This window comes from Coffea arabica, chromosome 1e (genome assembly GCF_036785885.1).
Source record: "Coffea arabica cultivar ET-39 chromosome 1e, Coffea Arabica ET-39 HiFi, whole genome shotgun sequence".
NCBI classification, from domain to species: domain Eukaryota; kingdom Viridiplantae; phylum Streptophyta; class Magnoliopsida; order Gentianales; family Rubiaceae; genus Coffea; species Coffea arabica.
The window spans coordinates 52,592,992-52,723,822 of NC_092311.1; the positions used below are offsets into that span (position 1 = coordinate 52,592,992).

Consider the following 130,831-nt stretch of genomic DNA (forward strand, 5'->3'; position numbering starts at 1 on the left):
GGGCAGTACACTTGACGATTAAGATAAATTTATTCCTTCAAAGCTTCTGATTGACTCTTTAGCAGTAGTTGTTGTCTTCGCCATTATTAGGGTACGATTAAGAAGTCAGATTTAATGAGGTTCTCACAAAAGTGAAACATTTGCCAGCAAAGAAGAATAGGTGACAAGTTTTGAAGTACTTTTTCTCCCATTGCTGGGAAAGTGCACTCGTATAAGTCGAATAACTTGTGAAAAAAATGTAGTCTCCCAAACTGTACTGTCCCTTTAGTCTTTTAAAGTAGTACGGATGATGGATTTAATCAGCAAATTTTCGATCGATACTGACTGACGGTTTTAGATTGACTAGGGAATTTGCAAACACTTTTGGTTTCAATCCCTCTTCTAAGTGGAGATTAAATGGAGATACACACTATATAAACGAAATTTGACATTGAGACAATTTTGACAAATGTTTCGGTATCCACTATCCACAATGTTTCTTTTTTCTTTTTTTAATGTTTCGGTATCCACTATCCACAATGTTTCTTTTTTCTTTTTTTTTTTTTGGACGGGGGGTGGTGTTGGTTGGGGGAGGAACTCGTGATTTACTTTTAGGACTTATTGTAGATTGAATTTTTTGTAGAGATAGCAAATCAACTCATTTAATTAAATTTACCCATATCCGCCCATGAATAGATGGGTATGAGTATCTTAAATTTTTATATATGGGTATAAATGGGTTACCCAATAATACCCATTTATTAAATGGGTAACCCATCAAACCCAATTAACCCATTTAGAATTCTCTTTCCCTAAATCTCTTCTTTTCCCCCACCCATTTTTTTTTTCAAACTTTTCATTTTGTCATGATGTTAAATACTTTTGTTTCATTATTATTATTATTTGTTGGTTTTATTTTATTATTTTATTTTCTCTTAGTTTGTTAACTTGCTCATTTTTCAGCATTACCAATTTATGATAAATTTGAGCCTCTTTTTTTTATCTTTCTAAAATGAAATTTTAAATTTATATATGGAAAAAATGTTAGGGGTTCAAAATTTTTGGATTAAATTTTTATATTAACTTTTATAGTACTTAGTTCAAATTTTTATATTCTTATTATTCAATTATTAAATAATAGATAATTTTGTGAAATAGAGTATAAATGAAAAAAAATTGGTAATTAGGTTTATTGAACATTATAAGTAAATATTTAAAACTAATGATAGGTACAAAAAGTGGTATAAATTGATAACTTAGTTTGCAAAAATGAATTTAAATGAATTTACAAAAAATTAAAATAAATGGGTTATAAATGGGTAATTGGATTACCCAATTCATTTTTTGACTTACCCATTTATACCCATTTAATTAAATGGGTTGACTCACTTATACCCATTACCCATTTTACCCAACCCAAACCCGCCCAAACCAATGTAATATTCCAATCATAAAAGCTAAGGACCAAATCAACTCATATGACAAAGATTCGAGGCCAAAACAAAAATAAATTCATCTCACCAATTTTAATGCGGATTCTTCCATTAAAAGTTCTAAAGCTATGCGTACTATATATATATATAGCCTTTGAATGCTATGGCCAATCAATAGCGTAAATTGGAGATATCTTCCATGTATAGATGCTGAATCGAAAAGTGTTAGTCCAATCAAGGCTTGAAGAAAGAGCTTGAGAACTAATAAGGCCACATGCATTGGAGGAGCACAAACATTTTTTGTCTCGATGCTTTTGTATTCATTCCCCAGAGGGAAGGTCATAAGATTGACGAATTAAATCCTTTTTTTTTTTTCTTTAAATTACAATTAAATTTTTATATATAGTAGTAAAAAGGAGCGGTTTGGAGCTTCTCTCTCCAAATATATCATTTGGATTTTCCTTCTTTATTGCATTAAGATTTCTCCCCACCCCCCTAAGCCGGCAAATAAGAGATTACTTGTGACTTTGGTTTTTCTTGAAAGTTCCTACAATAGCAATAACTAACTGCGCAAGCATAAACTGCCAGAATAATGTAAAGAAATTCCCAATTGGCCAAGGTCCCTTGTCAGCACCCCAGTCCCCACCCCCCCTCCCTTCTCTCTATATATATATACATATAAATACACCCGCTTTCTCCCTCCTTATAATGCACTCCCAAACAAAGAATTCAAAGCCTATTTTCATACCACCAACTTTCTTCTCCATTAATACACACTCGAACAGCGAAAAGGGTTCTTCTTTTCGTCTCTTCTTCTTTCTTTTTTTTTTTTGTTGTTTTTTAAAGGAGTTTCAATATCATAAGGTTTATCACCATAGATACACACCATCCCATCCTTAACCTTTTTCCTTCCCTCCAAAAGATAATCGAAGAGGAAAATGGGTCTAAGAGACATTGGAGCAACTTTGCCTCCAGGTTTCAGATTTTACCCTAGCGACGAAGAATTGGTATGCCACTATCTCTACAAAAAAATTGCAAATGGAGAGGTTTCCAGAGATACCCTAGTGGAAATTGACCTCCATACTTGTGAGCCATGGCAGCTTCCTGGTAGGTCTTCTTCTTCAAGACATCAACCTTCTGTGTGTGTCTGAGTATGTGTGTGTGTGTGTTTGGGCTGTGCGCGTTACGGCTTCCCCTAGTAGTAGTATTTGTTTTCCCTTCCTCGTTTTTGGCCTTATGAAAGATATGCTAGTAATTGTGACGACGGACAGAAATAATTTAGGTGGCATCAGATTCTCTGTGTTTTGTTGTTTTGAGGAGTCGGAAAAGGCGGTTTTGGTTATATGAAACAAGCACACGTGTCACCGCAGCTGTTTCAGAAAACAAACAAGATAACAGTAGTAGCATAAATCTAAACAATGAGTGAGAGACAGAGAGGGAAACAAAATTGCCAGTTTTGTTAATCAATCGATATATATCCTGGTCGACAAAGAATTTATATCATGATTCGATGGCGTGGCCGGAGGCGTTTGACATATATATGGTGTCCATTTTAGTAATTGTTTTAGCTCTAAAGGCAACCTAAAGCCTTGCTCTCAATGGTTCATACTTTGTTAATTGATCAGTTTGTGCTCGTGGTTTGTCTTAGGCTTGTTCCATTTCTCCTGAGAGCAAGAAAGAGCACAGGAAAATAAAAACCTTCTCATAGTGGATTGGGGATGCATCTGTTGGCATGTCAGAGAAGTTAGTGCTAGGAAATTCGTGTTACGTACTCGAGAAAAGAAATAAAGTTGTGATGTATAAATACTGGGAAATTCATGTGCAAGATGGAGTGAATGAGAAGGAAGGTGGAGGGTATTGGGAGTTTTGATTCCTGAGAGTTCATATTTTGCCATCTATTACATACTTCCAAAACAGACACATATGATCAGGCAACTGACTGGCATTTTGGGACGTTTCTTTTTTTGTTTTGGGGGGGGGGGGGGGAGGAATGCATTTGACATATACATATGTATGTGTGTATGTATATATATACACGGTGTTATAGATCGCATTAGCAAGTGCTTTAGACATTAGCTAGGACAACTTCGGAGAAGTTCAAGGAGCATCAATGTCCAAACGCCTCATCAACTTCACACGTCCCTGGAAAGTAACCTTTGGGGGCCGGGCACCATATTAGTTAGTAAGATGAAGACATCTTTTTTCTCTATTTTTTTTTTTAAAAAAGGGGGGGGGGGGGGGGAAATTGTAAGGTTATACAATGAATATTCAGAATTAATTTCCTCTATCGATCACTTTCTTTATGATCGATGTTCTATCCATTCACTCTTTTTCTTGTTCCAGTTAATGGCAATTAGCATGGGCGAAGGAATATGATTCCTCTTGTCCCACTAATAATAGGTGACCCCAATCTATATTAGTCATGCCACTAGCCCCTCTAAGCATATCTTCACTTTGAAAAAAAGGCCACGGCATGTGGTCCAAGCAAAAAAAAATTTCATTTAAAGGAGCAGATTATAACATACATGGTAAGAAGATTCTGATTTCCAAAAATATATTTTTAATGCCGTGTCTTTAACAGTGCGTGCGTGGATTCAATTTTATTTATTTTTTTGTTGTATTTGGGGGACGGACGACTCCCATATATATAAGCTATAAGTCATGGACACTTTTGTTCATGAGTCACTGCTACAAAGTGACTCAATCTTTTTCCTAAAGGGCATGAAGGTAAGGACACAAATTTGACATGGACTTGGCACCATCCAACAAGTCCTCGATCAAATCTGTTCAGGAAAAAAAAAAAATCATCAACCATTATTATTGTATTGGCTGTTTGTCAAAAAAGTCGAAAGTTAGCTTAAACACATGCATTGAGAATCCCGTAGTGATCACCCTTCAGCTCTTTTCTTGGCCCAAAATAAAATTGAAAACAAAAAAGTTGCTGCTTGTTTGGTGATAATTGACACGCACCATTATTTGTAAAATATGTTTTTTTCTGGTCTTCAGATGTGGCAAAGCTGAACTCAAACGAGTGGTACTTCTTCAGCTTTCGGGATCGCAAGTATGCAACCGGCTTCCGAACTAACAGGGCGACAACCACGGGCTACTGGAAGGCAACCGGTAAAGATCGTACGGTGCTGGATCCCACGAGAAGAAGCATAGTAGGGATGAGAAAGACGCTGGTTTTCTACAGAAATAGAGCTCCAAACGGGATCAAAACGGGTTGGATCATGCATGAATTTCGCCTCGAGAACCCTCACGTACCACCTAAGGTATCTATCTTCAATTTCTGCTGTTGCATGTGCTTTTCGAAGGCCAACAACTAGAACTGGCTAGCAGTGTAGCACTACTATTTTACTAGTATTAATGCTTGCTTCCAATATTTGTTCAAGATTACACGCGTAATTCTGATCATGAGCCCAAAAACCCTCTCTTTTTTTTATAAAAAAAAAAAAAAAAAAAAAAAAATCTCTTTTCTTGATTTTAATCATCATTTTTTTATGTATCCAAGAGGACTCGATCTTCTGTTTGTAAGTGGATTTGAGGGAGTCTCTAGGATGGAAAGCGTAGAGGGGACAACATTGACGTAAGAAACTTAATCGGAATCCTACTGAAGCAACACAGCTAGCGTATTTTAATCTCTGGATATCCTACAAAATTCGATCTTCTACTGTACTGCTTGACTTCCCTGCCTTGTTGCGAGCGGTAGCAGTAGCAGTAGCAGTAGATTATCCATCAAATAGTCAGGAGGGCTGCCACTGCTGCTTGCTTTTATTTGCAGGACGCAATGATGCGAGAATGGACGACGGACCACTTCTACTGGTTATTCATGCACACTACTGCTACTACGTACTACCCTGTCTGTTTGGTTGGCAATGGCATATATATAGCTTATTATTGTCGTGTCGCTCAAGTCAATTGTTTCTTAAAACAATAAAAGTGGATGTTGGTTATTTAATCAAATAAATATGATGGATTTTAAATATATTCCTAGAGACTGGTCAGGTAGGCAGCTAGGGTTGGATATAAAAGTTGTGACTTTCTTGGTAATTAATATGAGATTATTTGTCTTGCAATATACACATGTAGTACTAGTATCTATTTGTCCTAAATTAAAGTTCCAATATTTTCAGGAAGATTGGGTGCTGTGCAGAGTATTTCACAAAGCCAAAGTCGAAAGCGCCGATAATGACGTGTATGATGCGACGGCTGCTGGTGGTGGCTGTGGCGGAGGGGGTGATATTTCTCCCACTTTCGCTGCGTCTCCTCCCAATATTGATCATTGTACGACGGGAGGCTATAACCAGAATTCTTCGTTCTCCCAAAGTCCACCCCATCAAAGCCAGAACTCCAGCAGCACTGCTGCTCTTCCAAACATGATGTCCGCTGTGTTGAGTCGCAATTATCTCCAGTCGTCATCTCAGGAATTATGTGTAACTCCGTCGCGGAATGATCAGATGGTGCATTCCAAGTCGGAGCTGGATGAGTATGGATTTCTCTTTAACATGAACTTTGGAGAAGCAAATTTGAGAGATGGAGGAGTCCCTTCAGGTCTTGAGGAAATGCACTTTGACGACGACAGCAGCCTGGTTTTCATTTAAGAGTGCACGATTATCTTAGGAGGCGGATAAACAAAAAAAAAATTAAAAAAAAAAAAAAAAAAAAGATGTGTTAATGGATTATTCATTATGAGGCCTAGTCGTGTCCATGAGTTTGATTCTTCACAAGATTGATTCTACAGAATTTGAAATGCATGCACGTAGCTAGTGATATCTGTATATAGGTTTATGCAATTGCGTCAAAGTTAGTGCTAAAATTTGTAGTAGTAGTAGTAGTAGTAGTAGTAGTAGTATTCTAGATTGCAGGTATGTGAATTGTGATGGACAAGTCAGGTAAGTAAATATTTACTACGTACACTCTGTAAATTCAAGAATATATATTACTCTGTTTGTGTTCATTATTCACTTTGTCTGTTTTTACATACGTATTAATTAAATCCTAGCTCGTTTCATTTCATTTACTGGAAAAGGTTGAAACGATTCCATTTTGCAGCATGACATGATATATGAAAAGGGATGGGATGCGCTGTCAAGCTTTTTATTATTTATTGCCATTTGCCGCCACTGATTCTTTGAAACCTGCTTCCAATTTTGTGCGGATGTTCCCAGAGGTGGGATTGGGACTAAATATGAAAGTAGACGGAAAGCCGAGGGAGGGGAAGGTCGTCGATGGTCAGACCGGCGGTACAAATATTTGGATGGAGATCACTTCATATGTATCCTAATTATTACTACTACGTATAAAAACTATTTTAATGAATACATAGGTATGTATTCTCTAAAAAAAAAAAACTTTTAAGAGCTAATTTTAACAAGAAGATTACCAAATTATCCTCATGTGCCACATAAATGAATTTTTGTGTTAAGTAGATAATTTTTAATATAATCTAGAAGTGTTTGTTTTATGATTAGTTAAAAGGTAAAATGTGCTAATCCACTTTTTTATTTGAAATCTTTAAATTGCATAAGACATTTCCAATTTGATAGTATACAATATGATGAATGAACTTTCTCCTTTCCTTTTTATTTTCCTCAAGAAGGTGAATCATATTGAACGAACACTTTTTTCAGAGGGGGAAGAAAAGAAGAATATGAAGAAGAAAGAAAACCTTTTCCTCTGGCGATCAAGAACCCGCTTTTGGGTGATTGAGAACATGTATGTACACTTTCCACAAAGAGTCGGCTTTGAGGCGTACGATTTCAACGGATAAAGTTAGCTCGTAGCTGCGGGGGACCCGACTACATTTCCCTGCTTGCCGCCATATTTTTTGGTTCTCAAGAAAAAGAAAGAAAAAAACAGAAATAAGGAAAAATTGGCATTTCATTGTTTGTTACTTCTGTTTGATAAAACTGAATCTGAATTCTGAAATCTGAATACTGAAACAATTAATTTACTGAATTTTAAGTATTGAAAAGAAATATATGAATGTCTAAATTTTAATGTTAAATCTATTTATACTGTTTGATAAACATTTATAACAGAATACTTAATAAGTTAAATTTAACAAATTTGCCGTTATATCTTTTCATCCAAAAAAGAAATAGAACCTATAATTTAATTAGCTAAAAATGTTAGGTATGAAAATGACAATATTTATTTTTAAATCAAATTAATATAAAAGATGAAATATATTATATGAGGAGTATGGAGAAGATGTGAAAATCATTCAAAAGGGAGAAAAAAGAAATAGAAAATCATTAGATACAGAATATTATATTGTTTAATTAGATAAAAATTTTGAACATAATTAATAAATAATGGTAGATTTAGTAGATAAAATAAGGTAATTGAAATAATTCTATTGATTCCTATCAGAATTAAGCATTCAGTTAGGATTCTTGTGTTGAAAAAAATTCACTCAAGTTCAGCATTACTTAACAAGTTCAGCAAATGGTTTTTCATTTATCAAACACTCAAAACATCTGAATGTCTGAAAAATTTCAGATTTAACACTTTTTTATGGTATCAAACAGACCAAATTAGATGTAAATGCTTTCTTCCTTCTTCTTTTTTTCCTACTATGCAGTCATAATAGTTATTTTTTTCTTTGTTAGCAGAATTCAAGTAAAAAAGAGTAAAAAAAAAAGGGTGATAAGTTATAACTAAATTGAAGCAAAGAAGTTTTATATGACCAGAAACATTCAAGAACGTTTCCCAAAAAAAAAAAATCGAAGAAGAGGCGCTGACGCGGGATATGCCGCTAACAATTTCCTTTCTGATTCTGAATGAATAAATAAAGCTCAACCGCCATAAACAACAGTGCAAGAGCACACTTCTTAGTTCATTCCATCATTCATCTTATTTATTTAATTTTTTTCCGTCAATCGAAAGTAAAACAAGGAAGGATCAAGAAGGGTCCTCGCTGCGAGTGGTAGTACGCATGGCTGGGACTAAGGGTTTTCAATCTGGGTACAACAACGAAGCGTTTGGCTTTGGATTTCAACTGACTTTCTAACTCGGTCCAAGAATTGACGCTGTAACCACAGTTAATTCTTGCCGGTAGTACCTCTTATACGGTATCCTTAATCCTATATGTTTATTACTGCTGCTTAGTTGCTGTCAACTTGTTCTGATTTTTGACCCCTTATCCCTTTCATATGGTTATGGTTCAATAAATTTTGTAAGAAATATATGCATGCTTTTTCTTTTATTTTTTTGGCTTGTTCTACTCTCTCTCGTATTTGGGACAAGACCCATTTTGGTATTGTCCACAACCATCTTCTGGGCTGCTGTCAGTTTATTCTGATTTGAGGTACAATTTAGGAATAATTGATAATTTATGTTTTAAATCGTCTGCATTTTTTGCTACTTTTTGTTCCTCCTCCTTTCTTTTTGTTGTTAACTAATTAATTTATTACCTGTTCAGACTTCTGCTTCTTGCCCTTCCCACTACGGTTCATATTCTGTGGCTGATCTTAACTAGTATTTTCTATTGTAATTCATTGATGCTCAGTGCAGACAAGCAATCCCTTTTCCCCTGCCCCACCTCCTCCGCGGGTGGGCCGGTTGCTTTTTTTTTTTTTAAGTTGTTTCTTGATGGCATACAGAACCAGAGGAGTTGAAAATATTAAGTCATTAGTAACTAAGACATGCTAAGTTGCATACATAGTGGATAGATACTAAACAGTGTTTATATACATTGATCAGCATACAGCCAATCAAAGATAAGATTGTGTATAGCATGATGTGGTTTAACGAACTTATGTATTAAAACTCCATGACTGTGTTGATATAGCTCGATCAGCCTGCAGTTCTTGTTTATTTATGATTTCAGTATTTTCTACATTCTTAGGGAGACCTGATATATATGTCTTGGAATTAAAGGTTGTCTTCTTATGAACTCAAACGACGATCTCCTTCATTTTATAAAGCTGGCATAAACTCTTAAGGTTGGGAGCACTATGAACACCTGATCAGTTCTTGAGACATTTAAATAAAATAAAATAAAAAAAAAACTTGTATGAAACATCAACCTTGCCTTATTCTGATACTATGCATTCTTCTTGGGCCTAAAGGCCAGGGTAGAATGCTCCATTCTGAGGAGTTACAGAGTTTCTTGGGTGACAACATTACTCTTTGCTAGTGCAAGATCCACATGTTGATGCATCATCATCACTTCTTTAAGCTGGTGTTGCTCCAACTTTGCTGAGAAGGGAAACGTTTCTGACATTATGATGTCCTTGGCGGCATCTCATCTTATATAAGTTATGTTGGCAATTGAATAGCATTCTGAGTTTTTCTGCAAAGCTGAGATGTAAGAGGAATGGTTTGCTATTCTTAAATTGTCAGAGACTATAGAAAAAGATTTGGAAATCATCATGTAATAGTATCCATGGATGTGATGATTGTAACTGCAAGCAGAGATTTATGTGAGGCATGTTATCTGTGTTAAAAACTATGAACAGTTAGATCTTTCTCTGAGTTCATCTTATTATATAAGAAAGAGAAATTGGACTTTTCTCTGAATTCATCTGTATTGTTCAGTGAATAAAATTATAAGTTACTTAGGGCCAACTTCGAATGTGTTGCACACCAGGTTCAGATAACATCTATTATCCTGTCATTCTCTTTCTAAGCTTGTACCATAGGATGGTTATTAATCTAACAGTACAATCGGAACATTGTATATCAATTAGCAATCTTACTAGTCGGCACTTTTTCTGGATGTTTTGACATTTCTTATAATGTGAAGACTGTTGATTAAATATGAAGTATTAATTAATTTGACATTTGTTATAATGTGAAGATACATTTTTAAACAAAAGAGGATTATATGAAGTATGGTAAGAAGTTACCAATTATCAATCTTTGATATGCGAGGTTTTGTGACAAGTCTATTTTTTTTGTCAATTCTTTCGTTGTAAGATAGTAGATATTAGAAGATTGTTGATTAAATATTTCAAATATCCAATCTTCATTTTGTACATTCTCTCTGCATGGTTTATCATTTGTCGGTTCTTTCCTCCTCCTTTCTTCCTTCTTGTCTCCTAGACATAAATGGTGATGTAATATAAGAGATATTGACTGGTCAACAACTTAATGGAATTAAGACTATTTCTCAAAAGCACAATAAGGTTTATAAAGAACGAGCATGATCCAATAACTATTGCCCTGCCAATTTTGTGCTTGTTTTTTAGAAATTATTTAAGACTAGAATTTTTCATATTTGATATATTCTCTTATTACAGTGAGGATAGAAACAGCAGACACCAGATCTATGAGAAATGACAGAAGACACTAGATCTATGATTAATGACAAGGTTGAGAAGCTCTCAGTTCCACCTGGTTTTGTGTCGCTGTCGTCCTTCACACTGAAGAATTTATCAAGTAATGAAGTGGCATGTTCTTCGATGGCAGTTGGGGATGCGTTTCAAACAGAGCTAAGCCCAGTGGGCTTTACCCCCACCATGGACAATATTGCAATGTTCAAGAGTAATCTCAGTCATAGACCATGGATTCTTTATAATCAATTTGATTACAAGTCAAATGAATCTGATTCTGAACTTGAAATGGTCATTGCTCTTCTTTTATCATGTTTTTCCAATTTCCAGTTGACAATTTATAAGAATTTTGAACCTATTGCTGAACTATGTTGCATGTAGGTTGATAATTAAGGGTAGCATTTAGGTAAGTTTGAACTTCAGGTCTGTCATTATACATGCTCATTTTTGCATGGCTTATGCTTATAGATACAGATGTTGTGATGTGTTGTTGAAGAGAAAAATTATGAGCTTTTCCTTTGTCTTTAGTTAGAGTTTTTTTTTTAGTTTTTTTTTATATTTCGGCTTTGTTAATTCTGGTTCTGATGATTGCTGGAAGACAAGAACATACAAGAAGGGTAAGGGAAAACTTTGGAGAGGTCTTTTTCCATTGATGGTATGAGGAGCTTGGAAGGATGAGGAGAACAATGATGGCAATATTTCCCCCCCTAAAGTATTATACCTAACATGGATTTCAACCATTATGTACTCAGCAATATTGTTTGGTCATTGAGGAACTATTAGGAGTTATTAACTAGTGCAAATATGACTTATGTTTTACTAAGTAATTTGGTGTGTGCCACATAGTCCTGCTTGTCTACATGGAAAGAGAATGCGAGCAATTTAAAGGAAGAGACATTAGTTAGTGGCTTAAGTGGTAAGATATACTTGGTGGTTTGGCAGAGCTAACTAGATTAAGAGATTACTTTTGGCATGTCACACTAGGTGGAGTTTTCCATCTTCTTAGTGCTACTGGATTTAGTTATGAGTTGTCTTTGTGCTGGTATGGTACTCTTTATAGTGCTGTGCTGATAAAGATTAAAGTCTAAGCATCATTGTTTGATGACTTTACACTGTTAGTGTCTTTTTATGTCAACACAGGAGAAATGTATGGAGCTTTCCTTTTTGTGTGAATTTGACTAGTTCTGCTTCACTTCATTGTTGCATATTTTAATACATAGCTGACTTTTTAGGGTTTTCTCTGCATATATTGCTTATTCTGTATGAGTTTCAGTAATGTAAATCTGATAGCTACTATGGGAATGCAGAATTTTCCCTTGAGAGCTTGCCTGCCTAAAGGAGTGGTCCGAGGATGTTCAAGTTGTCCTAATTGCCAGAAGGTTTATCATAGTCAATTATTTGAATTTCAATTTGGGGAACTGTTAATCATGAGTTTTTTTAAGTTTAGACATTGCAAAGTATTGGGACTTAAGCTGGATTGCCTTAGTTGCTTTGATGCTCATATACGTCTGAACTTTTGGAAAGGTTATTGCTCGGTGGCATCCTGAAGAATCTCATAGGCCTGTACTTGAAGAGGCACCAGTATTCCAACCTAGTGAAGAGGTAATATCATTCTTTTCTGCCTACCTTCTGCTTCTATTTTACATTGTTCAGGATGTGGTGACTTTGTGAGCTTTGAATTTTTTGCAGGAATTCAAGGAGTCACTTGAATATGTTGCAAGAATACGTCAAAAAGCAGAGCAGTTTGGAATATGCCGAATTGTTCCTCCCCCATCCTGGAAACCACCATGCCTTCTCAAAGAAAGGAATATATGGGAGACTTCTAAATTCAAGACCCATATTCAACTGGTTAATGACCTTCAAGATCAAGGTATAAAGAGAAATCTGGATAGAAGTCACAAGGAGGCAAAAATTAAGAGGAGGAGAGTTTGGATGAGGAGTTCTGGAGATGGATCTTTGAATGAAATCTCTACAGATGCTAATGAAGCTCAATCTCAGGCTGAGAGCTTCATATCCAAATTGGGGCCCGAGTTGACTCTAGAAGCTTTCAATCGGTATGCTGATGATTTTAAGAGGCAGTACTTCTGTAAAAGGGAAAATGCTATAAATTCAGATGCTAACTTGACCGCGCATGAAGATGGATGGGAGCCATCAGTTGAAAATGTAGAGGGAGAATATTGGCGGATAATTGAAAATCCAATTGAAGAAATTGAGGTATGCTCTACACGGCAAAGCTGTCTGCTTGAATGAACCTTTTAAGTTTATCCTTCTACTTGGTAGTATCTGTATGCTCATTTGGCACTTTAGGTTCTTTGCTGTGCCAACGTTGAAACCGGAGGATTTGGAAGTGGGTTTCCAGTACATTCTAATTCAATGGGATTACCAAATTATCCTGAATATCGCGACTCATGTTGGAACTTGAATAATATTTTCAAGCTTCCTGGTTCACTCCTTGGTTATGAAAATCGTCAAGCTTCTGCAGCTTTACTGCCTCATCTTTCCACAGGGATGTGCTTTTCCTCTGTTTGTTGGGTATGATCCAAAACCTTTTAGAGTTGAATACACTTTTGCTTTTTCTGTTTTCAGGTTAGGGGCTGTTTTTTGGGTGTTTTTCTTTTCCTTTGCTTTTTGACTCGTAACTTTATATTCCCATAGTAAGATCCTTTCTGGTACATTTATTTCCATCATACTTCATTGGATTGTGATGAATTGTATTTTCTGTTTCTTGGAGCTTCACTAATATCTTCTCATTTCTCTTTTTTGTATTCTGTGAAACAGAAAGCTGAAGAGCATCATATGTATTCCCTTAGTTACATTCATTTCGGTTCCCCTAAAATATGGTACGTCATCCCAGGAGGATATTGCTACAGGTTTGAGAGAGTTGTCAAGAAGCACCTCCCGCATTGTCTTGAGCATCCTGAATTGCTGTATAAGAATGTAAGCTTTACTTTTTAATTATTGTGTAGTGAGAGAGAGAGAGCATCCTGAATTGCTATAAAAATATAAGTTTCACCTTGTAGCATTCAAGGTGGGAAGGAGGGAACATTGGGAGATAGCGAGATCAGATGTTTTTTCACTTCATATGGGGAATATCTTACAATATAGAAAGGGGGGGTCACTGTGTGGTGTAAACACAATGTCACTTTTTGAAGTTCCTAATGTACCCTTAATTATAAGGACAAATTTGTCCTAACTCATTCTCCAAAAAAAAAAAATTACCCCCATAATCAGCCAATAGCCCACTGACTATAACTTCCTCACACCAAATCCTACATATTGCCCTCAATTTCCATCTTCCATCATCTTTTCATACAATTATCTAAATTTTAAAGGGACCTGACCAATAGAAAAACTTTACAAAGAGATAATTTTGATAAGTATATGTTTAGTTAACTGCACATACATTAGGATGTGCCTTAAACACTAGTATCCAGAATATTTGTCATCCATTGACAAGGAAGATTTAACATTTAGGATGACAATGTTAAAAAATGTTCTTTCACTTCATATCTGGATAATGATGGTGTTACATTTGTTAACTGTTGACAAGGAAGATCTAACATTTAGACTGACAATCTTTAAAATTGATCGGTTGTTTGAGCCACTGGTCTATTATTTGACATCCTTCAAAAACCATCTTGCTTTGAATGTGCTAGTATTGAGAATAACTGCTATGGTTTGAGGAAATTATGATTGTCCATATTTTATTAGTGGAACTATTTCTTGAGCTTAGAAACCACAGCTTTTGATTTGAAATAGACAAAGGTCTTGTGCATTGTTCGATTGGTCACCATTTCTCACTGTTTTCAGATCTCTCAACTTTCCCCTTCTACCTTAACAGCAGAGGGCATTCCTGTCTATCGCTGCGTCCAATATCCGGGGGAGTTTGTTGTTACGTTCCCTGCAGCATACCATTCACAATTTGACTCTGGTTTCAATTGTTCTGAGACTGTTAATTTCGCTCCTTTTGACTGGTTGCCTTATGGTCAGCATGTTGTAGAAATGTATTGTGAGCAAGGTAGAAAGACATTGATTTCTCATGATAAACTGCTTCTTGGTGCTGCCATGGATGCAGTGAGGGAAAAGTGGAAATGTGAACTGCTTAAAAAGAATGCAAGTGTTTGTGGAAAGGATGGGATCCTAACAAAAGCACTCAAGGTTAGCCCCTACGGTACTTCAAATTACTACGTTTATGATGTAGTGTTTGGTGTTAGTGCTTTTTTTTTTTGTGGTACATTTGTCATGCTGCCTTCCTATCTTGGCTTTATTTATCTTTTGTGACATGCTATAGTCGTTATTTCTATAAATTTTCTTGTCTTTGTCAGTTACTTTTGGAGAAAAATATTAGAACGATAGCAAGGCAAATTTTCATCCCTGTACATTATGCAATTTGTTTCCAAAAACTAGAAGCACTTTTAGATTGTTTCTTACATCCCATTAGTATGTTCATTTGTTAGATGTTTAACCAGCACATTTTCCTTTTACTCTCTAACCAATAATACGTGCTTCACTGGCATATTTTTACTTGTACTGAAATAATCATCATAACCTGATGATAGTCCCCAACTTCTCACTCCAAGAAATAGGTGGCATGGGTACCAATTGCTACTTATATTCTCCTTTTGCGTGATTGCTTCCAAGTCACACTTTCAGACTGTTGTAAGATGAAAAGTTTTGCTTTTATTACTTCTGCTTTGTCTCAAAAAATCTCAAAAAATCTATGACATGTAGTAGATTTGTTCTCTTATGGTTATTGTTGGGTCGAGGTCTTTCCCATATGCAGATAGCTATTAGGCTTCTTGCTGATCTGGTAGTTTTAGTCGGGGTGAAAATATTATCTTGTTATATTATTTTGCTTCCGGCGTCTTGCTTTATTGAAGTAACATTTGTTTATTGTTTGATAGACCAGCTAGCCATTTCTTTTTTATTTTTGTTTTTTCTTTTTTGAGAAATCATTTGCTTCCACTAGTTTTTTTTACTAAAGTTTGCTGAAAAGTTTGTGGTACTTGAACAGTTACGGGTCAAACAGGAGGCCATCAGGAGAGAATATCTTTGCAGGGGTTTACAGTTGCAAAAAATGGAGGATGACTTTGATAGCGACAAAAGGGATTGTAGCACATGCCTCTATGATCTACATTTTTCTGCCATAGGGTGTTCATGTTCACCAGGCAGATACGCATGTCTGCTACATGCAAAGAACCTCTGTCCTTGTCATTGGACTGCCAGATATCTCCTCTATAGATATGAGATCTCTGAGTTAAATCTCCTGGTTCAAGCTTTGGAAGGGAGGTTGGACGCCATTTATCATTGGGGTAAAAAGAAACTTGATTTACGGGTGAGTTCTGATGACTTGAGGGAGTTGAGGAACCGTGGCGAAGTGTCTGCTTCTGTAAAATCTGCAGCAACCAGCACTTTATCTCAACTTCTGGGGCCAAAAGAACTAGTGACTGGACAGGTATGTAGAAAGGAAGAAGAGGAGAAATATGATTTACAGAGAATTTCTGCTGGTAGCGGTAGCAGGCAAGATACTCTGGAATGTATAGACCCAAACTTTGGCAACATAACTTCTAAGAAAGGAAAATTTGGCAAATCTCAAACCGTTCAAAATGAAGTTATTGTTCTTAGTGATGATGAGGAGTGAGTGGGAATGGATGTATGCAGAACAGTGGTCCCAATGGTCGGATTTAGGGAGCAAATCTGTATACCTGATTTAAAATGTTATAGAGGTAGCTTGCCATATCTTTGTTTGAGGTTGGCAACGTGATAAAGAAATGCAGCGTGTGGTGCTTGGAAGAAGTCTTGAGGTTTATCTGATGAGCGGTTTGCATCTGGTGGGAAGTGAGAAGGAACTCTTTTCTATGGTCCGTTGAGCATGCTTGCTTGACATGTCCAGAAAAGCAATTTGCCAAAGGGAGATTCCGGAGTGAGTTCACTGCAGAGATGGGATGACATGAAACGGAAGCAACCAAATTGTTCGGGGGATGTTCGTTTACTTTAAATCACCTTCTTATTTGGTCTTCGCGTAAATAAATTTTTGGTGGGTGCACGTGCGTATATCCTGGTGAGAAGCTTTTTATCCGTTTCAGGAAAGAGCTATAAATCAGTGACATTGAACAACTGAAAGGAACAGAAATTTATTTTCCAGGAAAAGAAAGACAAAATGCTGGCTCAAATTTCTTTGCTAAACAGATAATTTTCATTTGAACAATTGAAAGGATAGTTTTGGTTTAGCATTTTTTTTTTTTTTGGTATTTTTTGGAAAGATGGCTACAGCTAATCCCAATGCATTGTCTTGGGCGTAACGAATTCATACTTACCTAGGTTTAAGGTTCAGTAACATTGTAGACGTTTAAGTGCTAACTGCAGCCGATAAGGTGCAGAATTCGGGACTTTAGATTGTTTGCATCAGTCAAATCGAGCGAATAAGTTTATAACAAGCGATGATGCAGGAGGAAATAGAGCCAACGACCGGGGAACCATCTGATGATGTTCTCGAGGAAATGAATTGAGAGATTATAATATGTCTTCCAAAGAATTACGATAATGGTGACGAAGATGGAGGGACGTATTTTGTTAAGAGAATGGTGGGAAGCTTACTTCTAAAGACAAATACTACCGCAACATTAGCGCATTATACAAACATCAACACATGCAAACGAAGTTATACGGCTGCCTGACCAATTGGAACCCGGAAATTGCTGCTGTAATCTGTTCTTACTTAACACTACGTACCCTTTCTCAAGAACCAATCAGTAATCGTCACGAAAGGACCTCCTCCTTGGTCGGTGGTGGTGGTGGTGGAAGCGGCCGCTGTGTCATAATTAAAAGCCATCATCATCAGTCTGAAGTCTGACTGAGTAAGCCGCGGTGTGCGTGCGCTTGTAATGTACTAATGCGTATTTATTTTTTGCTTTTGTTTTGTTTTTTTCTTCATCTGGTAAAAGTACGTTCGTTATGATATTGAAGGGTTAGCCTTTGAGCATTTGACAGAAAGCCCTGCGGAGGTGAAGGCGGGGGCGGGCCGGCTTTGGAAGAGCCAGATTATTGTGACAACTCAGAACAGTACCATTACCATTATGTGAGTGTCAGTAACGAAAGAAAGCAACAGAAAAGGGCACTCATCGGTCGGGAGGGAGGGTGGTCCTGGTTTCATTCCTCCTCTTCCACATCCTGGTAGTTCCTCCTGAACCTCATCACGTTCGCTGCCAAGTTTCTGTTTAAATTTTTTTTAACCAACAAAAAAAAAAAAAAAACAAAGAAGAAGAAGAAGAAGAAGAAAAAAGTGCTTTGGTTTGGTCCAAAGGGACAAAGCAACTTTGCAAGCTTTTGGAATTTGGACTTTAGTGGCCGACTGAATGCGGAATGCCCCGTGTTTGTGTGTATTCATCATTGAATTCGGGGCAGCGAGGTACATAAAAGCTTGGAAGTGGGACGATTGACCAACGACGACGACGGCTATATGCATCATTGCGGATAATTTCAGAAACCTCCCCTGTGATTTGTAACGATTGCAGCCACCTCTCTTAGGGTTTTGAAAAATTATAGAAACCTCCCCTAAAAATGTGTTTTGATAATGAATAGTGATGCAAGCACAAAAAGTCTAATGAATGTCCTGTATTGCCCTTATTTGATTTGTTTTTGTTTTGCAACAAAACAAATTAAATGACAGAAGAAATCAAATATCAACACCACTTGCTAAGCTAACAATTTTAAGGTAGTTCTTTGCAGCGAAATTTAGGCCACATTTCAAAACATCATTTGTTTTAATGTTTGGACTTTCTTTTTTCTTCGCTTTGCTAAGTAAACTGTTTTTAACAAATGCATCCGTACTCCTAGGTTATTTATAAAATTAGGTAAGAATTCCATTTAAATGACCTAGGAATTAAACATAGAGCCTGTTTGGAATGTGAGTTTTTTAGATGTTTGTATAAAATTTTACTGTAGATCACTGTAGAAGTTGTAGAAAAACTTTTGTAAGATGAAAAAACTTTTTTTTCTTTTCCTTTTTCTTTCTTTCTTTTTCTTTGTTTCTTTGTTTCTTTGTTTCTTTTCCTTCCTCCCTTCCCCCTTCCCCCTCCCCTGTTCCCTCTCCTGAAACTGCCTCTGCAAACACATACAAACTTTTTTTTTTTTTGCTTTTCTCCTCTCCTCCCTCCCTCTCCCTCCCCCGCCACCCCTTTCTTCCCCTCTCCCCTGCTACTACCCTCTGCCCGCCACCCCTCCCACTCTCTCCCCCGTCACCCTTCTTTGCCCATCATCCCTTTCCTTCCCTCTCTCCCTCCACCTCTTCCCCCTGCCCCTTCCCCCTCCCCTGTTCCCCTTCCCGCTTCTCACCATGCCTGATTTCTTTCTTTTTTTTTCATATTTTCCCTCTCCCTCTCTTCTCCTTGCTCTTGCGGGCAGATAAAGCAGCAAAATGATTTTTTTTTTTTGGCAATTTTCCTTCTCCCCTTCCCCCGCCACCCTCACCCTCCCTCGGTGCGATCTGGTCTCGTGACCAGATGGGCCAGAAGGGAAAGGATGGTGGGGGAGGAGTAGAGCTGTTAAGTCAATCAAGTAGCTCGAAAGCTCGTTAGAGCTCGGCTCGTTAATTTTGGTTAACGAGTCGAGCTCGAGCTCGAAACATGCTCGTTTAGTTAACGAGCCGAGTAAGCTCGGCTCGTTTGATACTCGAGTAGCTCATTAGAACTCGTTAATGAAGGGCATATTTGTCATTTTAGAAATCAAAATTATAAAAATTAAAAATTATAGGTTTTTATTAAGGTTAATTTGCACGAGCTCGAGCTCGAGCTCGTGAAGCTCGACTCGTTTGTGATAAACGAGTCGAGCTCGAGCCACATGTACATTTAACGAGCCGAGTTCGAACACATTTTAAAGCTCGTTTTCCTAACGAGCTCGAGTCAAGCTCGGCTCGAATTAAACTCGAGTCGAGCTCGGCAACCAAATACTCGGCTCGACTCGGCTCGATTAACAGCTCTAGGGAGGAGTGGAGAAGACGCAGAGAGAAAAAAAAAACAGAGGGGAGGATGACAGGGGAGGAAGAGGGGGAGAGGGAAAAAGGGAAAAAAAAAAAAAAAGAAGACCTGCACTGGAAGAGGTGATCGGCGGCGGAGGTGGTAGCTGGCGACAGAGGTGGTGGTAGGGGAGGAAGAAGAAGAAAAGGGGAAGGAAATTTTTTTTTTTTTTTTTTTTGTGTTTTGGATATTTTAAGTGTGTAGGTTAAAATTTTTGATAAGTTTTTAGGATTCCTGTAGTAAAAGTTGTTAAAAAACTAGTATAATTCAAACTTGCTAAAAAATTAGACTTCCAAACAGGCCCATAATGTATTAGATGGGATGAGATTAGAGCTGTTGGATAGAGAAATATTTGCAAAATGCAGATCACACTTTTTATTTAGAATTTGTAGAGTTGTCAAGGCTATTATAGTCCTTTCATAATACTAAGGGAAGTAAATGTGATTTTTCAAATATCAAGGGAGGTAACTGTAACTATCAGAAATTCCAAGGGAGGTCTATGAAATTTTCCCCTATAATTGTCATGAGTTGGAATGTGGACGTCTCTGACGTATAAGTAAATTTTGGACTTGAATCAAACATGACAGCAAGGAGGGCCCCAGGCCCACCACAATAGTCAATTCATTCCATCCTCATTCATGGCCTTACCATTTAAGACAAGCAATAATAGAGTCCTCGTACCATTGTCTGTTACATGGCAAGTGGCTTCACCCCAGTTTGAAGTACCCACCCTGGCCCCTGCCTCCTGCCAACTGCCTGCTTTAACTCCATTTAGTCATTTTTACCAATACCAGTACTGCTAACCCATCATTTTCGGTTTTGCTATATAAAAATGCACGAATCTGGACCCATAATGATCAGTGGTCCAAACTCTAAGGCTTATTTGCATTTGATCCATCTGAAAATCTTTACTTTTTATTTGACTGGGATCACGTGAAGGCCCAAATACTCTCAGTTTCTCATGCGTTCTATCAATCTATGCCATCTGTCCTCTGCACTCTTACGAAAGGTCTGATTATTATAGAATTCTAATCTCCAGCACAAAGGATGGAAGACCCTGTCGAATCTCAACCCCAATTGTTGCCTTTATTATGATTTTTCAAACTGATTTGAAAAGTCGAATCCAACATGAACAATTGACACTCGGACTCCCCACCCCAAAAAAAAAAAAAAAGAAGCTCTGGTGCATCCGTAGTCCTCCTGTGTTTTGAAGGATCACAAGTTCACAACCCTGTCAATGTTTGGCAATCTTTGTGGAAAACTATTTTTTTTTATAAAGTTTTTGCAAAATGTTATTGTTTATACATTTAATATTCGTCGCTACACTCACATACATCACGTTTCAAAAAATATATATATATTACAATTTTAATTTCAACAGAAAACTTCCAACAACTCTCAAAAATTCAAATCATATATATGTGTCATACATTCAAAACTATTGGTGTGAAAAAAAAAAATTATTACACCGTCGGTGTATAAAAAGTTAATCATTTTATAATCAGGATACAATTAATAATGTTAATAGGAAAGCGAAGGAAAATATGACATGAGAGAGGCGAAAAAAAAGGAAAAAGATAAAGGAAAGGAAAATAAAGTGGTGGAAAACAAAAAAAAATGAATAAATAAGGAGAAAAACAAAATAATATAGCAATGGCACTTTCGTTTCAATGAGTCAAGGAGGGAAGCAAAGTGCCTATTCTATTTAACTGAGTTGGTAAGATAAAGTGTAGATGAGGATAAATTTCACAAGGATTTAGTACATCTATCCCTGCTAGTTTTTTTTTTTTTTTTTTCAAGACTTTTCGTTGAATTAATTAAACCTAATCCCATATTGAACTCCAAAAGCCGGCAACTCTTGGAGCCAACCAGAGACTTAACTACCCAACCAAACCCCACCCCACATCTATCCCTAGTAGTGATAAACTCACTTAGTTCACGTTTGCGTATTGTACATGATTGTCATTTGGCTTGGTTTGTCCAAGAAACTAAATGGGATGTTTGAGGAAGAAAACGCTACTTAGTGATTGAATGCCCTTTTTAATGATTTTATTTATTTATTGAACAAGTACAACATATGAAGTTGAATTAATTTTATATATACTGATAATATATAAACATTATTATGATTAGATGTATGATACATGAGTAAAATTTAGATTTTAAATTTAAATTTAAATGAAATGATGATAGTGTACAAAGGATTGATTTTATAGAGTTAACTAATTAATCCACTAATTAAAGTAAACCGAACATTTGTACTAATTAAAAGTTTGAGGCCAAAACTTTTTAATTTTTGGAAATTCGTCACTGTATTTCGACTCCGGTCCCTCGTTGTTAAAAAAGAGGCGGGACAGACGACGGGCCAATGGCATCGTCACAAAGTGGAGAAAATGGGGACCCACGAATCTGAGGTTTTTCTTAAATTTTTGACTGTTGGTTTGGTAAATGGAGAGTGGAGTTGGGCTTTCGATGTGGACGAGACAATGCTCCTGTACGGTCCACGCTCACCAAAGAGTCCATAGGCCTGCAGCAATGAAACGCTGCCACGTAAAGATAGTCCATGTGGGGTAAGCCGGGTAAATTTTGGGAGTTTATTCTTTCTGGAGCTTGGACTGGGTCATCTGGACCGGTCCGAAAGTAAAGTGGGTCATTCCTTTTTTTGGCGGGTAGCCATATGATTCACTGTAGCCGACATCAGTGACAGGCTTGCACGTGAGGGGAATTGCATGGTTGGACTGACTCCAAAACGTGGGACCTCTTACAAGTCAAATCGAAAGTCCCATCTGATTGACCATAGAGAGTGCCAGATTCTCGTACGACCTTGCCTTTTTCGACTTAAATTACACCACTCCTTGCATCGTATACGTGCCTTCTGAGGTGTGACGGACACGCTCTTATCGTTTTTTTTATTTTTCCTTTTCTTTTTAAAAGATTTTTTCCCCTTTAGTTATGCAATCCTTTTCTTTCTCTATCTCTATCTTTTTCCGGTACCAAATGTTTGATTTTTTTTTTTTTTTGGGGGACGATTAGATGGGGCTCTTTTACCTCCAACTTTTGCACCAAAATATCAATAAATAAATCTTATATACACTGTACAGCTTATTACCATTGGATCCATAATAATCAACGATGATATTGATTTGGATACCCTAAAACTTTGAAGGGTTTGCGTCGGTCTGACGTGATCTAAGATGAACAAATTGAAGAGTTGCTCCTCTTTTAAATATTTCCTTTATTGGTTTTGAAGTCCCGAAGACCGGAAAAAGAAAAGAAAAGAAAAGAAAGATGACCATCCTTGCTTACTCATCTCAAAAGTTGAATGCAAATTCACTTAAGCTACAACCATCTGTACGTGTTACGTGTATCATATGCCTGCATTCATTGTGGAGGTTTTAGTTTATCTTCACGCAGACCGTTTGTCGGTACGGATACCATGTTTTACGGATTTAATCGCGATTGGAGATGCCATCGACCCAAGAAACTGTTTTATCTGAACTTCTGATTAAATGTCCCTCAAAAAAAAAAAAATTCTGATTAAATGTTTTTTTTTTGGGGTGTTATTCCCTTCGGATAATGCACGTTTTGCTTCCATTTTACCCCTCTCTTCAACTCTCAGCGGAGACCAACCCCCCCAAAAAAATAAGAGCTTTTCGTGATGAATGCTAGCAAGAAACAGAAGGCAGGAGCCCCATTCACCTGCCATAATTTTGACTAAAAGCTCGATCAGGTTTGAAATGACATTTTTCTGTTTTTTTCCAGCTTTCACGGCTGTTATACAAACTTGAAAACGAGGAAACTTTGTTCGACCTTTTGTTGGCAACTTACCGCATTCAGCATTTTTCCTGCCAACAGCTCATGAGGCGCATTAATCAATCATTTGCCAAATGTTTTTCTACTATTCCAATCATCATGTATGCATCCGAGAGCAAATTCCCTCCCCGGCCCCCTATTTTTGAGTACGTTTAACAACTGATTTGGAAAAATACTAAATGCATAGCAGAGATGACATCAATTGCTATATATCGAGCGTATAATCGCCTATCATCAGTTGAGGTAGATTGGTGGAAGTTAACAACTGGAAAATATTCCAATGGGAGTATACCTTTATATCATACTTCATTTGGCACACGCAATCACGAGTGAATTAGAAACTGATCATATCATCCGAGTTGCTCATTTAAACTACGTACTTGATTAATCCAACTCTCAAATTCTTCATTTTCTCCTCCTCCTTTTAGGATTTAGGGGCATCAATTCATGCACCACTTTCGTTTTTGGGTTGAATCCACACAATACTTGGATGTGTGAATGTCATATGTTAAAACAGATGCAGCGGAACGGATGAACAAACAAGAACAAGCAAGAACAAATTTGGGGGAAATCAGATTTTTATTAGGGTTCGGAATGTATCAGATATATTGTACAGAATGGATATAAGGTATATATATACAACCAAATAACCAAAGCGAGACCCCCGAACAACTCAGCGGAGGACGAAAATCTGATTCAAGGCATTTCAACATCATATGATAATAGTCTCTTTCTTTTTGTTTTTCCATGTTTTTTCTTTTTTTCGTTCTGTAGAATATAGCTTATCAAACATTAACTCCCAGCTTCTCAATAATCTGAGAATTATAGCATTAGCAAATTGCCCTGCTTTTCCAATTGAGGAATCAATCTGTTGATGATTTTTCCCTTGGAATGGAAAGTGACCTTATGATGACAATTGACAATTTTGAGCAAGCCATGACAGTGGCAACTGTCTTATCATCAACGAGTTCCGTGTTAAACATCAAATTTGTGCACTGATCTTGACTTATTAATCCTAGTGTCGATCTAAACGATCGGCGCAATTATGCTCGTTTAACATTAATTTTTTCCATCCACGCACTTCTCATGCAATCATTTCATTTTAAGACGGAAAACATCAAGATTATCTCCTTATATATATATATAATGCACCATAATAATTTACATGTATATACATAGTATTATCACATTGGATCTTCTGTCTCATACCCTGTCTCACATCATATCCCACTCCTTCCAGTCCTACCAAGCGTCCCTTAGTAAACCAAACCCTGAAACAACCTAACTTAGACCACGTTAAGTTAATTGATTAACAAAATCTGTATAACCAAAATCGATTAAAAAAAATTCTTCTCACAAAATCATGATTTATCAAAGGTAAAACAAAGCCTAAACCTTAACAAGCTTTGTCCTCTCGTCATCATCTCCACCTTCATGTTTACTAAGGATACTTGACAGGATTAGAAAGAGTGAAATAGGATATGAGACAGGGTGTGGCACGATAGACAGATCCGTTGCGTAGTATTATGTTCTCCGATGAATAATATGTATGTAATTCGGTTTTTACTGAAATTCAAAGACACAAATACCATGACTAATCTAATGCAGTGGTCCAATCCAATCACGCGTGGTAGCTCTATAACGTTGAATCCAAACCTAACTCGGAAGACTTGTAGTCTTTCAGGTCAAAATTCATCTTCCCTAGCGAAGAGTTTTGAAAAAACGATGTACTCTTGGCATTTCTATTTTGGAGCAGTTAATTAGCGGGTGTATTTGCGCCCTAATAAGTTTGAGGTGGCCTATGATCAAAGACTACATCTCAAATATTAGGGTGACTTTTCTTTATTCGGGCATCGGCCGACGGCCAGCCCGGCATAGGTTACGGCCAACCAAGTCATGCACCTTTCTCTTACACCATGTTCATTCCTTTTTTCCTAGGGCAAAAAAAGAAAAAGAAAAAGAAAACAGAATTTGTTGATTGATGTTATGCAGGAGATATGTACATACTCACGCTGTATATAGAGCGTACTGTAAATACGTGGAACGGCATCAGAATTTTGATCACATCTAAATGTACGCAATTGTGAGAACTAAGAAAGTTTAGCAAATGTGTACGCGTAAATCCGTGTGTATTTGTACGTCTTTATGTCAGTAAAATCAGAATTAGCGCAAATGACAGAGCAGAGTGACGGGCCCAGCATCAGAAACTGCATGAAATCATATAGTACGAGACAGCATATATATATATATGGAAGCATGATTCTTGCATCAGATCGGATCACGTCCAAAGAAGCCAAGCGATAAGTATGGAAAAATTAACATCCTAAGCATTTAACAGATCATTGTTCAGGCGAAAGTGCTGCTAACTACAAGAACACGTAACGGAAGACTCGCAAACTCACACAGTTGTTGAGAAGTTCTACATCAGGCATCAGCTTCCGCTAAATTGAACGAACCTGGCTTACTTTTACCAATTTACCGCTTGCGTGTAACAGAAGATACTGTTTGCACCAGCTTCCGTTCCGCATGGTAACCAAGTATGTATATGTATATATTTGAGCTACTATCAAATACGGAGTACCAATCACCAGATATAGGATTAAAGCCAAACAGCTTTAGTACTTGCCCGCATATATCGACGTATCTACTACCCAAAACTATGCTCAATTGTGAATTTGATATAGTGATATGCACATATCTAGGTGTAATTCTGAACAGTGTGTGAGAGAGATCAGCTTCCAGGAATATGGACCAAAGATATACTTGTATAATGGGGAAAACCAAAATTGACTATTTCCCGAATGTCTCAAGTCAACCCCCCCCAAAAAAAATTTTAACATTATTGAAAACTTAACCTAAATCCATTAAATCCCAAAATTCAGCCACTGTCAAGAATAGGGTTGCGTCAAATTTTCTTGGTGTGACATTTTCTTGTATGCTTCTTCTTGGGATGCGCCACTGATTGATTGCATAGGATGCATCTTTAACTAAAGTCATCTTAAGGTGAATCCGGAATGATTAGTGGTGCTAATTATATATCCCTCATTGGTCAAGGTGTACATGCGTTTCACACCCCACTAATATTATATAGCTTGAAAACAAGATATCCAATGAGAAATTTCAACGAGGAACATGAACACAATGAATCATGCATCATCTTTATAGCTTTCAGCCATGGAATAGAAGGGTAATTGTACTCCCTTTAGGCCACACGTACTGTGAAAATACCCCAAGCGACGAACTAACGACACCTGATCCTGTTCCATCCTACATGCTGTCGGGCAAAAGTTAATGCTTAGTAATAATCATGAATCACTCCAACTGAAGGCGTTCAGAAACCTATTTATTTGCATGAAGAATGATAATCAGGCAAACACTATTTGTTCATCCATACTTAAAGCCATCGTTGGCTGCAGTATAAACTTCGGTGAAGGCAATGCTTTATTTAGCCCGCATAAAATTGTGTATAGTTTAGCAAAAGGGTGGATGGATCGTATTCCACATTTGCTCAACCATTATTAATGTGCTTCTGAAAAAAACAAATCCATACCTTTCACCTCAGTTTGCGTTCATGTAAGTTTAACTTAGTTCCGTTAAGTAAGCTCAAAAGAAAACTTCTGTTTAGTAAACGTTAAATGTGTTGTGACCTTTTGGGATTGAAGAATGATTTGGCAAATGTTACTATTTCCAACATAAAGACCTGAACATAAAAAAGAAGAAAGACGGCTAATTTATTTATAACGTCATCAGTATTGAAATCCAACTTGCAACTTGCAAGGGCATATGAAGACATCTTGAAATCACATTTGTCTGCCAATTTCATCTATTCTAGCAATGAAATGACAGCACTATGAATGAGCAAATTAATTAATCATATTAATCAGAAAGTCACAGGCGCGCGCTTAAGTATTAGTTAGGGGAATTCATTAATTTGCATGAGCTCAATGGACATGGAAAAGAAGCCCAACAGTAGGAGGTAAAAGTTATACTCGTAGATCTATTGTGTAAAAATCAATTCCTTTCAACAAGAGCAACAATTATCAGGAAGTAAAGCTGTAAAAGTAGGAGGACAGAAGAAAAAGGGAAAGTGATCAGATGGTGAGATTTTACTTAGAAATTTCTCATACACATCAGGGGCTATCATCTGGCCAACAATCCCTAAGTTCACAAGACCACGCCAGCTTTAATAGCATCCAAAACTGAACCGTCAATTGTCACAAAACCAACAGAATTAGACACTGAAATGATGATTAGATGAAACAAACTTTTGGTTGGGAAACTACACGATGGAATGCATCTATATATGCTAGAGTTGCACATGGAACATGAGTCATTACTGCAAGTAGTAGTACATTAACTCCACCTTTTAGCAGTACGACTATTACTAGGCTTATACTATATATAATAGTGCTTCTAACGCTGCTACTGTTTGCATCAAAAGCAGAATAAATAAAAGTTGCTCCCAGGTGGAAGCAATATATTGCTCATTCATCTGGTCTGGTGCATGCCCCCAGCTGAATAAACAGTAGTAGTAGTCGGTAACAGTTTCGCAGTTGATCGAATCCCACTTTAGAAGAAGTAAAATCTAACTAACCCTAGTGCAGTACTACTCGTAAAGCCACAACATTCGACAAAAGATCCACCAAAAAATCAACCAAGATTGGGAAGACCCAGCACGGCTCTAAGGCATTAATTAATCTTCCAGAAAAACTTTAAGTAAAAACTTAGTTGATATGAAGTAGTTAAGCATCATGATCACCTGATGCTGCGGGTGCTGCTGATCCTGCTCCCGCTCCTGCTGCTGCAGACAAGTGCTGTTGCGAGGGGCGCTTGCGCTTCTTCTTCTCATAGCTTATCCCTCTGGCTTTGGACTGCAGATCACGAACTTCGCGCAAGTAGAGCCTCACAGCTCGAGCTCCGAAAGGGTTTGCTTCAGGCCTGCCTCCATTTTCTTCGTATGCAGCCCGGAGGCGGCCAATGAGGGCATCAAGGCTTCCCCAAGCTTGTCGAAGTGGGCAAGGGCAAGGCGCTGGAGGGTTGGGATGCCCGTAGAAGGGACAGATTGGGGTATGGACTTTGGTTTTCCCAAACTGGTCCAGGTAGCGAAGGAATTCAAGGACATGAGCTCCGCTGCAGCGAGAAAGCGCGAGGGGAGGCCTGTGGTTTTTGAGATATTGCCCAAAAGTGTTCCAGTCCCTGCGCTTCTGATTCTCGTATCGGCTGGGAGTGGAAGCAGCAGATGAGGATGTTCCTGCAGATGTGCTGTTGTTGCTGTTGCCCGTGGCGTTCTCAGACTGGGATGTTTCTATATCTGCAAATGGATCCATCATCATCAGATAAAGATTTACCACTACTGTTACTTATTGGCTAGCTGCGGCTGGCTTCAAGATGAAAATCTGTGGCTTGTGACCGTTTTATTCCACTTATGTTTGTATTTGACTGGAATTAAACTAGGGTTTCATTTGGTAGCTGCAGTGTAACAAAGTAGGAGAGAGGGTGGAGAAAACTCATATATGGGCTGCAAAATGCAAGATTCAGGTGCGGGGAAGGAGATGATACATGTTTTTTTAATTAAAATTTTCTAAATGATGATATATATATATATATAGAGCAGGCTGCTGCTGCAGCAGCAGTGGATGAGTATATAAAAGGGAATATTAGTAAATTGAAAGGAGAAAGGGAAAGCCAGAGAAATAAAGAAATCTTTCTTCTTTTTTTGGTGTGCTGTTTGGGGCCGGGGGGGTGGGTGTGGGGGGAGGGAGGGCCTTGTTTAGTGAATGATGTATCAGAAGTTTTCCATATTTGTGTCTGAGGATGGGGACTAAAGGGAGAGAGAAAAGAGGAGCAGCAAAAGTAGCAGAGTCTTGAAGCTGAGATTAACGTATGTCGCTGGCTTTTTCCTATCACTGGATCATCTGTTGTTGTGTTGTATTGTATGATGATGAATAGCAATAATATTGATGAGATTGATGGGAGAGGAGTCGGATATGGGTGATGGGGAGGGGCTTTTTTTTGTGTGTTGGGAGGGGGGGGGGGCGATTCGTATGGAATTGAGTGGAGAGTTTCTTTGTTTGAGCAGTACTATAAAATCTTGAATGACTGTAATGCTGTGGATTTAGTAGCTTTCTTTTCTGAAAATGTTAAGCCCGCAGAGCTTTTTCCCAAAATGGGGGAAGCAACTGACGCTTCTACTAACTATCTCCTATTAAATTGAATAGTTGTGATTGGCAGAGAGAGAGAGAGAGAAGGAGATGAAATTCTTGTGTCTTAGATTAGGGCTCTTGTGGCAATATAAAGAGGTAGAGAGTAGAGACAGTGGGTTGAGATGGAGACAGGAAAAAGTTTAAAGAAAGAACTGGGGGCAATAGAGTAAAAAACCTTAGCACTCCCTAGATAAGGGCCAGGGGTGCAACATGACTTTGCCTCTTCATCCACAGGGAAAGTGAGAATTGAATGTCAGTTCCATGTGAAATGTTGAAAATGCCCTTTTGCCATCTTCATTTCTCTTCTAGTTAAAGTGTGTGAATTTCGTCATTAAAGAGGCTGGCTGTGGCTCATTGGCTTCCCCTTTGTCGCAATAGTACCAAGTGAAGCAAACTAACCAGTGTACACTTTTCTCCCTTTGCTCCTCTATAAGAAATGCACTCTGTAGCCCGGTAGACCAGAGAATGCAGAAACAGCCAGCATTTAGCTGCTAGCATGATCAGTCGTATGCCAGATTTCTGAACGGTGGTTAATTCTAAATTTGGTGGTACTTAGTTTCAACTCGATTTTTGTTCCTGAATCTTCATCCCTTCTTAAGAGAACCCAAAAATTCATAATTGAGCAACGAATGCAACCCCCCCTAACCAGACCAAATCAGCTGGTAAAACGCGAAAAGAAGATGTTTGACTTTCATTTCTGCCAAGTTTTCGACTCTTTGTATGAATAAATGCTCAATTTAACTGGTATTTACCTGCCAAAAAAATCTACTAGCATTTATCTTCTTTCTTTTTTTTTTGTGGTGTGTATGGGGGGGGGGGGTCTTTCTTTCTTTCTTTTTTTTTTGGTATTACTTGGAGGATATACATTGTAAATAAGATTCAAAACTCTTGACGTCCAACATTTCAGAGCAAGAATCTCTTTTGCGTGCGTACGGCTAGTGGTGACTTCATTTGAGAGCACTTACAGGTTAAACGTATAGGCACAAGATTTTAAGAGCATTAATACCAAAAGAATCAGTATATGTTTTTTGACAAGGAGGTTTGGATCTTTTTCTTTTAAATGTTACATATTTCTTGAAAAAGCTATCTATAAACAATTTTGGCTATCTGTTCGGAGGGAGGAGAAATACAGATTTATGCGTGTTTTGTAAGTTGATTTTTTTTTCTAGAACATAATTTGGTGGCGTATTAGTTCATTAGGGTTGAATAATTGATGCACTGCATTGAGATACTGCGAAATTTTGGGTCCCAAATAAAGTGGAATCCTGCTGCAACATTAGTGACATGTTCTGCTGTTGGTTTGTGCAACAAGAAATTTCTCAAACTTTTCACCCATTTAAACCCAAGGCAGATTAGTGACATGAGAATCAGGATACTGCCTATACTAGTAGACTTAAGTTAAACATGTTTGACCAAAAGCATATACTGAAAACAAATCCAACCCATCAAAGATGAGCATTACTTTAATTTGGCTTCCAATAGATCTGTTCTGAGTAAACTGCTTATTATTCTGAGGAAAAATAAATAAATGCACATAGTTACAGAGACTGTGAGTAAAAAAGAGAGCTGACGGAATTTTTTTTTTTTTTTTTTGGGTGAGTAGCAATAAGTATTTAATTGAAGTGAAACCTATTTTTTGGAACGATATCTCAATATTCTGACTCTCATCACTTACAATGCAAGAGTGCTTTTCCCCCTTTCCCTTATAGAGATTATTGTGATAGCTAGTAAGATGATCGAAGTGAGAAAATTATATACATGTCTTGCATATATACCTTACCTTATTAGAACTACTACATATATACTTTACCTTATCAGAAGTATGGCTCCCCTATGAGATTGGAAGAGAAAATATAGAATGCAAGAGTATATGAATTCTTTTCCATGTTGTTTGGAGTTCTGGAAATAAATACAACAATTTTATGCTTACTAATAAATGAACTATACAAGCACTTAGGTTCGTTTTGTCTTCATTTCTCTCCACGTCTTTGCTATGTTTCTTTTTCCCTTTCTCTCTTTTTCTTTTTTATTTTTCCCGACCAAACTTTCTGTCGGGACCAAAAACTTCGAGTTTTCTTTATGTTGTTTTTAAGTCCTCCCACTTCTTCTCACAGCCTTCCCATCCTCAACTGCCAGATACAGAATTCGAATTCTGAATCTGGTAGTGAAGAAGATTCTAAAAATCCTTCTCTAATTATTAGCCCGAAACTAATGATTTCATATTGTTCCTGCGCTTATTCTCTTCTTAAGCACATGTTACAGAGATTTCAGAACCCAAAAAACAACAAAAGAAAAAAAGAAAAAACTGCATCTAGAATGTAATTTCACAATTAACAAGCTTCAAAAAAGAATGATCCTAGTAATTGTCAAGTACTTTCAACTAATTGATTGGGAAGTTTCCAAAGTGGTTTCTACATACCAATGATGCAGGCAGGAAAAGTAAGGTATACAATCGTTAAGTACAACTTGAATCCTAACTTCCCATTCAAGGATCCATTTTTGTTTGCAGAAAACACCTTACATTGAGGCAAAAAATGACAATTGCCATGATATAATGAATTTTAGGGAATATGAAGCTCCGACTAGTAACAAATACTGGGATCAAGCACATGGATGTCAAACAGCAAGACGAAAGTGTACTTAATTACTATACCTTGGTATATGAACACGGCCTTTGATTGATGGCTTCTCGAGCAAAGAAATTATCTGGTTTTCGTAGCCTAAGGGACAGAGTCACGGAGATATAGTTCATCTCCACACTAATAACGTACAAGTTCCGAGTATTAAAAATAACCTAAATGGTTGGGTTTACTGCACCTTTTGGTCGGTGATAAACCAAAGTTTCCGAAAGTAGGTACTTTTCAGAAATCATGTGTGTAGCTATTCCTGGAAAAACCCTAGTGGAAGACAGAAGTTCCAGGCAGCAAATATGGCTAAACACCTCATGATTATTATTAGTATTTCTTTTTGGGTTACGAAAGACCTAATGATCAATGCTCCAGCAATTAGTGTCCTTCTCACTTGGTGTTTTCCAAGCTTAGAATTGTTAATCATTGTTTATGGTATGAAAAGGGTTAATTGTACTTTAACACCCTTAAACTAACATCCTTGTTGCTGTTCACTCCTCTGAAGCGAATGAATAGACTTTCTGCCCTATTGAAAGCTTCCACGGGATAAATAAATACAAAAAAAAAAAAAAAAAAAGTTATGCAAGTTCTTTTTGGACAACATGCCTTAAAAAGAGGATTTCCAGACAAATATCATACTAAGTACCAAACTGGTTTCATTTATAATGACTTCACACAATCTTATACTTTCTTTTAATTCGTTTTCTTTTTAAGAGAACAGCGAAGGGCTTTTGATACTTGCGAGAGTGGAAGCCAAATGGATTTGGAAATGATGACTAGTAGCTTGGATAGACATGAGTTTGCCCTTGCGAAGTTGATTTATCTAAGCACATAAGTAGTTAGTACTATAACACAATTCATTTAGGGATGTCAGCTTAAGTGGTATAACGAAATCCTCTTGAGCATGTTGTCGACCCATTCTGATTTCTATAAAAGCTAATCTTTTGAAAAGCTAAAATCAAAATCAAAAGGCAGATATCTTGTAAATTTTGATTTTTTCTTTTTAGTATTAAAGAAAAACAAAAGTTGAAAGAAAAACCAGCTAAGAATATATATATGTCCAATAAGATAAGAAATTTTACAGGGTCAGAAACTAAGAACAAATGCAAAAGATCAGCTAAGAACATGCCTTATATCCATAACAATCAAAATCCCCTTCAACCGAGAAATAAAAGTGTGTATTATGGCCATGTTCCTTTTTTTTTTTCTTCTCTAGGTCGACTACTACTTACATTATATTGCGATGATAGCTTTTACGTTTGTTCTTTTGCTTGTGTAGATGACCAACCTAATTGATTACCAGTATTTACAACCTAGACCTAGAGGGATCCTCAAGTCGACACCATTATCTACTAGTTTTTATGGATCTTGCCCTTTTTCCTTGGTCTAAAACAAAGTTTGGCGGTGCATATTAATAGCAGGCAAAGAACACTGCTTTTTGGGGCAGCTTGAGAATCTGTTTAAAAAACGAAATTTGGTCGGCTTTCTTTCTATATATACAAAAAAAAAAAAAAAAAGAAGAAGAAATCATAAGCCTTAACAACCCAAAATTTGGTCTCCAAAATTCAACAAAGTCTCTCGACTTCATTGTATTTCCGATAAAAGTATTCAATCTCCTATTGAGAGATGTCTTTAAACAAAAATAAAAAAAAAAATGTAATTGCCTAGCTAGCACAGACAATAAAAAGACCTTCTATGAAACACCCCATGTGTAATTTACGAGGCATGTCAAGACCAAGACATCCGAATTTGACTGATCAAAGAAAAGAATGGTGGCAAACATTCATTTCTGATCTCTTTTGCCGGCCGGTGTCATGAACTGGATGGATAGTCTGGATGGACCTGCTCAAATGGTTTGGAGTTCCAAACACACTGTTAGTATTTCAACGTGGAGTTGTGGGAGAGTTCAAGGTAACATTGATGTTCCGTGTCTCGTGTCGATGCCTCGGTTTCAAGTTCAACATAGTACAGTGGAAAATCAAGAAAAACACAAGAAAGAAAGAATAATGTGTCTTCCCATTCCTATCCTTTCCCTTGTGGAACGTACCACGGGATATATATTTCCACTCACTCAGTGTTAATGAAATGGGACAGTACTGCCCCCATTATGACCTTCCAACACTTGCACCGACTTCTCCAAATCAGTGTCCGGGCAAACTACCCCAACTTTCTTGTGTTCTTTGTTCGAATCTGAATGAAGTGAAGCTCTTCAAATGTGCTGTGACGAGGTTGATCTGTCCCAGCACAAATATCCTAGCTGATTTTTTGCTCACGCAGCGGATGTGCATCTTGTCTGAGTGGCAAGTATTTGATCTTCTTGATTTGCAGTGACAGTTCTACATTATGAGGGGAAAAAATAATCTCTTTATTGCTTCATAAATATGTTTTGTTTTTCAATCAACTTTTTACTTTTAATCACTTCTTTATATACATGCAGCATATCACGAAAGAAAGCTTTAGCATGACTCTAAAAAAAAAAAGATCCAGATGACCTTTGATCCAATGGATTTTTTTTTGTTTATTGGTTTGCTTGTGACCTGTGTTTCCCGAGACTCAGTTAAACCTGATTAGCTGGCAAAGCTCTTTAGCAAAGCAATGGTTGATGCGCCACAAAGCAATAATCAGTTTCGTAATGTCGAGAATAATTAAAAAATTAACCTACTTTGTTGTGCTGCTGGGCTTGTGCATGCATGGGTTGGCATCCATGATTTGATTTCATCCGTATTCGCATTCCCCGCAAAGGTTTTCTTCCAAACAAAACATTCCCGAAAGAGCCTGCAAATGAAAGCCCCTCCTCAATCTTTCATACCAAAGATAAACAAGGGACCACCCACATTTCCAAAACAAGTAGATTGACCAATGTGGAGTTCCCTTAGAACGAAGAGATAATTCCCTCCCCATCAGAGATTGATGGATCTCTTATTGCTGCTGCCTCCAACCACACCTGACACCCAAATTTTCTGGAAACGCCTTTTCTCATCAGTATTGATTGAGCACTTTTTTTTTTTTTTTTTTTAAAAAAAAAAAATATCATGGTCAGCGATTCCCTGAAATTGGCCTAGCAATCCAACCGCGCAACTTTTTAATTTGAAGTTGGATATATGAGCTAAACTGTGAAATGCAAGTTTCAATCATCAGTGATAATGGCGTTTGTTGTTTTTACTCTTTCTTTAATTCCTGTCTTCAACAAGTGCCCGCCGCTTCCTTTGCTCAGGGAGGAAGAGGGCAAAAAAGAAGAAAAGAAGGGAATATAAATATATAGAGCACCTACAAACTAGTATCCAATTAATTAATGTATTTAATAAGTCTTGCATGGCATGGCAGACAGGGCGCTAAATGGTGGATGGGCGGAAGCACTCCAGCGAAGACCCTGCAGTTATGAGTCCGTATCCGTACGATTTAGGTTCCCTGCTTCCTAGGAAATAGATAGGATTTTGATGCAAGTGTCAATAATCTCCAAACTACAACGTAACCAAAACACACCTCTTATGTCTTACTTTTTATTAACACAAATGCACTACTTTTTCTAATTCTAAGCCGCTTTTGTTGAACAAAGGTGCACATTGCTGCCAATCTGAGACATCTATTTTTGAACTTCGCTCCCTACTCTTGGATGCTTCAAAGTAGTATCATGTTTGAAAGAGCACTAAAGTTGATGCCTTTTACATTTATTCTGCGGACCAAACAAACAAAAAAAAGCTTTTTTTTTTTGGTGTGGGGGGCGGGGGGGGGGGGGGGGGGGGTTGGTGGTTGGGGTTGTGCCCTCACTCTTTAGCCTCCTCCACAGCCAAAAAAAAATCAATGATACACTACGAAATCCAGTTGTAAGCAATCAAAGAAACGAAAAGGATTTTAGCCGCTAAGAAGCGGTGCCGCCCTGATCAGACACCCCATCTACACCAAGAGCAGAGAACCTCAAATTCATTTTGCATCATGGAAGATGATATTAACAGGAGTTGAAGAATATATACACATATACATGCAATACTCCGATAGAGTCCGAAGTAACTACCACAAGAGAAAGCAATAGCGGGAACTGCCAGTATTAAAAGCTACAAAACGGATGATCTACTCTCATTTGCAGGCCAAGTGAACATGACTACCTCACAAATTGCACTAAGTAAACAGCTAAAAGAACTTCTAGATAAACAACAGTGAAGAAAACTCGCTTCAGCAGTTACTTACATTGATAAAACTGCGGAGAGAACAAGCATAAATTAGTTCAAACTTTTCACCTCATGACTTTCCTCTACCCATAGCACCTTCCCGCTGACTGCGGAAGTGGCTCAGAAGCTGCTGTGCCTGCACCATATAAATGAAGAGCAGTTAAGAAATCACATTCTCTGCCTCCACCTAGAGAGATTCAATAAAATTAATAAACATTTCAGAATTGCCTCATTCAAAAGACAACTTTATAACATAAAATGCTCCTCAAAAAAAAATAAAATCAAAAAAGAAAAATATGCCAAAACCATATTTTCATGTAATTTCTTATCCGTCCAACATGGTGTCAACTGCTTTATACACAATTCTGCCATAATGATATAAACAGTCTCTGCAAATGGCAAAGCCAAATTTTTTGTTGAAGTCACTCGAAAGCCAAATATATTTTCAGAAAAGAGTCAGCATTAATGCCACATTGCATGCCTGTTGGACAACGTTAATTATAGATAATCATTGGAAATGATAATATTCATAATTATAAAGTCACAGGTTGGGAAGACAGATGGAAACTTAACATGTCACAAAGTTAATATTAAAAATTGACCATCATCCCATATTATTTCCAGTGATTTGAAGATTCAGGTCAAATATTTTCCACAATTGTGGCTAAAAAGAATCCAACATTGTATTCATCTCTACGAGTATTTCTTGAGACAACGTAGTGCATCTAATGAGTAGAAGACAAACGATGATACAGCATGAATTAAAATGCCAACACAGGAGGAAAGGGGGAACACCACAAACCTTTTCTTTTGCTCTTGGAGTGCCAGACTGAGACAATGCAACAAGAGGCGGGACAGCTCCTTCTTGCAAAACAAGCCGACAATACTTTGGACTGTTTATGCACAGTTGCAACAGGATTGAAGCAGCATTCTCCTTTCCCCGCTGAGAGCCTGTGTCCACAATCTCGACCAATGAGGGTATTCCCCCTTCTCGAGCAATGGCTGAGCATCCCTCTGTTATGGTAGACAAATTTGCAAGAAGAGCAACAGCTTTATCAACCATTTCTCTATCAGGGTCCAGCAACTCCACAAGATATTTAACAGCTCCAGCCTGGACTATACGAGCTTTGTTTTCATGAAGAATAGACAGGTTAAACAAGGCAGTAGCAGCATCTTTCTTCCCTCTGACAGTACCTGATCCTAGAAGATCAACTAACGCTCTAACTGCAGCTGAACGACCAATCTTTGTCCTGTACTCCTCCAAAACTGAGAGACTGAAAAGGCATGCAGCAGCATTCTCCTTTGCTCCAGCATTTCCAGTCCTCAAAACGTGTATTAGTGGATCAAGGGCTCCTTCTTCTGCAATTAGGGCTTTAATCTTCTCATTAATTGATAAATTTAGAAGTGCAGTGACAGCATGCTCTTGGGTTGTCTTCACATCCGAGCGTAGCAATGAAATCAATGGTGCAATAGCCCCACAATTTCCAATGATAATACGATTTTCAGTGTTATATTTCGCCAAAAACCGCAATTCTGCTGTAGCTGCAGTTTGCAATTCAGTTGACTGACTCTTCAAATCTTTAATGAGCTTTTCAACATGAGAAGTTGAGGTCAGATCATTGCATCTAGCCTCAGAAGGAAGTGATAGTGATCTAGATGGATTATGATTTCCATTCACAGCCATTTCAGCCATTGTCTTGGAACTGTGGTAGTGTCTTCCAGTCAAAGAAGGAGAAGATTCAGGATTCTTATTCGAAGCAGATAGGGAGCAATCAGACACTGTATCTCCTAATCTAGCACTCACATTATCATGATTATTTGAGATCCTAGATAAATCAGGTAATGCTGAAGGCAGGTAGTCGATGCTAGAGACAGCACTTGATGTTGATTCACTCCTACTGTGGACGTACGAGTGTGTCGAGGAGTGGTCAGACTTTTCAGCTTGACACACATGCAGCTCCTCATAACAGAATCCATTAGAACCATCAACCTTCTTTTCAGAATCATTTCGGGCGTCAACTGAAGATTCTAATATTGAATTCCCACCTTCAAAATTACATTGAACATTATCCACATGATTGACATTCTCTGACTGAGGTGTAACCGATCCACACTTAAGGCAGTCAGGAGGGTTAGGAAGCTTTATTTTCTTCTCCTCACACCAATTTGCTATCAGAACCTTAACTGTATAGTTGGGGATAAGGTTAGTGTGGGACAGTTTTTGACGAGTTTTAGGGCATATGTTTAATCCATGATCAAGCCATTTTTTAATGGAAGTCCTCTCATAGGTTTGCCCAGAAGCCACAATCACTGGATCCATCATTAGTTCTACAGATAAAGGACAAAGGAAGTAGGGAGGGATCTTAATTCCATCTAAGGACTCGAAGTTGTCAAGTTTAACCATTATATCTCGAATATGAGACAATAGGACAATGATACGGTTGATTTCTTCTAAGCTCTGATTCAGTTTATGGTCTTCAGCCTTCATTCTCTCCTTCTCCAGGGCAATACACTCATTCAGCAGTTCCTGATTTGGTGCCAAGTTAAGTGACTCAATTATTGGAATAAGATGCTCAGAAGAAGGGATATTTCCTTCTGTTATCTTTTGAAGCACCTCGTTTACATGGTTTGATAGCTTCAAATGCTGAAATTTCTGCATGAAATGTTGAAAAGGAGTATCTGAAACCAGTTAAGTCTAGGCAACCAGGAAGCCGATAAAACAGGATTATGTGGCCAAGAGTGCTTCAAAGTAGAGATCAAAATACGCATGTGAGACAAAATCCTCCTAAAGAGTGTCTCTAGTCAAAGAATTCATCCAATAAAGTAAGGAAAGGATAGATGACAATTCACTCAAAGTTGCAGCTATACCTGAGAATCACATAGGCTATTGGTATATGCCGATGATTGCAAGAATCCAGATAGAACTTGTGTAATCTTTAGCGAGGTGCTTTCTATGTTATGCACCAACAGGCCACTTCGCACAACCTGCAGATAGCACAGACAAAGGAGAACAAAGGACATTTCAATTTCTAATTATTCTACACCTTTCCTTTTTCTTCAATTCTTTTGGTGATAAAAAGTGCAGCAAACAGCTTGCATGTGTGATTGCACGTATCTGTCCTGCATGGCACCAACACATCATCCCTCCTCTTTCTTTACTACTCTTCAGTACCATGTCACTGCCCTAAAGTTCGCTCCGGATTTGTTTCAAGGGCTTCTAGCTATTAAAGGATTTTAAAGGCCTATAACTGGAAGTATATAGTAAAATTACAAATGTGTTAACTCCTACTGAATGTGTAGTTTGCGAAGTAGGACCCTTTATCAGCCTTCACTTAGGATGATAGCCAAAAAACTTGTACAGAAAAATGTTAAAGAGAGTTGCAGAAAAGCAAAATGTGCTCTTTATATGCTGCGCAAGGTTATCGTATCAGCCTTCGTTGTTCTCCTCCTAATGATGATTGCCAATTTAAATAATCATTTTTATCTAGTACGAGGCAAGTTTCACGTTGCATTTCTCTTGTTTGAAGTCATATTCTGCCTTATATAAGGTTAAATCTAGGAGTTATAAGTAATTAATTGCCGAAATGTTGAGCTGTGAAGCATATGAAACATGAAATAAGCATCGTCATTGCTTCATGAGCATGAGGCCCTTCATTTTTTTATGTACTTCTCATGTTATCCTTGTTTGGTTCATTACTTCTTCCTTACAATTTCCTAATGTCAATTCTAAAATGCATGAATTGATACGGGACAGATTTCATAATGAAGAGGAGGTACTCACACAAAGAATCTTGCTCATCTTTGGAGACCATTTCTCGAAAAATTCCCTAGCCTCATTGACTGCTACATCCAATTGTTCATACTCTTTACAAAGAAATTCATCTGAAGGTACTTTTCCATCAACAACATTGTCAAGTAATGGTTTCAAATGCTTTAGTAGACAGCTCAGATGCACATAGTCATTCTGAGCAGGCATAGCCTTCACAGGAGAACATGTTACTAAATGAATAAACCGAGATACACTGTTAATAAGGCATCTTACAGCCACCAAGTCCATTTACCTGTTCACATAAGTCATAAAAGAATTTAGTAATCAATAACACATAATAAAAATATCAAACAAAAGTCAAAGAACTTTATTCTGTGAAAACCCATTCCAGGTTGACCACCAGTGGCTTTAATAATTGCCAACAAGTCATAACCAAAAGCCAATTATGCCTTCTTTAATTTAAAAAAAAAAAAAACCAATTATGCCTTCTTGTATAAAGAACTTCGTACAACTAAAATGAATCGACATTTGTATACTGTTAAAAGGAGTGATTTTGTATCTCTCTCTCACTTGTCCTTGATCGACTTGATACCATCACAGGAATGAAAAAGATGTAGGTAGGGAAAGGACCAAACCATTCATCACTAATTCAAACAAATGTGATCCATTAACAAAAGTAAAACAGTTATCCAATTACTGTCATTCATTCCATTACACCAAAACTAACAAAATTATGCAAATATATCTCACATATTGGCAGGTAATAGGTATTGCACCGGAGAAGGTGAATTGAAGAAACAGGATAGTATTTGCTACACTAGGATAATTATTGAGGCAGAGAACTCAGCAACCACGTGCAAGCTCAAGAGTACGTACCCAAGCTTCCATGAAGGATTAAAAATGAAAAATATAAATGAAAAGAGAGAGCTGCTACAGATTGAGAAGATATTGTGAATTCAAGATAATACAAAGTTACCCACTTTGCCTCGTGCACTACAGAGTTTAAAGCCAGATTTCCCAATCCAAGTTGCAAGCTATCAACATTCTTCCTCAGAGTGTAAATTATCATTCCGGGAACAAGTTGTTTGATAATCCAAAAAGTTTCTTGATTAGGATTTACCATATGATAGAGCACGAAACCACCCATGGAAAATTATCTTTATCATAGATATTCCCCAAACGCAATATAAATTAGCGTCATTTTAGTCATATGAAATGCTATATTCAGCTGAAGCCAAGGGGGGAAAAATCTGATAGCATAAAAGACAAGAACAATCAACTGGTTTCATATCTTACCCATTGCGGTTTTATACAGCAGATAATCGATATAAAAGAAAACTGGAGGTTAGATAGGAATGTACCTGCTGCTGATTCACCTGAATTTAGATGGAGCGAGCCATAAAAATCAGATCTTGATGGAATCTAGGAATTAGCATCAAAATACTTAGGCTACAATAACTAATCCTCAAGAATCAGAAGTTCCTTTCTCCTTGAATAATTCTCATAAACCATCCAGCATGCTCCATTCTAGAAACAGAGAGAGAAGTGTTGCAAGAATTGGAATGGGAAGGAGAGGAGACAATAAAAGGAAAAAGAAAAGAGAGAGGTAAAGTTGGTGGGGCCCATTAGAGTTGCAGATTTGCTGGGTGGCTTTGGTGAAGTGCAATTAACAATTATGCAGATGATTGACAAGCAATTAAAAAAATGACAATGACAGATGAAATGAAAATCTTTAATGAGGAATCTGATATCATGATTAGGGGAAGCTAAAAAAGTGAGGACCTTTTCTTAATGAAACTGATAAAGTTGGAACACTGCTGGGAAACCAGAATGATTGATTGGCTTTCTATAAAGTGCCTCTAACCCAAAATGAAAAAGGCTAAAAGTATTGAAGATATATGATTTATAAGACCAAAAAAAAAAAAAAAATTCCATGGTTTATTTTTGTTATTATTGAATATAGTTGGTTTATTAGTATGGAGTATTTTTTTTTTTCCTTTGTCGTTCTTTGATAACGTGAAAACTTTTGGAAGAAGATTAAATTTAACCCACCAGCATACAAGTTGATGATTAAATGCAATCGGCCTTGACAACAAGAAGTATTCAACCTTCATCATGATAGTGAAACAGGAAAATTCAATCCGCCACTCTGTCTATATTCTTAACCGAGTAGTGCTACAACTTGAACTGGGATATGGCAGGCTGGTTTCTAAAAAAAGAAAAAAAAAATCTGAGGTAAAATCAGTAAGTGAGAAATTTTTTGATAATAATTTTGTGACAGCCAGGTAATTGCCATTCGTGCGTATTAAAAAAAAGTCCAAGGAAAGATCATCCACCGAAACCAAAGCATCCCTTTACCAAATCGCAGGCAGCTACCACAGCTGCTAACTGGCTCCGTATTCAAGAACCTACCCGCGACCTGAGCTGGAGGAGCATTAGGTGGAGAATTTCCTCGGCCCAGCAGTACATACATTATACGTACAAATGTATTTTGAGGGTTCCACTGCATTAATGCATCCTCGACTACTTGAACCATTTTTCTGGTTTGTGGGAGGGAATCCTCGACTACAATGTCGGAGCCCGGCAACCAACCATGATGCGGCAGCTGGTCATCTCTCTCTCTCTCTCTAAATGAGTTTCATGATTTTATCAGTAGTATTGCTCACGTTGACTGCCAATCTTTTTCGCTGCTGTTATATATAGAGTTAATAACAAGGTGGCTTAGAAATAGGAGGAAAATTGGATGAAAAAAAGAACACATATATTCTCTTTTGGTACAAGGTCAAAAGGCAAATGGTCTCAGTCTTTTTCTTGAATGGTACTTCGCGCGGATAATGATTAATAAACGGTGATGCTCTCATTAATTATTTTCAACGGCGACAGCACGAATACCAACCAATGTATTGCGCTTTGGTGCAACAACATCAAATAGCCAGTCGACCGGCGTCCTCCTTAGCTACCGATCATAAAGATCAAATTTCGGTACTACTCCTACAGGTACTGCTGCTTAAATCATAAATGAAGAGACAGGCAATTTTGCCAAACGCGTGAAACAGGATTTAAATCGAACAACCACCAGGCAACATTAACCACTTTTTCTATAGTTAGTAGTACCATTTCCTTTACCGCTAGAACAGGGGGGGTCAAGATAATTAAAGAAGGTAGGTGTGCTCTTTATTAAAATTACCCAACATAAAAAAAATAAAAATTTAAAAAAAGTAGGACGTACAACTACGTCGAGGTAGAGTCTACTAGTACTAATCTAAAATACCATGCCCGCCACATTCCGGTTAGGTTGGCGCCGAAAGGCCAACTTCTAACCGGTCGCATGATTTTGATAAGCTGATGGGACTCTTGGTTAATATAAAACAACGGAAGGAAGAATTTAGATAAACCCGAAAAGATATATATGCACAACCGATCTCGGTCTCTCTGACTCCTGAAGGTAAGGTTCGCCTACCGCCAATGAAATTGTCGACCATAATCCACAGAAAACATACGTCTGAAGTTCGACTTTGCCTTCTCTCTTTCTTTTCTAGTTTTGACATCAGAATGTCCGTCCCAACAAGGCTATGTTTGGTGAATGGTGATTACCAGAATTGCGGCCATGAGGGTGCGGGCACCAGAGTGCAAGAAAAAGACTGCTTCATAAATAGAGGAAGACATGGGGACCGAACAAATAAAATGCACTTGCCGAGAAGGATAAAGGCCAAATAACTGGCTTAACACCCAATTCTCTGGAAAAACAAAATCATGTTTTGTGTATCAGAATCCCCACCCAAACAAAAAATAATAATGATAATTCTAGGATCCATATCAATCCATGTAAAAGGGAAATCTTCATGCACGAAAAGCAATCAAATTCAGCCTCCGCTCAGCAACTCGATAAGCTCATGTTTCTTCAACTTCGAGAATCCCCTCAAACCACGAGATTTTGCCAGTGCTCTCAGTTCTATTAGCTTCATCTCACTTAAGTTGCTGTATTCATCAGCATCTGGTTCTTGTACATTCTCATTATCATCGTCATAAATTCCTGAAATTTCGTCCTCAGACATCTCGTCGAATTCGTCACCATCTGAGAAAGTGGGCTCAGTATCAGATTCAATGTCAGGCCCAACCCCAAATTCAGGCTCCAAACTTTTCTTCTTCCCTTCCTGAACAGTGCTTGCCCGTGAGACAGAACTCATAGCATCTTCATCAGAAAATACAGGCTCATTTTTCACTAGAGGAACAGGTGATCTACGCTGGAAGTTTGACCTTGGCCGAGACATAACTGGAGCTTCACTTTCTCGCTTCTCGTGCTTCACGCTGTGGTTTGAGTCATATATTACGGTATTTTTCTCTTGAGAGAATGAGCTATTCTGCTCAGGCTGGTCCAAAATGAAGTCTCTGCCACTGTCAATATCACTGCTTCTTTTTCCTTGTTGAACTGAGTGTTTCCTTAATAGCTTGAGGAGAGAATCAACAGTCTCACTCTCTTTGCCCTTTCTCTGTGACTGCTCAATCTTCCTCTCTTCCTTGACAGCTGCTCTTTTGCGAAGCTGAGCCTGGACTTTCCTGAATAATTCAACTATTTCCTTTTCCCTAGGACCAGGAGTTGCAGTGGCCTGGAATCTGGGGATGCCAGAGGTAGTCAGTAGAGGCCCATTCTTGGAAGAAAACATCTCAGATTCTTCAAGGCTGTCAAAACCCTCTCGGTCTTCATTTTGCCTGTTCCTGTTTCGGGAAAATCCATGTTTGTTTTGCCTTGAGAAATCAGGATTCCTCCTATGACCGCCAGAACTTGCACTACATACAGGAGAGGTATTCCTGACGGTGCACCGCAAATGCTTGATCTTGGCGGAGTTTTTGTTGGAACCACGAGAAGGGTATGGTGTTAAGCAAACAGCTCTTCCAGAAACTCCTTGGCAAGGGAGACCAGTGCCATCAGGAGGCCCGTGTCCTGAAAACAATGAAAAGAGTGGATCTATACATATTTGATTTGTCCTTCCTTTTTAGGATGCTAAAGAGGTATAAAGAATATTAGGTATATTCAAATCATTAGAAGTTTCATGTAACAGCTGATTTACGAGTGGCTGCAGGGGCATCTCGAGGTGACCTTAAGCAAGTCAAAAGACAAATTTATAATGGCAAAGAGAGGATCAGAAAGCCACGACTGTTATTTACAAGAAGCAACAGAAAAGATTACACACAATTACTCAGTCTGAGGTAGACATTTCCTTATCATTTCTCCGTATGTTAGAGCTTACCTAACTAACGACAGATTTTTCTTTTTTTGAAAGTTACTCCATATCTTGTTATTAAAGTCCAGTTTCCAATATCAAATATTACAAAACAAATAAACACGCCATGAGCATATAAGAATACAAAGACACCTTTGGCAGAGAGTTAAGAGGAAAACCCAAAATGTAACTGTGTAAGTTCTTAGACAAACAATAATGTCTCCCTTGGGCAAATACTGTACTCCGTTTTGCACTTTCATTCATCTTGATCTCTCCCCAGCATCCACGATCAATTCAAAGGCATATTGATTCATGAATATTTTCAGCTTGTCAAATTTCCAGCAGCTGGATTAACCATGAATTAAAGCTGAATTGACAGCACCAGTTTGCAGTGACGAACCCTCAAGAAGCTAAATGAGTATCCATGGAATTAGGCACCATACTCAACTCCATTAAAATGCATCTTCATACATTTCAAGCACACACCACTTTTAAACAAACCAAAACCTCAAATTCCGCTAAGATAAAAATGATGGGTTTTTTAAATTCTTAAATCCCCAAGCACAGCAAGAATCTCTATTTACCTACATACAGTCGAATCACCTAATAAAATAAGTCCCCTTACACGTTAGCACTGTATAAAGAATAAAAACTTTCATTTGCATCCGTGCCAATTCTTCTGGAATAATAGCATGGAAAAAAATCCAAAAAGATTCTCAAAAATTTCAGAACGCCTCACATACAGCACATGCCCTAAATATCTAATTGAAATGGAGAAACCCAAGAGAGGGATGAGGGTGTGAATACAGACTCTGCACGGAAAATTTGGAACTAATGGTGCTTATTTCATTACCATTCGTACACCTAAGTTCATCTCCCCTATGGGATAATGCATTTAAAAAAATTCAGATACTTGACAATAGTTGCAATCATGCATACCAGAGCATAAAAATGTTCTTGGCAAACAAAAATACTGAACGGAATCAGAAATAGACATTTCATCAAACAGATAGAATGCAATAGCATACTAGGAAAAACCCTTGAAACCTGTCGTTCTTACCGAAGCCTAATGATTCACAAGCATCGTTCACATATTATTGGAAGTATCTGGTTCGGCAAACATCATAGTACTAAGACAGCTTTAGCCTGGAATGAATAGAGAAATACAAATGAGAAGAAATACTAGAGCACCTTTTTATTACCTGGAACACTTTTGGCAATGAAATGAATTGCACGGGACATTCTTTCTTCTTTTCTTTGTTTTCTTTTTTCCCCTGTTTTTGGGGGTAGGGTTTTAAGTATGGATTCTCAAAACCCGTCTTGCATAATGTGGAGAACGTTGGACGCGCCAGTCAGCGGGGAGCGTAGGGAGGCGGCATGAAGCCTTGGACTGTTTAATATATGAAGACCACTGCCCGCTGATAATTGTGGACTTTTCACTACTTGCCACTCCAGTTGCCAACCTGAGCCGGCAAAACTATTTTTTCCTTTTCTTTTAACTGTCTATGGAATTAGTAATAGAATTATATCTTAATTTAGGCAATTGAGGCTTGCTAGGATTAACTATTTTTAGCTGGGAAAAGATAAAGAAAAATTTGATGGCTCCACAATCTGAAGTGAGGTTATTTAATATTTATGTTCACTAAGTAGACATCTTCATTTCATTTTTTTTAATTCCATTTTCGCACATAATTTCTCCTATTTTATTCTTTTGCATACCTTTTTTTTTTTTTTTTGGTATTGCATGCATTGAGTGTGTGCTTTTCTCAGCCGTGATCAATAGAACCAATTGGATGGAAATGGGACCTGAACAGTAGAGGATAAAATGAGAGGAATTGCATGTAAGAGCCCCCGAGTGAATGGTCCAGCGGTAGCACCTTCCACTGGTGACCACTTGGTCCCAAGTTCGAGTTTCTGCTCTACTGGATTCCTCCGCGCACTTATCGTGTTTGGGTCGGGTTGGGGCGCCGGACCCGGGCCGCAGGGGATTAGTCGGACCCCCTAAAGATTGACCCGGACACCCCTGTATCGACAAAAAAAAAATGCATGTAAGAGCTACCTTTCACTTGAAAAAAAAAATGCACAATTCTTATGGGGTCCGTTTGGGTCGATGGAATTTATTTGGACAAGGGATTTAAGTCCATGGATTTGAAATAAATGTGAATTGAAATACATCGTCTGGTTAAAAAATTTTAAGGATTAGGAGATTTTCAAATTCACAAATATTTTTGGGGTCAAAATATAAATATGAAAAAGCTTAAGGGTTAAACTTCTAATTTCTCAATTTTCATTTTTTCTGCACCATCAAGGCTTTAGTCTCCAATGATTTTATGGAATCATCAATGACACTTTTCAGTAACAACTGGAAATTTAGTTTCAACTTTGATATATATGTCAAGCGTTTTGTTTATTTAAGTAAACAAGCGTAGTTTATTTAATTGGCCCAAACCGAAATGGCAATCCAAGACCGAATGCTTGCAGTCAACCGCATGTCAATAACACACAAATTAGAAGAACTGAGCCAGCAGAGTTATTTTATGCAGACTATTAATGATATTAAATACTTGTAAGAATTTGCCTACCCTACATGTTAACGACAAGGTCAAAGCCTAAATCTAAGCAAACAAGCATTCTTCAGCACGATAGTCGGTTCAACTCGAATGTTTTCCTGTCGATTTCAGAGTTCAGATCAGGAAAATGTCCAAATACACTGGACAAACAACTCAAGCGCAGGCTGGTTGAAGCGTCCAACACGAAAGAAAGACGTAACCATTTGTTGGGGACTCTTCCCTTGTTATGGAAAAATACTAAACCGGCCACCATCCTGCAAGAGAATCTTCATTCATAAGACCTCCATTAACTCTCATTTTGTGTTGAGCTCCAACTTGCAAAAGATAAAAGTTCCAGCAAGGAAAATGGACAAAAATATTACATTCAAACCAAGAGGACCATAGCTGTTTTCTTCCTCGGTAGCTCTATGCTTTGTGATTCTTTACCATCTCATCAACATCTAGTTCAACTTCCAGTATGGGCGAATCATACCGCATGCTAAACTGACTGATAAAAGAGTTACACAAGTATGCATCTAATTAGAGTATGTAATCATGCATCATAAATTGGAATTGGTCTAACAAAAGGCAGTTAAGCTGACAAAATGAAGCAGCTAACCTATTGCTTACAGGACCATGGTCGACAGCATTTCTCAGGCAATATATAACTCTGCCCACTATGTCTGTCATGGAAACAGGTCCAAATGTTCTGCTATCATGGGCTTCCTGCTATACAAGAGTCATGAGAGAAAGACAGAAGTAAGTAATCATCAACATCTGAATTCCAAGTTAAATTATGCTTATGACATCAGAATACCAAGCTAAATCACTATCTTGCACCATGTACAATCATGAGTAAATTTGAACATCAAATAAGGTGAATTCCTCCACCACCACTCCCCCCCCCCTGGGGGAAAGAGAGAGAGGATGGCAAGATACTATGTAGTCGCCATTTTTGGGCTCTTAATAGCAATTGTAAGAGAGATGATTGACAAGTGAATCTGAATGTAAAACACCAGGAAAACATTAAAGATCTGGCACAAATTCAGAGATGATAAAAGAAGAATAAAAATATTGGAATGAAGGAGAGAGAGTAAATGTTTACAAATGGTTTTACAGCTGCTTAGAACTGGTTAGATGGGTCTGGTAAAACATCAGACACCTATGGTAATATCTCCGTGTTGACACTTTACAGACGATCCAACTGGCCGACAACTTGTCCTCAGGACACAAGATGTACAGACTTATGGACAACGCATGTGTTTGCAGCGGAAAGCCAGATAAATTATACCCCAAGCACTCCAAAAACTTCTCTCTTAAAAAGATGCCCATGGGAAATACAGGATTAAATAGGACCATATAATCTCCTCAGTATAAGAACTTGATTATAGCTATTCTTCTGAGTTAAAGACATGGTTCCAATACTATCCTTGTCACATGCTCATTTTTATAGCATGATAAGTCATTATGCATTATGAAACACCAGCACCTAAATAAATAGAGAAATCAAATATACGTCCAAAAAGTTAATACTGACAGCAAAACAACACAAGCAATATAAATAAGTAAAAACCTTGGGCTTTATATTTTCATTGTCAGCCAACACCCAGCACTGATCATCTTCAAGAACAAAAGGCTCGTCTTTATCATCAGTAGACACCATCTCATACCCTTCAATAGCAGCCAATCTACGAACAAGATAATCATCTGAATTTGCAGGGTCCTTCAGAACTACAAGATCCCCGACAAAAACCCGCCTGTCAAAGAAAGACAATTATGATGAGCAAATGAAGGCAATTATAAAGCCCTGTACAAGTGAAAATCATTACAATTCAAATTCAATATGCCCAATCATGTCACAGAGTTACAGGCTATTTGATTTACAACTTTACCAAAAGTACAGTTAACCTAGAAACTATGACAGAACATCTTCAATTTACAAATAAAACCAGCACGATATTTCATATACAGTCTTGATCTGTTTTAAATGAAGAAGTTAGAATCAGTAGGGTCACCTAGTTTCTCATCAAGGCGCACAAAGCTCCCCGAGATTCAGTATCAAATATGCAGAATATACATAAAAATCACAAACAACTACTGATTCCATAGATCTATTCGGCAAAATTACTTTGCATCTGGCATTGGTATTTTTCGCACAAGAAGAGTTCCACCCTGAGATCCTATTGTTGGAGCCATCTCTTCCCCTTTATTGAAGTGCAGAAACGTCAACTTTCCTTGAAAGAAATTTTTCATTATGTCAACATCCTTGGCACCTCTTTCATAGCTCTGCATCAATATAAAATCAGAAATCAGTATAATCCACTGGCAAAAAGACATGAAATTACAAACAAAGACAATCACCTTGAACAACTGAACAGTCAGCTGAAAAAAAAGCAGGAAAAGCATTTTTCAAGTGAGACAGATTCAAGAACATGCAATTAAAATTTAAACCTTTTTCAGTATTCTGATATAAAGAAACCTATAAAACATGCTAAAATCTCTTCCTTAGTTCAAAGAAATTGCATCTTAGCATTTTCAAAAAGAATTAAAACAAGTATTCAGATGAAATTTGACTACAAATAATGGATCAATTGCATGCATAATCACTTAACCTTTGGCAATCAAGTAAAACAGCTGTTCATAGAGTAAAGATTTTGATTTCACATAAGTGAACTGGCCTAATTGTAAAAGGACAAAATTTCCTTGATATGCACAAAATTATATTTACATACTTCACACAGCGAAAAGCAACATGACATTGATCTGTTGCGTATGCAGGTAAATAGAAAATCAGAACATCCATAGGTTAACGGATGAGTATCATCAAAGTAAACAGGTACACTAGAAAGAAGCTTATCTTAGGAAGTTTAAAAGATCAAGGTTGAGGGTTTTGAAACCACATAACATGGGGAAAGAAGCAAATGCAGGAAGCAAGTAAAATAATGTCAAAATGTTCTTTGGGAAAAACATCTCTGCTTCATAAAGATCAAAGTTGAGGGTTTTGAAACCATATAACATGGGGAAAGGAACAAATGCAGGAAGCAAGTAAAATAATGTCAAAATGCTCTTCAGGAGAAAGATCTCTGCTGCAAATACAAAACCTTATCTAGACATCATCTATGAGCAGTTGGCAAAGGTGGCCATTATAGTAAGATTTCGGTACGACATTGCCTACAGATAAGATCCACCAGCAACAAAGAATGACTACCACAGACGCTCAGTCTTTTGAATAAGAATGGTAGCAATATCATCTCTTAAAAGAATAACTAAGGCAGAGTTCATTATTCTCATCAATTCTAATGGGCCCAAACATGTCCAAGGGATCTTTGTACTCACAGCTGTGTTCTGCTAATCTGTTGTTTGTGTGCAAGTAATCGACCTGGAGTTTGCCCCTTCTTATATCACAGTTGGTTCAATAAAGAAACCAATTCGCAGCCCATTAAGAAAAACATGGAACAAAAAATATCACTAGCACGGGAAAAACCTTCCTTTTTTTTTTTGAAGGAAATCCCTGAATATGTAAAAGTATTAAAGTTGCAACCGTACGAGCAACAAATTCTACCACCAGCAAACCAATCCAAACGAACTTTGAGAAGCAAAAGAAATCTAAACTAAAGGTATGCAACAAAGATACCGAACAATCGAAAAAGATTGCATCTTTAAGAAGCTTCAGGCCAGTTTTAACCTCCCATTTTGAGTTAACGAAACCCATCTGCTAATCAAAGAGCTCGATACTACCAAAGAATCCGGACAATCCAACCAACAAGTTGAAAAATTTTACAAACTTTGACTAGATGCGATAGAACTAATCAGTTTAACAAAAAAATGCAGGTAAAAATGACAGAGATGAAGGGAAGAAGGAGAAGGAAATCACCTTCATGCCAACCCTAGCGGCGTATTCCATCCTGCAGCCTACATAGCGCAACAAAGTGGAGATGGAAACCATCGCAGGATCACTGAGATGAGATAAGATCAATGAGTGAATGTTTTGTGTATGTTTACCCGATTAGAGGTACTTTCTACTCCTTTCTCCAGTCCCCTTAAACCCTCAATTTCTTCCTTTTTCCTTTTATTAAATTCCCTATTGAAGTCCAGTGAGTGGGCTTAAAAGAATACAGCGAGCGCTGGTAATTTTACCGCTGGCCCTATTCCCACGTGAAGTAACATGATTTCGTTCCAACTCGCTTGTTTGATTCCAATGTTTCGGAGTTTTTGTAAAAATAAATAAATAATATATATATATATATATAATAACTATTTAATATTATATATTGGTAAAAGCCTAAAAGGGTGATAAAAAATATATTTATAGAAAAAGTAAAATTTTTGGAAAAAAAATTTGACAATCCAAGCAAGACATTCCCAATGAATAGCTCTAACTGGAATTTACCCCAAAAAATTAACTTCAAGATCGTCGATGTGAAATGTATTGCACAGTAATTCTCATTGATATTCTAAAGGGAAAATTATCTATTTTGTCACTCACCTCTAGATAAATTTTTTTGGGTCCCTTATCGGGTACGAGTTGAATTCAAATGATTTGATAGGGTAATTGACTCAAATTCGAGTAAGAAAAATTTAAAACTCATGTTCTCGTCAAACATTTGTTTGGATAGGGTATTATTTGAAATATTATTTGAAATAATTACTGTAACACTTTTTGTGATGTGATGTATGTGAGATAAAAAGGTGATTGGGAATATAAAAAGATGGGTTGGAAAATGTGTTTATGATGCAAGTAAAATATTATTTGAGATAAGTTGGTTATCCAAACAAACCATTATTAAGTAGTATGTTTATAAAATAATTTTTAATCTTTTGTTGCAAATTTATAAATTTACTACAAAATAGAACTTAAAAATTCGATTGAGGTTGAATAAAGTAAAATAAGTTCGAATTCAATTTTGAAGAACTTGACAAGCTCAATAAAATAAGTTTGACCTCAACTTTGAAGTACTTGACTAACTTAAATTCAAACTCAAATTCAATTGAGTTCAAATATTTTTACTCAAGTAGTGCATTATTCGAATTTGGCTTGATCCGATAACAATCCTAATCAGGTGTAGTTAGATTTAGAATAAACTAAAATAGCGTTTTAATTTTACCTCTAAATCTATATCAGGTTGTTATTCAATGATTAATTTACTTTGCTTTTAAAATGTCGGGGACTATTAGCTTCATTTTAAAAATTAGGGACAAAAAAAAATCCTCAAAATGCAATGGACGAAGCAAGCCATTTCAAGGTATGCAACAAAATGACTTGGAAACACTAATTGACTAACAAATAAAAAATTACTAGATGTTATGATTGCCCAATTTGCGTGAAACTAAATTCCAACAAATTTTTGGAAATTAATCACTTACCTATTCACGTTTAATAAATAGCTTAAATAATTAAGTCTCGAGTACATTTGAGTTTTGGACCGTGAAGCATTTCCTAATGCCTTTCTCAAAGGTCTTGCCAAGCAATTGTGAAACAAGTAGTAATAAATAGCATTTGGACTTTGACACGCTGTAAGCATTAGATTGTCATTAAATTAAGGTATAGACGCCTTAAGAAGTCCTATCATGTTTCGTTTCTCATTCAATGGCGTGTCCAAGCTACCCTAAATTGTTTGACTGCGAACTATTGTGACTAGGGTGGAGTCGAGTCGAGTCGAACTCGAGTAGTAACATACTCGAGCTCGAGCTCGAAGGTTATGAGTACTGCTCAAGCTCGAACAAGCCTCAAACTTCAGACTCGAACTCGACTCGATGTAATTAAAGATAACTCGAGCTCGAACTCGTATAAGATCCGAGCTCGAGTACTCGAACTCGTATAAGATCCGAGCTCGAGTACTCGAACTAAGCTCGTAAAATGAGCTCGAAAACATTTGTTTTCTAGACCAAAATTCAGCAAAAATTGAAAAACAAGTGATTCCTATAGCAAAACCTTTGCAAACAGGCTCAAGAGAAAAAAAGTGATTCCTCTAGCAAAAAAAAAAAAAAACTTGCTCTTATCAAATTTATGAGAAATTGCATAGAAAGACAGAAATAACAAATCAATCTTTAACCCAAAATTCTCTCTTTGAAGACTCTTCACTAAACAGCCAGTGGGTGGCAGAGATTCAAGAGAATGAGAAGAAAAAATAAAAGGTCGGAGAAGACGAGGAGGCTTTCATATCAAATGCACGGGTTGTGGTGACCAAATCTAAATACATTAACCAACAATTCAGCAAAAAGCTTAAAATACAAAATTTCCTCACGTTTTTCTTACCAGTATGCTTAAATGCTTAATACATAATACAACCAAGTTCTTACTCGCATGCTTAATACATAAATTCGAAAAGGAGATAAGGAGATTCTGAACTTACAGGCGGATTCAAAAGCTACCGGCGATGGGCAAGCAAATCAATAGCTGCTCTGAGAAGCTTCAACGAGCTAGCAACAAAGACACGACTTGGGAGTTGGAAGAGGAAGAAAGGCTCGATGGGAAATGGGAAGTGGGAACTGGCTGAAAGGCTAGAAAGGCTCGATGGGAAGTTTGGGCGGGAAGTGGGAACTTGTTGACTATTCTTTTTAGTATAATTATCACTTCACCCATAATTATTCCTCAGAATTTATTTACTTATATTAGTAATTTTATATATATTTGTTTTAAAAAAATTTTATGCGATATTCGATAGAGCTCGTCAAACTTTCGAGTATCAAATTTATGGACTCGAACTCGACTCGATAGCTCTATCGAGCAGCTCGAGTTCGAGTTCGAGTTCGAATTCGAGCTCGAGCTCGAGCTTCTGATCGAGTACATATCGAGTTCGAGTCGAGCTCCTCGACTCAGCTCCACCACTAATTGTGACAAATGTCAAACCTCATATCCAATGTAATAATTGAAAATTAAGCATTAGTGATCCTTTTCTTTTCTTTTTTTTAGCAACTCGATATGCAAAATGTATTTTTTTTAAATAAAGAGAAAAAACAAGAGATCAAGCATATATATTTTTTTTAAAGAGACAATTGCACCAATCGTCCTCCATATATTGCTAATGTGAAAATTTTATTCCTCAAAATCAATATGAGTGATTTTAGTTTTTAACAATACACTGATCGACCTCAGAATCAAGCATATATTTATTTAATTTCAAATATCATTTATCAAGTGCTGCAATATAAAAAAAATGTTAAAACAAAATAAAAAATTGGATCTCAATACTGCCTAAATTATTTTTTGTTGATTTGAAAATTTTCCCAAGGGCTTTTAAGGGCAAGAAATACAATAAATTTTGAACACTTTTAACTTGATCTTCAATATTTTTATGTGTGATATTTCGATGCAACCTCAATGGTTTATAGGAATTTTATTCTGGGGGAATTTTATTTTAGTCCCATTATCTTCTTGGTTTATGAAGTTGTAATGCCTCTCTAGTTGAGGTTATTCTGGGGGTTGGAAGCGCAAGGGATTTTTTACAGGGGTGGCAATTCGGGTCCAAATCAGGTTGGCGGGTCGGGTCAGTTGGAAAACCTGTTGAACCGAACCCGACCCGTCAACCCGTGACGGGTCAGGTATGCTGACCCGAACCCGAAAATTTCAGGTTGGCGGGTTGACGGGTCGACCCGAAATGACCCGAAATTTAATTTTAATTTATTAATTTATCACTGTAATTTCTAATAAAATCAATTTCTCACAAAACTAATTACATAATCAAGTAATAAAAATTTAAATAAATAATTCCAAACCGAATCTAAAATAAATTAAACACCATAAAAGTGTTTTATCCCAAACAAAATATAAAATAAATTAAAACAGTATAAAAGTAAAAAATAATATAATATATTATTTGTCCAAATATAATAATTTCAACTTCACACAAATTAAATAAATTCATTTAGGATTAAGTAATTAATGCCTTTAAAAAAAAAGAATAACTTAGTTTAGTTAGATAAAATTATTTTTATGTTTATTAAATTATTTTTAATTCGTAAACGGGTCATATCAGGTCACCACGGGTTGACCCGAAATCGACCTGTTTTCTTTTCGGGTTCAACCCGATTCTGACCCGAATTCCCGAAACTTCAACCCAAACCCATTATTTTCGTGTTAAATTCGTGTCGTGTTTTCAAGTCGTGTCGAAAATTGCCACCCCTAATTTTTTACCTTTTTTTTTTTGAAAAAGAAATTTTTCACTGTAATGACAAGTTTGAAGGGCGCCATTGGCCATTTGGTTCAGTGGTCATCCCCTTCTTTGGGGATGCTGGAGGTCAGGGGTTCAACCCCTGCCTCCCACAACTTGCCACTCTACGTGGTTGGTTTTTGCCCTCGCGGGGTAACTCGAGCGATCCGCTTTCCCTCCTTAGAGTATGGCGACCTTCCTGGCTTGTTCAGGGTTCGAGTCCCGCTGTTAACGTGTTCGATGTGGAGTGGGGCCTCCTCTCCCGGGTCGCAGGGGATTAGTCGGGCCCCGTAAGAATTGACCCGGACACCCCTGTGTCGATAAAAAAAAAAAAAGAAGACAAGTTTGAAGGACAAAGTAAGTCTAAGAGTTAAATTTGATTTAACGGAAGTACGAGAGGATAGGGCGAGGCTGGCTGGTGATAGCAGTGTGTTTGGATTGTCTTCTATTTTATTTTATTTACACCTTATTTATTGTGTGTTTGGACTAGGAAGATTTGAAATAAAAAAATATACTTCACAAATTTTAATCAACTTTTTATCTCACATATATCACATCACAAAAAGTGCTACAGTAATTATTTCAAATAAATCATCCAAATAAAATCCTATCCAAACAAACTTACTGATTTATTTGCATAATCAACACATTTTTCAATCATTTTTTTATCTCACATGCATAACATCAAAAAAATACTATAATACTTTTTCACAAAATTATCTTCAATAATTTACAATCCAAACACGCTTGCGTCCCAACCCAGTCCCCGATCCATATTAAAAATCCATGGAGGTGGGTCCCATTCCCCTGCAAAATGTAGACACGCGTAACTATAGTATCAAATCCTTCCCATCAGGCCAAAAAATATCCCAATTCCCACCCTCCCTGAGGTCTGAGCTGAGTCCCTGTTCAAAATTTCCCCCACCTCCTCCCCCGCCACCGACAACCACCGCTCTTCCCAGCATCATAAAGAGATTCAAAACCAAGTAAAAAAAAAAAGAAACGGAAAAAGATGGACAAGTTGGATAAACTGAAAATGGCTTCATCCTCGTTCGGCGAGAGATTAAAAACTGGCGGAGCCCAAATGAGCCGAATCGTAAGCTCAAAGATGAAGGAAATTCTCCAAGCCCCAACTCCCGAATCTAAGATGGTAGACGAGGCTACCTTGGAGACAATGGAAGAACCCAACTGGGGTCTCAATCTTCGCATTTGCGCCTTGATTAACAGCGAGGAGTTTAACGGGACGGAGGTCGTTAAGGCAATCAAGAAGAAGTTGTTGGGAAAGAGTCCCGTCAGCCAGCGTTTGAGCCTCGATTTGTTGGAGACCTGTACTTCAAATTGCGACAAGGTGTTCTCCGAGGTTGCCTCCGAGAAGGTGCTGGATGATATGATGAAACTGATTGATGATCCCAAAACGGACCACGAGAACCGCGTCAAGGCGATGCAGCTGATTAGAGCTTGGGGCGAGTCTGAGGATCTCATGTACTTACCCGTCTTTCATCAAACTTACTTGGTCAGTGAGAAAATGATTTTGCATGTTACTACTATGTTTTTTTGCATCTTCTTTTGGGGGTTTTCTACCCTCGGGGATGTGAAAGTTCCTACCTGATGCTGTAAAAGATTACTGCTTTAACCCAGAGATGACTCCAAGAAATTGATTATTTTGGTTTTTATTGATCTTTGCTTTGCTTATTTTGTAGAACATCGGTGATAAAATGTGCTCAGCGAGCTAATAAGCCTAATATGACGATAAATATTGTCATTAGACAATTGAGTCGTAATGGTTAGTTATCCCAGCTGGAGGCTTTAAAACAAACTCCACTTTTTTACTTTTGGTTATGGGGCTGTTGGATTAGGGTTATTCACGTTTCTCAATGAAATGTCTCTTATGGGAGGTGAATTGGGAAGTTTGTTGATGGGAAAGATTGGCATTGGCACCCAGTAAAATCTAACATAATTGCTTGTGACCACTAGAGCTCTAGGAGCTCATGCATTATGATTGCTCGGTATTGCAATAGAATCCTTTTGATGTCACAGCATTGCTGGTTTTCATCGATTTAGCATGAGAAGTTCCATTTTTGTATGACACGGGTGAATGGATTGAAATTTGTCATCAACAAATTGGATGATCCTTTAATTGTTTTGAAGTATAAAGTCTTATTCAGTTTTGAGGTTTAACAATTTCTCATTCAATTTTCATATTTAAACACTTTACAGCATCTAAAGCATTTTATGCTTTCAATAATCGTCTTTTGGCTTCAAAAGCAAGAGTATCATTGTGATCTATTTGCAAGAACACAAGGCACTATTAGACCATGCATCTACCCGTGATTTTGAAAAAATAATAATAAAGGAGGTAGCATGGAACCTAACGCCCCCTCCTTACCACCAACACCCCCCCCCCCCCCCCCCCCCAAAAAAAAAAGAGGTAGCATGGAGTAAGGCAATGCAAGGACCAATGTCTTGGTTTTCTCTATTTATTCTCCTCATAGAGTTCTGCACTTCAGTTAACCCTTTCATTTGTTATTAATTAATTAATTAATTTGGTAGAGATTTGGCTTTTTATACATTGGCTGCTGATTCTTTGGGAGATTTTTGTATATCTAATTTTTATTCCCTTTCTTTATTTGCTTAAAGGGTGATATTAGGACTTATCTATTCAAGATGTTTCTCGGAATGAATTTTGGCACAAGTAGATGTGTGGCATTTTGTGCCTATGCTGCTTGAGAAGCACTGATGGTTGCAGTTGCCTGTCTCTGGTGTTTTTGCCTGAAAGAAATTGAATGTGGTGGACCTTGTTAGATATAGGCCTTGACTGTTTGATTTTGTTGAGAGACAGTGAAAAGGAAAGAAAATGGGAGTCAGAATGACTAGCATATTCTGATTATACTTGATTTAGAAGTAAACGAGGCCCTTAATTCCTTTTCAGAACCTCCATACCTTTTAGCTTAGATACCCTATGGTATTTAAATACACATTTGCAAGTATATGAAGTTGAATTCTGTTTTATTCTTGTTAGCAAGGAAAGCTTGAGATGTAGTTGATATCTGGCTTTTCCTGGAGGTAGTCTCGGTAAAGCTGATTTGATAAATAGGAATTGCATTTGAACTTTGTGACCAAAGAAAGTGAACCCTTTGGAACTTTTATGTTCTACTTGGCTTTTAGTGGATGAGTTCTGCCATGGATCTTCGATAGGGACATAAGCTGGATTTGTTTCTGGGACTTGTTCTCATTTGTTTACATTTATTAGCATTTGGATGTCTAAGATGAAAGCATTCTTGATCTATTATCCTTTGCTTTTTCATTTGTTTTAGCTCTTAAAACTTTACAAGTTTTTTTTTTATTTTTTCTTGGAAGGATCCTAGAATTATTTTAGAATGGGTTTGTCTTATCAAAGTCTGGAAGGGATATTTTTTTGAATTTTTCAAATTGCTTGTTCAGTAACCACAATTGTCTATGTACTTGAGAAATTATGCAGCAAAAAATGCTAACTTTTTTTTTTGGGGGGGCAAACTTTAACTTTCCATTGATCAAGCATAAAAGAGTATTCACAGAAATGTACATACACAAAAATTCCAAACTAGAACAGGCACTTGCGTTTTAATACTTCAATCATTACCTTTTTTTAGAGATACAGTATATGATGAGACTGGACATGTCATTTAGCGTGATTGGTGGCAGTGTGACTTGATTTTTCCTTCCTTTTGCTATTAAAAGGGTATTAACTGTTAAAGGAGTTCATTAGCTGCATTCTTTTTGGATAAATGGATCCTTAATCCTATTCTCCAATATTTACAGAGCTTGAAGACAAGAACTCTCCCTTCTGGATTGCCTGATGGTAACATGCCTCGCATGCAGTACCCACTGGAGACATATATGGATCAAGACCCGCTGTCACCCCCTGAAAGTTACCCTATGCCGGACGCGGGCTTGCACCATTCAGAGAATGCTACATATAATGGTTATGCTGGCAAATCAGTTGAAGAAAAGAGAGAGTCTCTGGCGGTGACTCGTAATACCCTCGACCTTTTCTCCAGCATATTGAACTCTGAGGACGATCAAAAACCAGCTAAGGTCGTGCCACTTTCATACTTGCATCTGGCATTTTCATCTGACATGCGCCTTGTGTTATAAATTGATCCTTGTGAAAACCTTCTTTTGCATGAAAGCAAGCACATACATGTTAGCATTGTTTTAGAACATGTTGCTGTCATAAAATTGACAAAATTTTATTTTCACAGTAGGAATATAATAAAAATTGATGAAGATATGATGTGGTTTGCAGAATGAACTGACAGACAGCATGTTGGAAAATTGCAAGCAATCTCTGCCCGTCATTCAGGGAATCGTAGAAAGCACCGTCGATGATGAGGGTTTGCTATTTGAGGCTCTAAGTATCCACGACGAGCTTCAACAAATTATTTCTAGATATCAGCAAATGGAAGATCCCCTCGTGCCTGGTGGAACTGAGCCAAAACATGGTGGTGCTGGAGGACGCGAGCCAGATGCGTCTGGTATTAAAGAAGGCAGTTCCTTAGTGCAGGTTCAAAATCAAAGTGAAACTGAAAGAACGGAAGTTTCAAAAGTCGAGTCCGGGAGTGACAATCTGAGGAGCGTTCTTCTCGAGAGCGGTGGTGTCGAAGGTGGAGCAAAAGAGAGACTGGACGCACATTGAAGTATTTTGTTTGTGGATGCTGTTGTTTTTCGTTCAGTAGAGTAGCCCAAAAGTATGTTATAATAATCATTTGGCAGTATGTTCAGGTGAGCGGTTGATCAAGCTATGATTAGTGAAACTTTGGCCTTAATGTGATAATTTTATTTGACCTCCTTCCTTTCTCTGATCTTCATTTCACTCGTTGGAGCGTGTTAAAGGCAGTCGTGATTTGAATTTGATGCTATAGCAAAGATGCTACTATATGGGATTGGCTTTCTTTTGCTTGTAATTGATTGTTTTTTTCTCGTCATGGATCCTATTGGACTTCGTCGTTTATGGTCTGCTTGTTTCTTCAAGGCGCCTTCATTCGCATAGCCCGGCACGGAACCGGTAGTTTAGCCTCCGGCTACGCTGGAGCTTGATCAAAAGCGCGCTCTCAAGCCATAAAACCATCAGGCCAAACCCAAAAAAAAAAAAAAAAAAAAAAACTTATTTACGAGTAGTAAATACTAGCAATTTGAAAATAAAATTTGGCCATTGAATAAAGAGCAAATTATCCGGTTGGCCATTAAACTTTTGCCATCGTTCAGTTTTGGTCACTCAACTATTAAAAGTCTGGTTTTGACCATTGAAATATATAAAGTTAAGATGCGAGGCCATTCTGTTATATTTGGCCGTTAAGTTTACCAATATGTCAGTTTGCACGATTTTCAAGATAAAAGTTAGAGTCAATTTAGGAAGTTCAACATCTTCTCTCAAAAATTGTTCCTCTTCCTCCTCCCCCTCCTCAAATCTTCGTCAGACCCTTTTCATCCACCGCAGGCATCAAGACCAAACCCAGAACCTCCCCTCAAGCAACCCAATCTCCCTGCTGCCCGTCCCAAATTCTCCATTCGCTAAACTTCCTTCCTCCAGTCCCTCCACCAGCGGCACCTCCGCTTCAAGCCGTACATCCCTCTCCAGCCTCCATCTCTCCCTCCTGGAACACGCCTATATTTATGATTTCTCCGAAATCTGTTCTGTCGCCAACAATTTTCTCGCCAAACGCTACTCCACTTCCTCCTCCTCCTCCCAGTCCTGGTGCTGCGAGCTCAACGGAAAGGACGTCATTATTTTCCAACGGAAAATCCATCAAACAATCCACGAATCTGACTCAGATCCAAATTATTGTTTATTTGTAAAAGCCACATAAATGCTTAATCAAGCTCCTCGGAGCTTCCATTTCAAATAATCACATTTACTTAGTTTACAAATTTATCAGCGGCTCCAATCTTTCTACTTGTCTCCGAAATCCAAGAAACCCTGATTTCACCTTTCTTTCAACCTGGATGTCGCGACTGCAAATCGCCATGGATTTAGCTTACGGCTTGAATTATATCCACACTGCAGCCAGATTTAGCATAAGTTTGGTCCACCAGTACGTGAAGAGCAGTCGAATTATTATCACTGAGCCTTCCTTGAATGCCCGAATTTGCCATTTCGGAGCCGCCGAGCTATGCTCCGAGACGAAGAGATATGATGGAGGTGAGATAACGAAAGAGGAATTGCCGGAGCTGTGGAGGTCGGGGAATGGGGGTAGGTAATTTGAAGGAGTGAGAGGATACTGTTGCCGGAGTTTAAGTCCACCGGCTTGGCGACGCAGAAGTTTGACATATACGCTTTTGGAGTGTGATTTTGGAGCTTTTGTCCGGGAAGGAGCCGCTGAAGTATAAATATGAATGATAAAGTGAGTGGAGATTATAGGAAGATTTCAATTATTGATTCAGCAACGAAGTCGGTGGAAACTGACGGAGAGAGTAATGAAACGGTGAAGGGAAGATTTGAGGATGAAAAGGGTCTGACGAAGATTTGATGAGGAGGAGGAGGAAGAGGGACAATTTTTGAGAGAAGATTTTGAACTTCCTAAATTGACCCTAACTTTTATCTTGAAAATCGTGCAAATAGACATATTGGTAAACTTAACGGCCAAATATAACAGAATGACCTCACGTCTTAACTTTATATATTTCAATGGTCAAAACCAGACTTTTAATAGTTGAGTGACCAAAACTGAACGATGGCAAAAGTTTAATGGCCAACCAGATAATTTGCTCTTGAATAAATGTATTTACTTCCCTCGGAGGTTGGTCCAAACAATGATTAATACTTGGAAAAAATTAAATATGGGATTAATACTTTAATAAATGGATCTATTTGAAAGAAATTACTTTAAAAAAAATCAAATCTGAGATTCTCAAGATACGTTTTTTTCGATTACTTTTATTTTACATAAAATCATAAATTATAAGTGTTAACAATAAATAAAACAATCTTCAATCGAAGACAAACTCTTAGATAACATGCTTGTGATAAGTATCATAATTAGATCTTTTGGGAATCATGTTTAAAAAATATTTTTTAAAACTATTCTCTGGATATTCACCTTCAATTGGATATGTTTGGATTGAAATGTTTTGAAATAAAATAATTTATTTCATAAATTTTAATTATTTTTTTATTTTATATATATCAAGTTATAAAAAAGTACTACAGTAATTATTTTAAATAAATCATCTAAATAAACATTTATCGAAACAATTGATCGTTCCCTCATTTAGTGTAGTGTGTGTTGTACATTTGTACACAGAAAAGAAAGAGGGAAAAAAGAAAAAGAAAAAAAAATGCAGGTATAACGTGTCAGGAAAAATCGTCCTTTCCCTACGCTTTTCAATCGTGCGTGACACTCTTCTACGAAGTACAAGTATAGCAATTTACTTCATAGACGAAATATTGACCCCCAAAATGCTCCCCTAAGATTCATATCCCGCCAAAATTCCTTCCTCTTCTCCTCACTGCTCACACAGTCCAAACCCTAGAAATTGAAATTGCCATTCCACATTACAGATTTCAATTCTGTTCACGTAAATCCGGGGAAAAAAAGTAACACCTTCACTTATTAAAAATTCTCCCATCTTCCAGACTATTTTTGATTTCCAAGCCCATCCCGCCATGCCACCGGAGAAAATCCCTCCGGGCAAGATCCTCCGGCTGGAGCTCGAAAACTTTAAGTCCTACAAAGGCTTCCAAATTATTGGACCGTTCTACGACTTCACAGCCATAATTGGCCCCAACGGTGCCGGCAAGTCCAACCTCATGGATGCTATTAGCTTCGTCCTGGGCGTCCGTACTGGTCAGCTCCGCGGCGCGCAGTTGAAGGACCTCATATACGCTGTTGATGACGGCGAAAAAGATCAGAGAGGTCGTAAAGCTTTTGTGCGGTTGGTTTATCGGTTGGATACCGGTTCTGAATTTCAGTTTACGCGTACAATTACTAGTGCTGGTGGTAGTGAATACCGGGTTAATGGTGAAATTGTCAACTGGAATGATTATGATAAAAAGCTAAGGGACTTTGGTATTCTTGTTAAAGCACGGAATTTTCTCGTTTTCCAGGTTGACTCCACTGCCCTTTCTTTATAGTGCTGTACTATGCTTCTGTTAATGGTATGAATTATGGGATAAACGGGAAATTTAAGTGATATTTCAGTGATTGAGACTATTTTGAAACCATATAGGAATTGTAGATATTTCAGTGCGCTTGCTGTTTTAGTTTCAATTGAAAAGAAGATTGATGCATGCTCTAGAAATAAACTTGGAAATTAGAGTGACTCAATCGGGTGAGCTAACTCTTTTACGTTTTAACTGGGATTCTGTTTCAGACATACTAATAGTTTCTACCTTGTGTCCCGTTTTTAGGAGGGGCAGTGCAATGGTGTGGGTTTCTGACCTTTCAAAGTTTTGATAGCACAAGATTATGGTTGGCCCCAAGTTTCAGTTTAAAATCATCCAATTGAGAAACAAGATATAAAGTGTTCTCCAGATTTAAATTTGTAGCTGTAGATAGTGAATGAGGCTGGGTTATTGTCTAAAATGGTCAGGTCTCTAAAGTAAATGGAGGATGTTCTTGAGATTTGTTTTTGGTTGCATTGTACCATTTTCAGCCTTCTAAGTTGAGCAATTAATACAGGGAGATGTGGAGTCAATAGCATCAAAAAATCCTAAAGAACTTACTGCGCTGCTTGAGCAAATCTCTGGCTCTGAAGAATTTAAGAGGAAGTATGAGGAGTTGGAAGAAGAGAAAGCCAAAGCTGAAGAAAACTCAGCACTTGCTTATCAGAAGAAGAAGACGATAAAGCTGGAGGTAAAGCAGAAGAAAGAACAAAAGGAAGAGGCTGAGAAACATCTTCATTTGCAAGAGAAATTGGTATGGTTCAAGTTCTTATCAAAGTGTTTATTGTCATTTTTAGGCATTTGTCCATCCTTATGGATAAGTGCTCACGATCTTATATATTCTCAAGCTTTAGCATTCTGACTTTTTGTTTTCTTTGTTTATGTTCTGTTGTATAAGTATTTAAGTGTGCAAGGTTTGTCATTTTGCTCTAATTTTGAGTTTTGTTGACTGGTATATATATATGTGTGTGTGTGTGTATATGTTCAAGGTTACTTATTTTGCTTTAGTTTTGCAATCTGTTATGCATTTGCTTCCCCAGCATCTAGTAAACTTATACGTGTGGCACTAAAATGTAAATCTACCTGATTTCATCACCCATAGGTCTATTTTGGTTTATATTGTCTTGCTTCTTTTTTCTTTTTGTTTTTCTTTTATCAAGTGGTTCTGCAGTTGATTTTGGTCTACTCATTAAGCGGAAAATCTTTCTCTAGTGATTCCGTACATGACAAATGTAATTCTTCTTTGACCAATGTAATTCTTTGCTTTTGATATATGCTTTTTTGTTCAGTGTAAGGTTAGCATCATGCTTAGTTTCTATATTACAAGTAGAGTTCGATTTCTCAAAAAGTTCTCTGCATTCATGCTTTTACAAATTTTGCATGTGATTGCTTGATACAGTTATGGTTTTAACCAGAATCTCTCTGACTATCTTCCCCGTTGGCCTAAAGAAGAAACTGTTCTATTGAACTCTTGGCATTTTTGTTGAGCACAAGTTTTCTTTTCCTTTTGCAGAAATCTTTGAAGCAAGATCATTTTCTGTGGCAATTATTGACCATTGAGAGGGATATTGAAGAGGCTAATGAGGATCTTGAAGCTGAACAGCGAAGTCGCAAAGAAATTGTTGATGAACTAGGCAATTATGAAAGTGAATTAAGCAAAAAGAAGAAAGAACAGAGTGTATATTTGAAAGAGACTGCACAATGTGAAAGGAGAATTGCTGAGAGAAAGACGAGACTTGATAAGAATGTAAATTTTACTTCGTGGGTTAAATTTGCTGTCATATGTGATTGTTTTTAGCTATTGATTTTCCTGATGCTGATGTCCTAGTGGCTTGAGAATGAAATTCGTTGCATGGTTGTCGTTTGATTTCCTGTACCTAGATTTGCTGGGTTTTACTTGCCTCTGGTTTCCAGTAGATGGGTGCACCACATCTTAAAGTCATGATATACTTTTGACAATTTTTGATTTGCCTTTTCTGCATCTTACTGAGCTTGCTCAGGAGTTTGCTAGTATCTTTTGTAGGTTTGAACCATTGTATGTAGTATTTCATTGTTTTCCTGAATTGTTGCCTAGGGTTTCTTCTTATGCCATTGAAATACGGGTTTCCTGAATTGTTTTCCTTGACATGGATTTTCTATTACAGCAACCTGAAATTCTTAAGCTAAAGGAAGAAGTCTCACGCTTAACCATGAAAATCAAGAGTACCAGTAAAGAGCTTAACAAAAAGAAAGAAGAGAAGCTCAGGCATGTGGAAGAAATGGCGAAACTTCAGAACGACTTGCAAGATCTCATCAAGCAACTGGATGACTTGCGTGAAAAGGGACAGGATGCTGGTGAAAAACTGCAATTAGCTGATAGCCAGTTGGAGACATATCATCATATGTGAGTCACTTTATATTATAGTTGAAATATCCTTTTGCACATATTTCCTGTACTGAAGACCTGTACTTTTATTAAGCGATACTTCATGTTATGTAGAATGTTGTTTACATTTATATCAGAGTCCTATCTGAATTCAGATTTTTTGAATTTAATTTTAATCATCCGAAAACAGTCGTCTTGTTGGAGTTAATGATTTTAAAATGAGCTAAACTTTCTGGAATTGTATCTAATTTTTATTCTCCAGCAAAGAGGAGGCTGGGATGAAAACTGCAAAGCTGAGGGATGAGAAGGAGGTGCTAGATAGGCAACAGCATGCTGATATTGAAGCTCAGAAGAATTTGGAAGAAAATCTTCAACAGTTGAAAAATCGAAAGCAAGAGCTTGAGGCTCAGGAGAAACAGATGCAAGCAAGATTGGTGAAAATTCTAGGTACAGTTGACAAGCAGAGGGAAGAACTTGCAAGAGTGAGAAAGGAACAGCGTGAGATGAAAGATAAACTTGATGGATCCAAGTTAGTGAGCTTCACTGTAGATATCATTCATAATGTTGAATTACTCAATTAGTTTGTCAATGGGCCACTTTGAAAGCATTTCCAGTTTTCTATATGTGCCTCTTTTTTCAAGATTTATTTGCATACCATTTTATCATGTTTCACTTAATTTGCATTCGCTTATGCAGACGGAAACATGAAATGTTGAAAACAAAAATTGATGAGTTAGAGCAGCAACTACGTGAGCTGAAGGCTGACAGACATGAAAATGAAAGGGATGTCAGGTTTACTCAAGCAGCTGAAACTCTGAAACGCCTCTTTCCAGGTGTTCATGGTCGCATGACTGAACTCTGCAGACCAACACAAACAAAATATAATCTTGCTGTCACTGTAGCTATGGGCAGATTTATGGATGCAGTTGTAGTTGAGGATGAGGACACAGGAAAAGAATGTATTAAGGTACCATGTGGTGGGACTGCTTAATTTTTTATCAAGCAACCTATTATCCTTTTTGTTTGAGGTTACTGATTCTTTTCATTCACTGATGTTATCCATATCAATCTTCTATCATGTTGCTTGGTGGTTAGGATAGTACATCTGTGGTGGGAAGGATATCCTGTGCAAAGTTCCCCTCTGATCCTTCCTCTTTATTGTTGCCTTCCTCTCCTTTCTTATGCGAACACTTATAACCTTTTGTTGAGGGCTTGAATATGTCTCAAAGGGGTTTGGTAGACATTGAAAATAGTATCATTTGATGATATGCTCATTACTGCTTAATGTCTGGTTCTCTATTGAACTGATGCTTCTTTCTAGGCGTTCAATATAGGGAATAATTTATCTGTAAGTTTTTAGGCCATTCCTCCTTTATAGGATAGATCATAGTTTAACGTATCTACATTAATTTAATCAAACTGAAGTTACATGTATTGGGCCAATTTCCACTATGTTGCCAGATTTGTGATGGTCCAAATGATTCTCAAGTGCCTTGTATTTGTGTTCAGTCTCTGTTTCAATTGTGTTTGATTTGATCTTTATTTACAACTTTTCTCGTGGTGACTTGTCTCTTGGATCTGTTTAATTCCTGGGATGTTGTGCCTGTTAATCTAATGTAATTGTTGACATTGGGATTTGCATTATTGTAGTTTGGTTATTTAACTTTGATCTACCATTTCAAGCTGAGCTTACCTGTTTACAGTATTGGAAGGCACAAAAGCTTCCTCCTCAGACCTTTATACCTCTCCAGTCTGTCCGTGTAAAGCCAATTATTGAGAGGTTGCGCACCTTAGGGGGGACGTCAAAGCTGGTTTTTGATGTCATAGAATATCCTTTTCGAACTCTTTTAGTTTTTCTATAATGTTGATTTTTCTGATATTGTTTCTCATCTTGGTGAAATATCTTGTGTAGCCTGTTGCTGGATAACTTTTAAAGGTAAAATAGGATGCTGGAACATGTTAGCTTTTGTAGCTTGGGATGATCATTCTATTTTTGGTATCTGATTAATGATTTACACTGAATAATTGTCAGGATAAGAATACATCAGGGACTTATTTTAGTTTTGCTGTAAGGTTTTGTTAGGGTTCCCATCTTCCTTCCATTAGGAGACATAGAAAGATAACAGAAGAAGCATGCAGACATTCTCACCCTCAACCAAGAAGCTTAAAGGATTAGGGGGGAAAAATTTGTAATCTGATTGCTGGGCCATCTGGAGCTTATTTATCTCAATTTTTGTGTTTATGGGATCTGTTGTCTCTCTCCGTTGAGATCAAACAGAATGCTTGATTCTTCAATTCTGTAATATTATATGAAATTGGACTCCAAGCACACGATTTCTGTTATTGCTTAACTATCACAAGTTTAATCCAGTATTGGAAAAGGCCATCTTATTTGCAGTTGGAAATACTTTGGTTTGTGATGACCTCAATGAAGCTAAGCGTCTCAGTTGGACAGGAGAGAGGTTCAAAGGTAAACAGCTTTTATAATTCACCAAGGAAGTATCAGATTTTCATTTATTCTAAACGCTTCTTTTTTGTTTGCAGTTGTCACTACTGATGGGATCGTTTTGACAAAATCTGGTACGATGACGGGTGGTACAAGTGGTGGAATGGAAGCACGTTCACATAAATGGGATGACAAAAAAGTTGAGGGTCTGTGGGGCTGTTTGTTAATTTCATTTATGTTATGCTAATTTATTTCTGCAATACTTGATGCTTATTTTTCTATACACAGGGTTAAAGAAGAAAAAAGAAGGTTATGAGTCAGAGATGGAAGAGCTTGGGTCAATAAGAGAAATGCAGCTGAGAGAGTCTGAAGCCTCAGGCAAAATAAGTGGACTTGAAAAGAAAATTCAGTATGCTGAAATAGAGAAGGTTGCGTAAATGATGATTATTTTTCACATGCTTAAACTAATTGTTTTTCTTGGGGATAAAAATTAATGATGATGTGGTAGCAGTTCTTTCTGGTAGTAGAACATGCAATTCATTATATGATCAAATCAAGAACAAATAAAGGTTTATGGATTAAATAGGGTTACTGTTTTTCTTTTGTTATTTTAGAGCTCATTTTGTTGGTGGACTAGATTAGGGATGGCTTATCCCATTTAAATAAGTTCTCATTGTTGGCTTTGTAATGGATTGTTTTACAAGATATCCTAGAGAGAGTTCAAAATCATAGAGGATATGGAAAAATAATACTGAAAGTGAATCTTCCTACTCTCTCAGTTCGATAATATTGCCTTATGTGTTGATCATGTTTCTCTTGCAGAACAGTATTGAGGACAAGCTTTCCAAGTTGGAGTCGGAAAAGCGAAATATTGATGAAGAAATAGGTCGTGTTATGCCTGAACTTCAGAAGGTGCTCATATTCTTCATTACCTTTTAACTTGCAAACTGCATGATGCTTGTGACGACTGATTTTTTATTACTCACTTGCAGTTGGAAAATGTGATAAATACGAGGAATATAAAAATCGTATCACTAGAGAAGAGGATTAATGATATTGTTGATCGGATCTACAAGAAATTTAGTGAGTCTGTTGGCGTGAAAAACATCCGGGAGTATGAAGAAAACCAGCTCAAGGCTGTTCAGCTAATGGCTGAACAAAAGCTTGGCTTGCTTAATCAGCAATCGAAGTTGAAGTACCAGTATGTATTCGATACTTTTCAGGCTATTGAGTCTGCCCACTTTTTTATTGTGGCTTCATCATATGTAGTCGATTTCGTTTTAAACCTCAAAAACTAATGCAACTGCTATCTACCTACAGAGGTATCAGGACATTCGAACTGCTAGTCGATTTCGTTTTAAACATCATATGTAGTCTTTCCTCTTTGGGACATTCCAATGGTTCATTTCATTCTGCATCTGATATCATTCTTTGAGCATGGTACTTGTACTAGACTAGCAAATGTCATGGATGTTTGTCTGTGCACCATCTGCTAGCCACCATTTTCTTAGGATGCCTTCCGATGTAGGCATAACGTGCATGGATGTCTGGCATTGTGTTTGATTGAAGCGGGGTGTTATTGCGCTGAGACTTTTCATTGTGCAATATGCATTGTTCATTTTCTGTATATATACCCTGGTCTTTATGTTATTGTTTTTGGAATTTTCGTACAATCTTATTTGTGCAATTTCTTTACCTGTGGCTAGGTTGGAGTATGAGCAGAAGCGTGATGTTGACATACGATCACGGATTGCCAAATTGGAAGCAACACTCGGGAATTTGAGAAGTGCTTTGAAAGATGTTGAGAAAAGAGAGATTGAGTTGAAGTCTTCCATGGAGAAATCTGGAGATGAGATTGATCGTCTGAAGAAAGAAGTACTAGGTAAAGTACAAGCTGAAAATGCTAAAACGATATCATTTTTTGTCATAGGAATATTCCACTTGTGACTTTTTGGAAGAGTATGGCATGATTCGCCATAGATGTGTTGAATAATTATTTGCCTTCCTTGTTTGCAGAGTGGAAATCCAAATCTGAAGAGTGTGAAAAGGATGTACAGGAGTGGAAGAAAAAGATTTCTGCTGCTACAACTAGCATAAGCAAACATAATCGTCAGATAAAATCAAAGGTTTGTGATCTTCAGGTTACTGTATTATCTATCTCTGTGGACTAGCAACATGTTCATGGTAAACCATAAATTTACAATTTCCCCCCATGCCCCAAGGAAGGAAAAAAAGTGTTTGGCATTTAGAAGCTCTGTGTGAAGGAAATGAATGAATTTACAGGAGGCACAGATTGAGCAGCTAAATTCGCGGAAAATAGAAATACTGGAGAAATGTGAATTGGAGCATATAAGTATTCCAACTATATCTGACCCAATGGATACTGGAGAGCCAACACATGGTCCAGTTTTTGATTTTAGCAAACTAAGTAGAGCTCAACAGCAGAATATGAATCCGTCTGAGCGTGACAAGCTTGAGGCAGAATTCACAAAAAAAATTGCTGGCTTAATGTCAGAAATTGAAAGAACAGCTCCAAATCTGAAGGCTCTTGATCAATACGAGGCCTTGCGAGAGAAGGAAAAAATCATACTAAAAGAATTTGAAGGGGCACGACAAGCAGAGTTGAGAGTAGCTAAAGAGTTCAACAATGTCAAGCAGTCCAGGTATTAATCTTCTCTGCCTGGTGTTAATGAATTTACACACTCATGATTGTACAACACTGTGTGAGTGTGTTTTTTTCTTCCTTTTCTTGCCTTGCAACTAAATTGCCATTAGATGTTTCAAGATATTTAATCTCTGTTCGACAATAAACAGAGGAAGAATGTGGGATCTTAGTATGGCTTCTGTGTCAAAATGTAATGGAAGCAGCAGTTAAAAGAAACATGGGATCAACCATGATAAAGTGACATTTTATGCTTAGGCCAAGTGTTCTTTTGTTGTTTAGTGTTTCAACAGTGGGGAAGACTGTTATGGAACTGAAGCACAAATGCTAGCTGATCATCATTAGGAGATTGATCTCCTTTTGTGTTTGATAAGTGGAAGTTAGATCAGCGGATAATCTTTTAAGTTGGAAACCTTTAGCCAATATGATGGAAAGAAAGAACATTGTACCTAAACTCAAGTGCTGCACAAAGTGCTGGTGATTCTCTTGTTTGAAAATTTGTGCTATGAAGACCACGGAGTTTTGATTAATACTATGTGCTCATTGCAGAGTTTCTGTATGTGGTGGTCATTGTGAACCTTGAGCGCAAACAAGAGATGCGGTTTTTTTGAGAAGGAAATGAAAATTAAAACCTTGTCCTGAGATTTCCTCATGATTGAATGAAAGTTTTGGTCTTGCACCAATGTATTTTGCACCTTATAAAATGCAGGAAGCGATACAGGCAATTGGTACACCAGTAGAGATAGATAATCTGTGAATCTTGAGGAACTCTACATGTCTAATTTTCTTGGATGCCCTGTATGCTTGTAAAATATGAACAAAACAATAATGATTTGCAGTTACCAAAGGTTAAAATTTTATCATTTTCCCTTTTACATTTGCATAATGTTCATTCACGTGTAAAATCTGGAGAAATATGACGACCTATTTTAGATGGCCAAATTTTGTATGTCGAATCTGATGAACAGTGTTTGTTAGGTATAGCTGTTTGTTAGCTATAGCTGTTTATCTATATTCTTCGGTTACAGGTATGAAAAATTTATGGAGGCTTTCAATCACATCTCTGGTAATATTGACAAGATCTACAAACAACTCACAAAGAGCAATACCCACCCCCTTGGTGGGACGGCATACCTAAACTTGGATAATGAGGATGAGCCATTTTTACATGGGATAAAGTACACGACTATGCCCCCAACAAAGCGTTTTCGTGATATGGAACAACTGTCAGGGGGAGAAAAAACAGTTGCTGCACTCGCATTGCTATTCTCCATCCACAGGTAAGTTTGAACCCCTTCACCTAGTCTGGGGATCATGTTGGTTAATATCTAGTTTCTTCAGTCTGCATTTGGATACCTTCAACATTGACTGATACACGACTGGATTAGTTGTGACTTGGTATAGTATATTATATATCCCTTGAAATCTTTGAATTTTTTTCTCTGTTTTTCGTTATTTCATGTTGCTCGTATCCTGAGCTAATTTGTAGCTTTTATGCTTCGCTGTCTTCATTGAGCATAGTGGCTTTCTGCTGTCAAGTGTCAACACAGTTTTTTGAGTACCTGAACTAAGATGAACATGTTTTGTTTTTCTTCTGTTAACGCACTTTTCATGACCAATCAAAAGTGTTGCACTTTTCATGGGTTTCCTGTTCTTGTGGTTATTGTCCTTGTATTTCCAGTTATAAAGCCTCGCCATTTTTCATTTTGGACGAAGTGGATGCTGCGTTAGATAATCTAAATGTTGCCAAGGTTGCTGGATTCATCAGATCAAAATCATGCGGAGGAGCCAGAATCAATCAGGACGCTGAGGGAGGAAGTGGTTTCCAGAGTATAGTGATTTCACTAAAAGACAGTTTTTATGACAAGGCTGAAGCTCTGGTTGGGGTTTACAGGGATTGTGAGATTGGGTGAGGCTCCTTGAACTAGTATTTAACAATTCTTTGCTCGTCTATCTCTGTAGTTTTTCTGGCATGTCCACTTAACAACAAAATATTTATTTTCCAGTGGCTCGAGGACGTTGACATTTGATCTGACAAAATTCCGGGAATCCTGAGGTTCTGACTCTGAATCGCTGATTATCCTGGAATATTTTCATGTACATACAAATTGGGAACTGAGTTTGTCAGGCGAATAGAGATGTTCATTTTGGACAGGAGAGTGAAACCATGAGAAGCAGAGCAGCTGCTTTTGTATATTAATTCCAGTTTTTTTTTTTTTTTTTTTTAACTCTGATGTGCACAGGCCGTGTAAATTGGTGTACCATTTGGTGACGAGGATCTGTAAAGGAAAGGAATTGCTTTAATTGTCACGCTGCAGTCTTAGGTTTTTGAACTTGTTCTCCCTCGGATTTACTGTTTTCCTATTTTCATAATGATCATGCTCGATGCGTCCTTCGGACGTTGTTTCTGCTGGTATTCATTTTGATTTTAAATGTATCACGTAATGCTTTTTCTTGGTAGAGGTAAAAATTTTTCAATAAACAGTAAAGAAATGCTGGTCAAACCAATGATGTGAACTGATTGTCTATAATATCCAATAAAGGCTTTATAGCATTAGCAACGGTTGGTATGTTGAGATTTGAGCGAGGTGTGAAAAGATTAAAACACGGAACGGGAGTGCGAGTTCTCCTGAATCTGGACTGGTTGAATAATCATCACGTGGAATCTGTTGCATATTTTATCTAATTTTAGATGATTGGCAACGCCAAGAGATTGAGCGGTTATTTTGATGCTTGATATCCAGGATTTTGACATTTGATCGTTGCCCCGCAAAACTAGCTCTTCGCTCGCGTTTGATGCCTATGGCAACTGTTCTTTCAAGCTAGTCTTTCAAATAGAATGCGTCCGTGCCAGCTCAGCAACGGCAGATTGCTTTTTTTTTACCTTAAACGGCTAACCGATTTTAGTAATCAATTGATGACGAAGACCCCATATTTGGCAACAACAAAATCAATCAGTTATGTTTAGTAGTTTCAAAATGAAGGCTGTTGTTTCGGGGAGGAGCGCAAAAGTTTGTCATTTTGGATATTATTGTCCAAAGTTTCGAGTCATCTATCTAGCTCCCCTTACCACCTCCAGTCGTTCTCGGGTCGTTCCCCAGCCACCAGTGCTCTCACGTCCTGCAGCCGGAACCCTGGCCGGCACAGGGCGTTAAAATGCCCGAGGATAAGGCCCTTTCCAAGTCAGAGGCAAGGGAGGATGGCAGCAGCCCAAATGAGTCCGAGTCATCAGAAGAAGAAATCTGCGATCAGGCCCCGCTGCCTTCACAAAATGATCAGACCTGTCAAATGAAAATGAACGCATCGCGCAAGAAATCTTTGCTCGAATTTAGGTGCAGAGTTGAAGATGCAATTCTTGGCAATTGCATTTTTGGGGCCAAAGGAAATGCTAGAACCAAAGAGAAGTCGAATAAGGACATTACCTTATGGGGCGTTCCCTTGTTACCTAGTAAAGGTCACGAGGCCACGGACATTGTCATAATGAAATTCTTGAAAGCTAAAGATTACAAGGTCTCTGACGCATTTGCCATGCTTTGCAAGATGATGAAATGGAGAAGGGATTTTAAAGTGGATGGAATTCTTGAAGAAAACCTGTGTCCTAAGCTGCAAAATATGTGGCGAATAGAAGGTGTGGACAAGGAAGGCCGCCCCATATGTTACCTAACTTCCAAGGATTTTTCCGACAGGAAAATGAACAAGAAACTTTTGAGGGCAGATGGGAAATTAGAGGAGTTGCTTAGGTGGAGGATTCAGTGTATTGAAAAGGGAATCCAAATGCTTAATTTTAGTCCCGGAGGGGCAAACTCTATTCTTCAGATTACAGATCTTAAGAATGCACCAAGACAAAGCATCAAAGAAATGCGGTGGTTTTGCAATAAAATGATAAAGTTGATTCATGAATATTACCCTGGGATCATGCACAAGAACGTAAGTCTATTCTATCACATTAATCATTATTCTATGTGGTGAAAGGTGTTATGCGAGTCATATTTGTCTTAGATAATAGTATGTGATTTTGGTTGTTAAACTTCGTGTACAACGAATGCAGTTAATCATAAACCTTCCACTCTGGTACTGTGCGGTCAACGCTTTACATCTCAGGCAAATCACAGCAAAAAGCAAGAACAAGTTTATCTTTGTCAGGTCTGCGAAAGTCACAAGTACTCTCCTCAAGTAAGGAAGCTTTGCTATGAAAGCATATACAGCCTAGAATCTAGATACGTTCAATTTCAATTTTTTTCTTTTCTTTTTTTTTCCCGGGGGGGGGGGGGGGGGGTTGTACGACACTATCACTAATATAATGTCGCTTCATTTTGCAGGTATATCAACCTAGAGAGCTTACTAGCTCAATATGGTGGCCTGAAGAGAGAGAATGACATGGAGTTTTCAACCCTTGACAAAGTTTTAGAGCTGAATGTCCCAACAAATACGTATGAGCATATTCAGATTCCAGTAAACGAGGTAAAGATTAAATCAAATATTGGTTTATTTTATGCCCTTAAACTAAAACATAAGTTTTGATTAGGTGACTAATATGTCCTTTTTTTTTTTCAATTTTTGTGGGGGGCGCAAAGCAGGCTGAAAGGATAATAACTTGGGATGTGGCCATCATAGGTCATGATGCTACCTACAAAGAAGAATTCATCCCAATCGATGATTGCTCATACAAGGTATTGCTTCAAAAGGAGAAGAAAATGGGAGAGGTTGTTAGGAATTCTTTTTACATCAGAGAACCAGGGAACATAGTAATTACCATTGCAAACGGGACATTCAAGAAGAAAAAGGTTTTTTATAGGTACAACAGTAAACCCTGTCAGCCCTTGTATAAGCTCACTACATGAGCATATATTTCTTGCTTGTACATCTCTCTCTCTCTCTCTTTTCATCCCTTTTCGATTTGTGTGTATATATATATATATATTCGTCTAAATCCTTATTACTTTCAACAATTGATGATGAATTAAACTTATGTTGCACAAAATGCTCTCTTCACATTAGCTTTTGCTTTGCTTTTTTTTTTTTTTTGGTTTGTTCCCCTTTTCTTTCCACTCTCTAAGTTATATGAATGTGTTTCAAGTTATATACTGAATCACAAAAATGTATACACCATCACGTATTCAAATTTATTGGCAGCTGGAGTCTTGACATCTCTTAGAACACGCCTTATTAACTCCGCAAATCTTACTTGTTCTTTGTTGCCATCCTTATTTTATGTTATAATTGTTGAGCTTGGCTTACCATTATAGTTCCGATTATCAAACTGACAGATCGATTACAGCTTTATTCATTCAAACAGCCTTATTATTGATTTATATACAAAATTAAATAATTTTTATTACGACGATTTTTTGTGGTAGCAGAAGCACACTAGAATAAGAAGCCTTCTAGTATTATTATCTCAGATGCAAACAGAGATGCACCTTCTCATGCAAGAGGAGTTCTTAAAGGATATATATATCATATTAGTATATCATATATATATATATATATATGAGGTGTAAGCCATGAGAGCTTAGTTGCCATGCAGTGGAGCATGATGGCACAATCTATCTACTCACAACCTATTGCATATGTGTCAGTCCATTGCAAACCAAACACCTTTTCTCCTCCTATGAATCCCATTACTCCCCATTTGCCACCCTCACGTCAGCCCAAAGGTGCCATTTCCTTAATGCCCCCTTAGCCTCTTTATCTGCGGTACAACTGCATACTGGTAAGTTTTCCTTCTTGTCTCTTTTCTTGGGTTTTCTTTGCCTTTTCCATGGCTGCTTCAGTCAGCAGCAGCAGCAGCAAGGCCGGTGCCGAATCCTAAGAATCAATCCCCAACAACCCAGTGGTAAAATCCAAGCAGAAGCTGGAGTAACGGAGTTCTATGACCATAATGACGTTCAGTTCCAATGTGCTGGAGTGGCGGTGCTTCGTCACACCATCAAACCCAGAGGGTTCCTCTTGCCTTCTTATACTAATGCTCCCCTACTTGTCTATGTGGCCCGAGGTAGGTTCCATGCAATTTATTTTAGTACCATCCACGTTCAGCTCGTGATTTTAGTCTACTATCATAATTTTTGTAAAGACAATCACATTCATTCATTATTAGTCAATGGCTTTGATGATGAATCCGGCCGCAGGCAGGGGATTTTTGCGGGCCTGCGATGCCTGGATGTCCCGAAACATTCCAGTCATCCCAATCTCAGTTTGATAGGACATAGAGGTTCCAAAACCGGCATCAGAAGATCGGACAGTGCAGACAGGGTGACATTCTTGCACTCCCAGCCGGGGCAGCTCACTGGGTCTACAATGAGGGAGATCAAGACCTTGTTCTGGTTGTGCTGCAAGACACCACAAACGCAGTCAACCAACTTGACACAGAACGCAGGGTCAGGAATTCAAACTGATTTCATGTGTGTTAATGGTGTTATGTTTCTTCTTGATCCATCTTTGCTTAGAAAAGCTAGCTGTTAACCTAATCTAATATAATGACTGACAGAGATTGCCGGGAACCCGGAAGGCCAAAGCCAGGAACAGCAACAAGGGCAACAAGTGCAATGGGGCAAGAATATTTTCAGGGGATTCGATGTCAAGACTTTATCCGAGGCATTTAATGTCGACAAAGAAACAGCAAGAAAACTTCAATCTGAAGATGATCAAAGGGGCCACATTGTTGAAGTTGATCAAGGCCTTCATGTGCTAAGGCCTCCAACTACACAAGAACAAGAAGTGGGACAATGGCAAGGCTACAATGGCTTGGAAGAAACCATTTGCACCGCCAGGCTCAGGGAGATCATCGACAACCCCTCCCGCACGGACATCTACAACCCACAGGCCACAAGCCGGACGCTTCCACACCGTCAATAGCCTAAAGCTCCCCATTCTCAGCTTCTTCAGACTCAGAGCTGAAAGGGGAGTCCTCTACAAGGTACGCACGTAAGAGATGAAACATGTAGAAAACCATGAATGAATTGATAACTAGACGAGTCGTTTTTGTGATGCATGAGGATGTAGAAAAGCATGAATTAATGCTCCCTTCCTTAATCTTTAAATAAATTCTCTATATGTTCATTTTCATTCATTTGGGGTGGCAGAATGCTGTATTTGCGCCGCATTGGTATGTGAACGCGAACGGGGTGATGTACGTGACAAGGGGCGAGGGCAGGGTGCAAATAGTGGACCACAGGGGGCAGTGCGTTTTGGACGAGCAGCTGAGCGAGGGACAGGTGGTGGTGGTTCCGATGAACTATGCGGTTGTGGAGCAAGCTGGGAATAATCAAGGATTTGAGTGGGTTGGGTTCAATACCAATGACAACGCCATGATCAACACCATCGCCGGGCGCTCTTCCACTTTCCGGGGTTTACCCACATCCGTGGTCGCCAATGCATTGCAAATTTGGGAAGATGAAGCACAACAGCTCAAGTTTAACAGGGTGGAAACCATGATCTTCAGCCGTGATCCTAGGTTCTAGGATGTCTAGGTTCGGGAGAGATCAATTAGATAATAATAATAATCGCATGTTCCCTCTTTGCTTTGATCTGATAGTACGTTAAAAAAAAAAAGGGTCCGTAGTGCACTGGTTACGTTGAGGCCTGAGGGGATCCAAGAATAAATATGACACGAACTAAATTGACCATATTATGTGAGCGTGCCCTAGCCAATGTTTTCAGGACTGGACCGGACGGTTTGACTGCTTGGACCGTGAACCGGACGTACCATCGGTCTGATCTAGTATCAAACCCGTCAATTAATGAAAAATCGCGAGAAATTGGTCAAACCATATGAACCCTAAAAAACCGTACAAATCGTAACCCGATGATTTTTAAATTTTCAACAAAATGTCAAGAATGAGGCAACTCAAAGTCGAACATGATTTTTTAGCAACTTCATCAGGGTAAATTTTTTTTAGCTCAATTCCTCGTGGTAGCAAGGGGTAATTAATTACACATGATTGTTTAAGTTTTCTGAAACAAAAAATTTTCCCAAGTAAACCAACTCAACTTTTTAACTTGTGGAGAAGAGAATAGGGATAAATCGTGTGAAGCTAGCATTTATTTGCTTACCAAATACTACAAGGGTTACTCTCTTCAGTGACTCACAACATTGGTTGTTAATTTCTTTCTTCTTTTTTTTTAAAAAAAAAATTAAAGACAAGTAAAGAAAAATACTACTTCACCTTAGTGGGGGGCTGGGAAAATGCGATTAGGGAATTAAAAACATTCTCTTTAATCACTTCAAATGTCCTCCCTACGAGTTTAGCTTATTGTTCTTTATAATCACTTTCTATAATCAGTTTTTGCTAGATTTAATGCAAACAAAAAGAAAAGGTAATATTTGAGTAAAATACCCCTTTAAACAGCCGTTTTTTTTTTTTTGTGAAGGAAATAGCCGTCATTGAAAAGCAAAGGTAAACGCTACTAACTTTACTAGTGTGTTGTTTACCGAAAAAGAAAAAAAAAGGAAAAAAAAAAGAGATAACAGTGTCCAGCGTGGGTCCTTTTTGTCCTTAGACGGAATTACCCTTCCGTGATTGAAAGAAGCGATAATTGCAAAAACCTCCCCTGAGATTTCTAATAGTTGCACTCACCTCCCTTAAAGTTTGAAAAATAGCATTAACCTTCCCTAAACTTAATATTTTGATAGCAACTTCAGCTCATGTTAGAGAAAATGCCATTAAAAAAGTTTTTTAGGAAGTGAGATGAAAATTTTGTTCCATTTGTACCCTTTTTACCTCTTGTGAGGTAGTATTAATAAAAGAATGAAAAACATTAAGAGATAGAAATAATTACTGAAACTCAAATGATATATGTGCAAAGAAAACAATAGCAACAGTAAAATTTGGAAGAAACAACTGACATATGTTCAGAAATATGAGGTTCTAAAGCATATAAAGAGACTCTTGATCAAGTAAAAATATTCACCTTTAATTAATATAAGAGAGTTTCCTATTGTTATACTTTATAGTATATCGATCTCACACTATTTACAATATTTCATACACAGTTATGTTTTTTTATGATTGACACAACAATTTCATCATACTATAACTAACACCACAATTTTGTGTATTAAGTTGAGACGACAAAGGATTAGTTACCTATCATCTTTTGATTGCTATAGATTTTAAACAGAAAAATCTTCAGATTTTGTATTGCTTCTGCTTCTCTTCTATGTAAAAAAAAATATACGATTTGCATTGTTCTCTCAAGTGATGTTCATCACAAATGGCACAATGTTGGAGTATCAAAATGGTACCATTTTGTAAATGCACTTACAGTGCCTAATAAAACAAAAAAATAACTGTTAATTTTTTTTAATTAGTTACGTTAGATTTATTTATTGTCCTAATTTTTTTTGCCTCAAATTTGTTTACTAACAACATTAAACTCGTAGGGTATATAGGTAAATTTATCCTATCTTATGCCAACTATAAGCTCTAAATTCATGATATGGGAGGTTAGTGCTATTTTTTAAATTTTAAGAGAGGTGATTGCAATTATTAGAAACCTCAAGGGAGGTTTCTATAATTATCCCTTGAAAGAAAAATCCCCGGAGAAAGGAAAGGATGGAAACGTCCACAAAAAAATGAAAATGTCAGTCCGAAGACAAAAAGACAGCGGCATCTGAGTTCGAAAAAGTATAGGGGGAGCAAGACACAGCGGCAGTGGCAGTACATATATCATATACTATGATATACCACTGTGTAAGACCCAACGTGCTCCTCTTCCCAAAGTGGTCGGTCCCGTTACCGGTGCGGTAACCATTCTCCCTTTCCCCTTTCTAGTTTCTGCCCGGATCTCAAATGGAGCACTAGTTTGTTTCTGCCCAGATCCAAAAACTCAAATTTATATATAAGTATTTCCCCACTCGGTGTTGCATGGAAAACCCAACAACTTAGATGCGCTAGGAATTTTTTCTTTTAATCAGTTCCGAGATGGTGACATTATTGTTAGTTTGTTGTTTGAGTCGTCGACATCTTGTTTCCTCTCTCATCGTTTGCTTCTTGGCGGCGGCGGCTGCGGCATCAGCAGCAGCAACAACTCCAGGGTTTGTCTTCGCCAGAGCCAGAGGAAAATGCACTCCTCAGTAAGTTGAAGTTCCCCTCCCTCTTCACGGACCTCACCTCTCCTTTATCACTACTTTTTTTTAAAAAATTTTTTTACTATTTCTATTGCGGTATCGGTAGGTAGTGTTCTTTTTCTTTTATGAACTCAAATTTTGTATTCTAATTTTCATTTTGGGTATTTATTACTATTATTTCATTTGCATCATTATTCACGACTATCAATCAGGGGATAATGGAGGTAGATATGGGACGAGACGTTGTACCTACTAATAATGATTTTTGGCTAGAATGCTGTAGGAGTAATTAAAATAATTGTATATGTTTTTTGGGGCAGATACTGGAGCAGCAGAGCAGAGTCGTGGCCGAAAATGGTTCCCCAGATGTCTACGGTATCAAATGTATTTGGTTCCAGGGCCTTCGAGAGATTCAGGTACGATCTGACGCTATTAGAAGCAGCATCCAGAAACGACGACTTGGGCAACGCTTTTGCTGGGCTGGTCAAGGAGTCCACCGCCGCACTCCTCAACTCCTATGCCCGGAAGGGCTATCCCTACTCCGCTTGGGACATCAAGACTTTGGTGATCCAGGCTTTGGTCTCCAAACAGGCCGCTGCCCTTCAAGCTCAACGCTTTCGCCATGCCAATCAAGCTTGTAACCACTTTCATTTCTAGTTCTCCCGTTTTGATCCTGAATTTTTTTTGTGTCTCTCAAGTATTCTAATTCTTTTCTGTGGATCCCTATATATCTTTCTTTCGTGGTTTCTGTGTGTGTGTGACAAATGATTTTGCTCAGCTTATTTCTCTCCTTTTCTGCGAACCCATAATTAATTGATCAACCTTTTGGTACGGCTGCAAAACGTTACGTATCTGGGTAATGAGACCCTGCGATTTCCAATTCTCGAGGAGCGATGATAAACCGCAAGTTCTCAAGTGCTATCTCCGCCCACTTTCTTTGGAGTGGATTTATCGCTGGGAATTTCGCCATTTTCGTCCCTAAACTTTTACACTAAAACCAATTTCGTCCTTTATGATTTTTTTTAGCCAATTTAGTCCTTCGACTATTTTGAAGTCTCTAATGTAGGACTTTTGCGGCGGCGACACCATATTTTACATATTCCGTACAACCGATGCTGGGTATATCTGTCTTTTTAAATTAAATTCTTCAATTTAGACGGACTTTGACCATAGTTCTTCTTCTCCGATAGAAATCTCATCCCATTCACCAGAAATTCGCACAAACTCTCTAACACACTCAAATCATGAAATAAATTTCACAATAAAAAAACAAAAAATCAAGAACCATAAAGAAAGTGAAGCAAACATACTCTCAAGCAGAAGACATCATTTACGCCGACCTGGACGAGACGGCGAGCAAGGTGGCGTCCGAGAGTGGAGTCAGCAGAGTTGAAAGGAATGGGAGATTGATGGATGGTAACAGCGCCATTGGTGGGGAGACAACCGACGTCATTGCTGAGTGGCTTACACGTGTCCAATGCTCCGATCTTAGTAGTTCATGTTTTTTCGACGGTGAGACGAGGACGGCGATATCTAAGATGTCGGTTGTAGGTGCAAGTAAAAAGTAGCGGAAGGAAAAAATGAGAAAGTTCCAGAAAGTTGGGGAGAAAAGATGGAATTCCAATCCGTGGAGCTATTATTATATTTACCTTTGCTCTTTCTTTTTTTTTTGGTGGGTTCGATAAGGAAGGGAATTTTTTTTGCCTTGAGGAGCAGGTCTCGGCCTTTCTTTTGGAATGGGTGGTGACCGGTGAATGAATGTGGGAGGACAAGTGTGTGTGTGTGTGTATATATATATATATACGTGGTTGGCTGGATGGTCTCAGTTCTCAGAGCCCAGAGGGGTTACTATGGCAAAATGAAAAACAATCGGAGGAACCGGAAACCAGGGGCGGTCTCATCTTTTAACAAAGGGTGCTTGATTATTTTGGTATAGCGGTGGGAATCGGGTTGAGGCACGCCGCACGTCTTAAAGGAGAAATGGCTCTCAAACATACTCTCAAGTCTACTTGCAAACTCATTTCGTTTGGGCATTTTGTCAAACAGATTAAGGTCGTCACAAAAATTGAATATTTCGTATGAAATTTGACTATGGCTGAGTCGACAAATATCTTGTCAAGCTTCGTTCAGACAGAAAAGGTGAAAAAGAAACAACAAAATTGCAGCAAGTATCATTGTTCAATTTCATTCATCTACAAAACAAAGCATACGGGAAGAAGATAGCAATTTCAACAGCCAAAAAAATCATCTCAACCTAGAGATTAAAACAAAAAAAGGATTATGGAAACTGCACAGTACTTTCTTCATGATGATCTGTAAGTAGTGGTGGTTCTAGCAAGAAGATAGCAACTCCGGCAATGGTGATGGCGGCAGCGAGCTCCCCTTGCTCCTCGGATTCCCTTAATGCTTTTGTTGGTTTTCTGTTTTTGGTTCTTTTCTTCTTTTCTTGGGAAGAAAATGGAGTATACAACTCTACAACTAAGATTCTGCAAGGATTTTGGAGAGATTCTTATGAGTCCATATGAAACTCAAGGTGAAAAATGAATGATGACTAGTCATGAGAGAGTTGACGGATGAAAGTGGGTTGGTAGTGACAATTGGTGGTGTTTTTGCTAGCAACCATGAATGGAGGATCGAAGAATCAGAACCAAACAAAATGAGTTTACCGGTGAGTATATTTAAAAATGTGTATGAGAGAGATTTCTCCTTCAAATTTTGTTTCAATTTTCCTTTTGGTTCTTGGTTTTCTATGTTTTTCTCATGGATTTTGTTTCTTTGATTTGAGTGTGTGAGAGAGAGTTTGGGCAAGTTTCTAATAAATCCAGATGAAATTTTCAATGAAATTCATTGAAGAAGAAGAACTATGGTCAAAGTCCGTCTAAATTGAAGAATTTAATTTAAAAAGACAGATATACCCAGCATCGGTTGTACGGAATATGTAAAATATGGTGTCGCCGCCGCAAAAGTCCTACATTAGAGACTTCAAAATAGTCGAAGGACTAAATTGGCTAAAAAAAATCATAAAGGACGAAATTGGTTTTAGTGTAAAAGTTTAGGGACGAAAATGGCGAAATTCCCTTTATCGTTCCATGGACTCGCATGATTTTTTTTATTGGGGCTTGCGTCTCTGAGTTAGCATACCTGAGGTAAAACAAAAAATCTTCCCCGGAGGATACAGAGGGTATTTACCATGACAAGCAAGTAAAAGTTGAGGATGGAGTAAATAATCTACTATTTAACAGTTACCTTCGCACACCTTAAAGTCTTAATTTGCAAGTCATATGGTTGGCTCAATGATGGTAACGGAGAATGATGGAGCAAATTATTACTTCACTATGATTAAAAGATATACCTTTCATCCCCCTAACGTTAATTTATTTTTTGAGCAAGGTATTATGTTAAAAATAATAATCAAGTAAGAGGAAAAAGTCCATTAAAATACTTGCAAAGCTGTTTCACAAGATAAGATATTTTGAAACCCAAAATTTGCATGTATCGTGCATTCAACCGTGATGATGTATATATACTGTCAATATATATAAGATTTATTCTATCAAAATTTACTGTTTTACATTATTGAACAGCATAAGGTGGGCCTGAAAAGAACATTTTTTGTTGGGCAAAAGGAGGCAATTTTTTAATCTTTGGCCCATACATCCTGATAGCCCGTCCGATCTTAATAGCCCAACATCTTCCGACAATGGGTCTGGCTTCCCTGACCCAATTCGAACTGGAACAGACCGCCCTAAACAGCTAAAACAGAGAATCCCCTCCTCCAAGACTCGTGAGAAGAAGGTTAGAAGAACAAGACCTACTTAGAGTTTTCTCGGGGAAAAGGTGGTGGAGAGGAAACCAGGAAATACCCACTAAAAATTTTTCCCCAGAGGTAGTCTTCTGTGAAAAACCTTCTCAGAGGAAGAAGATGGCCAGCAAAAAATTAGTTCGTGATTTGTTTATCGCAAGACAGCCCCTTTTTCGGCAGCTATTAGCACCCCAAATGGTTTTCTTCTTTTCTTTCTATTCTTTTCCCCTTTAGCCTTCTTGTCCTTCTGTTGAAATCCCTCCTCAATAATAATGTTTGTCCTGATTATTGTTTCAAATTACTAAATTTTTGGGCTTTTTTGGTGGTGTAGGTGTCCAGTGGTGCTACAAGATTGAGGTTAACTACACAAGTAAATGGGTTTGGGGTTAGGCGTCAGTTCAGCGTATTTAATGAGTTCTCTAACAAAATTAAGGGGGAAGCTAGCAAGTATGGTTTTTTCCTTCTCTCTCTCTCTCTCTCTCTCTCGTGATTTACATTTTGAGATTTTTGGAAATTCTGATTTTAGCTTCGTTTTATGTTTAATGCTGACTAGAACCGCATGTGTTTGCTGCCACACTAGAAGATTGCAGAAAATATCAAAATAGTAAAATTGTCATTGTTTTGGCGCTTTGTCTTTGGGAGAATTCAGTTTTATATTGGGTTTCTTGTTTTGTGCCACGTGCTGGTTTGTATGGTTATAATGTACGCTTGGTAACATTCTACTGCTGCTGTTATGTTCACATTGAACTTAGCTTAGTTATACTTAGGAATAGAGGCTGTTGCTTTACTAGTTTTGTGGTTAAGCTGATAATATCTAAAGTTGCTTTCTTTTGCATGATGAAGTTAAGTTAATTGGAAAGCAGAACAATATTTGCTTCTTTAAATTTCAGATTATTTCTTGACGTTGCTTCCTTGAGCTTAGATTTTGAACTTCTTTATAAGTTCAGTTGCAAATTCATGGCCTTCTTGTTCTCATATTTTCTAACTGACATGCCGCAAATTGAATGTTAGATTACATATCAATGGATCACCTAGCTATGGTGGACAAATAGATCCCGCTCTGATTCTTTATGACTTTTTCTTCCATCCAATATGTTTATTGCAGGAATCAGGATTTTCAACAGTCAGTCAAGGAATTGAAGGAGAAAGCAGAAGAGCTGAAAGGAGTGAAGGAAGACCTGAAAGCTAGGTAATGTTCCAAAACCCTTGTAGTTTTTTGTTTCAATTTTTCTAGCTTTCCCTTTAGAGGCTGAGACATACTGTTGTATGTCAAGGCTGGCAGACCTTCCATTGGAGATCCTGAGATGGTGAACTGGCGAATGCAGAACGAAGCAGACCACTGAGCAGCTTTACAAGCATGTGGATGGTGTCTGGACGGAAGCCGAATCTACAGCTAAAAAGGTATACACACTGCCTTTATGAGGGTTTCTGGGACTTCTGCTGTTACTAAAGGAACTTGTATCGTGAAACAGAGTGGTGGTCTTGATCATGCCTTGCACAGTTACCAGATATCTGCTTCTGGTTACCACTCTTTGCAGTCAAGGACTAGTAATAGCTAGTCTAGTCACATATGTATGTTGGTTGGTACTAAATTGTGGCATGTTATGTTGACTTTAGGTATATACCAATGTGGAGGAGAAGATTTCAGCTGCTAAAGCCGAGGTTTGTCATTTATTGCACTCTAGAGGTTGATATGATAGATATAAGCCCCAATTCAGGCAAACATGAAATTAACTATATTCTAATTTGTGGTTTAGGTCAAAGAATCATTTGGATTTAGGAAGGAAGAGTCTTCAGAATCTACTAGAGCTTCTGAAAATATTCATTCCGATGGGAAGGACGGAGGTGAAATGAAATTTGGAGAGCAAAAGCAGCAAGAGCAACATCAGCAATCTGGCCCTAGTGACAATGCAGGAGCCTTCTTTGACAAGTTTAAGTCTGGTGTTTCTTCTGTTTCTGCGAAGGCATCAATGGCATTCCAGAAAGTAAAGGAAGCTAAGCCTATTGATATTGTAAAGAAGGGTTATGATATTGTCAAGGATGAGTTGAAAGGAAATGCCGTTAAGAGAAAGCACCTTGAGCATTCTCCCCAAAAAGCAGACCCTTCAATCAAGGTTGGAAAGAGCACTAGGACTGATCTTGTGATCTTACCCTCTAAGCAGTCCAAATGGGGCAAGAAATGGGACACATTCATGGAGAAGGTAAGTACTTCATGGTTTTGGGTGTTTATTTGTTATCTTACATGTAAAGTCTTTGTTTCACTTGCAAGACTCTCCAATCGATGTTGATCTTTTCACTGTTTCAGATGCGCGGTCATCCATTATACAAACGCGTCAGAGGGATGAGCGAACCAGTTGTCACGAAGAGCCAAGAGGTACTTGTGATTATGTTGACATGACTTGTTGGCATTTTATAACATGATCATTTTATTTTGATTTTAATTTAACAACTTGCAGGGAGGAGTGATATGGTGGGATGAATGAGTAAATTACTGACCAAGGATCATTTTGCACAATTTTTTGTTTCCATGTTTTGTTTCCTTTTCTGGGAGGCCCCTCGCCGGGGGGGGGGGGAATGGAGGGGCAGGTAGATGGCCATTCCATTTTTCCCCATGCTCTTGGGTAGAAAGTGTAAAACGTTATTGATAAAAATGCTGCAAGAGGCAATTGATAAAGAAAGTACTCATTGTAAATTCCATATTATCTCGATTGATAAAAATGCTGCAAGAGGCAATTGATAAAGAAAGTACTCGTTGTAAATTCCATATTATCTCAATTGTCATTCATCCCGTCACTCAAGCAGTGTTATCATGACTAGTCTTGAATAATTGTTGGTACTGAACTTCAACTGTATTTAGACTGAGGGGGAGGAAAAAAAAGAACAAGAACGATTACTGAATCTAATGACTTGATTTGGCATATATTCCTGGTTATGGTTGTTTAAAGAAGCAAAGCCTTATCTTCTCTCTCTGCACTGCTAATTCATGGGAAAAAAATCAATATAATGTTTATCCTTGGAGGTCCTGGCATTTGATTTCCAGTTTTAGTACTCTGATAAACAGAAAAATTTTCAGCAAGTTGATATCAAGTTTATTGTATGGCTGAATTATCAGATTGCAGAGGATGTAAGGGAGAGATGGGATACCAGTGATCATCCTGTTGTCCACAAAATCCAGGAGTATGTTGTGTTACTACTTTCTAGACTTGTCAGAATTTTAAGATATGTTCATAGTTCTGATTTTACCTATTTATTTTGGCAGTCTAAATGAAACTGTTTTTGGAGAAACAGATACTGCAATGTCATTCAAGGAGATACGTCAAAGAGATCCGTATGGAAAACCTCTACTTTCTGCAAGCTTTTGATGTTTATCAAAAGATACTTCAAAAAATGATATAAATTTGGTATCTTCAGGTCTTTTTCTCTGCCAGAATTTGTGTCTGAGGTTCAAGAAGTGGTAAAACCAGTCTTAAATGCTTATTTCAAGGTGAGTTTAGTCCCATCTACACTCTCATTCCCACATAATGGCCTTGGCATCTTTTCATGCCTGTTGATGTGGATGATAAATTAACATTATAGTCCATCTCCATATACAGAAAGATTTTGAAGTTCTGAAGAAGTATTGTAGCTCCGAGGTGGTTGAACGTTGTAAGGCTGAGCACAATGCTTTTGAAAGCCAGGATATTTTTTTCGATCACAAGGTTGGGGAATTCGAATTGCAATATTTATACAAGTTCAAGATGCATATATGAATGTTGTAAACAGCTTTTTTTGACCTACATATCTGGTTACTTGAGAATTTAGTAGTTTTGATAAATTTGCATCTTTACGTTGCTATTTTCCATTACATGAGAAGTGAATTAGTTAGGGACTCGGAAAAGTATCATCCCAGATAATCACTAGGACATTCGGAAACCATCAAAGTGCCTAAATAACAAGTAGGGTTTGATTAACCATCTTTGACTGTATCAATGTGAAGGTTTGGGGTTGCAAATGCATTATCCCTGGCTTGAAATTTGCTATAATCACTAGCTTGGGATGATGTTGATCATGTCTTGAAGTTATTTAACATGTTTGTTTATTCCAAAATGCCAAATGATGTTGCGTTGCATTTATGCAGATTTTACATATATCAGATGTGGAGGTTAGAGAGACCAAAATGATGGGAGACTCTCCAATAATTATTGTGACTGTATAAACTTCTCTCTCTCTCTCTCTCTCTCTCTGTGTTCCTGAAGTAACAGAATGCTGAGTGTTCAAATTTTTTTTTATTTTTATATGGAGTGTTGCATTTACACGTTGAAAATGTTGATGTGCAGTTCCAAACACAACAAATCTACTGTGTACGTGATAGACATGGTGCAGTGACAGAAGGGGGCAAGGTGAAATTGTGTGACTCTTTTTTCTCTCGAGTCATTTGCGTCACATATGCCTGCATTTGGTAGCATCTTTAGTTCCACAACTTTTTTGGCAAAACAGAAAAAGGAAACCGTATGCAACTGTTTTTGTTATTATTGGAAACTTTCCAACGGTGAGATATAACAATGCTGTTTTAGAATTAGGATTATTATTGAGAGTATGTTTTCCAAATTCCACAATCATATTCATTACTGGTTACATGGAAACGAGCAAGTGAAGAAAGAAAAGGCAAAGGTTAAGGTGAAATGAGCAAAGAACAGAAAAGAAAGAGTCTAGGAGATGTATTGTATGGTGAAAGGCTGCGCCTCAATCCTCTTTTGTCTGTTTTGTTTCTTGGTATTTAATATTCATTGTTGACTTTTGCCTGTTAATGTTGTTGGTAATTCAGGATACCATACATACTGTGTACTATGCTTGGGCCATGCAGCAAGTGCCTCCCGAAGAACTTGGAGAAGGTGCCATTTACCCAATTTGGAGGCTTAGAGAAATGCAACAATTTGGAGTTCAGGCACTCATCTGAGATATCCAGCGTGTTGCTCTGGTAGTATAATCTTCTTGGTTACGTTTCGTGGGGAAGGAAAACTTTTTTGGCGTGCCCAAGGGTAGCTGTTTCCCCCAAGAAAATTGAGGATCACAGAGGATGGGAGACGTCCCTTTCTTTTAGAGCTTGATCTTAGATATTTCTTTCAAAATTTTGCTCGAGTATGTACTTCACCATTGAATGAGTGACTGATTTTAATTTAATATTACTCATTGTTGTGAGCTGTAATTGTTTCTTGGTTATAGAGTTCCAGGCCTTTTTTTTGGAGAAGGTATATTGCGACAATTCATGTTGCTGCACCCCTTCTAATCCCTTTGTGCCGGGTATACGCCACATATCTCTGTGTGGAATGACTGTGACCATACGGCATTGGGGATTCCACTGTATCAGATTACAATTCATGCCATTGGAACTCCTCGGTAACATGTAGTAATTGCTAAGTTAGAAGACTACTTTAATAAGCAAAGCTCTTCGTTTCAAACTCGGTTATCCTAAACTATTAGCGCCCTTGTAGCTGTGTTTAATATTTGATGTGCGAGTTGGGGCAGGGATGGCTGTAGGTAGCAACCGTCTGGAAGGTTGCCGGCCGTGATTTGGCTAAAAAAAAAATGTATGGCCCAGATCTTATATAACGATTTTAACATTATTATGTGTGAAGTTGCAAAATTTTGCGATACAAAGAAAGCTACGAGAAGCCTAGCAGCAGTGGACATTCTTAACAGGATCAAGAAGGAGAGGAAGTTGAAGACTTGAAAACCATTTTTGACACCTCGCACTCGTGATGGATCAGCCTTGCTTGCTTGGATATCTATAATTGTGTCACTTGGCACTTGGCAGCCATGAATGAATGAAAATCAATCAAAGGCTCCTCCTCATTCATCTGATGCACTCTAGATCTGCCTATGTAATCTATTTCTATTCATTGTGTGAGACATGCAGCGGTTGCCTTTCTCCTCGTCCAAGCGGTAATTTGGGAAGCAGTCTTGCCTAAGTTGTAACGAATGGGCTTGTGAAGAAATATCCTGTTGGGTCCATGGGAAAATAATTTGGTGGGCAAGAATGTAGCTTAATCGGATTTGGAACTTTTTTTGAGTATAGGGAGGTGGTTCTGGTTGGTCCGGTAGACGGTCCCTGCCTCATCCTTCGCTTCCTGAATTGTATGAATTCTCCAAATTGCATGTGAAGTACAATTTCACGCAATGAACAATAAACAAGGTAAAAGACCCCTCAATAGGGTGACAAAGAATTGACAGAACACAAGTGGAAGATGTACTTGTCCTACGATTTCTGTCTTGGGATCAAATCTACCGCAACTTTGATTTGCCCACTTCCGTTCCAACTTTCTTAGTCAAATTAAGCCTTTTTTCAAGTTAAAAATCAGCATGAACTGAGCAAAGTATGCCCTGCAAAAGGTGATCATGAGTGGGAGAGAGCAAGCAAGCAACCCGAAATTTGATCAAAAAAGCGGAGAGGCAGAAGTAAATTATACTACTACTCTAACAAATAACAATTGGTCGCTAACCGAAATTTGGAATGGTGATGGGAAGACAGGCGCCGGGATGGATTGGGAACCCAAAAGAAAAGCAGTCCGACACTGTCTTCTCTGCATCCTTCCTTCCCGTAAGATAAGTGCAAGAAGTTTTGATCGCAAGCGATTCAAAAGTAATTACTGTCATTTGCTTCCCACCCCAAACAGGGCCCCTCCAATTCCAAATCATTTTCAGCTTGTGCAGAAAGAAAGAATTTTAGTGATAACTAGAGCCCCGGAGTATGATTATCACGATTCACGAATGCTATCAGCATTAACGAATCAAAAACACTTTGTGCAGGCTTGCTCGGTCAGTCGTAGATTCACTCACTATCATTCTCGTGTTCATTGGAGGTATTTAATTTTTGAATATTCATCTCTAGTAAAACCCTAAACTATGGGTAGTCTGATAGACCAGTACGTATGAGCACCACAGCAACTAGGATAATCCCATGTCCCAACTGAATCAAATCGATGTATTGTGTCAACTACAATCATACAGACTTCCAGAAATGTATTGCTAATTAGCTGGTCAATGTTGGCTCAACTTCCCACTAATTCAGCAGCACAATTTTTTCCTCCTCTGCTTTTTTTTTTTTTTTTTCCTAAAGAGAATCAATGGTAATTTTCTATTTATTCTCTTAATGACTTAAACTCGTGAATGACCTGTCCATTACAAGTGAAGCAATGCATGTCTTGACTACCTTAGGAAAACTCTACAATATGACCAATTAGAATAGTACAACATTCGGCTTAGATCCATGACCTTGACGTCTGCCAGGGGACGCATTCCGATTCTGGAATATTGTATATGGCAAAAGGCAGCATCAATTTATTAAATGGATGAGGAGCAAGTAGCAGAGATCAAGAATTTGAAAAAGCTCCAAGAGGTCATAATCAGCTAATCCTATCCTATCCTCGAGATGGTAAATTAACTATTAATAACTCTGCGGAAACTATACGCATTTTGACAGCTACTGGCTGCTTTTTCTTCTCCTCCGCGTCAAACAATTAGCGTAAGAATTAAGTGATCACTGGTGCAGAGCATCGTATGCCGACCCATCCAGCAGGTTTTAGCAAGTATAAAAGAAAACCCACTCCGGATACTGGCATACCTTCCCATCCCGTCCACCATCTCTTTGCTGTCTCTATGTCTTGCTTGAGCTTCAACAAACTCTTGCCTTCAAGAAAGGCGTGGAGGGTCTTCACTGACAAAGTGCAAACCAAATTACACAAGCTTCATCCATCCAAAACCATCAAGAAACCCAAGAATAGGCTGAAGAAAACTGGCAAAAAGACTTCTTGCTGGCCTGCCTTTTGTACCCAGTCCAAAGTCCAGCGCAAGAGATTCAAACACAAGCCATCACAAACACAAACTTTACGCTCCTACTACGTCCATAAAAGACCGTCGGCTGTGTATATTGACCGGCTGTTTATCGAGCCTGCTGCGGTTTCCTTGGTTAGGGTGCATTCGCAGCCACCCAAGAAAGCTGCTGCAACAACTGCTAGCAAAGAGTACCAGGAGATATGTCCATCGACGCTGAATACGGAGAAGCCTGAGCTCGTTGATCAACGAGAAAACACGGCAGGAACGAGCAAAGAAGAGGAGAAACTGAACGAGAACATGCATTCTGCAGATGATATGTGGGAATCGCTGGTGCTGGCATCGCCACAGATGAACGGAATTAACGAGCGAGCAGAGGAATTTATTACTCGATTCCGCGCAGAGATGCTGCTTCAAGAGCAGCTGGCTCATTACTTGTAGCAATTAATTGAACGCTTTCTTGCTTATCTTTCCCGCCGTGTTCCAGTAACATGTTTTAGAATAAAGCGTAATTTTGGTGACGTACACATTTGCAAGTGGTCATTCTGGCCAGGAGGCGCTATTGATTTACAACGTTCTTGTTTGTTGGATACATAAAAGAACCTTCAGGGAACCGGCAAGACTAGGCTTTAACGGCGGTCAACTAACTTATTGCTTCTTTTCTTGGAAGGAAAAATTCGAGGGTCTGCTGATAAATTTCCAATCTTACATATTCGAGCACGAATTTGCTCGGTTGATCCCGAACAGGCTCAGTATGGGGCTTAACCCCAACATACTCAGATAGCAGAGCATTCGCACAGCATATAAACTTGAATAAATATCTAATTATGTACAGCCACGAGACACACAAACATCCTCCCATATGTACAAAAATTTCCCTCGGATTTTATTTGCTATAAAAAGTGGAAAACAAGGTTTTACAGCAGGTAGAGTCAACAAGCAGAACCAACCAAGATCACACGTACATAGTCACTCTCACTCTAGTCCTGCACCAAAACATGGCATACAGAGATGAAAAAACCTCGACCAATGAACTCCAGACCTATCAGCATCCCCTCTCCACAATTTTGTGGTATCTTAAACCAACGTCAGCTACAGGAAGTCCTTCATTGGATCATCATGATGGACTCTCTTCATCCTATATGCTTCCATCTCCTCTGGCGTAACCTGATAGATACAAGGTGGGGACAGGTGAGTAAACCGCAAGAATAGGCGGGAGAAAACAAAATGAAGCTGACAATGGAACAAGTGGGCGGACCTCATCATTCCACTTGACATTGTACTTGCGCTTCCTTTCATCCTTCTCTTCCCTTCTCCTTTCATTCTCCTGCTCAAAAAGATCCACGCATCACATATCAAGTCATACACAAATCCTAGCAAACCAATTACAAAAATGTATCACAAAAATCTTCTTTACCTTCTTGAGTGCTTCAGCCAGCTTTTTCTCATCCAGAACCAAATCATCAGGAACTTCAGTTCCCCAAGTAGCAAGCCTCTTCTCCTCTACTGGATCTGGCGTTTCTGGTTTTACAATGACAGTTCAGATCCATATACATACCAATATATGAACTCATCCAGAAAACCTCAATTTAGAAATTAAGTTCCCATCTTATAGCACAAGTTGTCAGGTTACAGACACCAGTATACCAAACTTTCATTCAGAGGTCCAACAGCATATCGAATTATTGCTTTATGTATTGAAATCTTTGCTCCAACATTGTTATTTGATAACTTTGAAAAAAAAAAAACAACAATAAAGACAATTTAAAGATGGAACCTTAAAAACTATAGCAACTTGTCGAAAATGGCGTTTAAGAGAAACTAACCTTCAGCAGCCTCTTTACGGGCAATATTTGCCCTCATAAGATCTGCTGCAGCTTCAGCAGCTTCAATTCCAGCAGACCCAGTGCAATAGCTGTTTCTGACGGTCTGCTTGCAGCACTTGTAGCCCCATTGATGATCCTTCCACCACGAACCCCAGACGCATGTGTGGTTGTTGATGAAAACATCTTCCTCATACTTGCTACGTGGAAGGGATGCCTCCTAGAGAAAAGCACATACACAATGAATTAGGACATTAAAGCATTTGAACGCAATCTTAGAATAAAAAATCCTCCGCTACATGCCAGCTGATCCTCCCATGCGGAAAAAGAACAAAGTCAATAGAAAAGTGCCCTGATCAACGTTTTAAAACTAATTTGACACATTGCATTATGTGAAGACAAAATTGTAAACTGAAGTATAGCATGAAGCTGAACAAAACTCATAAATTGACTGGGCCATCACAAACAGGAAAAAAAAAAAAGTAAATCGAGATGAAGGTAAAGACAGTTAATGATACAAATAAGCACAATATGAAAGATATCCCCCTGTGTAAAATCAAGTGATGACCTCATCAAAAGCCATTGAAAAGAAAATTTGGCTTCAATTAAACTCCATACAACAGTCTCTCTCTAATATTATTTTGAGCTCAATGAGTAAAAATTGAATCGTTCGAGTATAGATATTCAATAAAATTTATCTTCCAATGCCATTCAATCCCAAATATTGTTGCAAATCTTGAACACCCTGGGATTTCACCAAGCCTCCCAATTTAGGAGATAGTGATTAAGATAACCCACATTAGAGTAAAATAGAAGCTAATGAATAGGCAAGCACGCAATCTTAACTCTTTTATCTCATCACAGCAAGACCGAACCAAATTTACAAAGTTTAGGTAAACAAGAGAATATAACAATTAATTTTGTTATCACCTGGCCCTTTACGATCCTACCAGCACGGTCATATTCGACTTCTCTTTCACTTTGACCAAGTAGAAGTTCTCTTGGAAGTTCTTCTTCAGCAGCTGCATTGCCATACTTCTCCATGATACTCTCTTTTGTTTGACCCTTCAGTTTCTCCTTATTGATCGTATAATTTCTGTAAAGTAATTCAGCTTGGGATGGAGCTGCTTGCATATGAATATCGTGGCCCTTATCAAATGCTTCCCAAGCATGAATGTTCAGCTGCTTGAACTCTAAAGCTTGACCGCTTAATCTGTTTTGGTTATCTCCCTGAAACATAAAGAACCAAAAATTGGTACCACCGGAACATATACACGAAAAATGATGTATTACAGAACAAAGGAAACCAAACATAAGACGACTTTTGGAGTAGAAGTGTCCTTACAACATAGAACTTCTCATTTGGATCCATATCAGGAAGAGGATCTTCACGCATAGAACGGGTTTTGGGGTCATAGTATGCAGAATTGACATCAAGATTAAGAAGATACTTTGCTGTATCTTCTCGAATACGCAAGTTCCTGACAAAAAAGATGCATCAGTACACAGTATAATTCAAAAGAGTAAATATAGATGAAAAATTGGACCATGCAGAGAAAAGCACAGAACAATGTAAAAAAACTCACAACGCACATGTCCGCCGGAAGTGACAAGAGAGAGGAAAAAAATTACCTGACAGTTCCAGTGCTCCCACCACCTGTAGTTCGAACACGCTTCTCTACCTTAGCAAAGTCCATCTGCTTGCTCTCATCAACTTTAGCTTCATCTACTTTCAAAGCATCTTCAAAATCCTCTTCATCACTGTCCCCTTCTTTGTTCTGGCTATTGTTCTTCTCCTCCAACTGTTTAAGCTGTTGTTCCTTCAAAAATTTCTTTCTTGCCTCATCTCTTGCTTCATATCTTTCAATGACCTGAGCATAAGTTGCTGCATCATATCCATTCCATCGGTCCCTTTTACCATCATAATCCAGTTCAAAGGTCTCAATTTTCTCATCTGGCGCAATATTCCTATTGGTCCACTTTGCTCCAGTTTTGCGAGGCCTTTCCATGCATGATTTTGCATTGTGAGTCATAGCTCCACAGCTGTAACAGCAGAGAAATCTTGATGAACAAAATATACTCTAAACCTAATTCAATCTTAAGCCGTTCGTTACTGATGGGAAGCTAAAAAAAAGGATCAAGTGAACTTCTAGAAGCTCCTGGAGGAAATAGGTAATGCTTGGGGAGGTGAGTTTCCCCCAAATCCTCACAATATGCCCATAGCAAAGTAGTAAGAGCAAGGATGATACACTAGATAGATGCATACACTGAGTGAAGAAAGGAGGCAGAGTTAACTTACTTCTCACATGCTCCTTTACGGAACTTATCAGCTTGAAATGTTTTGGCACCTCTGTCGTACCATGATTTGGTGTAATTTGGATCCGACTTCCATTTCCTTTGATGTTTCAAACTCTTTAACACCCAAAAAAATCAAATTTTGCAGTCAATTACGTGACAAATAAATTGCCAAAGATCAATTTGACCAAAACAAGGAATCCCCTTTTCTTCCCCAAAACAAACCGCAAAAAAAAAAAAAACAAAATAAGTAGTGAAAGATAATTTGGTAACTTACGGGTCTCTCAGCATTGAGATACCAAGGTGCTGACGACATATACTGAGGAATGTGGGGATTGATTTCTTTGCCATCTTCATCGACCTCCGCCGGCGCAAGCCCCGCCTTACGCGCCTCTTCTAATTCCAGCTGCTTTCTATGATCCTCCCTAGACTTAAAAGCCACTGCAATTTCATTTGACAAAACCACCCACCATCAATCTCACTTCCACAAAGAAATCGGCTAAGCTATGAAAGAAGAGATTTTCCCAAGACATTTAATTAACAAATACTGGTTGAATCAGAACATCTATTATCAGGTTAATTCGGATTAAGAAATCTCGATCTTGACGCTATAGCACAAAAAATCAATTGCATCGAATTACATGAAACAAAACATAGATATTCTGTTGTGAGAAGGGGGGAAAAGTTGAATCGATGATTATCTGAAGTGGATGCAAAGATTGGGATACCTGAAGCAGTAGCCATCTTTAGTTGCCCACAACCGAAGCTCAGTTACAGAACAATTTTGAGCGAAGAAGAAATTTGGTGTCGACTTTTAGATAGGGCACCCAAAACCTAGATTGACACTAAACTGCTCTGCATCCCTAGGAACGCGCACGCCCAGGGGAAGAAAAGGCGAACAATCCAATGTGGTGACTCGGCGTCGGCCAGTATCTAATACGGCTCTTACGATGCCGTTTAAGGTTTTCTTGTTTTTAATGTACGTATATATAGTTTTGGGTTTGGGTCGGTTTAATCGGAGCACTGTAACCGCCTTATTACACCTGACTTCTGGATTTATATATAGTTTTCGTTTTTTCAATTTATATATATATATATATATATGTATGTTACTTTTGATTGGATTATTAAGTTTTGTGTGAAAATGTTTTTAAGGAAAAAATTTTTATGTGAAAATGGTAAGCTACAAAAATTGGGCATGTTCATGAATTTAATTAAACCATAGATGGTTTCTAGAGCTCCGTTTGAATTAGTTGTTTTTTGAGGTGTTTTTGAAAAATTTTACTGTAGCAGAGTTTTTAGAGTATATTTTTGGATATTTTTAGAAAATATTTTTGAATATTTAAGAGTAGTAGAGTTTTTAAAATACATTTTGAGATTTTTTAAATATTCAACAAAATTTAGACTACTTTTTAGAGTACCTTTTAGAGTACTTTTTAAAAAAAAATTTATAGTATTTAAAAAATTAGTTTTTGAAAAACTGAAGGCAGTTAATTCCATTTTGTAGTTTCAAATTATCACTTTTTGTAATATTATTCTAAATTACCATAATTATGGCATTTGAGTACCTGATATATCAATTTACATCACATTGCTAAAATTGATTAAAGTTCTTACCTATTTCTGAACAAAAACGATGCCAATTGATGAGTATGAGTATTTTGCTAACAAAATGCAAAGCTAGCGAGGAGTTAAAACTGATAGTTTAGTTGGTAATATACGGAAAAGTGGTAGTCTAGGGGCGTCCATAGCAATTAATTAGCAAGAAGAAATAATCAGAAATTTTGATACCGAAAAATTGATGCAGGCCCATAGTTTCCTCTATTGCAACTAGGCCCAATATTTTCTACGGCTCATACCCTATTTTCTATCCACTCAATATTGGGCCTCCTAGGGCACAAAATCGTTTATGGAAGCCTCACTGCACAAGTGGTCTTCCAGTAAATTGAGGTGGGCTTTCTACCACTTTATTAATCCAATAAAAGGCAAATCGTAGGCATTCTTTTTTTTTTTTTTGGTTGCAGTGACATTTCTATTACGAAATAGAGATAGGGGGAGTCGATGGGATTTTTTTTTTTAATGTAAGCAGAAGGATTCGAACCCAAAACGTCTTGTTTACACTCCCTCCCCTCGTACCATCCAACCCATTCCTTTTCCCGAGTCGATGGGAGTTAACTGTTGAAAAGCAACCATATATAATGACAAATTGGCGAGAGGTATGAGTTGGTGGTGGCTATTGTCGATCAGAGAGTCCAAGACCAGTTTCAAGTAACGGAGCCAATCTTCCTAAAGCCAGAATTACGGCGCAGCTTTTTCTTTTTCTTTTTTTTTCCCCCTCTTTTGGCAAAATCTCGAAGGCAGGATGAATGTATTAAACAGATAGAGGATGACATAAAATCTTGCCTTCAGTCAGTGGAAGGAAATATAATAATTTAAGAAAATATAGACGACAATTATTACACCTTCATTATTCCAATGTAATATGGAGTTTTATTTAGCCTAAGTAAGCATTTGACGTGAGATGATAAATTAGAAGGTTGAGAAATCGCGCTAAGTTGAGAAGAATTTAGCTAATCTGGATAAAGCATCAATCACACAATTGACTCGCGAAAACCATGTGAATAGGTGAATTTATCTCAGCAACCTGGCTTTATGCGTGAAAAATGAAATCAGCCCCCGATCAATTGTCATGGGTGTGAGACCGTCATCAGTTGTGCCGGTGTAATTTGTCGTCTTTTTCTACTAGTTAAATAAATAAATAAAAGAATAGAAAAGATTACGTGCGTGGAATGTCTCCACAATTATCATTAATAGTAAATAAGAGCAATCAGTAGTATTATGCATACGAAAGGCCAATCATAGTGCCCTGCACGTGTCACAGGCTTATTAAAAGTATCATATATTTTATTTTAAAATACTTTAAAATATTCATTTTTTTTATTAAAGTTACTTTTAATTTTTTATTCTGATGTGATCCTCACATTTATTTATATTTCATATTAAATTTAAAATTTAAAAATAAACTCACTAACAGCATTGTCAATTTATTGATATTAAAAGGTTGAAATTTTGAAATGGGGCAAACATTTAGCGGCGGAGATTGCTGTGATAAGTACCGGCATGTTGGGACTTGGGACATTGGTGGCAAGCAGTCACAATTCACGTGGTTGGACCGAAAATTGATGAAAGATTCGGTCGAATATTTCATGGGCCAGAGCCTTTCGACAATTCAGTCGGGAGACCTCAACTACGTAAAATTTCGCGACACGCATCTTCAATTATCAGCGCTGTTATTAGTGCAGCACGTTTAACACGACTGAGATAATCGAGAGCATCGAAGGTTTGTCACAATCGTTCGAAGATTTTGAAATGGATTGTAATTCAAATTAATTTATTTATATATTATTATAACAGATATGTAATTATCATACATAAAATTTATATAAAAGTAATAAAATATTACAATTTCATTATAAAAATATTTAAATTGTTCAGTTAGTTCATAAATTTTTATATCCTTTTGAACGATTTTTATTACCAGCCGTCCATGCTACTGGTCCATAGAAAACACGTGACGAGGGGACCGAAATGCATCCTCACGCGTTCTGAACTTCTGATTTCTCGTACGTATGTTTCCTGAATCTTCACGCAGCTGTCCACGTACGGTGGTCGTCGATAGTTGCTTGACACCAATTCCCCTTTTTTTAATTTTTAATTTATCTGTTAGTTTCGGCATACACATGACTCATGAGCTAACGCCAAATATTGTGGACTAATCCTTCGAAGATGCAGATGCCGTTATTTGTAAAAGTTCACACGGTCGCTGAAAATTTTCCAAATTATTTGTTTTGTGGCGGCATCTCCAACTGGACTATCAGCAGCAATACTTTTTTACCGTTAAAACTTTGACTTCTTGCGTGCCGAAATTTTGTCACTAGATGTTACTACCTGCTTTTACTACTAATTAAAACCAAATAGCCAGCACAGACTATCTAAAAGAACGGAAGATAACCACTAGAATTTTGGAAATTCCATTGAGAAATTTATTAATTTGCAAATGAAAATTTGAGGAACTGATTGGCAAAATCAATCATTGGAAACCCTTTTTTCCCCCCTCAAATGATCATTTGATAGCTTGACTGACACATTTTTATTTTTAAATTAAAATAAGCTTAGCCGACAAATACTCCTACTATATCGCTGCTTCTTCTTTTTCTTTTTTTCCTTTTTCCCCCCCTTTCCCTGTTTTCTCAGATAGTGTATTGGCCTCGCAGCAGAAGATACTTCTCTAGGCCCTCTCTGTTTATCCTCATCCTCAAGGAAGTCTCAGATTTTGGTTAAGTGGATTCCACACCAGAATGGTTGGGTTAAGCTGAACTGTGATGGCTCTGCCCTAGGGAACCCTGGCATAGCAGGTTCCCCGGAGGGGTGGAGGGTTGGTTCCATCAGGGATGCTTGTGGCTGCTGGATCATGGGACACAGCATGAAATCGGGCATTGCATCCAACATATTAGTGGAACTCTGGGGCGGCATTAGAGATGGAATCCATCTGGCCATCTCACTCAAAATTCCTGCTTTAGAAGTTGAAGTAGACCGTGCTGCCAATATTATATATTATTATTTCTTTCCTAAGTTCTACCGTTAACGCTGATCATCTTTTGCATCCTATTATTATGGATGGCAGATGCCCGCTTTCGCAGCTCCAGCAAGTTAAGCTATCGCGAAGCTAACAAGTTTGCTGAACTACTGGCGAAGTTGGGCAGTAAACTGATTCAGAGTTTTGTGATTTTTTATGCATGCCCTCGTGAACTTTCTTTGCTTCTGTGTTCCCTGTAGTATTAGGATGGATTGGACTAGTTAGGTGAGCTCTGTTATCCTTCCTTTTTGTCTTTAATACATCTCGGTGTCTTATCCCAAAAAAAAAAAATAAATAAAAATCCAAGCATAGAATCTCCCCCCGGAATTGCGGATATATTTGCTTTACAAGCAACAAAGAATCCAATGGCTCCCTTGACCGACCACAACCAAAGACAAAAGGTGAGAGACGCAAGAATAGAATTGTAATGTATCATCTTATTACCTGTACCAGACAACATCAAAATTCAAGCAGATGAGATATGTCCTCAGTTCTGGTAAAAAGGTCGCACCAAAAGTTGATATCATCATTGGTGAAGGGGTTAAAACCACAACCCCCACGATGGAGTACCGGAGACAGTGAATGGTCTTGGGAAGAAACAACATCGTGCCAGATGTCCTGGTCCAACTCCTGGTGTTTGTTTGAAACTGAATCACCATCACCAGAATTAGTAAAGTATATCTCAGTCGGGTTATCAGGAATTGTAGTAGTGGTGGTGGCATCCGTGAAGGATAAGGAGGAGGAGATGTCGTCACTGGAGGAATATTGCAGCGAAGAGCTTTGATTATTCGTGCCCCGCTCCTGTTTGCTTACAATTATCTTCACGGGACTTGAATTTGAATCTTGACAATGCAATTTGGGCTTCTCCACTGATAATGCTTTGTTTGTCCCTTGTTCTGGTTTGGTTTTTCTGACGGCCTGGCCCTGGTGGTGCTGGTCGTGGTCCTGCTCTGGTATTAATCTCTTCTTCAAGTGACTGTGCCATACGTTTTTTATCTCGTTATCGGTTCGTCCAGGTAATGTTGCTGCAATTGCGGACCATCTGCAATTTAAAGTTGTCAACCGACCAAAGACAAAAACAAAAGACACGATCAATCTAGTATTTATTTGCAATCAGATGGGACGGAAGAGTCAAGAATCACGTGAAAATCCATTTCATCTTTCCTCTCTTGCCTCTTTGTCCTTTTCCCTTTCCTTTTACAAAGGAAGGACTCATCTTAATTAAGATGGATGCCAAACCACAAAAACATATTATTTATATATATATTATTATCCCATGATGGTAAGTAAAGAAAATGCATGAAAGTTGCTTTGATGAATCAAGTGGTCTAGACAAGGTACGAGAAGAGAGAGTAGAGGCAGAGACACGTATTTATAGTTTATACTATAGTTTATACCTGTTTCCTAATGCTTGATGCAACTTAATAATGGTGTCCTCTTCTTCCTGGGTGAAGTTTCCACGCTTAATGTCGGGTCTTAAATAGTTGGTCCAACGAAGCCTGCAACTCTTTCCGCACCTTAACAGACCTGTGCCCAACAAGAAAGAAACCAAGCGCAAGCAGGACAGGATTAACTACGGCAGTACTAAACAGAAGACGGTGCATAAGATTTTCATTAACTAGACAGCCTAAGTTCCAAGTAGTAAAAGAGTAATAAGTAATGTACCGGCTTTCTTGGGAAGCGCCCGCCAGTTTCCGCGGCCGTTTTCATTGATGTAGCTGATGAGGATCTGATCTTCTTCTTTGGTCCACGGACCTTTATTCAATCCCATTTTCTCACAGCACGGAGCTCTCCCCATTGGTGGATCCAACTGCAAAATCCAAATCAGGGAATATCTCTTCCTGTGAGATCGGAGGAGTTAGCACTTAGCAGCCAGACCCCAAGTCCCAAACTTTGAACTGCCTCTGGCCTCTGCGTCCGGGGGCGACTGTGTGCTGACTTGTCTCTCCAAGTAAAAGCTTCTGCTGAACACGGAGCAGCAATCAATGAAGGCAAAAAGGTTTGTGTGCCATTTTATTCTATCAACGCCCCTAACTTTGATTTTTGATTAGTAAGAGACGTGGTGCCGCTGTAGCCTATAGGGTGTACTACTAATTATTAGTCTGAATTATAGCACGTGGGAGATATGTTCAGCAACATTAAAGCATGGAGTGAATGGTCCAAATTGTCATTCAATTATTCAAAATACCACCGTTTGATCGTCAAATTTTTTTTTTTTGGGAAAAAAGATCACTAAACTCACATAGACGTGTCAGCGGAATCATTTTACCGATTTTTACTGGGGAATCATCCGATTATAAGGCTAGGTTGAGTGGAGGAATATTTGTGAGGGGGCAAAATTATCCAAAAAAAGATGGCAAACCTATTCCTTTCTTCCTCGCAAGAAGTAACCTTAAATCTACAAGTTCATTAATTCCTTTTCTCACTGACAGATTTATAATATCTTTATATGGCCTAACACTTTCAAACACTTCATTGTTGTTATTATTTAACTCTTTCCTTGCATCAAGATCATCACCATCGTCATTGAGTGTGTTTGGATTGAGATGATTTGAAAAAAAATAATTTACTTCACAAATTTCAATAACATTTTCATCTTTTCAATCATTTTTTTATTTCACATACATCACATTACAAAAAATATTACAGTAATTATTTCAAATAAATCATTTAAATAAACTCCTATCCAATCAAACTCATTATCTTCTTCTTTGTCTTTTAGTGTGATGTTCGATACTTATTTCTCTCTTTGAGTTGTCATTTGGGCATGGGGCTTATGGGTTCATAACTTGGCTCTTGATGGCATTATTTGCAATGGGCTCCTCCCTTTTCGCCTCATTTTTTGATAGTTCTGAGCCTCTTTTTTTTTTTTTTTGCTCGTATAATTTTAGCTCCACATAATGGAGCAGCCGAGATATGGGCTTTTACCAATGTTTTTAAACTCGGACCGAAGAGCGAACCGAAAAACCTTCTAGTTCACGGTTCAATCGGTTCGACTCCGGTTCAAAGATTTAATAATTTTTTATTCATTTTAGTATTAAAATTTTTGAATAAAACTAAAATATTTATTTGTAAAAATAAATTCTTAATAAAAACCCGTTGAACCTTTCGGCTTTTACCGATTTTGATCGGTTCAGCCAGTTCTTGACTTGTTTTGATCGGTTCAATTAATTCTTTGGGTTTTTAATTGAACCGGACCGGAGGTATGGCCGGTTCACGGTTCAACAGATCGAACTGACTGGTCCAGTCCGATTTTCAAAACATTGGCTTTTGCTCCTTCTCTCTGCTTAACTTATGATTTCTTCATAACCCGGTTCGAGGGTTCCACTCGGTTGATATTTTGAAATTTAGATCTAATTGTCAAGAAAAAAGGGGAGATGGGGGAAGGGGAATCAGGGTAGATGAAGTGAGAGGAGGGGTAGAGAGAGTGTGGTGGTAGAAAATGAGGAGGAGAAAAAAAGGAGAGAATGATGTTGTTGGTGCTTTTCTTATTAATTACATTTACCTTCTATAAAATTTGACCACAATACAGATTAACAAAATGAAGCTTTCTTTTGTTTCTTGTGCTGTGACAGCTATACAACCAATTTCTATTGAATTCCCTCTCATATTGTCTTCTATTGCCACGCTAATAGAGGGATTGTTTTTCATCTTCACGTTCTCTTTCATCAAGAACCTCCAGCCTTGTGCCATCACTCCAACAAATTTTTTTTTTTGTGTGGAAGAAATAGGTTTGTCATATTTTTTTTTTGACATTTTTGTCCGCTCACAAATATTTCTCACTCAACATAGCCTTCAATGATTCATCGTTAAAAATTGGTAAAATGACTCCATTGCCGTGTTTATGTGAGTTTAGTAATCTTTTTTGCCACAAAAAAAATGTTTGATGACCAAACGGTGCCATTTTAAATAGTTGTGTGGCCATTTCGGTCATTAACTCTAAAGAATACTACTAAAAGTTATGGATTTGTTTGGATAGGAATGATTTGAAAAAAAATAATTTGCTTGCATCACAAACACAAATTTTAACACATTTTTTTATTTCACATATATGACATCTTTTTATAAAACATCTTTTTAATTTCAAGTTAAACAGTGGCTTTGCAGCTCGAGGCGGTGTTGCCCCAAAGTACTTGACGTTTCCCCTTTAATTTAGTTGTCCGTCGGTATAGTATAAGCTAGCTTTGACGCCAAAAATTCGTATAGTTTGATGCGCTTTCCCGTCCCAACTTATAATCTGCACCTACCCACCCCCCCCAAAAAAAAAAAGAACAGAAACTTCTAATCTGCTACTAATGGTTTTTTTTATGAGAATTTTTTTTGTAACATGTTTAATCTGTTACTAATTGTAAGTGACCATTTAATGTCTCATCTGGTGCTGCCAATATTATTGGGCATTGTTGGAATTTGTGCTCACATTTTCAATCTCAATTATTCTCTCTGTATCACTTTGATAATTTTGATTTTTTTCTCACATAGTTTAAGAAAAATTAATTAATTTTTATTAAAAAATAAATCTAGCCTAATGTTTTTTTAAAAAATATTCTTACATTAATTTTTAGGAGTATTATTAATCACTGTACCTTTACATTAATTACAACAACAATAATGATGATATACTGCACCGTTTAAAACATATATTAAAGCAATTATTAGTGCAAAAAGTTAACTATATTAAATAAGGTGGATTAAATATATTAAATAAGGACTTGACAAAGACTTTAAAGTTAATTGTATTCTTCATAATGTACTGGAATTTGGGTTTAAAACATATATTAAAGCAATTATCAGTGAAAAAGTTAACTATATTAAATAAGGACATGACAAAGACTTTAAAGAATTGTATTCTTCATAATGTACTGGAATTTGGGTTTAAAACATATATTAAAGCAATTATCAGTGAAAAAGTTAACTATATTAAATAAGGTGGATTAAATATATTAAATAAGGACATGACAAAGACTTTAAAAGTTAATTGTATTCTTCATAATGTACTGGAATTTGGGATGAACGAAAACTATCAAAAGGACGGATGGAGTACTGCCGTTGAAACTGCAGCACATTTGGATCCTAGACTGATGAGGAAGTCATCATGCTTAAATGATTTGCTGACATTATTGTTTTTGTTCTTTAAATTATCTTCTGCTTTCCGACTTTCGCAAGTCACAATATTATAATGTACTGTGTGGGTTGATATTGGTTTGCATTCGTTTTTTTTTTTTATCCCTCCTTCTTTTAGATACAGGAATTAGGATGGCAGGTGGGATCCGTGGCTGGCAGAGCCACATAGGAATGAGGATGGGCAATTGTCCCCCTCAAATTTGGTAAAATTATATAATAGCTTTGAAAATTTTCAAGAATTTTAAATTTGTACCATATTTGTACCCTCCGTAATTTTATCTCTTTTAGTTGTATTGACATCCTTAAATTTAAAAGAATATTCCTTTCTCTATATAGATTATCCATTGAAATTTTACAGATTTCCCCTTTATTTTATATTTACATCCCTAAAAAATATGATTTTTTATTGATTACTTCTTAAAAAAATTTTCAACCTATTCCAAATTAAATATTAATGACACTCCAATGCGAAAACTGACTTGACTTTTAAATCAAACTATATAGTATGTTTCTTATATAATTCTAAAAGCATGATTTACGTTATAACTCTAATCAAACTGTTATGTTTCTTATAACAATTGTTCTACTTAGTAGGTATCCAAATTTGACTAAATCAAAGGGATGCTATGATACAAAATTTGGACAAAATTTGAGTCCCTTTCTAACGACCGCTCAGTGGTTATATTTGCCCTTTCTTGGGATGGTGGCTTACAGAACTTTTGGCCCGAAAAAATCCACCGGCCGTTGCTGATCGCGACCATGGGCTACAGTTATCCGACAAATAATACGCCCGACAAGTGGGAATTCCGGGTCAAAGAAAGAGACTATCGTGGATTTGGCTTGCGGCAATCATGCTTTTATTGCTGCTGGGACTCGGACGTTAGCAAAGAATCGGGTACAGACAGGTGAACTCCTTTTTTCTTTTCTCAATCATTTCTTTTCAGACAAAAAAAAAAAAAAACCGACAAAGTGCAGCTAAAATTGCACATGCAATTGCAAACAAGCAAATAGCATTGTGGGTCAAATTACTTCTATTTATTTATTTTTCTAGCTAGTGGTTGTTATTGACTTTGATATACAAATGCTCAAAACAAGTGCAATCAAACATTTTGCACATTTTTTTTTGTTTTAACTCATATATGGTTTTTCATTAGGATAGGCGGCTAATTTCTTACAATATACCTGAAAAAAAATATTCGTCAAATGTACCTTTGACAGACCCCTGGTACCAAACTATAGCTTTCGTGCCTAGTCAACACGATAGCCTGGAGTCGAATTTTTTAAAAAAGGCAGCCTTCTGCCATGCACAGTCAACATGGTAGCAGGTGCCCTTTTGAAAAAAAAAATCGCTGCAGAATTGTCTAGAACTTGGTTTTAGTCGTTGTCTCCTACCGTGCTGACTGTACACGGTAGGGGATTTTTTTTTTAAGAGTCAAACCAAATATCCCCTAAATTGAATAAACATTTCAGTAGATTTTTTAACTCCGGTCTTGATTTATTTTCTTCAATTTCCATTTCATCTTCTTCTCCACTGAACCTCTAGAGAAAACTCGATGGTTAACTTTCCTTGTCTGTTCAAATGTCTAACATCAAAATTAGAATTTAAATCAAAACCTTAAAGTGGGAACAAAGTGCCATCATTTTTTTTTGGGTTAAAAACAAAAAAGCCCCCTGTGATAAACCTAATATATAGAAAAGCCCCCCATGGTTTCAAAATATACAACACGACCCCTCATGCTTTGAACTAAATAGTAAAGGTGACGGAATCCGTTAAACTTAACGGAAATGGTCAAAATGACCAAAATACCCTTACATAATTAAACAAAAGACAGCTCAAAAAAATCATTTGTTTTATTTTCTAAGTAGAGAGAATTGAGAGTTAAGGGGTAGAATAGGTATATTTGATAAAAATTAGGTATAAAATTTTTTTTTAGGTTCCAATAAGTCATTTCCGTTAAGTTTAACGGATTCCGTCACCTTTACAATTTAGTTCAAAGCATGAGGGGTTGCGTTGTATATTTTGAAACCATGGGGGGCTTTTCTGTGTATTAGACTTATCACAGGGGGCTTTTTTGTTTTTAACCCTTTTTAAAAAAAAAAAAAAACTAATGACAGTAAATACATCAAAACGTACAACAGATATAATAGATGGGAGAAATTTCTTCGAAACTCCAAAATGTGATTCTCGAGTAGATTAATGCAAGTCTTATAAAATCGATTACATTTTCAATCAATTCAATTTCAGGGTAAACATGCAATCAATATGCCCAAGTATAGCTCTGCCGTGGTTTTCACGGTACAAGCACTTCTTCATTCTCAAAGAAGTCATTGGCATACTAAACAAAGAAAAGGACCTAAAAGGAAAAGGAAGAAGAAGAAAAGGATCTAATTACTAAGAATCACAAAAGTTAGTTTGGTTGAGAAAAGAAAGTAGTACTTTAGAACAAATGTAGACGTTGAGATACTTGAAATATCATAACTATTCAAATTAGGGGATATTTTGTCTGACTCACAAAAAAAAAAATAAAAATCCCCTACCGTGTACAACGACTGAAACCAAGTTTTAGACAATTCTGCAGCATTTTTTTTTTTCAAAAGGGCACTTGCTACCGTGATGACTGTGCACGGTAGCATGCTGTGTTTTTAAAAAGAATTTGACAGCAGGCTATTGTGTTGACTATGCACCGTAGCTTGCAATTTTTTTTTTAAAAAAAATTTGCTTCCGTGTTGATTAGGCACGACAACTATAGGGCCTGTTTGGAACCTCAGGGCCTGTTTGGAACCTGAGTTTTTTGGGAGTTTGTCTAAAACTTTACTGTAGTGCACTGTAGAAGTTTTTGAAAAAATTTTGTAGAAGTTTTTGTAAGGTGAAAAACTTTTTTGTAGAAGTTTTTGAAATGTTACTGTAGACGTTTTTTGGATTATTTTTAGAGGTATTTTTAAAACATATTTTTGAGTATTTTATAATTTATAATTTATATATTTTTAAACATTTATGCATTTATAATACATTTATAAATATTTAGAAATAAATATATTTATATATTTATATAAAAATATATAAATGTATTATATTATATATAATACGTAATATACATATATTTATAAATGTATAAATATATAATTAATATAAATGTATAATTTATAATTTATAAATGTATATGATGATTATGTATAAATGTATTAATATAATTAATATAAATGTATAAATGTATTAATATTATGTATAAATGTATAATTAATATTGTTTATAATTTATAATTTTTATTGTTTAAATATTTATATGCATTATGCATTTATAATACATTTATAAATATTTATAAATAAATATATTTATATATTTATATAAAAATATATAAATGTATTATATTATATATAATACATAATATACATATACTTATAAATGTATAAATGTATAATTAATATAAATGTATATATTATAAATAAATATTATATAAATGTATAATTTATAATTTATAAATATATATGATGATTATGTATAACTGTATTAATATAATTAATATAAATGTATTAATATTATGTATAAATGTATAATTAATATTGTTTATAATTTATAATTTTTATTGTTTAAATATTTGTATATATTTATGCATTTATAATACATTTATAAATAAATATAATATAAATATACAAATGAATATATTATAAATATATAAATATATAATATTATGTATAAATGTATTAATATAATTAATATAAATGTATAAATGTATTAGTATTATGTATAAATATATAATTAATATTGTGTGTTAATATTATGTATAAATGTATTATATTATACATAATACATAATATAATTGTATATAAATATACATAAATATATATACATAAATGTGTAATATATATAATATGTATTATATATATTAAATATATAATATATAATATTTATATAAATGTATAATTACATATTTATATTAATATTAATTTATATGGTATATTATATTTATATAAATATATAAAAATATATTTTAAATAAAATAAAATATTTATAATATGTTTAAATAAATATATAAATATATAATATATTTAATAAATTTTTGAGGGTGAGGGACTCAAAAATTCAAATTTTTTTTTTGAGGTTACCGGCGGCGCCGGAATAAGTGACCTGCGCCGGGAGAGGTTGTGGAGGCGGTGTCTGGTGTGATGGGTTGGGTGAGGGAGGAAGAAAAGTTTTTGAGAAATTTTTTGGGTATTGATTTTTGAAGTGTTTAGGTAAAAAACTTTGAAAAGTTTTTTGGGGTTCCTGTAGCAAAAGTTGTTAAAAAACTAGTAGCTAAAAAACTTGGTAAAAAACTAGGGTGCCAAACAGGCCCTGAGTTTCTGTCAGCTACTTTCTTAAGAAGGTAATCGTGATGTTAGCACGTTTTTTTCGACTCTTTGCATACTGCAATGATCAGCTCCAATATTTTCTTCATAAGCTCTATTTTTGTTGGCTCTCTATATGATTCAAATTTATTGCTGATTATAGCATTTTAATAAGAGCAATGATTGAATTTTCCATTTTACCTTTGATTGCCGGTGTGGAGAGCTGATAAATTGGGGTGAATTAATTAAGTATAATAGCAATATTGGCCATGCAAATATAGTTGAGGGATTATTTGGGCATAGGTAAAACAGTTAAGGCACTAAATTATCTCATAATATAATTTAAGGACTATGTTGGCTTCATTAAAGTAATTGAGGGACCAAATTAGCGCTGAATAAAGTTTAGGGACTATTTTGGCTTTAGCAAAAGAGTTAGAGACTACGTTGGTGTTTTGCTCTGCTTCTGAAATGAAAGACCCCCCTTTTCTTGTTACATTTCTTTAATTAGTTACTTCCGCATAATTAAGTTCTGTGAAATTTAAGGAAACCGGAATATTAATCAAGGAAATCCCACCTTGGAAGAGGAGGCAAAACCTTGTTTGACCATTAACCCAAACAGCAAAGGTGTTTCTGGGATGTGCTGCTAAACCACCATGGAACCAACCAATCACCTGCACATTTTTCTTTAATCGCATTATGATATGGTGTAGCTTCTGAGCGTACGGGCTGGTGAAAAAAAAATGAAATGGACTCTTTTAGTCTACTACAGGCTACATTTTTCTTCGGACGAAATCACATCAAGAGCAGCAAAATTGGCATTTTCTCTCGCCAACCCAATTCAACAATTTAAACAGGATTTCTCCATCTTTCATTTCATGAGAGGAATTTTCACCTGGAAATGGAAATGAAAAACTCCTCCTTGTACGACAGACTGAAATTAGGCATAGTTAGTTGTTTACCAATAGCAGCCAGCCGGAGTAGTAACCTACTAACCAACTACATGCATACCTAAATCTTGACGACAGAGCAAGACGAAACCGACTAGATGCAGCAGAACAATCCAAGTTGTTGCAGAACTTGGAAGAAATCTATCCTCCGAAAATATTTCTTTTAAGTTGTTGCAGCCTTGAAGGCTTAGCTACCATGTGCAAAGCACTTCCAATTTTGATGTTCCTGGCATCCTGTAGAGATCTTCCTGGTATCTGAGGTTAGCAGGGTTAGAAATTTTCCCTGTCTGGTATCATTGTCGGCTGAAAGTAAGTTAATTGGGAACAAGAATGAACATAAACATCTTATGGTTGAACTCACATAAGGAAAGAGAAACCAAGATGACCTTTACAAAATAAAAATCTGCAACTATCATTGCAGTTCTTTTGTGGATTTAATCGTATTCACTAGAGCAGCTCGCGTTTCTTTGCAAACAAAGAAAACATGTATAACGGATAGGGGAGGTCCAACCAACAATTGCAACATTCATGAATTATTCAAGGAGATGACACATTCTCAGAACAATAGCCACCTTCACTCAACATTTTTTTTTTTTATAAAACAGAGGGCACAATCTGCAAGGACAATTTGATGGTTTCAGGCCAATTTGATTCTTTGGCACCAATTCCATCGTTTATTTTTACGGTGTTTCTTTCTTTCTTTTAACTGACATACTTTAGCAGACCGATTCTTCGTTGGCCTTGGCCAAATCTTCATGCAGCCACAAAAATGAGACTTGAACACTTTTGTAGAATTTGTGCATTTATTTTCTTGCCTCTAATAAGATTACACCGTCCATTTGGCTCGAAGATTATTTTAAATGTTTTATTATGCATTATTTTTTTTTTAGGGGTGTGATGTATTCAAGAATAAAAAATTAAACACATGGTGACAATTTTTTACGTTTTTCAAATAGTCATATCTCAAAATGATTTGTCCTAATAAACTTTGGCACACAAATGTATAATTTTTTTCACACACCATATTAATATTGCTAAAAAAAATTACTCAAAAGTGGAAGGTTATCGAACTTTATCTATTAATTGTGTTTAATTTAAATTTTCACTAAACTCAAGTAGTGCTTACTTTTTTTTTTTTTTTTTTTGTCGATACGATACACTATGGGGAGGGGGAGGGACTGAACCACCACCGAACCAGACGGGGTGCATAGAGTGCACTACGCACCGTTTGGATTGTTTTAAGTAAGATCGCATTTAATTGTGACAAATTGAAAGGAGTTAGGGTTTGAACTCTTGCCACCCACTCCACCAAACCTTAATGCATTAGTTGTGGCCACCAGCCAAGTTGTGCTTACTTAAAGTCATAATAAAACGCAGTCCAAAATGAATATAAATTAAGGTAAATGTAAATCTTAAAAAAATAGTGATATATAATCCGAATCCCATAATTGGGAAGCTTTTACTTGAAAAGGGTAATAGAAATACATTAGCTCTAAGTTTTAAGATGATGAACAATTAAGCACAATTCAAAATCCAATTTCACAACTTTTATTAGATGTAACAAAAAAATATTTTTTTTGGGAGGAAATTTAGACGTAGAATTTTGATTCTTCCAGCCTCAAATCTAATTGGAATAGCAGTAGTTTGGTGGCATCCATTTATCTCCGCACAGATGGAAAACGACAACGTTTTCCCCGAGGTTTGCACATAATCAGCGATCCAAAAGGGTTTAAGGAGAAAAGAAGAGGCAGATCCCCCGCGAACTCCGCTTCTGTAAGCTTTATACAAACCTATATAAACAGCGAGGGCATATGATTTTATTAATCTTCTCGGTTAAATCATTGGTAAATGGAATCCGAAGGTAACCATTTCAATTTGATCTGCTGATTTATCCAATCTCAAAATCTCACCCCGATCAGTACTATTCACATTACTCATATTATTTTTAATTGAAACTTCCCCGATTGTTAGGGCAAAGAACATCGTCAACTCCATCGGCAGTGCTGGCGTCACTCTTATGCAAAAGAGCCAAACTTCATGAAGAACTCCGTAGCATCGAGAAGCAGGTGCAGGTTTTTTAAGGTTTTCGTTTTTGTTATAAATTTTTGTAGGGATATTTGTTTGAGGTGGGGGAAGGGGCTGCTGATGATGTTTTGGGGTAATTCTTTTGGCAGGTATATGATATGGAGACAAGTTATTTGCAGGATCCAAGCCAGTGTGGGAATGTTTTGAAAGGTTTTGAGGGGTTTCTATCCTCTTCCAAGAACACTACCCTGTAAAATTTCTTCAACACTTAAATGCAGTCCGCAAAGATGCTATTGAATTTTTCATGAGCAGCATGCACTGTAATGTAGTACTACTAGTTAATAAGTGGTAGTCGTTATGTTATATGCAATCGGGCTTTTGCTGAATTGGCTCTCTGAGACTTTGTGGGCTGTCTTGGGATTTTTTACAGAACGTTGATTCAGTTCATGGTCTAATGCTTAAATTTAGGTGATTTAGTATTTTCCAGTTGTGGGATTTAGTTTGTTTTATGGGCCATAACGCCACGTGATTTTGAAAATTGTTGTTTAAGTACGTACAGCTTCAAGCAAAGCAGTTTGATTTCAGCGCTGTATTCTAGTTGCCTGTCCTATATTGCATCTTTCTTAATCTGATATATTATTGGAGTATGTTCATTTGCTAGCTAGAGTTTGGGAGTTATGTAGTATCAATCATTCCCCAGAAAAGCTTCCAAAGATAGGCACTCAACTCCAGACATGAACGCAGTATTTAAGAATGATGGAAAACATGTTTAGCTTGGATTTATAAAGGGAAAGAGTAAACGCTTAATTTCCTCTCTCTCTCTCTCTTTTTTTTTTTTTTTTTCTGGTCAAACATGTTGAGCATGTTGCCACATAAACTCTCACCTGCTATCTAGTTTAGCCTTCCACCTCCTGACAAACATTTGCAGGCTAATTTCACAGCTATATCCTTTTTATGTTCTTGTTGAAATATTCGACATTATTCAAGTTGATTGCAGTTTAAAGAGATCCAGGAAGTTTCAACCTGAAGATAGGCTGTTTTCATTATCTTCCACCACCTCACTGGCGGTATGTATCCGTAACCTTCATTTGAAGATGGTGGCTCACCGGCACACTAATTGCTAATTTTGTGTTTAATTAGACACGGATGTGGAACTTTTTCCCTATTTATTCTTTTTCGCAACCCATCAGCAAGCTATGCACTTATATTCTTCCTAAGCTCGACTGATGTTCCAAAACGGTGCATGGAATAGAGTTTTTCATCTTTATATGTAATAAAACCATGCATTTTCTAGATTGAGAGCATTTAGGGGATAAGATTCTTGGTAGGACAAAAGATGGTTTGAATGTCTAGCACTACTTATTTTCTGCAGAAATAGAGGAATTATAAAGCATTGGTTCTCTCAATATCCCTGAGAGATCTGGATGAAGTGTTTTGTGTTTGGTGGGCTTGTTCTTTGGTGGATTAGGTTAAACAATACATATTGATAATGGAGATGGTTATATAGATTACTCAGAAAGTTTATTGATTCGGAAAATTCCTTGCCACTTGAATTTAGTTCCAAAAATGAATAATAAACTAGTAGCCTCTTACCACTTCATGTGCTAGCAAGATGACTATTGGGAATAATTTTCTACCTTTTTGTGTAAAACATTTAGTCTGTGTTTTGCTATCCCCTGTGGAAACTCCCCCTAGTTTCTTTAAACCGGAATGACTTCTCTGTTGTTGACAAGTCTAGTCTTCTAGCACGAGACTTTGCATGTGTGAGTAAAGGAGGATGACAAATTCTGTAAACTGTTCATTAGCAATATCATCTTGACTGTTGTCTTTTTTTCTCTTCTCATTTGGATTTCCTTCATTTGCTCAGGCAGAAGAACAAGCTGCTGGACGAGATGGTGGGGCTTTATTGGCTAATGGACAGTAAGTATTTTATTTCGTCTGATGCAGGTAGTGCCTTCTGTGCGCATTGAAAATTTTGACATGGATAGGGATTGATTTGGATAAATTTTTGTTATCTCCACAGAGGGAAACCAAAGAAGGGTAGGGGTGGCCCTAGAGATGCAAAGAGATCGAGGCAATCAAGCGAACCAGATTTTGACTATGAAGACGATGCTGATTTAATGTAGTGGTGACTCCTCGTATGATGGTACATCTGTTGGTCTTGCATGATGCAGGTTGATAACTTCATTGCGAATGCATTCTAACCGAGGTGGAAATGGAGCTTTTTTGGTTGTCATAATGTACATTATTATGCGATCCTTGCTTGGCTATCATTTCAGCATATGCTGTTGTAAGTAGATATGTACAAATCCCCATGATTTTCATGCAAGAAGGGAAAAAACAACTAAGGCAGGACATCTTTTTCAATCATCTTGTCTTGGCAGGGATAGAATTACTTTGGCGCTTGGCAGTCAAAAATTTTGTGGCCGACTGGATCCGGCAAATTGCAATTGTCATTTTGTCGAGATCCTTGGTATTCTGAGATTCTCCGTTGCTAGTTCGACATTGTTAAAGTTCTGGGGCTAGAAATCTATGCCTTTACTATCAGATGTCAAGGCTGCGACACCCCTCTTCATGTTTGTTGTGGAATAGTAGAGTAGGTTCACATTTTTTTCCGGTTGAATGTCGTATATGGTGTCGGCTATTTTTGATTACCTGCTGATGTTGCTTTGGCATCTTCCTCCTCATAATGTGTTTTTAAGTCCAATTGTACAAGATGTCGGAGAGGGTGGAAGACCATCTGTCATTTTTTTGGGTCTAGACCTCTATTCCGGTCCTTATCCCTGCTAATTTTCAAGCATATCATGGTAACAGCGAAAGAAAGGAAAAGGAAAAGTAGGAATGTACCTGTGGTCCTTTCTTTGCTCCGCAGAGAGGAACGTTTTCTATAAAATCTGGGGTGGCACCGCTCGGCTTGCAAAAAAGTGGGAAAGCTTACTTTCAACGCACCGCCTGGGGGTCCATGGGATTCCATTTCTTTCCACTAACACTACTGTCTAAATTGTTTTGGTGCAAATCTTCATTAGCTACCTTCTTTTCCTCGAAAGCCATCAACCTTCCATTAAAAAAAGTAGAAGTGTTCTTTCGTCTTTGCGCAACAAAGTAATAATTGGACATATTTACAGCTTCTGCCCCAACTCCAAACCACACCATCAATTCAAGGGCCTCAACCAAGGAAGTCAAAAGGCACAGAGAAAGACAAAAAAGGCTTTTCAACAAAATTACGTTAACCTCGTTGGAGGTTTGGATAATCATGGAAATCCTTGGAGGTATTTTTATTACAAAATATTTTTAATCCTGGACTTTTGCATCGGGTGATTCCATATCTATAAGCTTATGATTGCTAGTACTAGCATGTAGATAACAATTACATGAACCATATAAAGATCTGGTAGGTAAATGGTCACTGCAGTTCTCAAAACCCCATGGGACATGGTTATTCTTACGTCATCAAAAATGAAAAAATCCGAGTAATGGGCTATCGTCAATTGTATTTTAGCACATAGGGGACTTGAATTTGGTCGGTAGATCTTGGCCAACTTCCTTTTTTTAGCACATAGGAAATTTTGGTTGCTTTTCTCCTCTGGTTTTGGGAATATATGCTTTTCTTTCCTTTATCCCGTTTTCTTTTCTTCTCAGTCCAAAAGTCTTTATCTGACTTTCCGTCCGAAACCTTATAACCACATTCCTTTCCCCCGTCCATTACCGCAGAATCAAACTTGCAGTTCAGGTTTACACAATCACATTCATACTCTCATTTCTTCTTTGAATATTTGAAACTTCTCTTCGTGGCCCTCCCGCAGTTACCGTATCTTCAGCTATGTCTTTCAGAATCAGAGGAGTATGTCTTTCTCTGCTTCTCTCCGTTTTCACGAGCTCGTGAATTTTTTCTTCTTGATCATGCTGATGATTTTAGTGCGAAACTTGTACTCCAATTTATATGCTCCTTAAAAGGGCGTCGTTTCGAAAAATTTTCTGTTTGATAGTTTGGAGCGGTTGACATTTTTCAGGTAATAATGACGACCGGGTTTCTTTTTTTTTTTTTTTGTATATTATATTGCAGCAAAATGCTACTTCTGGTATGGGAGTTGCTGATCACAGCAAAGATGCATTCTTGGAGTTGAAGAGGAAGAAGGCTTACCGCTATGTTATATTCAAGATCGATGAGAAGAAAAAGGAAGTTGTAGTTGAGAAAACTGGCAATCCAGCTGAAAGCTATGACGATTTTACTGCTTCCATGCCTGAAAATGATTGCCGTTATGCAGTCTATGACTTTGATTTTGTCACCTCTGAGAATTGTCAAAAGAGCAAGATTTTCTTCATTGCATGGTTAGTACTTTCTCATCCAGTCTTTTAACATTTTTTTGCCTCCTCTCTATATCTACTACCATCTTTCTTCTTCTTTTTTCTTTTTTGTGTTATAATTTTTTTTCTGGCTCTTGTGGGCAAAAACTTTGCTGAAAAAGAAGAAAATTGGATGTGCCACTCAGTTGACATAACCAGTTTCACTCCCTTTGATACGCCTAATGTTAGGACAAACACATCGATTTAAGTTAGCGTTTGACAGATTAATTGTTCATAACCTGTACAATTGTCTGCTGTTTGTTTTTAATTTCTATACTTGCAATAACTTGAATAGATTACTTACTGATGGTTGTGACTTATCAAGCGCTATCTTTCTGGCCTTATATTTTCTCTTTCACGATAATGATATCTTCCTGATACTGACTAACTTGATACAGAATTTAAGATTTTACCATGCGCAGCTCTTATGTGAGGTATCTATTTGACTATGGTCATATGCATGTTTATCAGGTCTCCTGCAATCTCTAGAATTCGTGCCAAGATGCTTTATGCTACATCCAAAGAAAGGTTTAAAAGAGAGTTGGATGGAATTCATTATGAAATTCAGGCTACTGACCCTACTGAAATGGATCTCGAAGTTATCAGGGACCGTGCAAATTAAAGCTTCTGATGTTCATTATCTTTGTAAGAAGCAAAAATTGATAGAGCTCCATCTTCAAAGCAATTATCATGTTGACTCCTTTGAGCTATCCACATATCCATTTCTGGAGCAAGTGCTGCAAAAATAATGATACCTGGAGTTACTGATTTGAGGCCATGGTCAGTCTCTAGTTGCCTAGTGTATAATGTTCTAGTATGACTTGCTTCTTCTCATGAGGCGTTCATAATCTTGACTCGAGTACATACATTAGGCGTATATTTGGTTCAACAGACTTTGGTTTGTTTATTGTGTATTGCACTTTAAGGAGAATAATGCCAAAAGCCTTTTCCTTCTTTCCCTCTCAGTTACATGTTAATTCTGCAGCTCTTTTTATAAACTTATGCTCTATAAATCATTGGCAACACCCACATTTCAATCCTTAAGTTCCCAGAGATAGTATTAGAAAATTAAGCATAACTTCGTCAGTAAATTTAAGGCAATTGCCAGATTAAAACATGGATGTCCGTGAGTTAATGTAGAATCCGCGATCAGGCACTCCTTGTTAGTCTGATATATGTTACTTGACTTGTAAAGCCTTCTTCACGAGAGGTGCACAGAAGCAAGTAGAATAAAACTAAAGGAGGAGAAGGTGAAAAGCATCTGTTCTGCCGATGAGACCTCTATCCTAAAAATGAACGACATAAACATGCACTTGCTTGTATGCAGAAGAAGAAAAGATCAATCGTTTTGCTGGGAAGCACAATGACTCCAAGACAATGGTTTCCCATTGTATTCTATTTATTGCTATGTACTTTTTCTACTATTATCAGAACCACTTGCGTAGTTAACTCTGTGTGGGCTGCTGTGCCTGTTGGTCCTCACCTGAAATTTCTTCTAGAGACCTGCCCTTTGGTTCAGGCACTAAGAACGTAAACAGTGCACCCAAAAGATTGATGACAGCCAACACAATCAGCGAATTTCTCATTCCAATGCCAGGTGGATATCCTGCATCTGTCTTTGTCTTATCTTGGTTTTGAGCCAAATACAAGAACCCAAACGCACCCACAATTGCACCTAATTTTCCAGATGCAGCTGAAATGCCATGGCAGGTTGCTCTCAACCTGGCTGGAAAAATCTCAGCAGGCACAATGAATGTAGTGGCATTGGGACCAAAATTTGCAAAGAAGAAGGTTAACGAGTACAGTACCACAAAGCCAACATGGTTTCCTTTAGCCCAGTGGTCGTAGGGGATGGCCAAAGCAAGCATAAAGATTGTCATCATACAGAAGCCCATCAACTGAATGGCAAACCTTCCCATCTTGTCAATCAGAAAGACAGTGAACCAATATCCTGGGACTGTACCGCACAAGGCAATCAAGGTTTGTGCCTTGGCGATCTTGAAGACTTCCTCGATGGCATTCATAGACTTTGCCGAGGGAAGCCATCCAATTGCAGAGAAGATGTCCTTTTGGAACAAATTTTGACTGTAATATGCAATATCAAGTAAAAACCATGTGGTGGTTGTACCTAACAAGTGAAGCCCATGGCGCCGAAGAAACTCCTTTGTGAACAAGCCAAATGAGCCTGCCGATTTTTGAGTTGTCTGGATGTTGATTTCTTGTTGTGCTTCCAAATCGACCTGTAGAACCTTAGACATGTCAGCGGTAGCTTGTTTTCCATTCTTGGCAACCAAAGCCGTATACCGGGCAGTCTCAGGCATCTTCATCCGCCAATAGTAAGTCAATGCAGCAGGGATTGCTCCAGCCATGAGAATTATCCTCCAAACATAGTCTGCCTGAGGAACAGTTGAGCCAGCGGGGTCGAGTGCAAAAGATGGAGCCTTAAACCTTGCATTGAAAATTGCAGAGATGATGATGGCAAAGATGCCACCAGATAATATCCCAAATCCCTGCATGGCAAAAACAGCAGCTATGAAACCGCCACGAGTCTTTTTATTTGCGTACTCTGACATGATGGTGGCCGACAGCGGATAATCGCCTCCGATGCCGAAACCAAGCCAAAACCGCCAAAAGCATAGTGTTCCCATGACAAATTTTGGACCATGCCCGAAGGAATGCCCCGAAGCAATTGAGGCAAGAACCATGATCATAAGCGTGATTCCGTACACCTTTTTGCGGCCCATTTTATCCCCAAGCCATCCAAAGAAGAGTTGGCCGGCCAGAGTTCCGCAAAATGCTACCCCATTTACCGCAGCTGATACGTTAGGAGGTAAGCTGCCTGGTTTTTCTGCTCCTTCGACGTAGTAGTATGTGCGGCCCAACAACTTTGTGACAAGGGATATGCAGAAGAGATCATATGCGTCCGTGAAGAAGCCCATTCCAGCAATGACAATTGCAGTGAAATGGTACCATTGTGTTTTTGCGACGTCAAGTGCATTAAGCACGTTATTTTGGGTTTCAGGCATTGCTGGCTGCAAACTTCTCTGCTTAAAACTTATCTGCTCTTCTACGAGTACTCCCAAGCCTTTGTCCTGCCTTGGTAAAGATATCTGCAGAAACCGCACCCACAGATTTTAGATCATGCTAGCTGAAACTTTCCTCGAAATATGTTACTACATTTTTTTTTGATAAAACAAAAAGGACCCTTTAAGTTGTAGCATGTATTTCCAAATTCTCAGGACATCGTGTTAGGTTTTTGAAGACTAACCATTTTCTGAACAAGATAAGAATGCATGATAAGAAGATGTCTAAACTAAAAAAAAAAAAAAATTTTTAATTTAGTGTATGATACCTTTAATAATCTAAGATACAATCTAACAGTTTTCAAGAAAGGAGAGCTCACCACCAGCAACAAAGACAATTTTATTGCTATCTACGGCTTATATGTTGCAATCAATCCGGAGTATAATCTGGCTACAAAACTAACCAATTCTTGTTGCCTCAGAGTTGAATTTAACAGTCTCAAAAATCAAAATTTGTTCAGAATTGAAGCCCATATGTCTAGCCTTTTCTCCATGTGTACAAAATTATGTCTCTTTTATTTTCTGGTTTTCCCTAGACGAGCTTATTGCTTTCCCATAGGGAGGTGCCCATTTGTTGCATGGGGTAGAAAACTGGTGTTCCGAGCCATTATATATTGTGGAACTGATTGTATTCATGTCTTCTATCATAAACTGCTTCATTCCATGTCAATTATTACTCAAAATCCACACGTTCGACGAAAAACAATTAACAATGAAGATAATCATAAGGAGATAATACCTGACTTTAATCTCAAATTTCTTTCTTCCGGTAATCATCCAACCTTTTCTCAATCAATGTGTTCTTGATGCTTTTGATTCTTTTTGGTACTGACATATCACTCTCCTCTTTCTGATTCGTGTGTAACCCTTTTTGGTTTCTTGTGCTTGTATGATTGGAGTATGTTGTTTCCTAGTAATACTACTGATACGAATCATCAGAGTGATCGCATTGGATCTAAAAGAGAGTCTGTTGCGGTAGGATAAGTTCGTTTTGTTTTCGAAAACTTGAAGGGGCAGTAGGACTGGAGGGTTATTGTCTCCTAATAGGATTCCTTCTAGGTTGTGCGATTTTTGAGGGTTTTCTATTACTATCAATTTTTTTTTTCTCTTTTTCTTGTTGTCAAGAATATATTTCCAAAGGATAGCAACCCGTATAGTTTATAGATTAAGAGTAAATTTTATATATAATAAGAGCATCTACACTATTATCATTTGATTCATGACACACATGCAAAAATTTGGATTTCAAAGTATCTACACTGTCACTATCGTTGAATTCATGGTACACGTGTAAAGTTAAATTTTAAATTTAAATTTTACATAATTGTTATTCATTCAAAATTGACATTTTCAGTGATAGTGTACAAAAAACTAATCCATAAATTAATATGTGTCACTTTGTGTATGTATTCCTAAGAATACCTGATCAGGTTCAAACTTTGAAGTAGGATGATATTAACAACATCGAATTGAGTTTGAGTTTGAGTTGGAGTTGGAGTTGGAGTTGGAGTCGGAACGGAGGAGGCAAGGTTCAGCAATATGGGATTTTAGTATTAGAAAACAGCTTTGTTCTTTGGTACGAACACTTTATGAAAATTTAGATGACATGTGTCACTTTATGTATTCCTAAGAATTCCTTTGGTTCAAACTTTGAGGTAGAATGATATCGAATCTGTGTGTTTGGATTGTAAAAAATAACACTTTATTTGCACACATCGATTTATTTGTATCATTAACACATTTTTAATCACCTTTTTATCTCACATATATCATATTAAAAAAATGCTACAGTACTTTTTTCACGAAATTATCTCAAATAATTTACGATCCAAACACACTTAATAATATTATTAAGAAAATCGATTTGAGTTGGAGTTGGAGTTGCAGGAGGCATCGTTCAGCATTAGAAAACTGCTTTGTTTTTTCGTATGAACACTTTATGAAAATTTAGATGACATGGAAAATAAATTCAAGCTATATTAGGTTATCAACTTTCATAGATTATGAACCGTCACTCAGACGGTACAGAAAAGATATACTCCAATTTAATACTCCCTCCGTCCCACTTTGATAGTCCTATTTTTTTTTCACAAAGTTTAAGAAAAAGTAGTTAACTTTGCTGGAAAAGTAAATTTTGATTGCTATTTTCCTAAAATACCCTCACATTAAATACAGTACAACTTTATGGAAACTTGAATTGATGGTAAAAAAAGAATCAACTCTCATTAAATGGGGTAGGTTTATAGTAACAACAACTTACATTGAATAAGGGCATTTTAGGAAAATTAAAATACAACTACATTGTTCAATTGGAAAGTGGACTACAATTTGGGACAGACGAAAAAGGAAAACAGGACTATCAAAGTGGGACGGAAGGAGTATCCAGCACATCCTTCCGTTTGCAGGGTAATTAAGCCTTTTGCTTATACTTTCTTAAATCCTTCTTTGAAAGGTTAAAAGAAAAATGAAAAAACAGAAGCAAGAACTGGGATTAACACAATGAATTGAAAAGGGCAAAGTTAATGGTGTTATTAGTAGACTTTTGGTGGATGACTTGATAAAACAGCTCCTTTTTCTTTGTTGTAGAGGTAAGAGAGTAATTCTTCCTGAATTCGAATGCATTCGCAAACTTCTTCTTCATACAAGAAGATATTCAAATGCATTCGCAAACCATCAAAAGTGCTGGAGCCAATTCGCAATAGTGAGTGCTATATCAACTCTTACTTTGATTGATCAAGTGTTACGGGATCAATCTGGGGAACAAGATTCATAATCCTACCATTCTAAGCTCCATAAACTACTCTAAACTTGTATTAAAGAAAAAGGAGGGACAAAGTACAAACCGCTACTTCCTTGCTTATTACACTTCGAAAACTCGAACCTCTCCCAAGGACTACATCAAAAGTAAAAGATTCAGAAAACAAAAGTAAGTACTATTCGGTAAAGAGGCCACAGAATAAACAGACGGGGAACAACAGCACTTATATCACCGGAACCGTCCTGTTATTGTAAGAAGCTGGATGGTCCAATTCTTCTCCTCCCTCTTTCATGTCTCCGATTTCACCTGACATTTCCTCCAGCGATTTCCCCTTGGATTCTGGGACCAAGAAGGTAAACAAGAAGCCCAAAAAGTTAACAGCTCCCAGCACAATGAGGGAATTCTTCACCCCAATACCCGGTGGGTACCCTGCATCAGTCTTGGCCTTATCCGGGCTCTGAGCCAAATATAGGAATCCAAAAGCACCCACCATTGCTCCCAATTTCCCTGATGCAGCTGATATTCCGTGACAAGTTGATCTAAATCTAGCTGGGAAGATCTCAGCTGGCACAACAAAAGTGGTGGCGTTGGGACCGAAATTGGCAAAGAAGAAGGTCAACGAGTACATCACCACAAATGGGATATGGTGTCCTGGTTGAGTCCAGTGGTCGTAGGGGAAGGCCAGAGCAAACATAAAAGCTGTCATCATGGTGAAACCCAACAATTGAATAGCAAATCTTCCCATTCTATCGATGAGGGCAACTGTGAACCAGTAGCCAGGCACAGTACTGCAGAGAGCAATAAGAGTTTGTGCCTTGGCAATGGTAAACACTTCATTGATTGAGTTCATAGTCTTTGCTGCAGGGATCCATCCAATTGCACTAAAAATGTCCTTCTGGAACAAATTCTGGCTGTAAAATGCAATATCAAGCAAGAACCATGTGCTCGTTGTACCAAGCAAGTGAAGCCCATGACGCGTAAGAAATTCCTTGGACAGCAGACCGTATGAGCTACTCGGGCTTCCAGCTGTCTGCTGGACCTTGGCTGGCTCAGCCTCGATGTCGACTTGCAAAACTTTGGACATATCTGCATTAGCCTGCTTCAAATCATTGGCAACAAGAGCGGTGTAACGAGCAGTTTCGGGCATCTTCAACCGCCAGTAGAAAGTAAGTAGTGCTGGCATTGCGCCTGCCATCAGGATGATCCTCCACACATAATCCGCTTGCGGGATAGTTGAAGCAACCGGATCCACCTCATAAGGTGGAGCAGGGTATTTGGCATCAAAAGCTACGGAAATTATCATGGCGAAAACGCCTCCACCCAAAATGCCGAAGCCTTGCATGGCAAAGACTGCTGCAATGAAGGCACCGCGGGTCTTCTTGTTGGCATATTCAGACATAATGGTGGCGGAAAGAGGATAATCACCGCCAATGCCAAATCCAAGCCAAAAGCGAAAGAAGCAAAGAGTGGCCATAACTGATTTTGCTTCGTGACCGAAGGAAAGGCCTGAAGCAATTGAACAGAGGCACATGAGCATGAGGGTTATGCCATAAACCTTCTTCCTTCCCAGCTTGTCCCCGAGCCAACCAAAGAAGAGCTGGCCGGCTAGGGTTCCACAGAGTGCCACGCCATTGACAGCAGCAGAGACATCAGGAGGCAGACTGCCGGGCTTGGGAGCGCCTGGTTTGGTGTAGTAGATGCGGCCAAGCATCTTGGTGACAAGGGAGATACAAAAGAGATCATAGGCATCTGTGAAGAATCCCATTCCGGCAATGATAATCGCCGTGAAGTGATACCATTGTGTTTTTGCCGAATCCAGAGCATTCAGCACCTTCAGATTTTCCCCTGCCATATTTGCTAATGACTGATCGTCGTCTCTTTCTCCCTATCCCTCAAATCACTCCTTTCTCCGACTTCTCTCTGCAAGCAAGAAGCAGATTAACAATCCTCAGAACAATCATGCCAATTAATTTGTTGTTTGCGATTATCAGGAGAATTCAAGACAGTCAAACAGTAGAGAAGGTGAATTAAAAGCAAATCAATTAAATGAGTTGATATCGTTTTGTTTTTTCCAGGGAGTAAGCAATCAATTTTACAATCATAGCATGCAAATACTCCCACTCCGTGAAAAAAAAAAAAGAGTAAATGAAAAACTTTAAGTAGGATGATTATCTCCTTTTTTTTTTTTAATTATTATTCAATTGTAAAGAATAAAGTAGTCCCTCGCTAATCTGATTCTGAAACTGGAAGTCTGTTCTAGTCCCCCTCCCACATACTTGTATATGGAAGTGGTCCCAATTAGGTCACAGAAACAGGACGACAACATAATTCACACGGCAATATTCACCAATGTTCTAGGGAAATCCTAACTTCTAATCTTCGACAATAACGTAAAGTCCTAGAAAATCTTTTATGCATCCATAACTAGAGAAGAAATCCCTCCGTCCCTCCTCTTTCACCACCCCCCATTATCGTAAAGAAAAATGGACAGTTCATTTAATTTGGTGGCCATATCGAATTATTCATGCATAATAGCAAAACATGACAAACCATCTCCCGAACAACCCCCTCCTAATCCCCCCTCCCCCCACCCCCAACAACACAAAAAAAAGGGGATTCCGGTACCATTAACTTTCATTAATTGAAAGCAAAATAATAAAATCTTAGGGAGTTTTATCAATTCTTTGAATAGCAAAAGCAGGCAAAGAAGTAAAAGAGGAAACGTTTTAATAAATACCACACGCAACAAATTCACTAAAACGGAGGATGTTTCGATCCGTAAAAGGTTGGAGATAATTCCAGGATTTGTTAGGAAAAAACAAGAAAAAGAAATCATGTCCAGGAGGAAGGTGGCGATGCGAAAAGAAGAAGATTTGATCCAGGTGACCACCTTTTGCATGCAACAAAAGAGAGCAAATACTAAACAAATCAATGAATAAGAGGTTAGGTTGATAACATTCAACAAGTGTGTTAGAAAAATAATGGGGGATGGCAACACAAAAATTTAGTAACGTATGCAGCATTATGCATGTATCTACCCCCAAAAAAAAAAAAGTATCATGCATGTACAAGACAAGAAACAGCTTTATTACCAAAAAAAATAAAAAACTAATTCCAGATATGTAACGTTTAAGGTTGTTGACAGTTGTAATTGTAACACAGACCTTGTTCCTTTCTCTGAATCCGGAGCAGATGAAACAGAGAAGGGGAGAGAGAGGGAGAGAAGTGAAAAAAGAAAAATTGAAGACTTGGGATTATTATTAAATTAGGATTAGGTTTGGATTAGTGAAATTCGCAGGGATGGAATGGCAAGGCGGGTGAGCGTGGGTTATTTATATGGGTCACGGGACCGGGCAACCACCATACCATCCCAGGGGATCTTCACTGGTATATTCTTTCTCTCACACGCCGCTCAAAGTACCCTTTTCCCTCATGCTGCTCACGACGCCGTTTCGGGTACCCCATGTTTGCACCCGTGCCAAATTGAGAAGGTTGGCAATTGCGATGGATTTTGACCACTCATTCATACTGCCAGGGGGGAGCAACCGTTTCTCACGATTCATGGCTAAGATTTGATAAAAAAAAAAATAATAATAATAAGATTCAGATTATATTTTATACATCATTTTTCACATCTTGTATGGGACCTATAATATTTTATTTTATAATTACACATCATTGAAAATGAGTTACAACGTGTGCATATAAAGTTATGTTTCGTGTATTTTGCACTGAATCAGTCCAAACGATTTTCCTGACAACCGTTCGGGCTCATGTCCACTCATACTGTAGAGGGGATCCTTTTGTTGTACGAATGCATAGACCGTTCCTACTGTAGGTCTGTGATGAGTAGGGGTGCAAACAATTCGAACTGATTCGATTTTCAGCCTAATCAAGTTGAGTCTTAACATAATTTTACAAAATTCAAACTCAAACTCGACGAATTCGAGTCAAGCTCGAGCTTAAAAAATAAAAAAAATTATTTTATTTTTTAAAAAGAATAAAATAATTATTTTTCTTAAAAATAATAAAATATTAGATATATATATAATTTTACTATTAAAATAAAAAATATATATGTACATATATAATTGAGTTCGAGTCGATTCGCGAGCTAATGAGTTTAATATTTTTGAACTCGAATTCGAGTTCGAGTTCAACTTGATAAATTCAAATTTGATGTTGACTGAATTCGTGTCGAGATCGGACTCGAGCCGCTCGCGAGCCTTTGCAGCCCTAGCAGTGAGTGTGTGGTGCGTTTGGCCTGATACTAATAATAATAGTAGTAGTAGTACAGTTACGATAGTAGTATGTCTGATGAGGGGTAGTTCCGTCAACAAATTGGGATTTTTTTTTTCTTTTTTTGGGTAAAAGTTTTGGGAGGTTGTTAAACGTAGATCAGTAATTAATTCTACACACGGTAAAATGAGCTGTACGTAAAATCGTAGTATCTTGGATTAGTTTCCTTGTAAATCGAGAGAAGTAATGGTACTTGTCATCCTTAAGATTGTGCTCATGGCATCTTTCATCGATGCCAACAGTGACTTCTTCATTTTCCCTCTCTTTCTTTCTTTTGCCAACAGACTAAAATAAACGAGAATATCCGCCAACATGTCAAACCATATGCCCTGCGAAATTGTTTCTATCCATCGATTTTCGTGGAAAGATTTCTGGTTTTTCACGTTTGATATGATATTAGTTTGAATTCCTAGTGTCAAAGACTTCTTTGTTTTTTCCCCTCTTTTTCTTTCTTTTGCCAACAAATAATAAACAAAGAATATCGGCCAACATGTCAAAGCATATGCCCTGCGAAATTTTCATAGAAAGATTTCTGGTTTTTCACGTTTGATGTAGGAACAAAATGAAAATGAAAATGAAAATTCGTTCAACATGTCTCTCACATTTCTTCAAATTAATTATTTCATCATTCACTTTTAACATATTAATTTTACGTTGTTACAAAATTACATTAGCAAAATTAACGAGAAGTAATATAATTTTGTAAGAACAAAATTTGATCATAGCCTAAATTTTCGACCACTTGTTAACCTGAAAATCACCGAGTGACCAACATGCGGCCATTTTATGTATAAAAAGATTAGATCTCACTATTTTAGTAACAAAAATGACTATGAATTATGTCAGATTCCCTTTTTTTTGGGTAAAAAAATAAATATGGTTCAAGTCATATCGTACCTTTTTAGGGACAAAATGAACGTGGCTCACGTGATAGATGTAGGTTAAAAAATGATTGAAAAGTTAAGTTAGGATCAAATTTTACTAACTTAATTTTGTAAGGGATACAAAGTTACAATTTAAAAAATGACAAATGAAAAACTTTATTTGACAAAATGTGAGAAATGTTTTGAACCATTTTTCAAATGAAAAAGTTTATGTTCACTAATATGGAACCAAAAAAGGCAGATCTGTGGAATTGAGTTGTCTAATGATTCAATTACTAACCGCTAGATATGTTAGTATAGTCACTTATTAATGCTCATCATCTGTAATTTAAATATCTACACTCACATTCATTTGGTACCGTGACGGTGAATCATTGTCTCAATGCAATAGGATGGACGATAATTATGAACCCGTGTCAATGCAATGAAATGTACTAACCAATATCCAATGTGCAGTGGCTAATAATAGGCGTATTTGACTAGTCTCGAGAATGATGGTTGAGCATTCAAATATAGATGAAGTTCAAATAATGCAACTCATGATATGGGAGCGTATGCTTTGTTTTCACAGTAAAATAGAAGAAAAGAGCACATAGTTTAACTCGCTTGTGAGTTTTACTCTAATCAAAATTTTAAATCCATAATTCAATAATTAGAAATGTGTGCAATCAAATATAAAATAAAGTTTAAATTATGTGCCGTGACCAGCGTCCGTTAGACAATTGTTAAGAGAACTTTAAACTCGTTGAAAATAGACCCACCATATTCGTGATTTGTAGGGGAAAAAAAAG

At 37.5% G+C, this 130,831-nt stretch overlaps 15 protein-coding genes, 1 long non-coding RNA gene and 1 pseudogene across 25 annotated transcripts; 9 read left to right on the top strand and 8 right to left on the bottom strand.

Moving 5' to 3' along the window:
* Window positions 1-2,204: 2,204 nt before the first annotated feature.
* On the top strand, window positions 2,205-6,228 carry LOC113716340 (NAC domain-containing protein 4-like). Its single transcript, XM_027240637.2, has 3 exons — window positions 2,205-2,519; window positions 4,419-4,684; window positions 5,546-6,228. The coding sequence occupies exons 1-3, from the start codon at window positions 2,351-2,353 to the stop codon at window positions 6,011-6,013; spliced, it is 903 nt and encodes a 300-aa protein (XP_027096438.1). The 5' UTR covers window positions 2,205-2,350; the 3' UTR covers window positions 6,014-6,228.
* A 1,871-nt stretch (window positions 6,229-8,099) lies between these two features.
* Window positions 8,100-16,923, top strand: LOC113716347 (putative lysine-specific demethylase JMJ16). Of its 5 annotated transcripts, none has more exons than XM_072063636.1 (10): window positions 8,113-8,471; window positions 9,488-9,726; window positions 10,661-10,984; window positions 12,001-12,072; window positions 12,218-12,295; window positions 12,383-12,907; window positions 13,001-13,225; window positions 13,472-13,630; window positions 14,504-14,851; window positions 15,708-16,923. In XM_072063636.1, exons 3-10 carry the CDS (start codon window positions 10,697-10,699, stop codon window positions 16,332-16,334), a joined length of 2,322 nt encoding a protein of 773 aa, XP_071919737.1. In that variant the 5' UTR covers window positions 8,113-8,471; window positions 9,488-9,726; window positions 10,661-10,696; the 3' UTR covers window positions 16,335-16,923. The 5 variants fall into 5 exon arrangements, with proteins under 5 accessions (XP_027096448.1, XP_071919737.1, XP_071919748.1 ...); XM_072063647.1 differs by having other exon boundaries at window positions 9,488-9,681; window positions 10,665-10,984; XM_027240647.2 differs by lacking the exon at window positions 9,488-9,726 and having other exon boundaries at window positions 8,100-8,471.
* A 10,674-nt stretch (window positions 16,924-27,597) lies between these two features.
* Window positions 27,598-29,747, bottom strand: LOC113716369 (protein LIGHT-DEPENDENT SHORT HYPOCOTYLS 3-like). The gene is made up of 2 exons (XM_072063652.1): window positions 28,280-29,747; window positions 27,598-27,719 (listed from the first exon to the last, which is right to left on the bottom strand). Exons 1-2 carry the CDS (start codon window positions 28,851-28,853, stop codon window positions 27,685-27,687), a joined length of 609 nt encoding a protein of 202 aa, XP_071919753.1. The 5' UTR covers window positions 28,854-29,747; the 3' UTR covers window positions 27,598-27,684.
* A 6,498-nt stretch (window positions 29,748-36,245) lies between these two features.
* LOC113716377 (U-box domain-containing protein 3) lies at window positions 36,246-42,161 on the bottom strand. 2 transcript variants are annotated; one of them, XM_027240680.2, is made up of 5 exons: window positions 41,647-42,161; window positions 40,298-40,577; window positions 39,385-39,501; window positions 37,319-39,169; window positions 36,246-36,652 (listed from the first exon to the last, which is right to left on the bottom strand). In XM_027240680.2, the coding sequence occupies exons 2-5, from the start codon at window positions 40,571-40,573 to the stop codon at window positions 36,587-36,589; spliced, it is 2,310 nt and encodes a 769-aa protein (XP_027096481.1). In that variant the 5' UTR covers window positions 40,574-40,577; window positions 41,647-42,161; the 3' UTR covers window positions 36,246-36,586. The 2 variants fall into 2 exon arrangements, with proteins under 2 accessions (XP_027096481.1, XP_027096496.1); XM_027240695.2 differs by lacking the exons at window positions 40,298-40,577; window positions 41,647-42,161 and having other exon boundaries at window positions 37,319-39,195; window positions 39,385-39,506.
* Window positions 42,162-43,913: 1,752 nt separating this feature from the next.
* Window positions 43,914-46,914, bottom strand: LOC113716394 (rho-N domain-containing protein 1, chloroplastic-like). Its single transcript, XM_027240708.2, has 2 exons — window positions 46,710-46,914; window positions 43,914-45,227 (listed from the first exon to the last, which is right to left on the bottom strand). The coding sequence occupies exons 1-2, from the start codon at window positions 46,747-46,749 to the stop codon at window positions 44,149-44,151; spliced, it is 1,119 nt and encodes a 372-aa protein (XP_027096509.1). The 5' UTR covers window positions 46,750-46,914; the 3' UTR covers window positions 43,914-44,148.
* A 1,100-nt stretch (window positions 46,915-48,014) lies between these two features.
* On the bottom strand, window positions 48,015-52,207 carry LOC113716399 (mitochondrial ATP-independent inner membrane protease subunit 2-like). Of its 5 annotated transcripts, none has more exons than XR_011820561.1 (6): window positions 51,931-52,207; window positions 50,185-50,342; window positions 49,630-49,813; window positions 48,687-48,782; window positions 48,440-48,564; window positions 48,015-48,331 (listed from the first exon to the last, which is right to left on the bottom strand). XR_011820561.1 is itself a non-coding variant. In XM_027240730.2 (6 exons), exons 1-5 carry the CDS (start codon window positions 52,000-52,002, stop codon window positions 48,483-48,485), a joined length of 603 nt encoding a protein of 200 aa, XP_027096531.1. In that variant the 5' UTR covers window positions 52,003-52,200; the 3' UTR covers window positions 48,015-48,331; window positions 48,440-48,482. The 5 variants fall into 5 exon arrangements, 3 of the variants coding, with proteins under 3 accessions (XP_027096531.1, XP_071919776.1, XP_027096522.1); XR_011820559.1 differs by having other exon boundaries at window positions 48,687-48,785; window positions 51,931-52,205; XM_027240730.2 differs by having other exon boundaries at window positions 48,676-48,782; window positions 51,931-52,200.
* A 4,866-nt stretch (window positions 52,208-57,073) lies between these two features.
* Window positions 57,074-61,033, top strand: LOC113716409 (TOM1-like protein 2). Its single transcript, XM_027240742.2, has 3 exons — window positions 57,074-57,719; window positions 60,005-60,280; window positions 60,492-61,033. The coding sequence occupies exons 1-3, from the start codon at window positions 57,219-57,221 to the stop codon at window positions 60,879-60,881; spliced, it is 1,167 nt and encodes a 388-aa protein (XP_027096543.1). The 5' UTR covers window positions 57,074-57,218; the 3' UTR covers window positions 60,882-61,033.
* Window positions 61,034-63,587: 2,554 nt separating this feature from the next.
* LOC113716422 (structural maintenance of chromosomes protein 1-like) lies at window positions 63,588-74,129 on the top strand. Its single transcript, XM_072063695.1, has 18 exons — window positions 63,588-64,289; window positions 64,864-65,100; window positions 65,860-66,093; window positions 66,491-66,729; window positions 66,974-67,240; window positions 67,408-67,678; window positions 68,415-68,538; window positions 69,071-69,181; window positions 69,256-69,363; window positions 69,446-69,585; window positions 69,980-70,069; window positions 70,150-70,358; window positions 70,864-71,039; window positions 71,174-71,283; window positions 71,441-71,820; window positions 72,848-73,099; window positions 73,501-73,728; window positions 73,826-74,129. The coding sequence occupies exons 1-18, from the start codon at window positions 63,849-63,851 to the stop codon at window positions 73,872-73,874; spliced, it is 3,666 nt and encodes a 1,221-aa protein (XP_071919796.1). The 5' UTR covers window positions 63,588-63,848; the 3' UTR covers window positions 73,875-74,129.
* Window positions 74,130-74,850: 721 nt separating this feature from the next.
* On the top strand, window positions 74,851-79,351 carry LOC113696277 (uncharacterized; annotated as a pseudogene).
* Window positions 79,352-81,482: 2,131 nt separating this feature from the next.
* LOC113716432 (uncharacterized) lies at window positions 81,483-82,634 on the top strand. Its single transcript, XR_011820564.1, has 2 exons — window positions 81,483-81,894; window positions 82,209-82,634. It is a non-coding gene; the product is annotated as an uncharacterized lncRNA (long non-coding RNA).
* Window positions 82,635-85,666: 3,032 nt separating this feature from the next.
* LOC113716441 (mitochondrial import inner membrane translocase subunit TIM44-2-like) lies at window positions 85,667-90,875 on the top strand. Its single transcript, XM_027240773.2, has 14 exons — window positions 85,667-85,888; window positions 86,022-86,137; window positions 86,796-86,879; window positions 87,016-87,091; window positions 87,308-87,352; window positions 87,448-87,891; window positions 87,996-88,064; window positions 88,803-88,867; window positions 88,950-89,018; window positions 89,102-89,174; window positions 89,284-89,388; window positions 89,808-89,879; window positions 90,007-90,069; window positions 90,495-90,875. The coding sequence occupies exons 1-14, from the start codon at window positions 85,811-85,813 to the stop codon at window positions 90,624-90,626; spliced, it is 1,491 nt and encodes a 496-aa protein (XP_027096574.2). The 5' UTR covers window positions 85,667-85,810; the 3' UTR covers window positions 90,627-90,875.
* A 3,487-nt stretch (window positions 90,876-94,362) lies between these two features.
* LOC113716448 (pre-mRNA-splicing factor SLU7) lies at window positions 94,363-98,522 on the bottom strand. Its single transcript, XM_027240784.2, has 10 exons — window positions 98,346-98,522; window positions 97,895-98,058; window positions 97,622-97,734; window positions 96,955-97,365; window positions 96,668-96,803; window positions 96,253-96,552; window positions 95,326-95,542; window positions 94,917-95,020; window positions 94,758-94,826; window positions 94,363-94,666 (listed from the first exon to the last, which is right to left on the bottom strand). Exons 1-10 carry the CDS (start codon window positions 98,359-98,361, stop codon window positions 94,592-94,594), a joined length of 1,605 nt encoding a protein of 534 aa, XP_027096585.2. The 5' UTR covers window positions 98,362-98,522; the 3' UTR covers window positions 94,363-94,591.
* A 4,148-nt stretch (window positions 98,523-102,670) lies between these two features.
* LOC113716458 (transcription factor MYB14-like) lies at window positions 102,671-104,240 on the bottom strand. The gene is made up of 3 exons (XM_027240794.2): window positions 103,919-104,240; window positions 103,651-103,780; window positions 102,671-103,295 (listed from the first exon to the last, which is right to left on the bottom strand). The coding sequence occupies exons 1-3, from the start codon at window positions 104,049-104,051 to the stop codon at window positions 102,713-102,715; spliced, it is 846 nt and encodes a 281-aa protein (XP_027096595.1). The 5' UTR covers window positions 104,052-104,240; the 3' UTR covers window positions 102,671-102,712.
* A 9,989-nt stretch (window positions 104,241-114,229) lies between these two features.
* On the top strand, window positions 114,230-117,039 carry LOC113716467 (uncharacterized). Its single transcript, XM_072063713.1, has 6 exons — window positions 114,230-114,508; window positions 114,619-114,713; window positions 114,822-114,922; window positions 115,670-115,739; window positions 116,540-116,592; window positions 116,696-117,039. Exons 1-6 carry the CDS (start codon window positions 114,496-114,498, stop codon window positions 116,796-116,798), a joined length of 435 nt encoding a protein of 144 aa, XP_071919814.1. The 5' UTR covers window positions 114,230-114,495; the 3' UTR covers window positions 116,799-117,039.
* A 1,159-nt stretch (window positions 117,040-118,198) lies between these two features.
* LOC113715136 (actin-depolymerizing factor) lies at window positions 118,199-119,981 on the top strand. The gene is made up of 3 exons (XM_027239346.2): window positions 118,199-118,513; window positions 118,736-119,001; window positions 119,488-119,981. Exons 1-3 carry the CDS (start codon window positions 118,493-118,495, stop codon window positions 119,636-119,638), a joined length of 438 nt encoding a protein of 145 aa, XP_027095147.1. The 5' UTR covers window positions 118,199-118,492; the 3' UTR covers window positions 119,639-119,981.
* Window positions 119,982-120,227: 246 nt separating this feature from the next.
* Window positions 120,228-122,075, bottom strand: LOC113715131 (inorganic phosphate transporter 1-4-like). The gene has a single exon (XM_027239331.2). The coding sequence runs from the start codon at window positions 122,040-122,042 to the stop codon at window positions 120,462-120,464; it is 1,581 nt and encodes a 526-aa protein (XP_027095132.1). The 5' UTR covers window positions 122,043-122,075; the 3' UTR covers window positions 120,228-120,461.
* A 2,716-nt stretch (window positions 122,076-124,791) lies between these two features.
* Window positions 124,792-128,158, bottom strand: LOC113715150 (inorganic phosphate transporter 1-4-like). The gene is made up of 2 exons (XM_027239370.2): window positions 128,022-128,158; window positions 124,792-126,777 (listed from the first exon to the last, which is right to left on the bottom strand). The coding sequence occupies exon 2, from the start codon at window positions 126,707-126,709 to the stop codon at window positions 125,081-125,083; it is 1,629 nt and encodes a 542-aa protein (XP_027095171.1). The 5' UTR covers window positions 126,710-126,777; window positions 128,022-128,158; the 3' UTR covers window positions 124,792-125,080.
* Window positions 128,159-130,831: the final 2,673 nt, after the last annotated feature.

Excerpts from the sequence above, each read along its gene's own strand:
- LOC113716340 (XM_027240637.2), top strand. The coding sequence starts at position 2,351 with ATGGGTCTAAGAGACATTGGAGCAACTTTGCCTCCAGGTTTCAGATTT. Across the intron at positions 2,520-4,418 it reads TGAGCCATGGCAGCTTCCTG|ATGTGGCAAAGCTGAACTCA; the intron begins GTAGGTCTTCTT and ends TCTGGTCTTCAG. Across the intron at positions 4,685-5,545 it reads ACCCTCACGTACCACCTAAG|GAAGATTGGGTGCTGTGCAG; the intron begins GTATCTATCTTC and ends CAATATTTTCAG.
- LOC113716347 (XM_027240647.2), top strand. The coding sequence starts at position 10,697 with ATGACAGAAGACACTAGATCTATGATTAATGACAAGGTTGAGAAGCTC. Across the intron at positions 13,226-13,471 it reads GCTTTTCCTCTGTTTGTTGG|AAAGCTGAAGAGCATCATAT; the intron begins GTATGATCCAAA and ends TCTGTGAAACAG. Across the intron at positions 14,852-15,707 it reads TCCTAACAAAAGCACTCAAG|TTACGGGTCAAACAGGAGGC; the intron begins GTTAGCCCCTAC and ends GTACTTGAACAG.
- LOC113716369 (XM_072063652.1), bottom strand. The coding sequence starts at position 28,853 with ATGATGATGGATCCATTTGCAGATATAGAAACATCCCAGTCTGAGAAC. Across the intron at positions 27,720-28,279 it reads AGCAGCACCCGCAGCATCAG|TTTTGGATGCTATTAAAGCT; the intron begins GTGATCATGATG and ends TTGACGGTTCAG.
- LOC113716377 (XM_027240680.2), bottom strand. The coding sequence starts at position 40,573 with ATGGACTTGGTGGCTGTAAGATGCCTTATTAACAGTGTATCTCGGTTT. Across the intron at positions 39,502-40,297 it reads AGATGAGCAAGATTCTTTGT|GTTGTGCGAAGTGGCCTGTT; the intron begins GTGAGTACCTCC and ends TGCTATCTGCAG. Across the intron at positions 36,653-37,318 it reads CTCCAAGAGCAAAAGAAAAG|GCACAGCAGCTTCTGAGCCA; the intron begins GTTTGTGGTGTT and ends TATATGGTGCAG.
- LOC113716394 (XM_027240708.2), bottom strand. The coding sequence starts at position 46,749 with ATGTCCCGTGCAATTCATTTCATTGCCAAAAGTGTTCCAG. Across the intron at positions 45,228-46,709 it reads CATTGCCAAAAGTGTTCCAG|GACACGGGCCTCCTGATGGC; the intron begins GTAATAAAAAGG and ends CATTGTTTTCAG.
- LOC113716399 (XM_072063675.1), bottom strand. The coding sequence starts at position 52,002 with ATGGTTTCCATCTCCACTTTGTTGCGCTATGTAGGCTGCAGGATGGAA. Across the intron at positions 50,343-51,930 it reads CCGCTAGGGTTGGCATGAAG|AGCTATGAAAGAGGTGCCAA; the intron begins GTGATTTCCTTC and ends ATATTGATGCAG. Across the intron at positions 49,814-50,184 it reads ATACCAATGCCAGATGCAAA|GCGGGTTTTTGTCGGGGATC; the intron begins GTAATTTTGCCG and ends TTTCTTTGACAG.
- LOC113716409 (XM_027240742.2), top strand. The coding sequence starts at position 57,219 with ATGGACAAGTTGGATAAACTGAAAATGGCTTCATCCTCGTTCGGCGAG. Across the intron at positions 57,720-60,004 it reads TCTTTCATCAAACTTACTTG|AGCTTGAAGACAAGAACTCT; the intron begins GTCAGTGAGAAA and ends CAATATTTACAG. Across the intron at positions 60,281-60,491 it reads ACGATCAAAAACCAGCTAAG|AATGAACTGACAGACAGCAT; the intron begins GTCGTGCCACTT and ends TGTGGTTTGCAG.
- LOC113716422 (XM_072063695.1), top strand. The coding sequence starts at position 63,849 with ATGCCACCGGAGAAAATCCCTCCGGGCAAGATCCTCCGGCTGGAGCTC. Across the intron at positions 66,730-66,973 it reads TTGGAGACATATCATCATAT|CAAAGAGGAGGCTGGGATGA; the intron begins GTGAGTCACTTT and ends TTTATTCTCCAG. Across the intron at positions 71,821-72,847 it reads AACAATGTCAAGCAGTCCAG|GTATGAAAAATTTATGGAGG; the intron begins GTATTAATCTTC and ends CTTCGGTTACAG.
- LOC113716441 (XM_027240773.2), top strand. The coding sequence starts at position 85,811 with ATGGCCAGCAAAAAATTAGTTCGTGATTTGTTTATCGCAAGACAGCCC. Across the intron at positions 88,868-88,949 it reads GTTGTCCACAAAATCCAGGA|TCTAAATGAAACTGTTTTTG; the intron begins GTATGTTGTGTT and ends TTATTTTGGCAG. Across the intron at positions 89,175-89,283 it reads TCTTAAATGCTTATTTCAAG|AAAGATTTTGAAGTTCTGAA; the intron begins GTGAGTTTAGTC and ends CTCCATATACAG.
- LOC113716448 (XM_027240784.2), bottom strand. Across the intron at positions 97,366-97,621 it reads CGTAAAGGAGCATGTGAGAA|CTGTGGAGCTATGACTCACA; the intron begins GTAAGTTAACTC and ends CTGCTGTTACAG. Across the intron at positions 94,667-94,757 it reads ATGTCAAGTGGAATGATGAG|GTTACGCCAGAGGAGATGGA; the intron begins GTCCGCCCACTT and ends TGTATCTATCAG.
- LOC113716458 (XM_027240794.2), bottom strand. The coding sequence starts at position 104,051 with ATGGGGAGAGCTCCGTGCTGTGAGAAAATGGGATTGAATAAAGGTCCG. Across the intron at positions 103,781-103,918 it reads GGCGCTTCCCAAGAAAGCCG|GTCTGTTAAGGTGCGGAAAG; the intron begins GTACATTACTTA and ends TGTTGGGCACAG. Across the intron at positions 103,296-103,650 it reads CATCAAGCATTAGGAAACAG|ATGGTCCGCAATTGCAGCAA; the intron begins GTATAAACTATA and ends TTTAAATTGCAG.
- LOC113716467 (XM_072063713.1), top strand. Across the intron at positions 115,740-116,539 it reads CTTCCACCACCTCACTGGCG|GCAGAAGAACAAGCTGCTGG; the intron begins GTATGTATCCGT and ends TCATTTGCTCAG. Across the intron at positions 116,593-116,695 it reads GCTTTATTGGCTAATGGACA|AGGGAAACCAAAGAAGGGTA; the intron begins GTAAGTATTTTA and ends TTATCTCCACAG.
- LOC113715136 (XM_027239346.2), top strand. The coding sequence starts at position 118,493 with ATGTCTTTCAGAATCAGAGGA. Across the intron at positions 118,514-118,735 it reads TGTCTTTCAGAATCAGAGGA|CAAAATGCTACTTCTGGTAT; the intron begins GTATGTCTTTCT and ends ATTATATTGCAG. Across the intron at positions 119,002-119,487 it reads AAGATTTTCTTCATTGCATG|GTCTCCTGCAATCTCTAGAA; the intron begins GTTAGTACTTTC and ends CATGTTTATCAG.
- LOC113715131 (XM_027239331.2), bottom strand. The coding sequence starts at position 122,042 with ATGCCTGAAACCCAAAATAACGTGCTTAATGCACTTGACGTCGCAAAA.
- LOC113715150 (XM_027239370.2), bottom strand. The coding sequence starts at position 126,709 with ATGGCAGGGGAAAATCTGAAGGTGCTGAATGCTCTGGATTCGGCAAAA.